At 33.8% G+C, this 124,954-nt stretch overlaps 1 protein-coding gene and 1 long non-coding RNA gene across 6 annotated transcripts; one reads left to right on the top strand and one right to left on the bottom strand.

Annotated features, from left to right (window-relative positions):
- The first annotated feature begins 4,886 nt into the window (after nucleotides 1–4,886).
- LOC128238487 (uncharacterized) lies at nucleotides 4,887–72,870 on the top strand. Of its 5 annotated transcripts, none has more exons than XM_052954473.1 (40): nucleotides 4,887–5,081; nucleotides 31,935–32,096; nucleotides 32,692–32,832; nucleotides 34,107–34,183; nucleotides 34,489–34,504; nucleotides 34,759–34,844; nucleotides 35,149–35,164; nucleotides 35,362–35,423; nucleotides 36,032–36,047; nucleotides 36,401–36,468; nucleotides 37,039–37,054; nucleotides 39,120–39,299; nucleotides 39,753–39,932; nucleotides 40,386–40,565; nucleotides 42,361–42,540; nucleotides 42,998–43,177; nucleotides 44,938–45,117; nucleotides 45,575–45,754; nucleotides 48,370–48,455; nucleotides 48,780–48,795; nucleotides 49,051–49,133; nucleotides 49,438–49,453; nucleotides 50,666–50,746; nucleotides 51,150–51,230; nucleotides 51,682–51,762; nucleotides 52,386–52,453; nucleotides 53,032–53,047; nucleotides 55,225–55,404; nucleotides 55,854–56,033; nucleotides 63,700–63,747; nucleotides 64,158–64,193; nucleotides 64,403–64,643; nucleotides 65,129–65,270; nucleotides 65,992–66,075; nucleotides 66,404–66,603; nucleotides 66,949–66,997; nucleotides 67,227–67,313; nucleotides 67,614–67,676; nucleotides 68,506–68,590; nucleotides 70,983–72,870. In XM_052954473.1, the coding sequence occupies exons 1-40, from the start codon at nucleotides 4,892–4,894 to the stop codon at nucleotides 71,051–71,053; spliced, it is 4,104 nt and encodes a 1,367-aa protein (XP_052810433.1). In that variant the 5' UTR covers nucleotides 4,887–4,891; the 3' UTR covers nucleotides 71,054–72,870. The 5 variants fall into 5 exon arrangements, 4 of the variants coding, with proteins under 4 accessions (XP_052810433.1, XP_052810424.1, XP_052810415.1 ...); XM_052954464.1 differs by having other exon boundaries at nucleotides 35,350–35,423; nucleotides 66,416–66,603; XM_052954455.1 differs by having other exon boundaries at nucleotides 35,350–35,423.
- On the bottom strand, nucleotides 16,748–20,831 carry LOC128238507 (uncharacterized). Its single transcript, XR_008261716.1, has 3 exons — nucleotides 20,721–20,831; nucleotides 19,559–19,632; nucleotides 16,748–18,492 (listed from the first exon to the last, which is right to left on the bottom strand). It is a non-coding gene; the product is annotated as an uncharacterized LOC128238507 (long non-coding RNA).
- Nucleotides 72,871–124,954: the final 52,084 nt, after the last annotated feature.

Genomic DNA, 124,954 nt, shown 5'->3' with positions numbered 1-124,954 from the left:
TGAATCTATATTTTAAGGCTGCAACCACAATTATACTAGGGAGATTTAGGTTTATTGGGTTTGATTTATATATCTATCATATGCTATACCTTGTTGCCGGTTTAATATAACCATCACGTATTTTAATATATTGCACATGTGAGTAGTAAATGATATGTCAAAATGTAATTGGTTGACACCTTCTTATTCTAAATAAATCCGCCATTATAAAATGAGGCAATTCTCGGGCTCGCTCGAGCGTAGCGCTATGGGCTTCGTAGCAGACGGGTTTTCGCCCATCGTATAATCATTGAAATACCGTATTATTAGCAGAAGTTTAAACCAATACATAGTGTCGCCTTGTAACCATGTACGTTTGGAACGGTATGTACGTCAGCGAAGTGTCCTTATTAATAACAGAACAGAACAGAACATTTATTCAGATACACGCATATACAGCTTATGATCATCAAAACAATCATCATAACATGCACAACAGGATATATAAATTAACATGAACTCAAACAAAAAGATACAACAAGAAGAGAGCAATAACATCCAGTTTAAGTTACGCTGTAATATTAATTATATTGTCTCTGATCTGATTTGCCTTAATAGTAAATATGGCCAGTTTGTGTAACAACTTCTTCTTATGTTAAGAAGAGTAATTCATTTTAACATACAAGGTCGTGTTCGATAATAACTAGGTATATAATGATATAGTGTTTATATCTATCACATATCAGTACAAAATGATATTCATCTTCAATGTCATTCAATGAACATACATTACATCTCCTTTCATGTCGGGGAATGTTCCTATAATGGCCTTCTTCTATTTTAAGCCTGTGAGAGGATAATCTTAATTTGCTTAACGGATGTCTGTGTTTAACATTGTCAACAGTGTTCAGGTAGCAAGACATTTCAAAAGTGGATTTCACTGCACGAAATAGAGTAAGACTTGTTGAGCTATTTACACCTTCATTTCATTGTGTTATATAGGTATCTTTCAGCTTGTATTACATTATATTGTGCTATGTGTGGGAACCCAAAGTAGACACTCTAGCGCTGTATCAGATTTAAGTTCATTTATTAGTTACTCATTAGCCACCAGAGAGATCACATAGGTTTAAATTGTGTAGATAGGCGACACAATGGGAAATATGTTGGTTTCAAGCAGGTGATTAATTTAATAAAATAAAGTGTAGACAAAATTTATATACACAAACCAAATTCACTACATCTTGAAAAATGTTATTGAACGATATGTTATATATCGAATATCAATAGGCAGTATTGGAACGATCAATAACAAGTATACAACACAAATACAACTAAAACGTTTAAACTCCAATTCAATAAATCACTGGCTTTTAACCAGGTATTGAACCTTTCTGTATAATATTTCTTTTCACAAATAATTGTCTATTTCGAATTTTGCCGCGACGTTTATGCACTGTTTCCGATATCCATGTATGATTGACATCAACGTTTATTTTCTGCAACGCGCTTTAATAAAATATTCCTTGAATGTCTTTACCTTGTTAGTCTCGATATCTGTAAGGGGGCAATGTCCCTCTGTGGTAAAGTTTATGTACACGAAACACTTCACCTGAGTAGGTTTCATCATACGCTAAACGCAATTCTAAGTGACTTATGCGTACGTAGTTGCCGACTTTAAATTTCAACGGCTTCAGTTTTGGCGACGATTGCTTCCCATTTGGGGGTTTTGTGCAAGATATGTAGCCAACTGCACCTCTTCCTAATTGTTGGTCTTTACGTCGGCGGGTCCCATTTCAATAGTTCTATGATAAATATGGTTAATATTGTTCTTATCGGTTTTAATGGATCGAAACTGTATATAATTGAATTTTCAATTTACAACTCATTTTGATGAGGTTAACATTTTGATGTTCCAGATCTAATTTTTGAGTCTGGTACATGATTAACATTTATAAAATGATTCAATTTAAACGGCAAAAATGTATATATGATAATTGTTATTGTCAGGAAAGTGCAGGTAATCACCTAAGGCATTATTTTTATGTCTCCTCCAATGACCAAACTATTGTTTTATCCCTATTTGTTAGTAGGTCTGTCCGTCAGTCCGTTCGTCACACTTCGTTTCCGATCAATAACTTACGTACGCTAGGACCAAGGAACTTTATACTTGGTATGTAGGTTGGAAATGATGAGTAGATGACGCTATTTATTTTGAGATCAGAAGACCAAAGGTCAAGGTCGTGTAGCCATTGACGTGAAAAACCTGTTTCTGCTAAATAACTGGAGATTCTTTAGGTCAAGGAACTTCATAATTGGTGAGGAAGTTGGTTATGACCAGTACAAGACTCCTATATATTTTGAGATCAGTAGGTCAAAGGTCAAGGTTGTGGTGACCTTAAGGTGATTAACGATTTATTGGCGGTAACCAAAAGCTGGAATAAATTAACTAAAGAACGCATGCACCCAAGAATTTCATAATTAGTAGGCCAGTTGGTCATGACTAGTAGATGACCCCTATCGATTTTGACGTCAAAGGTCAAGGTCTTGATGACCTTGAGGGGAAAAAAAGTTTCAACAATGACTTAAGAACACCTCTACCCAGGATCTTATATTTGGTAAGCCAGTTGATCATAAATAGTAGCCAACCCCTATCAAATTTGGGATCAGAAAGTCAAAAGTCAAGGTCGTGGCAGGGGTCGCAGTGACCGGGAGGTAAAAAGCGGTTTCCGTTCAATAACGCTTGTACCCAAGAACTTATATTTATTTTCCCAGTTTTCATGACAAGTAAATGACCCCTACTGATTTTCAGGCCAGTAGGTCAAAGGTCAAGGTGACATTGAGTTAAAATAACGATTTCCGCTGAAGAAAAGAAACGTTTGGCCCTAGGACGTTCATTCTTGGTTTTCTAGTTGGTCTTGATTAATCGATGATCCCTGATTTTGAGGCCAGTATGTCAAAGTCGCAGTGACCTTTAGGTGAAAAACGGATTGTTGGTCACCAGTCCGTACGTCACACTTAATTCCGCTCAATAACCGAAGAACGCTTAGATTTAGTGATTTAGATATATATAACAAAGACCATCATAGAAAATTACAAGATTGACAATATTCGTAAAATGATCAATATTCTGCCATTGGCGTTAATTTTCATTATAAAATACTCAATATATTACAGTTTACATAATCGGAGCAGTGGATATATACCTTTGCTAGATCATGTTTGTTTCTTAAAGTGTTCGGTCAGCCAACGTCCATTGGCTGCCTAATGGATTGACCTCGTCATGACGCTATCACAGATTAAAGTATGTTAAAACTTGCATGCGATAGAAGTCACTACAACTCAGTCACATACATGTATTATCAGGGTTGAAGATACCCTATGTCTTTTTCGAAGAGACTTCTTAGTTCTTTAACGTGCCCAGTGTAAGGCATCGATACACGGGAGGCAACATTCATACCTTTCAACAAGTTCTGGGTTTACCAAATGTCCCAATACTGCCTTTTATTGCCTAGCGCCAGGGAATGGAAATACTTGTATCAATTTTAGCCCCTTTCGGTATGACGCGGTCGGGATTGAACCAAGAAAACTCCACATCCGAAGCGGAAGCACTACCACCGATAGCCGGGTGGTCCTTTGATTAGGCACTTTATCGCATACAAAGTGGTTACGTTCAACCAATTTTATTGTTCCTGTAAGAAACGTCAGTTTTGTTTTCTAACCTTGCTTAATGTTAAGAACACAAGTTGAACTGTCTTTCCATTGATTGTTTTTAGAGGACGCGAACATCTTGAAATGGTTTAAAGTTACCTTTGAAGTTTGCGCAGAAATTTAGACTAAATCTCATATATATTCTAATACTAAAGCATGTTCACTTATGTATCCGAAATATACTTAAGTATGTATTGTTTGCAATACGGGATCGTCAAGCTGAACTCTTTTCGTCTCTGAAAAGTTAAATTCCTTTGTAACCGATCAATGTCAGACTTTGTTTTAAAGAAACGACTTAAGGAATATACTTTAATCAGTTTGTACGAAGGTCCATTTGTTTGTACAATTCCTGGATGTGCCTTTAATATCAAATATTCTTCAATAGATAAAAGTTAATTTGTGTTTGAAAAAACATATCTCGAATTTAGTACTTCGGTTGCTTCTGTTGCACACTTTTGCTGTCCCTGATTAAAAAAAAACAGAATAAGATATATAGAAATATACATATTCTATGAGCTAAGGACCATTTATTTACGATTCACTTTATATTTTAGATATGGTAGATGTAACACGGTTACATGTTTTTAATTTCAAGAAGTTGTTTCTTAAAAAATACATTGGGCCTTATATATAATGCAATATGATGATTGCGAAACAGCATCACTCTTAAACGCCGCTTTGTAATTAACAAAGAGAACATAGCATAAATGGTTTTAAGAAGAAATGCAATGTGTTTTATTGGGTGCAAACATTTTTCAAGAAAGTAAAAAAACGGACATTATTCAGTATTCATTAAAATGCTCTACGTGACCTTTACATAGATGTATGAACCTACCAAAGATACGGATCTTCTACAGGTCCCCTTACCACTAAATTTTCATTGTCCTAAGTCAAACTGTTCTCGAGTAATTTTGTGAGAACGACATGCTCTACCGACCGACCCTCTGACCGCCAGACCAACTAACCGACACTTGCAATTCTTCTCCGAACGGGGCATGAAAACTTTACTCCTTCGACAACCCAATTCAACAAATAGTGTTATCATAGTATTCTGGATGTCTGTGCAATGCTACAGTCAATGCCTACAAATATCCAGGTTACCGTCTTGGAATCCACACTCCACAATCCACAGTAGTTTTCGAATGAAAAATTCCTAGCTCTTGTAACAATATCCTTGATTTGTGTTCGCAGAATTCCTAAAATGGGAGTCGATATTCAATCGTACCCAGTTCGCATTGGAACAAACATATTTGCTCACGGGACTGACGTTGTCTTGCTGCAATGCTGTGTCATCATCTCAGCGGGACTGAATGCAGTTGGAGCCATTACATTCATAGTTATGCTGCTTCTGATGGCGGGCATTGAACCCAACCCGGGACCTCCAAAGAAAGGTACCTCTTACGACGTTTTATGTGTGTATTTCACTTTACACCATAGTATAGCTAGTTATACAATTTTCGTTTTGGTTCGGAAATTGACCTTAACAGTTATTCCAATATGACATATCACAGCTTGATTAAAACACGGTTAGTGAAGCAGTTTGAGCTAGTTTGTAAGTCGTACTTATCAAATAAGTAATGACTGAAGCATTCATATTTATTATTTCCGAACAATACATAATATTATACGGGAGCATTCAAAGTTTATTAACAAACTGTTTCGTATAACAAAACGATATAATTGCCAAAGTGCCCATTATTAGGTGGTATCCTTGCAAGCATGGCGGAATGGTTATACTTGTAACCTCTAAACATACCTGTCTTTATAAGTTGTGCATATCAATGGTTCGAATCCCAGTTTGGCGTTTCATATAAAATAATTTCAACGTTAAAACGATTATTCACTAGACTTTGCAACAGTTTGAAAGTATTGAAGACATAGTTTATTTCTTTAAACTATTATATGTGATTCGAACGATTAAAATGCTAGACATATTGCGTCTGCAAAGATATAAATGATACGATAGTTTTCAATAATATAGTTTTGTTTTATACTATTTTGCTCTTCATAAACTAGAGAAGTACTGTTATGATACTAAATATCGTCACTCGTCAACTTTACTTTAATACGCCAATTAAAACGGCATTATTTAAACATAATTGATAAACATTATACGGTGTGATCTGATTGTGATCATAACTCAGCTATTTTTAGGAACAAACATATTAGCATATAAACCAGTATCGTACAGGAGTGGACACTTCTGATATATATTGCGTGATTTAATTTGGGAATTGATGCATTCTGGTATATTCTATTAAAATGTTACTCCTAAGTTGACATAAAAATGTTCATTTAGGGCCAGTTTTATTAAAAACTACGTACGAACTAGACCCGAAATCTACGATCACTTCGTACGAACTTGCGTACGAAGATTTCTGCGACCGTTTTATTAACGCCTTCTTACATTATTTTGCACGAACACTTCGTACGAAAGCTTCGTACGTAATTACTCTTCAAAAGGAGGAAGATTCGGACGAAAATGTAAACAAACCGTAGATGTGAGTATACTAAAAAAAATATCGCAAATAGTGATTTGATCTGCTTCGCTTTTCGAATAATCAAAGTAGATATTTACTATTTATTTTAATAAATATAGTGGGTGGTAACCTTTTGTCGATTACGGTTGCTACGGCAAGGTTTAACCCGTTTAAACAGCTGTTTCCTGTGTCACATGTTTTCAGGTTATGACACATTTCGATACCATTCAACTATATTCATTTCTTATCACTTGTACTGTGTATAATAATTATTATGGCGTTAACATGTTAGATAATCACATCCCAAAAGGTATACTTGTCAGTACTGTACTATTACTTTTGTAAATTCTATGTTCTCTTCGATTGAAAAACCCGGAAGTACAAATTTAAGAAAGAGTTTAGTTAGCGCATATTATTTGAACCGTTTCCTTAAGATATGTAAGTTAACAAACTCAAATATGTTTTAATATACAATTCTATTTACTAACCAGTATACAAATCGCATTTGTCATTAAAATAGGTAGACCTATTGTCAATTAGAATATAGCCTTTGTTTATTATTGATATGATTTCTTAAGTTTTTCATTGCCGGCAATCTTTTGAAAGAAAAGCTCAGTCATCTGAGATGCAGTGTTGCAGCACTGAAAAGCAATGGGTAACCGTATGACTATATATCTCAGCATATGAGTATACCAAATATTGCATAAACTATGCTAACATTAATCGGGGTGAAGGATAATTATTAGATTTTTTTATTGTTATTGGACCGAGTCTTTTGATATTGGACCCAGTCTTTCAAAAACACATGCAATTGCCATTCAAACATAGCATGGAATAAGAAAATACTTGCTACTGCTTCTTGCAAACAAACCGATTTTTTACCAATATATGTAATGCACCAGTCAATTGTAACCACGCCCCCCCAGGTCCGGGGAATAGCCGGGACTTTGACTTTCGGTCCAGCCAACCCCGGGTAAAAAACCCGATCTGCGGGGACGAACTGATGGTTAAACCCCGGCCAAATGCCCCCGCACCCCAGAGACTCTATATAAGGCCCAATCTCGTCTTAATTTGGCGCTATGACAAAACCACCGCGGTCACCCGGCCCTGCGGGGCCACCTGGAAAGTAAAAACACGGCCCTTTTCCCCGGCTATCCCCGGTATACCCCCGGACCTGGGGAGCCGTGGTTACAATTGACTGGTGCATAATCATAATTAATACAAAATATCACTGTCAGTCCAGGCATTTCATTTGAATTTGAGGAATGGCTTTTACAAAACAAAGTTGTACTGGAGTGTTGTTTTTTATCTCTTGAGATAATTGTGTACTTTTACAAGAAATATTATCAAGAATTGTATTTGAAAAAAAATGGTAGACCATTTATTTTTTATTTTTAAAACAACTTCCACGTTTTATGGATAATAGTAAAGATTTATTTATCTTCTATTTTACAGGTGCCTGTTGTGTTAACAACAAGAAATAACAACAGTTTTACGGTTTATTACTAGTACTTGAGAACAGTCATTGAGAACTAAACTACTGTGATAGCATGCAGCATGTAGTAGTACAGAGGCGTGGCTTTTCAGCAAAAGGTGTCGCTATTGGCTGAGGTTAAATACACAACAGTTCTCCCCTTTCAAATATGAAGTCATAACATCATATATATCAATAAAATATTTCCATAATATTTTAAACTGTTAATGATTTTCATCATAAAATATTATTTCAACAGTGCGATCATTGATAAACAATACACATATTGTAAAGATAAATTAATTGATCTTTCTATCTGATAAAATTAATCACAAATAGCAACTATTGATTAGCAACACTTTTCCAGCGTCATTTAATTAAGCACATTAATTTACAATGCCTCTTCACGGGTACTTTCTCATTGAACGCTAATCTTTCCGGCGGGTGCCTATCGCGTTGTGGATAACGACGTTCTTCGATCTGGGGCGGTTCATTATTATTACTAACATCTGGGGCTAATTGCTCTGAATGTTGTGAATCGGGTAGTGTATTGAAATACCCCTGACCGCGAGTTAATGGCATTAATTCTGTTAACTCTGATATCTCAGTTTGAGCCTGACTTTGTTCTTTTTCGGTGGGCCGTAACTGATCAATGTGTCGTTTCCATGTGGCATTTCCAACAAGTACTTTATACATCAAGGGGCCATCCCTTGAAACCACAGTCACTGTAACCCATTTCTCTTTCATGCTCGGCCTATAATCGCGCGCAAGTACGCTTTGACCTAACTAGAGCTCCCTAAATGTTTGTTCTCCTGCTAATGACAATTTCATTTGTTTGTCTTGAACACATTGCTTTGTGTCCGGCTTGAGCAAATCGAGCCTAGTCCCAGTCCAGGAAATTGCCTCCCGAACTCCTCATTTTGAGAAAAAGGCTTATCAGTCTATGAAATTGAACCAGTCAATAAATCACCACTTGTCATCCTGCTGGGCTATTTACCAGATGTTTCTTATACTGACCAATTTCAGTATGTTCGCATTGAGTTTGTCATAGTGCTGAACGGTTTGAACGATGATTCCCTTTATATGATAAAAACAACAACATATGACTGATAGCATGGCACTCGCTCGCTCACTCTCACGCCTGCCCGTCCACTTATCCAACTTTCAGACACACCGGCCCATCCACTCACTCACTCACCACTCTATTATTATTCTATTATGCCTACCAACTGCAATTTTAAGAGAATGTGAACACAATTGTAGTACAGAAAATACTATTTCAATTCAGATCACAGCTTAAAAAGGAGAACATAACAAATTATTTACAAATGTACATATTTAAACCAATCATCCATAACAGCACTATATGGAAATAAGAATCATTAGAATATTCAGACGAAGTATATGACTGACACGCGCAAGGCTAGATAGTGTTTGAACTTTCACACAAAAACATACATGTACAGAGGAAAATGACCCAGCTTAACAATGTTATTTGGTATATTTATCTTGTTTCACTTATAGAAAAGTTCAGGCAGAAAGGAGAAACCAGCACTGGATTGATTATGGATTGTACATCTGAATGTCCTCCCCTGTAGTATCTTATCTATAGAATTATTATGCAATACAGTTACAATTAGCTCAACACCAGACCTTCAAGTAGTTTTTCAGTTTATGGGAGTTTTCCCATTCATGTCCGAGTATAAATGTGTTTTACTGTTAATATACGCAAAATATTACATACTTCCGCATGAACTTATTTTGTAAATCAAAAATTATTTCAGTGACTGATTTTCATTGAAATTAGGTACTTTTGAGTATGATTTGCAACTCAAAGCCTAAAAACGTTCTTTAAAGAAAGGTACATGCTAGCATATACACAAACCCTTCTAGAGCATTTTAATACCTCATACGCCTACACAAATTGGAGAATTAAAAGTTAGAAGATGACCATGAACTCACAATGTTTTCTTTTCGGTTCTTGTGTTTGCTCGCGTTATCACGTCTGTCCGTACGACTGTCGGTCCCTCCATCCCGTTTTTGTCGATTCTATATGTTTCTCATTCCTGTCCTGATATTTTGCAGAACTGAACACCATAGCACGAGGTTGTGTCGCGCTCAAGATCCGTGCCCCTAACTTCAAGGTCATGCGTTTGTTTGTCTCTGAATGTGCTTTGTTGTAGGCATAGTGAAAATAATGGAGAACTGGACTGGCTTACATTTAGACCCTCTGAAGTTTGTTTATCTATGAAAATGCTTGACTGAATCCACAAAAGGAATCGTCAGTCCCTACAAGGGTTCGTGTAGAAGCCTTATGTGGTTAAGAATACCGATTGTTATGCTGCTTAGGTGTGTGCTTGACACATGATGGACTTAAATGTAGCTGCATTTGTGATTATTTTGAACTGAGTTGGATGTAGAGGAGCCTTACTGTGCTATGTTTGACACTAGGTAAACTTCATTGCAACAGAATTTAGATTTACAGGGCACTGTATTGATTTGATTTCTTTTCACTAAATGGTTTGTTGGGGTTTTACCGCCATCTTAACTCGTTTTTAGTCTAAAGAAAAATGTGTGTCAAGTCAACCAGCAAGCTGATAGTGTTGACGTAGTGGTAGGTCTCGTTTCAATTCCTTGATTAAGAGCTTATAGTGTATACATAACCAACCGACACACTTTTTTTTTCTTTTTTAAATTGCGACCAATGGTTTATTGTGTGCTTGACATTGGGGATACATTCAAAGTAAGTGTACCTTTTTATAAAAAAGGTAACGCATCTTACCGTTCAAAGATTGAAAGAAAATAATTCCATCTGATAGTTTATAAAACGCAGTTACCAGTGTTACTTTTAAAGGCCTAGTTTAAGGAATGTTTGGCATGACAATCCCCTGTTGTGCATCTCATGCTAATTGCACTGATGTCACAGTAGGGGCTAATTTCCTGTTTATTTGTGTATTGGCTCGGGGTCATTTAGGGTCTATATCTATAATCAAACCTCCAAAACTGCACAACAGGATATTCAGATCAGATATCTGATAAGAAAATTAGGCATTTAGATAAGATCAATACACCGACATTGTGTACAATACACGTTTTTTTAGTTTTGTTTTTGTTTTTTTTATGAGGGGGGTCACTTATAGAAGGTTTAAACCAGGCCTTTAAGCAATACTTTCGTAAATCACTTTGATGTCCATGCATTTTATTTGCATAAACAATAACGTATATCATTTTCATGTAAATATTTATTTACCCATTTGATTTATTTTGTCAAAAAACCGTAATCAGAAGTGTATTGTTTACTGATCCAGATCGTACCTATGAAGTCTGCAATAATGTTGCCTTTCTTATTCATATCAACAGCCAACCATTTAAAAAAAATAACACAAGGTGAATGTTCTCATATGAAGAGCATTGATTTCAAGTTGACTTTTACAAACTAATTGTTACGAACTTTTGCGTATCAATGCAGTTGAACCTCGTTGGCTCGAATTCGCTTGGCTCGAATTCCTCGTTGGGTCGAATTGAATGTTAAGGACCGATCTCTTTACACTGAGCGTAAGTTTTCCCGCTTGGCTCGAATTTTCCGAGGCTCGAGGTATTTTCGCCGGTATACCGTTTTTAAAATCACCGTTATCATGTGGGATTTGGGCCAAGCAGCAATGCTTTATCTTTTCACAACGTTAAGTCTCAAGTACTAGTATTACAAAACTATTGTCAATTGGGCACTTCATATATAGAGCCTCATAGAGCCCCTTTATTGTTTGTTTGGCACAAAATGTTTATTGGACACACAGTGGACTTGAGAACATTCTGTCTGTGGTGACTGTGATGGGGAGATGGTAGCCATAATGAGGATAAATGAGCCCTGGCTTGACTTTTGAGAGCCCGTCTGGGGCTTGTTTGATCATGAGTCGGCTTGTCTGTAACACAATAAGGATGCAGAGGGCTGATGGAGACCTATTTTGTCTACAAGACATAATTTGAAATTGCGTCCTAATGGGGTTTGAGGAATTCAGTGGACTTAGAGAAATACGTTTTTGCTTTCTAAATACTGATTCGACCTTGAGAAAGATGTTTATTGGGTTGTTTGGTTCTAGAATATTAACATATGTAGCTTGTTTTGCACTGGATGCATGGTTGACTTGACTTTTAATATGGGAACAGAGACAAAATATATTTATTAGCTGTTTTGTGATTCTATTTATGTTATGACTTCAAATAAAACGAAGATTTTATCAAAACAGCGTTGTCGATATTGTTCATATTTGCATTTTCACATTCAAATGATGATTTTGATCTGTATTTTGAAATGCGTAGCATTTTATGTCCGTATGAAGTACATCATGAAACAGTTATATCATCTATTCGTTACGAAATGTTGCGTTTTTATGCCACGAATGCAAATTTACACCTGTGGTATGTATTGAACTCTTGTGTTGAAAAGAACATGAGACATAATGATGAAGCTCATTTTAATCACGTAAGATATTAATATGAATATTTATTACACCGATATTACGTTGCAGTGATTCAAGAGAAATACAAAATGTTATCCCGTCAGAAAACATTTAAACTGCATGTATTTACGATTTTGTTTTCATTCTTAAAAACCCAAACCAAGAATGTGTTAATATCCAAAGTATCAGCTGAAATAAGAGTGTGCGGGCTTTTCATGATAATTTAATGTATTTGAAATTATAGCAATCCATGTTGATAGCATAATATATATGAGTCTCAAAGAAAGTACAAATAAATAAAAAACTTAAAAAGAAAAAAAATGTATATTGAAAAAATGGGATATTTTTCATACTCTGGCCTTGAAATGATAATTCCATGTACCTTGAAGTGTTCAATGTTGTATTTTAAGTGTCTTATTATAAAGAAATGCAATAAAACTAATTCTTCGATATTTTAAGTATACTAAATCGATTCGGAAATGTTCTGAACGACAAAAACAAGTGAAAATACGATGTACAGCTCGGTTTACAGAAACACGTGTTAGAAATTTATTACCAGCTGGGCAGTCAGTATTTATAACTCTGTGGCTTGCTTTAGATCATTATCACAGAGGTGTTAATAAACACTGACCCTGGGTAACCTTTATCAAAATGATAAGTTTTGAAGGCAAAAACTCTGGACTGGTCTTAATTTTTCGACTGAAAAATAGTTTTGACGGTGTATCATTGGTGGCGGAATGCACAGCTGTGCGGTATGATAATAGAAAATTACTGAATTTCAAGCCGAAATCGTCAGTTTCGCCATCCATAGCTCGCATAGCAGATTTAAATGTAGCATTGAACCTTTCAACGAGACCATTAGTTGATGGTTTTGCCGGGGCTGTTTTAATATGCATTATGCCATTACTTTGCATGAAGTTTGCAAAACTATCAGAAATGAATTGAGATCCATTGTCTGTAACGCATTGTTTCGGAAGACCGTATCTTGAGAATATAATTCGCAATTCATTTATCGTGCGTTCGGCAGTAGTCGATTTCATTTCTATAACTTCTGGCCATTTGCTATGTGCATCGACAATTATCATAAACATTAGTCCTAAAAATGGGCCAGCAAAATCGACGTGTATACGTTCCCAGCTGGAACTCGGCCATTCCCACGGATGTAGGTAAACATGTGCTGGTTGTCTTTGTTCCATCAGACACCCATTACATCTTTTGACCAAACATTCAATGTCACTATCAATACCGGGCCACCATATGTAACTTCTAGCCAGTCCTTTCATTTTGACAATCCCAGGATGCCCTGAATGAACTGTGTCTAATACCTTAGACCGTAATTTGATTGGAATTACTACCCGGTTCATCACATCAAACAACCATGATGAATTACGAGTTCATTCCGACGCGAGAAATAGCTTTTCAACAGAGGGTCATTAAGCTTTTCGTCCCAACCGTTTTCTACATAACTGAAAACACGCGATAACAAACGCTCGCGCTGAGTTTCTCTGCGAATCTGAGAGGTGTAAAACACTTCTTCAATATCATTGTCATAATTTTCGGCGTTGTGCGGCGCCGGCAATCTAGACAAGCCATCTACGTTCGTATGTCGCTTAGTATTCTTGTACTCGACATCGTAATGAAATCCTGACAAGTATAACGCATATCTTTGAACACGTGCAGCGGTTGTAACCGGTGTGCTTTTACCAGGGTTAAAAATCGAAGTGTGCGGCTGGCAATCTGTCACTAGAGTGAAATGTCTGCCATACAAATACGTGTAAAATCGTTTAACTGCCCTGTAAATCCCTAACGCTTCTTTGTCTATTTGCGCATACTTACGTTCCGTCTTTGTCAAGGAACGCGACGCAAATGCTATTGGCCTTTCGGAGCCGTCCGGCATAACATGTGACAATATACCGGAAATACCGACCGGGGATGCGTCCATTGCGAGCCGTACCGGAAGTTCCGGATTGTAATGTGTTAGCACGGGCTCTGATGTGATCAAGCGCTTCGAAATATTAAACGCCCTGTCACATTCATCTGACCATTTATACTTTTGATTTTTCTGGAGAAGTGCGTTTAACGGACTTACAACGGTTGCAAGATTTGGCAGAAATTTGTGATAGTAGTTTAAAACCCCAAGATAAGCTCTCAATGAAGTTACATTATGTGGTACAGGCGTTTCCAGCACCGACTTAAAGTTTGTCATTACAATTCCACAATCCTATTTTATCAATGCCATGACCACAATATGTAACCTTGTCCTGAAAGAATTGACACTTATCTTTATTAACTTTTAATCCATAGTCACTTAAGCGTGCTAACATTTTTTCAAGGTTTTCGTAGTGCGATTGATCACTGTCCCCTGTGACAATCATGTCATCCGGTATACACTGTACTCCCGGAATTCCCTGAAGTATTGTGTCCATTGTGCGCTGCCATATCGCTGGAAGTGAGGCAATTCCATACACAGACCGGTTATAGCGGTATAGTCCCCGAGGTGTATTGATTGTCAGTATAACTCCTTGCTCTCGCTCGTCGTCGACCTCCAGGTGTAGGTACGCCTGGCGTAAATCCAGTTTCGTGAATTTCTGTCCCTGTGACAGATTAGCGAAAATGTCATCAACACGTGGAAGTGGATACTTGTCGACCTTCAGCGCCTGGTTGACCGTGACCTTGAAATCTCTGTAAATCCTGACATCTCCCGTTGATTTCAAAACAGGTCCGATTGGTGTAGCTCATTCGCTGGTATTTACTTTTGTTATTATACCTTGTCTTTCCAGGTTGTCAAGTTCTTTCTCGATTTTCGGTTTCATTGAAAAAGGAACCGACCTTGCCTTCATGAACTTGGGTGTGGCATCGTCTTTCAGCGTCAATTTCGCCTTGAAGCCTTCAGCGTGACCAATACCGTCGCTGAATACAGAATCATATCTATTTATCATATTCGCAAAACGATCTTTTTGTGATTCAATATTATTGACGCGCATAACGCTAGTCCAGTCAACATTAATCTCACTCAACCAGTCTCTCCCAAATAAGGATGGTTTGTTGCCTTTCACTACACAAAGTCTTAAATCCTTCGTTTGGTTGTTGTAGTCAACACGCACTATTGCAGATCCTACTTGCTGTATTGTTTCCCCAGAATATGATTGTATCTTACAGTAGGGTTCGTCCACTTTGATATTTCCAAACAATTGTTTTATGTTGTTCTGAAATAATGGTAACTGCAGACCCAGTGTCTTGTTCCATTTCAACCTGTTTTTCATTGATAACAGGATATAGGAGAATTCTCGATGTTCTCTCGCTGGTCACTTTGTTTATGACATAAACACTGTCATTCTTGGTTTCGATCGTCAATTATATTCACATTTCTGGGGTTTGGACAGATAGTCTTAATGTGTCCCTTTTCATTGCAGCTATGGCAAATTGCATTCTTTAGTCTACACTTGTCAGACTGGTGGTTTGATTTACCACAATGTATGCACCGTGTATTGGAATACATTCGAACTTCCTGATGCCGTATAATGTAATTCAGCTGCGTCTTTGCAAGCTGTTTCCATCGCAGTGGCGATTTCAATTGCCTTTTTCAAGCTTAAGTCAGCCGTTGACAATAGCTTCCGTTGTGTCGCTTTATCCTTCAACCCACAAACAAACCTATCACGTAATGTGTTTCCGAGATTATCATTGAATTCACAATGTTCTGCTAATCTCCTTATAGCGGCTGTGAAATCACAAATAGGTTCGCCTGTCGCCTGATTACGTTTATGAAAACGGAACCGTTCCGCAATCACCAGAGGTTTGGGACATAACTGTGTCTTCAATAATTGACAAAGTTCCTGGTACGTCTTCTCTGCTGGCTTTTGGGGTGACGTTAAGTTCCTCAACAATGCATACGTCTTCTCCCCCAACAGAGTTAATAAAGCGGCAACCTTTTTCTCGTCCCCCAATACTATTTACTACAAAGTACATCTCTAAACGTTCCTCATATGAAATCAATGATTCACTGTCACTGTTGAATGCGTTTAAAGTTCCAATTAAAGCTGAGTTCGCCATCTTAATTATTATCCAGAATTTCACGCACAAATGGATAAAATTCCCGAAATAATAACACGTATTAGTTAAACATCCTCGTCGCCAATATGTTGTGTTTACAACAAGAAATAACAACAGTTTTACGGTTTATTACTAGTACGTGAGAACAGTCATTGAGAACTAAACTACTGTGATAGCATGCAGCATGTAGTAGTACAGAGGCGTGGCTTATCTGCAAGATGTGTCGCTATTGGCTGAGGTTAAATACACAACAGTCCCCATCGTAGAGCGTTTCTCTTTGCCTGCAATCAGGATACATCAACTGACCTTTGAACTTTGTTTTCCAACTTGGGATTCAAACACATGCCCTCTTGGGTAGGAGAAAATCAGACAAACACCTGTGGCTCTATCACTACACTTCTCTCAGTCTAGCTCTATGAGTGATCATGATGTGAAATAAAACAAAATGCAGTCATCTTTTTATCATATTAAATAAGTTATGAACAAATAAAATATTTCAAACATTTTATTCATTCTTTATTTTGACAAACAGTATGAATAAAAATACATGTATACCAATAGACAAACAAATAATTGGCAAAGAATGGACACAAAAATATGATCATATTAAAGTTGGAGATTTATTGTTAATATTGATTTTAATGTGACAGAAAATGCCCCAATTTGCCAAATATCAAATGAAAAGGCTTAGATTTACAAATTTTGCCCAAATGAGTATAGATCTGTAAGTTGCTGTTTGGTATTTGTTTATAAAAGTCATGATATATATATCAAAGTTTAAAAAAAACATGTTGCAAACATAAAACAGTGGTGGATCTGATGTTATGTTGAAATGATATACTTGTATAAGCTATTTAAACTGTATATGAGCAGATTCTTATGGAAATATGAGCTTTAAGTATTACTTTATTCCAAAATGGTGACAAAGAAGGTTTAGTTCCTTGTATTGGTCAATGTTATATTGTTCACTTAACAGCTTGATGTAAATGCAAGATATAATATAGTCAAGTTCAGAAACTGCTCAACAGTTATAAATAATAAACCCTTCCTCTCAATATGGTGTACATTTGTGGGAAGTAATATCAAATCCTTCAAAAGGTTAAAGAGACATGGAGCAGACACAATTTGTTACAGATGGACAGACAGACAACTCGAGCTAAAACAATTAGTCTATTTCAGGAGGAGACATACTATCCAAATGGTTCTTGAGAAAAAGTCATTGAAAATAATTTATAAAAAGTACAATAAACAGGCAGTCACAAAAGTTAACATGAACACTAACTTAGGCTTAGGTGAGCTGGATGAAAAATGTCTTAAACAAAATAATTGAGAAGTTGCCCAAAATGTTACAGCTACATGTAAGAAATGAGCCAAGTTTCAATAAAAAATGTCTTATTATGCTCAACAGTAATTACATTGACAGAGACATTCCTTTGTAGTATTCATAAATGGAGTCAGTAGCTGAGTCCTTGAATGACATAACAGTGCAGTATGTTGGTTATAAAATTTGATCCTTTTTAAATGATATGCCAGCATGTATAAAGATGGTCTCTTCTTCCTGAATAGAGTCAACATCAAAGTCCACAGTAAATAGATTCATGTGAGTTGCATGAAGACCGAATTTTCAAGTTTAAACAATTTACACTGTTAAAATGATGTTAATAGTTGCTCATATCACAGCGATAGTAAACTGAATGAATCCATTGACGGTGTTGAAACAGTTTCTGTTTGAAGGCTGTTCAACTCAAGCACAATTAGTGATGTTCCGATGATCGATTATAATCGAAAATCGATTGGTTGGGCCTGAAATCGGCGTCAATCGATTGTATTTGGTTATAATCGATCATCGAAAAAAAAAAAAATGAAAAAAAATATAAGTGAGTGTTCAGATGTTATCTTTAACAAAATGGCTGATGAAAGCCACAATGAGCAAGTAAAAATGAACTATTTTTTATATAACACTTAATAACTTTAATCATAGACATAACGTATATGCATATAATAATTAAGAGTTTAATAATGTGCATGAATAAAACTTCGCTTTAGGTTTTATCTAGTATTTTAAAAAAAAACGATTGTACTATAGATAATCGGTTACTTGAGTGGAACCGATTATCGATAGTAATATTGGAACCGATTCCCAACACTAAGCACAATCGTTTGATATGAGATGGTGGCATAAACTGTTTTGTGAATTCTGTCCTTGAAAAGTCTTTGGTTGTCTCAAGTAACACCTTTAAAAAACAGTTAATTTGAATTTTGTAGAGAATGGAAAGTCTACTGCTCTTTCAGTAACTTTCAATCTAGGTTCTGAAGTATTTTGTGACACGGCGATGAGTCTCTGAAACGAAAAACAAAAATTATTTTATAAGAGCAAAAAAAACAATGATAAAATAAAAAAAATGAGTAGATATACAAGATATTTTACACTTATACCTTGTAACAGTCACAGAACATTTCACAGAGCCACTTGTAAAATATATGCATAATAAAACATCTGTTGTTTTCTCAGTTAGATAAAGGGCACAACTCAAAATCTCTTAAAGCCGGATTTATAGACCTATACATCATATACAAATATAATACAATATCATTAGTGTATTGTCTCTGACATGACAGACGGCTATAATGATACCTTGAATTTGATTATCTGACAACAGACTTATCTGCTAGAACTTATTCAAAACCCTTTTTATTTCTATTGTTTTCTTTAAGGCTGCACTCTTTACAGATTAACAGTTTTGATAATATTTTATCTTTTGTCCTTGAATGAGCCAGAGGTTTCAATAAGCGGACGTAGACGTTTTATACGTCCGAAAAATCGCCAAAAATGTCCCAGAATTTGACCCCAGGCGTTTTGAAAATTCCTTTTAATAGCCTTGTACGCCTCTTTTAATGAGACCAGATTTTTTCATTTGCTGTGCACCATTGACTGCTTAAAATATGCTGTACTGCCCTTTCATCTTCTCATATGCCTTGTACCACAGGCAGCAGTTATGTTGACAGGACCCACCCTATGGCCACCCCCTAAGGCCTTTAAAAAAAAATTAGTAATTTTTCTCTTTTCAAGACCAAAAATGATTGGAACATGTCAATCTGTGAGAGTGCAGCTTTAAAGCCAAGCCAACAGTATTAGCATAGTTGCATATCCAGTGATGTGGATCATTCCATATATATGCTACACATCTTTAATATTAAAATAATTATAAAATGTGCATCAAACTATATGCATGATAAGCTTAAAAGTTTTGTATTAAATTGAGATTTGGTAAAAAAATGCTACAAACTGACTGTAAATACATACATAATGCACAATTTCCACTTGATTTGCACTTGTGGTGTATTTACTTTTATCTTGCTTATAAATAACACTTGTAAGTAAACCGGAAATATGGAAATTTAGTTACCCATCCAGAAACCCGCAGTTCTGTGAAACAATCAGTTCCGCCTAGTTACCAGCATCTTGGATCCATGTCAAGATCTGTAATAAAAAATGAATGATTCATTTATTTATAAACAGGCTGTTTTCTTTCTGAAGCTTAAAATATGGTTGACATATTTCTTTAAATGCAAGGTGGTTTTTGTTTTAATAAACCCATTGCTTGAGCTCAAGTATTTCATCAGTCGTGGGGTTCAAGATCTGAACCTGTCTCACTTTCACACACAGGTACTGTACTAATATTATACCGTTCATGAGTGTGTCCCAGTACTAACCCACACAGGTCAGATTGTTTGCAAATTAAGTTATCAGGAACAGTTTGTAGAGCTGGTCGAACAATTCAACTGCAAGTCGAACAATTCAACTGCAAGCCTTAAGTTATTTTGATATCTAAGGGCCTGTGAGCCAAGTTAATAGAGCACAAACTTGCAAACAGAAAGTCCCCAGTCCAATACCCATTACTAGCTGCACTCTTTTCAGAACCGCAAGAAAATTGAAAAAAAAAGTAGTTTGGGACAAACAAGTCTCCCAACTTTGACCATCAGAGCTAATTCTTACCTTCTGGCTGCTCTGGATATTTTGAATAATAGTTTTTGACCCACCCCCCGCATCCCCACCCCCTAGCTACAATAATGAGCGATCAGTGATACTTTTTTATTATTTTGACATTTGTTATGTAGCACTGTCTCGAGTCTGCCATAGTCTAAAAATCTTCAAAAGACTTGTTGACGACCATTTAGGTGGACTACCCCACCCCCTAGCTACAATAATGAGCGATCAGGGATACTTTTTTATTATTTTGACATTTGTTATGTAGCACTGTCACCAGTCTGCCATAGTCTAAAAATCGTCAAAAGACTGGTTGACGGCCATTTAGGTGGACTACCAGTGGGCAACTATTTAGTTATAAGCTCCAATGTTGATTTAGAATTTCTGAACACTATTAGAGACATGATAATCTTGTAAATATAAGACAAAGCAAGTTAGTGCTGCTAGATTAACATGCAATCTGCAATAGAAAAATGAAAACACTTTGACAGATGAAATTACAGAAAAGTGTAAACACTGTCATACAAGCAGTCTGTTTTCAGCTCATTTGTTTTACTTAAAACACCGTAAAATTCATATACCATGAGTCTGGTGGTTGGATAGCATTTCACTATAAAATTCCATTTTTTTTATCACACAAAAACTCTTGAAATGCATCGAAATAAGAGCATATCTTCGACGAACATTTTGACAGTTTGCGCTAGGTTGCGTCTCCTGAAAATTTAGTCAAAACGGCGTCGTAACGATTTGTTAATTTACTCACCGGGTTGTAGCCTGGGTTACCTGCCCTTACCATTTCATTATCGGTTGTGCAGAGTACGCTGGGTGCGTTTCAGATATATTTTACGATCTGCCATTATCGTAAATTTACGATCATAATAACGACCAACTTAACGATTATCATAAAGGCGTTTCAGAAACGTCTCGTAAACTCTCCGGTCGTACGTAAAAGATAACGATAAAGCACAGCGTTAAAGCGAGTGACCCAGTCTGAAGTGAAATGACGTTACGTCATATTAATCTGATGAGCGCACCTGTCTTTTTACTAGTGATAATTATAGTAATAATAATAATAATAATAATAATAATAATAATAATAATAATAATAATAATAATAATAATGATAATTTCTTGAATGGAATCAGTTAATGTAACTCTCCTTTTTATAATAACTGACACAAATGATACAAACTCGTGGTCTCTATACTGATTAACCATCTGCTATTTATGTTACAATTGTATCTTAAGTACATCATCACCCGGGATTTTTTGTGATGGAGGCAGTGGCGGGTTCCGACGCTCCCTTTAAAATTTGTGTAATTATAATAAAAATTGGACAACAACAAAATACGTTGTTTTTCAGGCTGGTGATTTTACTTTAAATTCGTCTTTGATAAGTGAAATATTATAGTATGCGTATTATGAATGTTCTGTAAAGTAAAAGCAAACGTGCAGCGTTGTGCTGATGATGATGGTCACGATGATGCGACTACAACGACAATGATGATTTAATGATAAAAATGCGACAACGAAACTATAATGATGATGCGATGCCGACGATGGTGATAATGCAGCGACGACGAAGACGAATATTATGATTATTATAATGATAATGCGACGACGACTAAGAAGATGATACTAATTATGATGTGACGATGACGACAATGATCATGACGAGATAATGATGCGTAGATGTTGCTAATGATTGATGATGTGGATGATGATGAAGGTGGTGAAGTTGTTGGTGGTGGTGGGTGTGGTGGATGATGATTATGATGATGAGAGTGATGATAATGACTGATTCCATCATCAACAACCGGCCTTAGTTCAGATAACAAGTAAAGTTCATACGTTTATGTACCAAAACTGTGACTGAGAGTTATTGTATTGGGAAACAGTTCGAAAATACAATTTTGACTGGTTGGATTTTTTGTATGAAGACAATTCATAAATCCATCTTTATTGTGTCAATCGTTGTAATAACAGTTAAATAAACAGTATTTCAGATCCATTCAAAATACCTGATAAAATCTACATTTGCAGACATGCTTCAAATACACAAAATGACTAAAAGAAATACAGCTATTTTACAAGCTCGTCTCATCAAAACACATTATTCAACAAAAAGTATCTTAACTGGTGCAGATTGCCATAGTGGTTAAGTGTTCAGAGTTTCATGAAAATATTATCTATTATCTATTTCAATCATGTTATGGTATACACTAGAGTATACACTTTATGTAGCATTCTGTGTTTAAACATGAGCCAGTCAAAGTAAAAATAAATGTATTCAAAAATATCAAAAGATTCACTTAATTTTTATAAAAAGATAGTATGAAGGTTTACATGATCAACCATGGTAGTGTGTGTTTTTTATATTAACATAAGACTGAATAAATGTATCATTTAAATTTTCCTATATAATTCAAAAGTGTTTTAATCTTTAGAGGAAACATGTACAACTGGATATACATCATAGTTAAAACTGTATAAAAATATATATATATTTAGAAAATCTAATGCTACTGTAATGGCTTATAAATGCAAAGTCAAATTTAAATAAATATAAGAAATTTCATTTCAAATAATGAAGGTTACACACAAATGCCTCACTGACTATTTAACAGTTTAAAGTCTTCTGTTGTGTTTGGATATGCAATTAATTTCATGTTCTGTGTCAATATATATGTAGTTATCTGCTAGGTCTGGTATCTCCAGTGTATGTAGGTATAAAGTACTGTTCTGACAAAGTCTCCTAAAACACACTGGAACCATTAAGGTGAGTATCTTGAAGACTGACTGTGAGCATATTCTAGATGTTTGAAACCTTGTGATTTTTCAGTGTTCTGAAAAGACAAAAAGTTATAAAATATTATTTAATACAGCACAATATAATACATTTATGAAAACGCCTTTTAATGGTTAAACTACAACTAACACATAATTTACATTCCCATTTTTCAACTGAAATAGTTTGCATATTTTATGAAAATTATTGATTTTTTTTTTTAAAATAAGAAGGGTATTTAAGAAAACATGAAAAACACAATTCTGGTCACATTTTATTTCTTGTTTAATGTTCATATAATGTAAATAACAATTATGTTATACAAGTTAACTGCTGAAAGTAAGATGCCCAACATTGTATCAATATAAAAATTTATCTTATTGTATTATTCATAAAATTGGTTTATATCCTATTGCATTTTATCATTTCCTACCTACTTTTACATTTCCCTCCATTGCCAGCTTGAAGCATTCCTGATAGTTTTCTATCACCAGCCTGAAATAATTAACTAAAACAAATATTTAACAAGCAAAACAACTAAAAAAATGAAAACATAGAATATCAATAAGCATCTGTACATAGCCTGTGCATTAACTGCAGGTACATAATATGGTTTTGCAGTTTAGTTTCTACATTAGTCCTTATGACAATGTGTTCATATGTTGAATATACCCCCATTATTAATCATAAAATCAACATTAGAAATTAATTCCCTTTTCCATACCATTATTAAACCAGAGGTCAATGAAGAACACAGCATTTTCCACCAAGACCATGACACTTCTGTTGTCAATTTTCATTTCAGTTTTTATTGTACACTTGGCATCAAATGGCATGACTGAAAAAGACAAGATTTAACCTTTGTCAGTTGAAAACTCACATATATATATATGTGGTGTACATATTAGTGATGGGCAATCGGCTGAATTTTACAATCGATTATCGGTTACAATCGGAAACCATCAACCGATTAGACATCGGCTATAATCGGATATTATAGAGCAGTGGTTTTTAGTAATATACTTGAAGTAAATGGGTATCTCTTTGTCTATGTACGCTGAATTTTATGTATAATTCAAAGAATAGAAATAACATATTTATTTTTCATGATATAGCACTTAAAATCATAAAACAGAAACAAAACTATTTTCTAAATAAAAAGCATAAACAACAAACTGAAATGTTCACATCAGAAAGTCACATGTATGAATCTACCAGTATGACTCTAAGTTTTTGTTTAGAAATATTGTCTGGTCAATGAGATCTGGATTCATCCTACATCTCTTCTTGCTAACCACCTGCCCAGCTAGGCTGAAAACTCGCTCACTAGATACAGATGAAGCCTGGCAACATAGGTACTTTTTGGCCAACTGAGACAATCTTGGGAATGATTCTTCATGATCCCTCCACCACCCCAGGACTGTTTGTCCGGGGTCCACTTTGGTGCCTAAGTATCTGGAGACCTCCGCTTCAACAAGATCAGTTGGATCCTCATGTGTAACCCCTGTGCACACAACATCATCTAACCAGTCCTCTGTGTCAGCAGCCTTTGCTTTTTTTGGAACACTTGGATGACCTAACGCTTGAAGATCTGGTTTACTTTCACTCCCTTTGGCCAGATCAGGCATCTGTGGCAATACAGGTTCATTGTTGTTCACCTCTTCTGGCATTTCCTGTTTGAATGATACAGAAGTAGTGAGTGCTAATTTCATTAACAAATCATGAGCTTCAGCTTTCATAGTGGGCATGAAGTCAAAGTTCTTGCGATATGGATTTAACGCACATGCTGCTAAAGACACATCTTCAGTTTCTGTTCTTTTGTCAAGTTCCTCCCTCATTCTGCTCTTAACAGCTCTTATCACTGGGGGATCATCCTCATTGGCTGCAACTTCTTTTGAGAGTTTGATCACCACTGGCAATACTTTGTGCATAGTAGGGATTTTCTCAGCACAAAGAATTTCTGTTGCACATTGGAATGGCTCTAGAACAGAGACCAACTTCTCTACTATAGCATGCTCCTCAAAGTTATATGCATTGTTCTTAATAGCTGTGACAGCTGCTTTGGTGATAGTGTTTTCACTTGTAGTAACAAGTGAAATCACAGCTGGGGTTAACTCACACAGACGCTTTAGCATTGCTAATGTACTATTCCACCTGGTGGGAACGTCCATTATAAGCTTATGGCTGGCAACATCTTCTGATAGCAGTAGTTTTTGTTTTTTGAGCAGCTCGCCACTAACACTTGGTGATGAATGGAAGAAAGTTACCAACTTTCGTCCTTTGCCCAGAACTTTTGCCACCTCTGAAACTGACAATGCATGTTTCACAACAAGATTTAACCTGTGGCCAAAACAACCAAACCGTGTCCAATTAAGAAGTTCAAAAGCCTTGCGCTCATTAGCTGCATTATCAGTAGTGGCTATTGGAGTTTTCAAGTTCCATTCAGCCTGCGTTTTTTTCAGTGAAGTTGAAATATTCTGTGCTGTGTGACTGCCTTCAACTTTCATGGCCCCTAAAACTGCAGTCTTAAGGGTCCATGAATTGTCTATGAAATGGGCTGTTACTGTCTCATAGCTCTCATTTTTTAGACTGGTCCAACTGTCATGTGTGATAGAGACATTGTCACATGTCTCTAAGTCCGTCCGGACCTTGTCCTTCACCTCATCCTTTTTCTTTTCAAGCCTGCGAGTGATGTCACGTCTGGATGGTAATTTGTACCTGAAACATATGAAATACCTCTTAATTAAATAAAAAATATTGACAAATTGATAGTATGCGCCTTTTTTTACATAATTTTCACATACAGTATGACATAAATAATATTTTCTTGTAAACATTTTCTGCATAGAAGTATTCATAACCCATTAGGGATAAAAATATATCCGTTTCAGGTTTCATCATTTTCATTTCCTCTTAAATGTTTACTTTGAGTGATCAACTGTTCTTTATGCAAAAAATGTAGGTCTTTCAGGCCTTTAAAATTGACATTAACAAGCATTTAAGGAAAAATATAGGTTTTCAATAAAATGTCAAAGATATTTTCTGATCTACATACTTTAAGTCAAAGTGTAGACTGAAAAAAACATTGTTTTGACTTTGACTTTTAGTCTACTAGGCTTATCATACCTATTATCCAGAAGATCTACGAAGGTTTTGAAGTGTTTATTTTCGACAAGGCTGAGAGGTAACACTTTGCCGACAAGAAGCTTCAGCAATGCGTCATCTAAGATGGCCTGTCTATCAGAGCTGAGTCTTGGGGGCGCGAAACTCAACTTTGCCTGGACTGGTTGTTTTGTAGCTTTCTTCATTTCACCAGTAGAATCATGGGGGTGGTCATGTTGTAAGTGAAACTGGAAGTTTGTTGTATTGCCTGAAATTAAAAAAAAAATGTTCTGAAGCATCTTCTATTGTCAAAAACATCTAAACAAATAAGTTCTCATCATTTCAATAACATTGTCAAGTTCGTTTTCATATCAACAAAGTCACCTGAGCATTTTATTATTCTTATAAATAATACCAGGTAAAATTTATTTGCAAAAAGATTTCACATAATTTATTTGTTTAGTGATATTTTCGTATAAAAAAACATAAATAAAATCATCATACTCTTAAGATGACTGTGTTTTAACATAAATCAATCCGAACAGCCCTGGCAACAATCGGTTACTGTACCTTTGTTTGCGTAAGCCTTTTTGCAAAGGCGACAATATGCCTTGCTCATGTCAAGGTTTTCTTTGGGTGGAGGTCCTGGTTTGATTTTTTTGAACGCAAAGAAGAGCCAGACTTTGGATTTCGCTTTTCCACCCGGATAGTCGTACAGAACATCATCATTTTCGTCTGCCATTCTTACGAATTGTACCCAAAGAAAAATGAGCGGAAACGTCGGCAAGATTAAATTCGTAAATGCATACTGAGTAACCTCCCTTGTTAGATTCGTCAGATGTTCCGCGATAATCGATTATGAAAATTTACAATCGATTATCGCCGATTTTTAAGCTTTCCGATCAATTTTCGATTATAATCGATCATCGGCCCATCACTAGTACATATACTACAAAGTTCTACATACACCATATGATACCTTACTAAAACAAGTTTCAATTACAAGTAAAGGTGAAACAAAATGATTACATTGTCACCTGATAGTGTCCATGGTATTAAAGTGCCAATAATCAACTTATTTGTTGTGACAGTGTTGTTTACATTACTGTACAGTATATAAAACTTACATATTTAGCATAAGTTTTAGATGTGTAAATATAAGAAAAATAATTATGTTATATTATGACATGATAAAATGGTAGCACGGTTTAATAATTCACTGACTACATGCCAGAAAGACCGGTAATATTACAACAAAATATGTACATTTATTTATCCGAATTAAAAACCATCCGAAATAGAAGAATTTCAAGAATGTTTTACATGACATATTAAACAGCAATGAAACCAAATTAAATTCTACATCATATTCCATGTTTTAGATGTACACAATATCAGCACATTAACTAAATATAACAAAAAGCTTACATCTTCTACAGTTAAAATCCTTTTTTGACAGAACGGCGGAAATAGAACATTTTCGTACTGTTTTCAGCTATTTTTAGACATAGTTGGAAAATTCCACACCAGCGAACATGCTACACGCATTATTAAACTCTCAAATGTTGTTAAAAAGTAAAAATATACTTTGATATGGAGAAAATCTTTATCCGCCATCTTGATCGTTAAGTTAACGAGTGCCTCTTACCGGTCGTAGGTTTACGAGCAAAATTAACGATAAAGCAGGTGCACGTTGCGTCTCTGAAACGGTGCCGATCGGTAATTTTGGTGGTAAGTTACCAAAATCAGCTAACGATCGCCTTAACGATCGTCTCTGAAACGCACACTGATTAACCGGGTTGCAGATTCCACAGAATCGTACGTCTTCTGTCTTGAAATTGGCAGTTGGTTTTGTTTAAATACGCCGTAACAAATGAAAGATCGCCACTTTGGAATATTTCTGTTGTGGTGGCGGCCATTTTTTGAGTCTACGAAGTTCGTACGCCACCCTCAGAGCTGTCGTAGAAATTTTCGTAGTTCTACGAAAAACAGGTGCTTGTTCGTACGAAAAAATCTTAATAAAACGTCTAAACGGCCTGAGATACTTCGCACGAAGTTCGTACGCAAAAAAGGCTTCGTACGAAGTTTAATAAAACTAGCCCTAGACTATTATATTTTTAAACTTTAATTTGTATTATCTTAAGTTTTTACAATATTACAGTTGTGCACATCGTTTAAGTAAAACATTTCATTTGCACCGTTGACCGCATTGCATTGGCACCGTTGACCGCATTTCATTTGCACCGTTGACCTTGTACCTAATCACCATTAGTCTACCGGTGCTTTCAACGGTGTCATTTCTCCGGCGGTGTCGCACGATTTACACGTTGATTCGTGCTACCTACAATACTCGTGCACTTCATGTTTGTTTTGGCAGTAAAATAATAGTGTAAAAGGCCTTTGTCAGGCGGTTAGGAATCAGAATTAAAAAGAGTTAAAGAGTTTAATTGAAAGGAATTAAAACGAGTTATAGAATTAAATTAAAATGAATTAAAGAGAGTAAAAGAGTTGAATTAAAAGGACAAAAAAAAGTGAATTAAAAGGAGTTAAATTAAAAATAGTTTAAAAGGTCTTTAACATCGTACTAGTGTCACACTGGACTAGCAATTGTAAATTGGATACGTGACAAATTGTTGGATTATACTATTTAGAAAGTGTTCACATCTGGGAATAAATTCGTTAATTACTGTTCACTATTGAGGATATTTACTGTAAATTGTTAATGGAATTAATATAGTTAAAACTGTATAAATAATGAAACAGTGAACAATTGTGTTCGTGGTCTTTCATACGGTAAAGACATCAAATCTTATGTAGCTGAAATAAAAACACCGCCACATGTTTATTAACATGTGCAGTCAAGTCTTATATAAGTAAAAAAACATCGTTGCATAGCATCTTGCGTGTGTGTGCAATTGTGTTGCCAAGGCCATCAAAAGCATGCTGACATCAAAACTATTGTCAGAAAGAAAATGGTGGCCAGAAAAAAAGAAATTTTCGGCTTCTGATTACCGCTATCGTACAGCTTTCTTGTACTAGACTCTGAAATTAATGATGTGCCATTAAACAGTAGAAATAATTTAATGTATGCATTTTCATGAACTTAAGAGGCCGTTTATTGTTTCGATTTAAGGGTCGTTTCAAAATGCAATAATATAAAAAAAACATACATTATTGAAATTGTTTTACATACTTGAGTTGTTGTTTTTTGTTCCTCAGTGTTTCTGGAGCCATATTCTTGTTCGACTTGACCTCCATTCGGCCTTTCCTAGAGGTAATGCCATAATACGAAATAAAACATTCCCTTAAATAAAATACCATTTCATTTGAGTTTTATTCTATAAACATTAGAATTATACTTGTGCAAGCTGACTCTGCACTGCACATTGTCAAAGAGGTCAAGTTCAGGATTGGCGCTTGTTTGTTTGGATTTCCTTATACGTGTGCTATTCCCGTCGATAAGTTGTTATGCAACCTAAAAACAGAAACATAAAACATTAAACAGCTGATTGAATTTAAAAGATGTTGTTCATGTTTCATTTTGGTAGTACATGCAATGATAATTATGTTTTTAACGTGATTATAATAACGTTTTAACATTCTACAGCATGTTTGTTATATACGTACTGTAAAAAAGGTATTGCCATTCTCTCAAACAGTATGGGCAGAGGGTAGACGCTTTATACATGATGAATCACAAGTGAGATGTCCACGGCAAACCACACACAATAGGTCTACAAACGAGCGTTTTGTGTTTGTACACTGTAAATGTTTATTATAGGATTGAAACATGTTATCGGGTTGCACACATGTTTAGATTATTCTCATGCAGTGGATATAAGCTTCTCTTCCGAGATATTTCATGCCATGTGACCCCCTCTGCTGAACATCCTAACTTTGCCATCTCTTTTCGTGGACTGATTTTGCGATTGACCAATATTTCCTTCTGGTGTTAAATGCGTGACACCAATGTGTAGATTTTTTCCAAACGCCAGGGGAACTGATGTTTTAAACTTGTTGGCAAATACAACATGACTTCGTCCTGTGATGTTTTCTCTTCAGTTCGCTACAACTGTTTGAGTCAACGCTACTTCTTTCTTTCGACTTGTGGGCTTGTTAGGAGCACCAAAGATTCTTAAAAGGTGACCATGACACTTGATCATTACTTTATCAACATATATGTATGGATGCATATTGTGTTAAGTCATGCTGCTTTCCCATACAACTTCCATAACAGAGGTCACTGTGGTTCCAATGTAGCCTTGATAGCGCCCTTGTGATATTTGTCCGGTTGGTTTATTTTCTATTGCAGTGGTTTTCATTGCAACTGTGACAGCTATTTGGTAATGGATGTTCTGTTGATATATTTGCAGTCACTATGGTTTCTATGATAACTTTACAGCGATCAGGTAATAGATGCCCACTTGGGTTTATAAGAATGTTATTGCTAATATTTCAACAGTAAAAGGGATCGTAACTATTGTTCAATGACCTTCAAAGGCAACGTCGCCTTTGAAATGGGTTGTGTTATGTTGAGTACGTTTTATGTGTATACAGGAAATACCGCTGCGTAGTTTTGCATACTTCCAGATTCAAGAACGCTACCAATGTGCACTTAAGTGACTGAATTTAGTTTAATTCAATCATGAAATGTCTACCTTATCGAAGTTAACACACAGTCCTTAAAACAAATCTCACAGTAATACCACTGCGCAGTTTTGCTCATTTCTTAAATTTAACAGTGATACCACAGTGTACTCTTGATACAAGAAAAAAAACACAATCATGCTGTTTTATGAAAGCAAATTTACAAAAGCCAGAGCCGAATAATGTTGAATGACGATTTTAAAAGAAATACCGTTGCTTATTTTTGCATGGTTACTATATTTGAAAGAAATTCCGTAGTGTAGTTACTATTTCTAAGACAAAGTACCATAGCGTAGTAATGCTGTTTTTAAAATTCACAATCCTTCTTATTTTAATGAAAAACGTACCACAAATATGTGGAAAATGTGCATTTTGCGGCTGTGGAACTGGACGTACCTACTATTTTGGTACGTTTCAGTCGTCTACGGTATTCTTACAGTAAAACAGTAGCGGTACCCAGCACCCTTGAACAATTGGTCTGCATTAGGCGGTTGCGGTAGCGCGACGATGTACGGTAGCGGTATTCGAAAGGATATCAGACTTTCATTAATATGCTCTTGTTGCTACATCGTCCGCCAATCAATCAGTCAGCCCTCCCCTTTTATCAGCCTTGCCATTCACTGCTGGTGTCCCCACTACTGTAACATTTTGACTCTTTAAAGGATTTTACCGACGAGAAGTTTTACAGTTCTATTCACAGGCAAAAATCAAATCCAAAAATATTTTTTGAGTAACCTCAAACTTCAACCTATAAGTGCCTGTCATTACCTAAGAAAGATGAATGTTTAATACAGTTAGCTAGGTTTGTAACAGTAACTGAGCCTATTTGTACGAGCATGTACATATGCACATTGTTTTCATCTTGCAAGTGCATTGCTAGTGTAAAGTTATTTAAATGCAACCCGATATTGGCTGAGGCAGTTTTGCTAATTGATTTTAGTAAAGTAAGGCACTACGATCGTTTAGGCAATACATTTCCATTTTCTGCGTAGTTTTTAATAATCATATGTTCCCCTCGGTTTTTCACCAAGATGTATTTAAGATTTTGCGGCTAGCTGTCACATTAATGCTTTCTATTTTAAATCGCGTAACACCATACGTCTCAATTTGTACTGAGTGATACTGCAACATATAATTTAACACACTAGCAACTCAAACATTTACATTTGGAGCTGTTAGATATATTTAAGTATTTTTACAACGAAGTGTATTATCATTCAGGTGCTCTATATTTGTTTAATGTATACATTTATACCAGACTGGCAAGCGCATTCTGACAAGGATTCAACGAAGAGTCCCCTCGAAGCGCACTTTGTACGCTTTAGGGCAATAAACCGATCGCGAAAACTACAGGAAAACATGCGACCTCAATGCAGGTTGACCAGAAATTCAATAGAAGTATCTACAAATGAGGTTGAAGGTAACTTGTCTATTTTCTACCTGTTAAATGTTCATCTAAATTGTTTAACGATTAAACATAAAAAATATGGACATTCGAAGAAAACACTGTATGTGCTGTTTCCTGTCACTCAGTGCCTAAATGCTCATGCGCAAACGTAATCACACAGATAGTACATCTGCCGGTCGAATTTAAATGATTGATTTAAAGAAAACTTATATTTATTAAAACATTTTAAGTATGAAACAAAATGAATACTACGTTAGTCGATTGATCTTTTAAAATGCATCACCTTTCGTTACTTGCGGTTTTGGACGAAAATATTTTACGCAATCAACACGAAGTGATACACCAGCCACCACAAATTAACCGACTTACATAATATTCCCTATATTAAGTTTGACTATTTGTTTAAGGAACATATTTCCATTTTCTGCGTAGCTTTCAGCAATTATTCCCCTAGGTTCCTTACCAACAACTTGCGGTTTGCTTTCAAATTCACATTAATTCCCACTATCTTAAACCGCAAAACAACATACGTGCCATTTTGTACTGAGTGATACTGCAACATATGATCGAACATATTAAATTTGTTTAATGTATACATCTATTTCAGACTTGCAAGCCCAATCTGACGAGGATTCAGCGAATAATCCTCCCCTTGGAGCGCACTTTGTACGTCTTAGGGCAACAGACATGCAACCTCAACGCAGTGTGATCAAAAGTTCAGAGGAAGTCTCTACAAATGAGGTTGAAGGTAAAGGTGAAGCTAGTACACAGGTCAAAACACAACTTGCACAAAAGAAAAAAATGAGACGTCTAAAAGGCCAACTGGAAAATATGCTGATGGGTCGACAAATAGACAACACAGAATATATTTCTTCAAATATCATTCAAAGTATTAAATTAAAACCCTTTTCGATAATTTTGACCTCTGTATGAGCACATCTTTCCAATGCCTCCACCTGCCTTGTCATGATTTAAATCACAACGCGCATTGCCCCACTGCTCTCCAACATGTAAGCATTTTTTCTTACCTGCCCCACCATAAAAAATGAAGTCAGGATTTTATTTTATTTTCTGTCGTGACTATTTAAATGGTGTTAAATTTAAACTATTCCAAGTTTAATTAAATGTGCATTTTGTTCAAGAGGAAAGGGTACCTTTGTTCTTGAAGCCCTTTTCCTCTCTACCCAAATATTGAGCCTGAAAATAACCTTTTGTCTTGAGCCGACTTGGTTATGTCTTCGATTAGGTACAATGAACGGCAGGTTTCCCATAGTCATATTAAAAGATACTACTTCTGGATATTAAAAAAATACAACAATGTAATTGGCATGAAGAAGCAAACAGAAGAAGTCTTTGTTAAGTGTTCTTCTGATATATACTTTGCCACGTTTGTGCGCGCCGCGGGGTTTATTGCTCCAACTGGTTTACTGTTTAAGACATCACTAGAAACAAATATATAAGAAAATGGCCAGTAGCCAAGCATTTGGTCATTTTCGGAGCAAGTTGCATAAGGCCTTTCATACTTTGAGGAGAGACACATAACATCACAGTTAAACACATCCATATAGCATATATGCATTAACAGATCTTTAGTATTATAGAAAATGAACATTGGAACGGTCATTGAAACAGGAGTTCCTTTGGCTTTAAAGTATTTCATGAGGAATCTACCACCTATGTACTAATATCCATTAATTATAGCAAATATAAACATATCAGCCTTCCAAGATCCATAAAACCTGTCCATGGTGTACGTAAGAGTAATTGTGGTCGTCTTCCAAATTTGTTAAACTTTATTTTATTGACTCAGAGTTAAAATATACGTCACAACATGTTTAGAAATTCATATTATCTTTAGTTACATGCCATACCTGTAAAACTATTTAAAACGAACACGTACATTTACACGTACATTATAAATTACATCTTTAAACAATCAGAAAGGTATCAGAAGCATTGTTTAGTATCAACATTATTTAGTTTTCATTGATTTTTGCTTTTTTGATCTTGCATTTACAACAGCACAACAGAAAAAAACGAATGTCTCAGTCAAGCCCAAATCCTTGAGTACGATGGATGACCCTAAAACCAGTAAAAAGGTATATTTAAATCACTTTTATATAACGCAAAGACATTAGAAAGGAAGCATTTGTAAGAATGGGAAAAATATCCTTCAGTGTTTCTATAATTGTCATCGCAATTTATGTCAATTTCCACATATTCCTTTGAAGCACATGAGCTACTGCCAGCGATAACAACGATGCATCTAGGAATACTATATGCGGTTCTTGCAAGGAAACATAGATGAATAAAACATTAATGTGGTAATACACACTTTTGCCATTTAAATCACTCATTGATATAACATTGTACATCTGTAAAACAAACACTCTTTCATCTGCAGGTGTCGGAAATACCAGGTAAGCGATTTCTTTTCAGCTGTCCTCATTTCTTTTAGGCGGATTGAAAGCATTGCATATGATGTCTTTTTGTTCGAACTATACTTTGATAGAAACTTCATAACATGTTCAACTGCATACCTGTACAATGATTGAACTCTTTTTTATAAATACTTATTAGATCTTATAGTATGAAACGATTTGAAAGACATTAAAAAAATGATTCAAGTATTATGTTTACTTTTCGGTAGTACTTTGCACATTTGTATTTGCAGCCATGACTACACAAGAACCGAAACCGAATGTTTCAGTCAACCAACAATCCTCTTGTTCGATTATTTATGCTAACCCAAATATCACGGTATTATTTACTTGTTTTTGAATCACGCGAACGATATTTCAAAATAATACACTTATAAGTATGAGAATGAGAAGAATCTTTATTATATTTTTAAACGCCTTAACAAGAGATTCACATGCAACTCACATTTACGTGCGCTACTAGCGGTGATATCAACACGTTTCTTTTCGTCTCGGATTTTTTCGGTCATGATCAGAAGAATCAGTGTGATACAGCTATGTTTATTTATAGAGTTAATTATAATATTCTCTAATATTGACACTTTTTATTGACACAAATTTCACACACTATTACTTGTTTACAGGAATCACAAGTACCAGGTAAGAGATATATTCATCCAGTCCTTTTCTCAAAATGCATATATATATATATATATATATATATATATATATATATATATATATATATATATATATGAAGTACGCTTTCTTAGTAATTCATAAAAAATCATGTACACAATTTTACAAAAATAATGAATTCGCTGACGCGACGAAATGATTAACAGTTCTGTTCACAGGCAAAAAAATGGAACGGCGATCACAAGCGTCTCCGTTGGACCAACATAACCCTGATGTTTCGGTGTGTATGTTACGTTTGTATTATTTATGAAGGATTTTGATTACCTATTACGATTAGAGAGTTAATACCACACATAATTTGACGATGAAATTATGAAATATCTACAAAATACATAGATGACAGTTGCAGAATAAGACACCTAACATTGATAACATCAGAAAGTCAACTTGGCGCTTCTATAGTTGCTTTTTAAAAAAAGAGTGCACGAGGATTTTCTTTCATATCACAGAATTGTAAATTAATCTATTACCTTGAAGATCTCTTTCCAATGGAGCGATAGTCATCACAGGAATAAGTCGTCTGATTCCTAATATCTAAGTGTGGCTGCATTATACATATAATTAAATCGACTCAGGCACTTCTGAAGCTAATGAAACAAGCAATACACATTAGTAGGGATATGACCATGTAACTGTTTGCTTAGCGATCGATGAAACATGATTCTAATGACACAATTCTTTACTGTCGGCTAGAGTCTACGCATACTGTTGATTTTTTATACTCATTTTCATTCAATCTGATATTTGACAATGTGTGGGCTTTTGTCTGCGAACAGATAATATAATTATATATTGTTTATATTTTCATGAACATAACATCATTTACAGATGCAAAAAGTATCAGGTAAGAAAGCACTAGATATATCACATTAAGTATTGCTTTTTTAAACAGTGTCTGTTTCATCTACAAACCCGATAGTTTGATAACATCCCAGCCTTATTTTCCTTCTGCTTGTCGAAATGTTTGAACATAATGCTATAATTTTAGATTTCTTTGATATAAACTGAATGGAGACATGATATGGTATAATCTCATAAACGATTGGGGAATAGTAAACTGTTATGTTTATCATATAACACGTAAAAATACATTTTTCATCTGTTCAGAAAACATATGTATATTTAGCAAATATGTCTTTCTTGGAAACGTATATTTAGAAATTAAACCGGATTAAAGACATACATTTCTACTTTAAGTGCCAAAGGCTCCTCCTGTTCGACAACCACACGCTTATCAATTATATGCTGCTCGGGTTTATAAAAAGGTATGAATTCATATATATATATATATATATATATATATATATATATATATATATATATATATATATATATATATATATATATATATATATATATATATATGTAAATTGATCACTGTTTAGTCAGAAAGTGCCATGTCAATGTATATAGCATTGTTTAGCCTAGGGCATGAAATATCTTCTATTTATTGTTAAATGCATTATGCTAGCAATTATGAACTCAACGACCCTCGATGAAATACATTTTTTGTCATAGTAATTTTGAATTCTTACATTAACAGTAAAACAGGCCCGTTTACTATACATCAACTATAGATGAAAACCTGTACTACTGGACAGTTTGATATTTATTTGTTTGATATTTTCTAATGCGCTATAAAATATTTAAATTATGTCATAATTCTGAATTAATTGAGAACATTTATACTCAATCAGATTTTTCATCATGGCACATACAGTATAATTATATATTTTTATATTAGATACCAGAATTGCCATTCATTTCATTCCGTACTATATAGCATTTTAAATTTGTGATACTTGCAAATTAAACAAAACTCTTTTTGTTTATAGGAGTCGGCAGTTCAAGGTAAGCGAACTACTTTTTGTCATACTTATATTTGTTTTAAGTAGTTTGGGAGCATTTCATTCGATTATCTTCTTATTAGTTATTTTTGTCTCAATACACCCTTGAAAAAAAGGGTTTTCATAATATGCCCAACAACACAATGGCCCAAAGATGAAAAACGTTTTGTTCACATGGGTTTATTGTAAGAGCTTGAGCAATTTTAAGATATTTTATTTGCTTGGCCTATGCAGTGAAGCTGCCGAGCCCTATATGCTTTGTTTTATTTGGTCGACCACAAGGTGTCTGTGACTTTCAATCCAGTACTCAATTCATCGAAGACAAAGCCCTAGAGTAACTGAACGTCCAATTACCACCATTTCAGTTGAAAATAGACCAAAAGTAAACCTTAAAAATTATAGCATCTGTAAATGTGACCTTAATGAAACTTTCCATACCTCTCCCTGTGGTTGAGAACCCACGATCCCCCTGCCATCATTTTAAACCAAAAAAGGTTATGATGGAGGATTCAAGTCAAAAGGTTACGTTTCTAAGTAAGGCCCCTTGGATCCAGGATCCGCACCTGTAAGCTAATGAATTTCTGCTCGCATTTGCATTGAAATGCGAGTCTGTTAAACTCTCAAAACTAAAGGTATTTCGATTAACAAGCATTATGACTTTCAACGTAAAAACAACTTCAAAACGTGTTCATATATTTAAAAAGATGTTCAGCTAAAGTCTGCTTTATGCTTTAACATGTTTAACTTTCAAAATCAGTTTCAATTGGTGTTGAATTGTATTGAAATTATGTAATGCCAAATGCAACTTTTGTGTGTGTGTTGGTGACCATTCCAAAGTTACCATATTTCTTTAACTCTAAAATATATATTATCATGAAATATCAGCAAAAATGTTGCGAATGAATAACTAATTCAAACCGGGATGATTGCACGAATCTTTAAATATCTGCTATTTTCATTTCAGAGGTTCTAGGTGGCCACTTTGAAAGTTGTTCAGTGAAAAGTCACACATTACTGTTAAACACATTGAACATTGCTTAACTTGACAAATAGACACTAAAATATGTTTAGCAGATATCTTAACTAGTTTAACATACATTCAGTACACTTTACATAAATATTGTTCAGATTGTGAAGTTTAGTTCACATGATTTTTGTCATATTTGTCCATCGTCAATATTTGGGTTGTTCCTCTTTTTCCTACCAATTTCTATGAAACGTAGTATATGAATCCTAGTGTGTCAAGTTATGACTAATGTCTAAACGCAGATCACTAGATCAAATAACGGAAAAAATAAATGAACAAATAAATTAAGAAGAGACAACGTATTCTACCCATACTTCATGAAAGTTGTTCATAATATCTGTCTCTTTTATTAATGTGCAATTAAATCATGATCCATGCTAATATATAAAGGTCACTAAGTCACATTAACAAACTGTTAGCATTTTAGACGACACAGTGTATACTTAATGTCGTTCTGTGTACCTTATTCACAAAACTCAGATTATGTTTTGTATGCCAATTCAGGTTCATCTAGTTTATAATTTGTACTATTTTAAAATTATTAGGCATCAACCAATAAAAAACTGGATTATGAAATTATTAGATACAAAAAGTTTACAAACTAGTTTCCACAGAAAACTACCCGAGTTGTTGAAATGTTAACCGGACATTTTTATAAGTCATTGTTTCGATTAATTGGACGCTTCATCAGTGTAAGTAAGTTTATTTTTCACGATTTCTCGAAACTTTATTCCGGCATGACACAATCATTCCAACATAAAACGATGGAGTTATTTCGTCACGTGAGAGGTTTTAGAAATTAACATAATTTTCATATTAAGAATACATTATTAATATTACAAACATATAAAGTGAATGAAGAAGAGAAACATGTGTTTCACAGATTAAAAGTCCGTATCCAAGGAACTGTAATTCTCCGTTTTCGGATGCAATTATAGTAATTATCAATAGTAAACATAGAGTTATAAGTTTAGCAACATTATACATCGAGTTAACTGTGTGCTGTTCAACGAATCGGACCCGCATGTGTTACTCAATTCAGGATCCAACGGTCCAGCGATGGGTGACATGGCGGAGAGCGCCGCCGTCACCGCTGACATCGCCGGGACGGAGGAAGTGGTCAGCCAGAGGAGTACCGATACCACTAAACATCCGTCGGAACAGACCGCGCTCGTCGTCATTCCATCGGATGTTACCGTGTATAAGGGATCCCCGACAAAAGGTATACACATATATTATCTTACTTCCTGTACGTAACTATATCTTCATTGTTACGTCTTAATGTATATACTTATACTCAATTCAAATAGTATTTACCTTTATAATAATCCCAAAACATACATTTCTTGCGTTCTTTTACAGGTTTTGACAATTGACGTGGCTGTCTTACCAAATAATTTTGACTAAGGATGTTCATGAATGATTTCTGTTACCTTTAATTATACGAGGGCAAATATAAGAATATTGAAGATAAGAAAATGAAACATATTAGTGATTGTGGTAGTAAATCATTTGCTTCACAGGTAAATTTCCATATAGATATACAAGGGAAATTAATTCTCCGGTTTCGGATAATATTAAACCACTAATCAATAGTAAAGTGTTTGTAATACTATACATCAAGTTACATGTGTGCTGTTCAACAAATCGGACTTATATTTATTACTCAATTTAGACTCCGACGGCCCAGTGATGAGTGACATGACAGAAAGCACCGACGTCACCGGTGGCATCGCCGATACGAAGGAATTGGAAAGCCAGAGGAGAATCGGTACCCCTAAACATCAGTCGGAACAGACCGCGCTCGTCGTAATCCTATCGGATGTTACCGTGTATAAGGGATCCCCGACAAAAGGTATACACATATATTATCTTACTTCCTATACGTAACTATATCTTCGTTGTTACGTCTTAATGTATATACTTATACCCAATTCAAATAGTACTTACCTTTATATTAATCCCAAAACATACATTTCTTGCGTTCTTTTACAGGTTTTGACAATTGACGTGGCTGTCTAACCAAATAATCTTGTCTAAGGATGTTCATGAATGATTTCTGTTACCTTAAATTATACGAGGGCAAACATAAGAATATTGAAGATAAGAAAATGAAACATATTAGTGATTGTGGTAGTAAATCATTTGCTTCACAGGTAAATGTCCATATAGATATCCAAGGAACAGTAATTCTCCGGTTTCGGATAATATTAAATCGCTAATCAATAGTAAAGTGTTTGTAATACTATACATCGAGTTACATGTGTGCTGTTCAACAAATCGGACTTTTGTTTATTACTCAATTTAGACTCCGACGGCCCAGCGATGAGTGACATGACAGAAAGCACCGACGTCACCGGTGGCATCGCCGATACGAAGGAATTGGCCAGCCAGAGGAGAATCGATACCCCTAAACATCAGTCGGAACACACCGCGCTTGACGTTATCCCGCCGGATGTTACCAAGTATAAGGGAACCCCGACAAAAAGTATATATATATATATTATCTTATTTGTTGTACGTTGCTTTATCTTAATTGTTAATTTCATGCTTGCTATTTCTTTCTAAATTCATCTTTATACCTATCATAAGTGAAAATATAATCAAATGGGATTTGTCTTTCTAGTACCTTAAATTCAACAAATAAGTTTTAAATAATCACATCAAGAATCAGCTTCAATTTTCATTTTCTTAGCAATTTGGAAATGCACTTGTTTGAGCGCTCGAACATTGAAAATCCTGACTCAGAGAGACTTACACATAGAATGGGTCTGAACAGGCCAAAACGTTCGAGCGCCCAAACAAAATTATAGGAAGATGACCGGTTTTGAATGCGAGTGGTTGGTTCAAGCGATTTGTAAATGGTGGCAATTTGTTCGTGCGATCAAACAATTTCCAAGAATCCATTTCCATTTTCAATTTTTTAGGCCTCAAACATAGAGAATCTTTACACAAAGAAATGATCTGATGTAGTAGAACTGAGCAGGCCAAATTGTTTGAGCGCTCAAACAAAATGATGTGAAGATTCATAGAATGGTTAGATAGTTCAAGCGATTACATTAGTTGTCAGTGTTGGAGGTTTGGTTGAGCGCTCGAACATTTGCCTGTTAAACCAGTTTGTTTGGGCGTCCAAGCAATTTTTTACTAAATGCATTTTGTTTGAGCGCTCAAACATTTATTTAATACCTTCAAAAGCAGTTTGTTCGGGCGCCCTACACTTTCATATAAATCATTTTGTTTGATAGCTGGAACATTTTCCTGTAAAAGCAATTTGTTTGGCCACCCTAACACTTTTCAGTACAGGCATTTTTGTTTGAGCGCTCGAACATTTTACCAGTGTATACTATATGCTTGGTCACCAAAACACTTTTTCGGTTAAAGCAGTTCGTTTGAGCGCTCGAACATTTAACCAGATTTTTAGTGAAGGAAGTTTCAGTGCTCAGTTTTCTCCCTATTTCAACAAATGCTGATGAAGGCATGATACTACAACGTTAATAGCACAATGATTTTTATTACATTTTATATTTCACACAAACCCCATACAATACGCCTAAAGGAATCTTATAAAAAATGGCATGACAATCTAAAGCCAAGAACGTTTGGAAGTGTATACTTTCATGATTGTTATTTGGCTACTAAGTCACTTTAACAAACTGTTAGCATTTTAGACAACACGGTGTATACTTAATGTCATTCTGTGTACCTTATTCACAAAACTCAGATGATGTTTTGTATGCCTATTCAGGTTCATCTAAGTTATAATTTGTACTATTTTAAAATTATTAGGCATCAACCAATAAAAAACTGGATTATGAAATTATTAGATACAAAAAGTTTACAAACTAGTTTCGACAGAAAACTACCCGAGTTGTTGAAATGTTAACCGGACATTTTTATAAGTCATTGTTTCGATTAATTGGACGCTTCATCAGTGTAAGTAAGTTTGTTTTTCACGAATTCTCGAAACTTTATTCCGGCATGACACAATCATTCCAACATAAAACGATGGAGTTATTTCGTCACGTGAGAGGTTTTAGAAATTTACATAATTTTCATATTAAGAATACATTATTTATATTACAAACAGATTAAGTGAATGAAGAAGAGAAACATGTGTTTCACAGATTAAAAGTCCGTATCCAAGGAACTGTAATTCTCCGTTTTCGGATGCAATTATAGTAATTATCAATAGTAAACATAGAGTTATAAGTTTAGCATCATTATACATCGAGTTAACTGTGTGCTGTTCAACGAATCGGACTCGCATGTGTTACTCAATTCAGGATCCAACGGTCCAGCGATGGGTGACATGGCGAAGAGCGCCGCCGTCACCGCTGACATCGCCGGGACGGAGGAAGTGGTCAGCCAGAGGAGTACCGATACCACTAAACATCAGTCGGAACAGACCGCGCTCGTCGTCATTCCATCGGATGTTACCGTGTATAAGGGATCCCCGACCAAAGGTATACACATATATTATCTTACTTCCTGTATGTAACTATATCTTCGTTGTTACGTCTTAATGTAAATACTTATACTCAATTCAAATAGTATTTACCTTTATAATAATCCCAAAACATACATTTCTTGCGTTCTTTTACAGGTTTTGACAATTGACGTGGCTGTCTTACCAAATAACTTTGACTAAGGATGTTCATGAATGATTTCTGTTACCTTAAATTATACGAGGGCAAACATAAGAATATTGAAGATAAGAAAATGAAACATATTAGTGATTGTGGTAGTAAATCATTTGCTTCGCAGGTAAATGTCCGTATAGATATCCAAGGAACAGTAATTCTCCGGTTTCGGATAATATTAAATCGCTAATCAATAGTAAAGTGTTTGTAATACTATACATCGAGTTACATGTGTGCTGTTCAACAAATCCTACTTGTAATTATGTATTACTCAATTTAGACTCCGACGGCCCAGCGATGAGTGACATGACAGAAAGCACCGACGTCACCGGTGCCATCGCCGATACGAAGGAAGTGGCCAGCCAGAGGAGAATCGGTACCCCTAAACATCAGTCGGAACACACCGCGCTTGATGTTATCCCGCCGGATGTTACAAAGTATAAGGGAGCCCGGACAAAAAGTAAATATATATATCATCTTATTTTTTATACGTTGCTCTATCTTAAATGTTAATTTCATGCTTGCTATTTCTTTCTAAATTCATCTTTATACCTATCATTAGTGAATATATAATCAAATGGGATTTGTCTTTCTAGTACCTTAAATTCAACAAATATGTTTTAAATAATCACATCAAGAATCAGCTTCAATTTTCATTTTCTTAGCAATTTGGAAATGTACTTGTTTGAGCGCTCGAAAATTGAAAATCCTGACTCAGAGAGACTAACACTTAGCGCCCAAACAAAATTATAGGAAGATGAACGGTTTGAATGCGAGTGGTTGGTTCAAGCTATTTGTAAGTGGTGGCAATATTTTTGAGCGATCAAATATTTTCCAAGAATCCATTTCCATTTTCAATTTCTTAGGCCTCAAACATAGAGAATCTTTACACAAAGAAATGATCTCATGTAGTGGGACTGAGCAGGTCAAATTGTTTGAGCGCTCAAACAAAATGATATGAAGATTGATAGAATGGTTAAATAGTTCAAGCGATTACATTAGTTGTTAGTGTTAGAGGTTTGGTTGAGCGCTCGAACATTTGCCTGTGAAACCAGTTTGTTTGGGCGTTCAAACAAGTTTTACTCAATGCAGTTTGTTTGAGCGCTCAAACATTTATTTAATACCTTCAAAAGCAGTTTGTTTGGGCGCCCTACACTTTCATATAAAGCATTTTGTTTGAGAGCTGGAACATTTTCCTGTAAAAGCAATTTGTTTGGCCACCCTAACACTTTTCAGTACAGGCATTTTGTTTGAGCGCTCGAACATTTTACCAGTGTATACTATATGCTTGGTCACCAAAACACTTTTTCGGTTAAAGCAGTTCGTTTGAGCGCTCGAACATTTAACCAGATTTTTAGTGAAGGAAGTTTCAGTGCTCAGTTTTCTCCCTATTTCAACAAATGCTGATGAAGGCATGATAATACAACGTTAATAGCACAATGATTTTTATTACATTTTATATTTCACACAAACCCCATACAATACACCTAAAGGAATCTTATAAAAAAAATGGCATGACAATCTAAAGCCAAGAACGTTTGGAAGTGTATACTTTCATGATTGTTATTTGGCTACTAAGTCACATTAACAAACTGTTAGCATTTTAGACAACACAGTGTATACTTAATGTCGTTCTGTGTACCTTATTCACAGAACTCAGATGATGTTTTGTATGCCTATTCAGGTTCATCTAAGTTATAATTTGTACTATTTTAAAATTATTAGGCATCAACCAATAAAAAACTGGATTATGAAATTATTAGATACAAAAAGTTTACAAACTAGTTTCGACAGAAAACTACCCGAGTTGTTGAATTGTTAACCGGACATTTTTATAAGTCATTGTTTCGATTAATTGGACGCTTCATCAGTGTTAGTAAGTTTGTTTTTCACGATTTCTCGAAACTTTATTCCGGCATGACACAATCATTCCAACATAAAACGATGGAGTTATTTCGTCACGTGAGAGGTTTTAGAAATTAACATAATTTTCACATTAAGAATACATTATTTATATTACAAACAGATTAAGTGAATGAAGAAGAGAAACATGTGTTTCACAGATTAAAAGTCCGTATCCAAGGAACTGTAATTCTCCGTTTTCGGATGCAATTATAGTAATTATCAATAGTAAACAGAGTTATAAGTTTAGCATCATTATACATCGAGTTAACTGTGTGCTGTTCAACAAATCGGAGTCGCATGTGTTGCTCAATTCAGGATCCAACGGTCCAGCGATGGGTGACATGGCGGAGAGCGCCGCCGTCACCGCTGACATCGCCGGGACGGAGGAAGTGGTCAGCCAGAGGAGTACCGATACCACTAAACACCAGTCGGAACAGACCGCGCTCGTCGTCATTCCATCGGATGTTACCGTGTATAAGGGATCCCCGACAAAAGGTATACACATATATTATTTTACTTCATGTACGTAACTATATCTTCGTTGTTACGTCTTAATGTAAATACTTATACTCAATTTAAATAGTATTTACCTTTATAATAATCCCAAAACATACATTTCTTGCGTTCTTTTACAGGTTTTGACAATTGACGTGGCTGTCTAACCAAATAATTTTGACTAAGGATGTTCATGAATGATTTCTGTTACCTTAAATTATACGAGGGCAAATATAAGAATATTGAAGATAAGAAAATGAAACATATTAGTGATTGTGGTAGTAAATCATTTGCTTCACAGGTAAATGTCCGTATAGATATCCAAGGAACAGTAATTCTCCGGTTTCGGATAATATTAAATCGCTAATCAATAGTAAAGTGTTTGTAATACTATACATCGAGTTACATGTGTGCTGTTCAACAAATCGGACTTGTAAATATGTATTACTCAATTTAGACTCCGACGGCCCAGCGATGAGTGACATGACAGAAAGCACCGACGTCACTGGTGCCATCGCCGATACGAAGGAAGTGGCCAGCCAGAGGAGAATCGGTACCCCTAAACATCAGTCGGAACACACCGCGCTTGATGTTATCCCGCCGGATGTTACCAAGTATAAGGGAGCCCGGACAAAAAGTAAATATATATATTATCTTATTTTTTATACGTTGCTCTATCTTAAATGTTAATTTCATGCTTGCTATTTCTTTCTAAATTCATCTTTATACCTATCATAAGTGAAAATATAATCAAATGGGATTTGTCTTTCTAGTACCTTAAATTCAACAAATAAGTTTTAAATAATCACATCAAGAATCAGCTTCAATTTTCATTTTCTTAGCAATTTGGAAATGTACTTGTTTGAGCGCTCGAAAATTGAAAATCCTGACTCAGAGAGGCTAACACTTAGCGCCCAAACAAAATTATAGTAAGATGACCGGTTTGAATGCGAGTGGTTGGTTCAAGCGATTTGTAAGTGGTGGCAATATTTTTGAGCGATCAAATATTTTCCAAGAATCCATTTCCATTTTCAATTTCTTAGGCTTCAAACATAGAGAATCTTTACACAAAGAAATGATCTCATGTAGTGGGACTGAGCAGGTCAAATTGTTTGAGCGCTCAAACAAAATGATATGAAGATTGATAGAATGGTTAAATAGTTCAAGCGATTACATTAGTTGTCAGTGTTGGTGGTTTGGTTGAGCGCTCGAACATTTGCCTGTGAAACCAGTTTGTTTGGGCGTTCAAACAATTTTTACTCAATGCAGTTTGTTTGAGCGCTCAAACATTTATTTAATATCTTCAAAAGCAGTTTGTTTGGGCGCCCTACACTTTCATATAAAGCATTTTGTTTGAGAGCTGGAACATTTTCCTGTAAAAGCAATTTGTTTGGCCACCCTAACACTTTTCAGTACAGGCATTTTGTTTGAGCGCTCGAACATTTTACCAGTGTATACTATATGCTTGGTCACCAAAACACTTTTTCGGTTAAAGCAGTTCGTTTGAGCGCTCGAACATTTAACCAGATTTTAAGTGAAGGAAGTTTCAGTGCTCAGTTTTCTCCCTATTTCAACATTTCAAGCCAAGAACGTTTGGAAGTGTATACTTTCATGATTTTTATTTGGCTATTAGTATGAAGTTGTGTCTAGGACAACACAATTCCCAATGTAAAAAAACTAATCAAAAGGATTCACATATGCACAATATATAAAAAGGCAGTTTCATAAAAAAACCTTCATAATTGAAAATAAGATTTAGCAGAATTACTTATGGTTATGTAAATCAATAAATAATCCAAAAAATATATGATTGTAAACCTTCATCCGCCATAAATAGAATGATACAAAAAAATCCAAATATACAATATTTAAGAGTCGGGGTGCACTTTACAAAATGATATATCGGTAATCAAATTTATCAGAGTTATTAAACAGCTTAAAAGGTCTCAAACATAGACATTTATGTTGAAATATCACAGGTAATAGACAAAACAGTACAAGATTGTTAGAAGAAGCAGATTTATATATTTATATATAAATGCTCATTTGATTTTTAGATAAGGTATTTGATTTTCCATATAGTTTGTTGTGGTTTAAAGCTGCACTCTCACATATTGAACGTTTTGACAACTTTTTTTATTTTTTGTCTTGGAACGAGCCAATTTTTGCGAAGATCCATGGAAACCAGTCATATAAGACTGCTAACGATCTGAAAATCTACGATCTGATCTTTGGTAGCAATCTTATATCATTGGATTGCAGATATTAACGCAAAAATATGTTCTTTCCATGACAAAAAATAAAAAGTTGTAAAAATGGTATATCTGTGAGAGTGCAGCTTTAAAGGATAACCCTACACATTTAAAATCATCAAATGGAACTTGATATTTTATTTGACTATTTCAATCGTGTTAAATTTAAACTATTCCAATTTTAATTAAATGTGCATTTCGTTTAAGAGGAATGGGTACCTTTGTTCTTGAATCCTTTTTTCTCTATACCCAAATATTGAACTTGAAAATAACCTTTTGTCTTGAGCCGACTTGGTTATGTCTTCGATTAGGTACAATGAATGGCAGGTTTCCCATAGTCATATTAAAAGATACTACTTCTGGATATTAAAAAAAATACAACAATGTAGTCTTTGTTAAGTGTTCTTCTGATATATACTTTGCCACGTTTGTGCGCTCCGCGGGGTTCATTGCTCCAACTGGTTTATTGTTTAAGACAACACTAGAAGAAATATATAAGAAAAGGGCCAGTAGCCAAGTAATTGGCCATTTTCGAAGCAAGTGATTTAAGCCTTTTCAGACTTTGAGGAGAGACACATTATGTCACAATAAAACACATCCATATAGCATATACTTTAACAGAGGCTCATTATAGTAGAATGTTCGAATGATCTTTCAAACAGGAGTTTCCTTGGATTTAAAGTAGTTAATGAGGAATAAGCCAATAATATACTCATATCCATTAATTATAACAAATATAACCATATAAGACTTACAAGGTCCATAAAACGTGTGTATGTGGTACCTGAGAGTGATAGCGGTCGTCTTCCAAATCTGTTAAAGGTTTAAATCATATTATCATTAACAACATGTCATACCTGTTAAATTAGTTTAAACTTTAAAACAAAATTTACACGTACATAGTAGATTACATCTTGAAACATAAGAAAAGTATCAGAAAGCAATGTTGAGTAACTGTATTATCAAGTTTTTATTGATTTTTGCTCAATTGTTTTTGCAGTCACAACATCACCACCGACAAAACCGAATGAAGCAGTCAAGCCCAAATCCTTGAGTACTATGGGTGGCCATGAAGACAGTAAAAAGGTATATTTGAAACGCTTTTATATCACGCCTAGACATTCGAAAGGACGCGTTCCTATTAATTAGAATTAGAAAAGTATCCTTCAGTTTTTTGTATAATTATCATTGATATTATGAAATTTTCCTCATATTTCGTCGACGCACATGAGCTACTGCCAGCTATATCAACGATGTATCTAGGAGGACTATATGCGGTTATTGCAAGGGAAGGTAGCTGGACAAAAAATGATTTGTTCATACACTCTCATTTGCCATTTAAATCATTCATTGATATAATATTGTTCACCCGTAATACTTGCATTTTAACACACACTCTTTCGTCTTCAGGTGTCGGAAATACCAGGTAAGATATTTCTTTTCAGATGCCTTCATTTCTTATAGGCGGATTGAAAGCATTTCATATGATGTCTTTTTGTTAAAAGTATACATTGATAAAATCATCATAATATATTTAACTTTATACCTGTACCATGATTTAAATCTTTTTTACAAACACGTATTACATCTTACAGTATGAAACGATTTGAAGGACATTAAAACAATTGATGCACGTCTTTTGTTTACTTTTCGGTAGTCTATTGCACATTTGTATTTTCAGCTATGACACAACAACCGAAACCAAATGTTCCTGTCAACCAGCAATCCCCTTGTTCGATCATTGATGCTAACACCAATATCACGGTATAATTTACTTGTTTTTGAAACACGCGAACGATATTTCAAAAGAATACACTTTAAACTTTATTATATTTTTCACATATCACATGCAACTCACATTAACGTGCGCTTCTGTCAATGATATCAACACATTTCGTTTCATCTCGACTTTTTCCGACCATGATTAGAGAAATCAGTATGATAAAATTATGTTTATTCATAGAGTTATTTTGTAATTAAATATGCATTTCTGTTGACACTTCATCATTTACAAAACCAGGCTTATATGTACTAATTTCATACACTACCAGTATTACTTGTTTTTCAGGAATCACAAGTACCAGGTAAGAGATATTTTCATCCAATGCTTTATATATTTGAACTGGAAGGTTTGTAGAAATATTCATAGCAATTTTGTCACTTGTTCTTTCTCGAAATGCATGTATATACGAAGTACGCTTTCTTAGTATTTCATAAAAAAATCATCTACATAACTTTACAAAGAATAATAAATGCACTGAAGGCTATTGGTGCGACGAGAAGTTTTACAGTTCTGTTCACAGACAAAAATCGAATCCATAAATATTTTAGTGCCCTCAAACTTTAAACGATAAGTGCCTTTCATTACCTTAGAATGATGAATGTTTAATGCAGTCAGCTAATTTCATAACAGTTACTGATAAACCAATATGTACTAACAAGTATATGTGAACATTGCTTTCATTTCACAAGTGTATTGCTAGTGTAAAGTTATTCAAATGCAACCCGATATTGGCTGAGGAAGTTTTGACTAAGTAATGCACGGTCTGTTAGTTCAAATATTTCCATTTTCTGCGTAATATTTTATAATCATATTTTTCTCTCGGTTCCTCACCAAGATGTATTTAAGGTTTTGTAGCTTGCCTTCACATCCCTTCTCACTCTTTTTACCGCATAAAACCATACAGAAGTTCAAATAGAAGTCTCTACAAATGAGGTTGAAGGTAACTTGTCTAAGTTGTATATTCTTTAATTTGTTACCTGTTACTTTTTCATATATATTGTTTCACGAATAAAAACAATGGACATTCGAAGTAAACAAAGTGTTTGTTGTTTCCTGACACTCATAACATTAATGCGCATGCGCAAACCTAATCCTACAGATGGGATGTCTGCCGGTCGAAATTAATTGATTAATTTAAAAAAAATTTTTTATACTTATTTAAACTCTCTAAGTATGATCGAAAAAAATACTACGTTAGTCGATTGATCTTTTAAAATGCACGACCCACCACAAAATAACCGACTAACATACTATTCCTATATTAAGTTTTGACTTTTTGTTTTAGGAGGATTAAGGCATTCACATTATTTCTCATTATTTAAAACCACAAAACACCATACGTGCTAATTTGTACTGAGTGATACTGCAATATATGATCTAACAACTACCAACTCAAACATTAACATGGCATTTAGAGCGATTAACTATTTGTTAGTATTTGTGTGGTGTGTTATTATCCAAATATTCTATCAGGAATCAGCGAATAATCCTCCCCTCGGAACGCACTTTGCAGGTTTAAGGGAAACAGACACGCAACAACCTCATCACAGTGTGACCAGCAGTTCAAAGGAAGTCTCTTCAAATGATGTTGAAGGTAAAGGTCGAATTTAAATGCTTGATTTAAAGAACACTTATATTTATTTAAACATTCTAAATATGAAACAAAATAAATACTACGTTAGTCGATTGATCTTTTAAAATGCACCACCCACCACAAAATAACCGACTAACATACTATTCCTATATTAAGTTTTGACTTTTTGTTTTAGGAGGATTAAGGCATTCACATTATTTCTCATTATTTAAAACCGCAAAACACCATACGTGCTAATTTGTACTGAGTGATACTGCAATATATGATCTAACAACTACCAACTCAAACATTAACATGGCATTTAGAGCGATTAACTATTTGTTAGTATTTGTGTGGTGTGTTATTATCCAAATATTCTATCAGGAATCAGCGAATAATCCTCCCCTCGGAACGCACTTTGCAGGTTTAAGGGCAACAGACACGCAACAACCTCATCACAGTGTGACCAGCAGTTCAAAGGAAGTCTCTTCAAATGATGTTGAAGGTAAAGGTCGAATTTAAATGCTTGATTTAAAGAACACTTATATTTATTTAAACATTCTAAATATGAAACAAAATAAATACTACGTTAGTCGATTGATCTTTTAAAATGCACCACCCACCACAAAATAACCGACTAACATACTATTCCTATATTAAGTTTTGACTTTTTGTTTTAGGAGGATTAAGGCATTCACATTATTTCTCATTATTTAAAACCGCAAAACACCATACGTGCTAATTTGTAATGAGCGATACTGCAATATATGATCTAACAACTACCAACTCAAACATTAACATGGCATTTAGAGCTGTTAACTATTTGTTAGTATTTGTATGGTGTATTATTATCCAAATGTTCTATATTTGTTTAATGTATACATCTATGCAAGACTTGCATGCGCAATTTGACGAGCAATCAGCGAATAATCCTCCCCTCGAAATGCACTTTGCAGGTTTAAGGGCAACAGACACGCAACAACCTCATCACAGTGTGACCAGCAGTTCAAAGGAAGTCTCTTCAAATGATGTTGAAGGTAAAGGTCGAATTTAAATGATTGATTTAAAGAAAACTTATATTTATTTAAACATTCTAAGTATGAAACAAAATAAATACTACGTTAGTCGATCGATCTTTTCAAACGCACCACCTTTCGTTACTTGCGGTTTTGGACGGAATGATTTCACGCAATCAACTCGAAGTGATACAACACCACACATTAAACGACTAACATAACATTCCCTAAAGATATTTTCATAAACATAACATCATTTACAGATGCAAAAAGTATCAGGTAAGAAAGCACTAGATATATCACATTGAGTATTGCTTTTTTAAACAGTGTCTGTTTCATCTACAACCCGATAGTTTAATAACATCCCAGCCTTATTTTCCTTCTGATAGTCGAATTGTTTGGACATAATGCTATAATTTTAGATTTCTTTGATATAAACTGAATGGAGACATGATATGGTATAATCTCATAAACGATTGGGGAATAGTAAACTGTGATGTTTATCATATAACACGCAAAAAATACATTTTTCAACGATTTTCAACTGTTCAGAAAACATATATGTATATTTAGCAAATATGTCTTTCTGGGAAACGTATATTTAGAAATTAAACCGGATTTAAGACATACATTTCTACTTTAAGTGCCAAAGGCTCCTCCTGTTGGACAACCACGCGCTTATCAATTATATGCTCCTCGGGTTTATAAAAAGGTATGAATTCATATATATATATATATATATATATATATATATATATATATATATATATATATATATATATATATATATATATATATATATATATATATATAATATATATGTAAATTGATCACTGTTTAGTCAAAAAGTGCCATGTCAATGTATATAGCATTGTTTAGCCTAGGGCATGAAATATCTTCTATTTATTGTTAAATGCATCATGCTAGCAATTATGAACTCAACGACCCTCGATGATATCCATTTTTGTCATAGTAATTTTGAATTCTTACATTAACAGTAAAACAGGCCCGTTAACTATACATCAAATATAGATGGAAACCTGTACTGCTGGACTGTTTGATATTTATTTGTTTGATATTTTCTAATGCGCTATAAAGTATTTAAACTATCTCATAATTCTGCATTAATTGAGAAAATTTATACTCAATCAGATTTTTCATCATGGGACATACAGTATAATTATATATTTTTATATTAGATACCAGAATAGCCATTTATTTCATTCCGTACTATATAGCATTTTAAATTTATGATACTTGCAAATTAAACAAAACTCTTTTTGTTTATAGGAGTCGGGTGTTCAAGGTAAGCGAACTACTTTTTGTCATACATATATTTGTTTTAAGTAGTTTGGGAGCATTTCATTCGATTATCTTCTCCAAAAGTTATTTTTGTCTCAATACACCCTTGAAAAAAGGGTTTTCATAATATGCCCAACTACACAATGGCACAAAGATGAAAAACGTTTTGTACACATGGGTTTATTGCAAGAACTTTGTAAGAGCAATTTGAATATATTTTATTTGCTTGGCCTATGCAGTGAAGCTGCCGAGCCCTATATGCTTTGTTTTATCTGGTCGACCACAAGGTGTCTGTGACTTTCAATCCAGTACTCTATACATCGAAGTCAAAACGATAAATTACAGGTAAACGTCTATTTCGGTTTTGTATCAATAGCGATTTACTCAAGCCGATTATATCATATCTGCAAAGGAAGCCCTAGAGTAACTGAACGTCCAATTACCACCATTTCAGTTGAAAATAGACCAAAAGTAAACCTTAAAAATTATAGCATCTGTGAATGTGACATTAATGAAACTTTCCATACCGCTCCCTGTGGTTGAGAACCCACGATCCCCCTGCCATCATTTTAAACCAAAAAAGGTTATGATGGAGGATTCAAGTCAAAAGGTTACGTTTCTAAGTTAGGCCCCTTGGATCCAGGATCCGCACCTGTAAGCTAATGAATTTCTGCTCGCATTTGCATTGAAATGCGAGTCTGTTAAACTCTCAAAACTAAAGGTATTTCGATTAACAAGCATTATGACTGTCAACGTTAAAACAATTTCAAAACGTGTTCATATATTTAAAGAGATGTTCAGCTAAATTCTGCTTTATGCTTTAACATGTTTAATTTTCAAAATCAGTTTCAATTGGTGTTGAATTGTATTGAAATTATGTAATGCCCAATGCGACTTTTGTGTGTGTTGGTGACCATTCTAAAGTAACCATATTTCCTTAACTCTAAATTATATTTTATCATTAAATTTCAGCAAAAACGTTGCGCATGAATAATTTAGATCGGGTCGATTGCACGAATCTTTAAATATCTGCTATTTTTATTTCAGAAGATCTAGGTGGCCACTTTGAAAGTTGTTTAGTGGAAAGTCAAACATTACTGTTAAACACATTGAACATTGCTTAACTTTTGTGTCAGTTATACTAGAAAAATGACCCTTGACAATTAGACACTAAAATATGTTAGCATATATCTTAACTAGTTAAACATATTTTTAGTACACTTAACATAAATATTGTTCAGACTGTGAAGTTTAGTTCACATGATTTCAGTCATATTTGTCCATCGTCATTATTTGAGTTGTTCCTCTTTTTCCGACCAATTTCTATGAAACGTAGTATATGTATCCTGTGTGTTAAGTTATGACTAATGTCTAGTCGCAGACCACTAGATCAAATAACGGAAAAAATAAATTAACAAATAGATTAAGAAGAGACAACGTATTCTACCCATACCTCATGAAAGGTGTCCATAATATCTGTCTCTATTATTAATGAGCAATTAAATCATGATCCATGCTAATATATAAAGGTCACTAAGTCACATTAACAAACTGTTAGCATTTTAGACGACACAGTGTATACTTAATGTCGTTCTGTGTACCTTATTCACAAAACTCAGATTATGTTTTGTATGCCTATTCAGGTTCATCTAAGTTATAATTTGTACTATTTTAAAATTATTAGGCATCAATCAATAAAAATCTGGATTATGAAATTATTAGATTCAAAAAGTTTACATACTAGTTTCGACAGAAAACTACCCGAGTTGTTGAAATGTTAGCCGGACATTTTTATAAGTCATTGTTTCGATTAATTGGACGCTTCATCAGTGTTAGTAAGTTTGTTTTTCACGATTTCTCGAAACTTTATACCGGCATGACATAATCATTCCAATATAAAACGATGGAGTTATTTCGTCACGTGAGAGGTTTTAAAAATTAACATAATTTTCATATTAAAAATACATTATTAATATTACAAACATATAAAGTGAATGAAGAAGAGAAACATGTGTTTCACAGATTAAAAGTCCGTATCCAAGGAACTGTAATTCTCCGTTTTCGGATGCAATTATAGTAATTATCAATAGTAAACATAGAGTTATAAGTTTAGCAACATTATACATTGAGTTAACTGTGTGCTGTTCAACGAATCGGACTCGCATGTGTTTATCAATTCAGGATCCAACGGTCCAGCTATAGGTGACATGGCGGAGAGCGCCGCCGTCACCGCTGACATCGCCGGGACGGAGGAAGTGGTCAGCCAGATGACTACCGATACCACTAAACATCAGTCGGAACAGACCGCGCTCGTCGTCATCCCATCGGATGTTACCGTGTATAAGGGATCCCCGAAAAAAGGTATACACATATATTATCTTCCTGTACGTAACTATATCTTCGTTGTTACGTCTTAATGTAAATACTTATACTCAATTCAAATAGTATTTACCTTTATAATAATCCCAAAACATACATTTCTTGCGTTCTTTTACAGATTTTGACAATTGACGTGGCTGTCTAACCAAATAATTTTGACTAAGGATGTTCATGAATGATTTTTGTTACCTTAAATTATACGAGGGCAAACATAAGAATATTGAAGATAAGAAAATGAAACATATTAGTGATTGTGGTAGTAAATCATTTGCTTCACAGGTAAATGTCCGTATAGATGTCCAAGGAACAGTAATTCTACGGTTTCGGATAATATTAAATCACTAATCAATAGTAAAGTGTTTGTAATACTAAACATCGAGTTACATGTGTGCTGTTCAACAAATCGGACTTACATTTATTACTCAATTTAGACTCCGACGGCCCAGCGATGAGTGACATGACAGAAAGCACCGACGTCACCGGTGGCATCGCCGATACGAAGGCAGTGGCCAGCCAGAGGAGAATCGATAACCCTCAACATCAGTCGGAACACACCGCGCTTGACGTTATCCCGCAGGATGTTCCCAAGTATAAGGGAGCCCCGACAAAAAGTATATATATATATATATATTATCTTATTTTTTGTACGTTGCTCTATCTTAATTGTTAATTCTTGCTATTTCTTTCTAAATTCATCTTTATACCTATCATAAGTGAATATATAATCAAATAGGATTTGTCTTTGTTGTACCTTAAATTCAACAAATAAGTTTTAAAGAATCACATCAAGAATCAGCTTCAATTTTCATTTTCTTAGCAATTTGGAAATTTACTTGTTTGAGCGCTCGAAAATTGAAAATCCTGACTCAGAGAGACTAAAAATAGCGCCAAAACAAAATTATAGTAAGATGACCGGTTTGAATGCGAGTGGTTGGTTCAAGCGATTTGTAAGTGTTGGCAATTTGTGGTCCATGTCCATTTTCAATTTCTTTGGTCTCAAACATAGAGAATCTTTACACAAAGAAATGATCTCATGTAGTGGGACTGAGCAGGCCATTTGTTTTGGGCGTCCAAACAATTTTTACTCAATGCATTTTGTTTGAGCGCCCAAACATTTATTTAATACCTTCAAAAGTAGTTTGTTTGGGCGCCCTACACTTTCATATAAAGCATTTTGTTTGCGAGCTGGAACATTATCCTGTAAAAGCAATTTGTTTGGCCACCCTAACACTTTTCAGTACAAGCATTTTGTTTGAGCGCTCGAACATTTTACCAGTGTATACTATATGCTTGGTCACCATAAAACACTTTTTCGGTTAAAGCAGTTCGTTTTGTGCGCTCGAACATTTAACCAAATTTTTAGTGAAGGAAATTTCAGTGCTCAGTTTTCTCCTTATTTCAACAAATGCTGATGAAGGCATGATAATACAACTTTAAAGCACAATGATTTTTATTACATTTTATATTTCACACAAACCCCATACAATACACTTAAAGGCATCTTATAAAAAAATGGCATGACAATCTAAAGCCAAGAACGTTTGGAAGTGTATACTTTCATGATTTTGATTTGGCTATTAGTATGAAGTTGTGTCTAGGACAACACAATTTTTAATTTACATATAAACCTATGTCAAAACACTATGTAAAAAAACTAATCAAAAGGATTCACATATGCACAATATATAAAAAGGCAGTTTCATAAAAACTTCATAATTGAAAATAAGATTTAGCAGAATTACTTATGGTTATGTAAATCAATAAATAATCCAAAAAAAATATTCATATATGATCGTAAACCTTCATCCGCCATAAATAGAATGATACAAAAAAATCCAAATAGACAGTATTTAAGAGTCTGGGTGCACTTCACAAAATGATATACCGGTTATCAAATTCATCAGATTTATTAAACAGCTGAAAGGTCTCAAACATAGACATTTATGTTGAAATATCACAGGTAATAGACAAAACAGTACAAGATTGTTAGAAGAAGCAGAATTTATATATTTATATATAAATGCACATTTGGTTTTTAGATAAGGTATTTGATTTTCCGTATAGTTTGTTGTGGTTTAAAGCTGCACTCTCACAAATTGAACGATTTGACAACTTTTTATTTTTTGTCTTGGAACGAGCCAATTTTTGCTAAAATCCATGGAAACCAGTCATATAAGACTGCTGACAAAAAATAAGATCGCAGATTTTAATATTTAAGTTCAAAAATTGATGTTTTATGCATTTTTCTTTAACCGTTAGTTAGTGGTTTAAGCCATAAAACATTAATATTCGAACGGAGAAATGAAAATCTACGTTCTGATCTTTTGTCAGCAATCTTATATCATTGCATTGCAGATATTAACGCAAAAATGTGTTCTTTCCATGACAAAAAATAAAAAAGTTGTAAAAATGGTATATCTGTGAGAGTGCAGCTTTAAAGGATATTCCTACACATTTAAAATCATCAAATGGAACTTGATATTTACCCCACAAATACATCTGATCTAGAATTAACTTATTCAGCTTATGGTTTACATTAAACATAATATCTCTAAGACCCTCCCCCTCCCAGAATGGGTCTGGATTTTTTGACAAGCAAACATACATGGCATTTTGACTCATAATGCTAACATGTAATATGTCCCCTTTTCCCTTTAAAGCCACTTTGACTTGATTTAATAAATGTAAACATGAATGGAATCGTGCCACGGAACCGAACACAAACCTCACACAAAAATGAAATGCATAATAAATGATAACTTGTATACATTTTTTTACACAATATTTCTTATACATTACAGCAAGAACTCATATCTAATTGCCATATCTTTAGTACGAAACGAAATTAAAAAATTAAGATATGAATAAGTAAAAAGTTATGCTTTAAAGTATCGAATATGTGAGAAATAACCTCTATAATTGATGTTTCTTTACTTACAAAATCGAAGGTAAAGGAAACAAAAAGGTAAGTTGTACACGAAGTTTAGTTAATGTTTTAAAACATGCCTGTTCGAATAGGGCACGGTGATTCTTAAATACACTCAAAATTAATCTATCATTGGTATTTATCTAGATATATGATTTATTTGCTGATACAAAATAATGATAAGCTAATGTCAGTAGTGTAATTGTTATGTTTGGTTAACTTCATACAATTTTCTGATCATGAACGTTTGTGCTATGTTGCAAAAGTATTAAAGCATGGCCAAAATATAGCTGAGACCGCAGCTGACTGATAATTCTTTTTACAATCGAAACTGGGAATCACTCAATAATTATTCTTGTTATGGTGTTTGCTCATTTGGATATTTTAACTGTATTAACTAATAAATTATGACCAAGGCATAAGTTAAAGTTATTGCACACTTACAATGGCCGGACCCCAATCCTGAAGTCAAATATCATAACTGTGTAAATAATGATTATTCACAAGCTTCTAGTTGAAAACAAATATTTAACAATAATCAGTTTCTCCTTAGTTAAAATTCAAAGTAAGATAAGTCATATGCAACATAAAAATCTACACCAAAAAAAATAAAAATCTACACCAAAAAAAAAACAAACTTAACTGTGACATCATATTGTTTGCATCATAATTATTTACACTAAGACACCTTTCTGTTAGTTTTGGCTTTTGCTTGTTCAAATGCAGTGGTGCAAAAACAATGAAATATTTTAACACTACTTACCCAACAATTGCATTTGTTCAACATGCCTGTAAGCAAGGCTTTGTTCTAAATGAGTAAATATAACTTCAGCTATCAAAACATTAATTTATTTAACAAAACTTGCAAAATTAGAAAAAGAATTTGGAAGAAGGTCAGTATAAACAGTTCTAAGACACTTAAAAATACATTACTTAGGAAATGCCTCTTCCTTTCGTCCACAATTGGAATTGTCATTGTTTTCTGTACCATGAAAACTTTTACTTTTCTCCCTGAACAGTGGAATCAAAAATTGAAACCAGATGAATAATAGTAGGGTTAATACTGTGTACTAGCATGAACACATGGTTGACATATAGTTTTAATACAAGTGAGAAGACATAAAGTAAACTCATAATTATTAAGAATAAGCATAGTGATTGTAGTGAAAGGTTTTGAGGATGTGAGTCACATGTTAACAGTTGCCAAATAAATGAGATTGGACTTGATCTTAATAAATTATTTTACTTAAAAGGTATGTAATTATAAGGGACATCATTATTAAATTCAGCATCATATCATTTAAATTAAGACAACATTGACCTGTAAGTCAGGCTTTTACCACTGAGAGCAGAGCACAAATTGTAAACACTTCAGAGTTATGGCTTTAACACTTAAGAAAGCTGAATTAGACAACAACGGCCTGAATGCTTAGTTATCTTTGAGATGATATTAACTTAAATTTAATGTAAGATCCACCAATCTTAAGGACTCTACAAATCTGTGAAATTTGATAGAAATCTTAACAACAAGAAAACAGTTATGGCTGACCCAATGTTTAAAACTGGTCTGACTGATTATATCACTGGATGTATACCGTCTTGTGATCGAATGGCAAAAACTCTAAAACATGTTCGTTAAGTCAAAACCATAAACTCAAATGGTGTTTTGGACTAAAGTTGACTTGACCCAGCAAAGAGATACAATTTTAAAAGTAATCAAAGGGCAATGAATCTAAGATAAAATACACATAATAATGTGTATTTGCACAACACTTCCTTTTTAGGAAGTTGATATGTGTATGAAATTTGAAGTCAGATACACCAAAATTTATGAGTAGACTTGTCACATTGTCCAAGGGTGGATTTACCAACAGCAAGACTCCCCAGTGTGATGTCTTTATAGCCCCAATGACAAAATGGTGGGATTATAATTGGAACACTATTTAACTAATTTTGATCATATTAAAGCTCCACTCTCACAGATTGAACGTTTTGACAACATATGTTATTATTTTGTCTTTGAACGATCCAATTTTTGCGGAAATGCATGGAAACCAGTGATTTAAGACTGCTAACAGATCGCCGGTTTTCATATTAATGTTAAAAAATGATGTTAAAATTATGCATTTTCCTTAAAGCTTATGTAATGCTTTTAGCCATAATTAATGCTTTTAGCTGGAATTATGAAAATCTGCGACATGAACTTTGGTCAGCAGTCTTATATCACTGGTTTTCAGATATTTACGCAAAAATTGTCTCATTCCAAAACAAATAAAAAAGTTGTCAAAACTTGTTTATCTGTGACAGTGCAGCTTTAAGGTATACGTAAAAATTATACCACTTAAATTTTCTATACTGTTCAAAATAATTACTTATTGTTTTGTTTTTTTTTGGTTTCCTTTTAACGGGTTTCTAGAAAAATAGCAATTAATTGGTTGTCATTGAGTATCCTTTCTAGGAATAAAATATGTTGTTTTTCTTTCAGTGTAAGAGCGCAACATATTTCACAAATACATATTTAATTCGTGCAGAATATAGCTTTTAATGCTCACTTACTTAATATATATTAACCTTTTTGTGATCATGAAATTAAGCTATATAAATTATGGAGTAAATAAATATTTTCATAACAAAGTAGTGTAACAAAATCATAGAATATCCTATAAAAAAGGTTTGCCTTTAAATGTATATATATATATACTAAGTAACGCATTCTACATGCATATTTATCAAAATATGTGATTGTTTTTCTTGATAATGTGTGCAGTTTAGTTCTGTCCCATACACAAGTATCTGTGAATTGATCCGTTTCTAAATGACGTTAAATTCTCAGTGAAAGCATTTTTTGTTTATTATGTATAAACAGGTTACATATTTTTATGTCTGATGTTACGTAATATACATGTGAAACCATGGTTGATATTATGTCTGATTCACTAGTATTGTGTGATGTTTCATGTCGTATTTAAATTTTCTCCACAAATCGATGCGGATTCTTTTTATACTTAGTTCTGAGGTAACGTAAATTACAGTATCATGTGACATGAAACATCATTTTTTTAGCTGAAAACCGTTTTCTTTCCTTTTTTTAATGGTAGTATTTTACAAGTGAAAATTATGCTTGAAATTAGAAAAAAAAATAGGTAACGGATTTTAAAATGCTGTAGTTTCCAAACGCCCCCACGGCCAAGGCGTAGACATGTCTTAAAATGTTTGTAAGATGATACACTTCAATAAAATCATGGTCTACAAAATTCCTCATGGGGGGGGGGGGAGCAAAACCCTTTTCCGCTCATAGTCGATGACCTTATCCATACATTAAGCATTGTTTTGTGTATAATTGAACTAAATAGTGTCATCAAACTAATTTCAGTATTTGTAACTGACATTTAAGATGCACTTTTACTCCCAAAAACGATTTACCACAATTGAAAAATATGTTTTGTTTTATTATTCCGAAAAGGATAAATAACTGTCGAAAACAATGGTTTTATGAAGAATACCGAGTTAAATTTGAAAGAAATGAGCATAAAACACGGTATTTTTACCTTTTGGAGCTATAATAGATCACAGTTAATCTTTTAGCGTTCACCAAAACCAATCATTTAATATTAATGTGTGTTCAGCTTATCAATAATACACGGTTACAATCAGTTATCAGTAATTAATTTTCCATAAATGCATTATTTAGTAAGTAGTTAAACTTAATGTTTGTTATATCACTTGGTCTCTTTTGAACAATAGCTATTGTTGCTCACTCAGTAAATATATTTCGAAGGCAGTGGAGGCAAGTTAAATTAGTTAACTTTTAAAGGATTGGAGGGGATGGTAGGTAGCAATTTGGTTTTTATTACAAAAGTATTGATATTCATTTACTGGATTTTTTTTATTTGAACTAGTTTTACAGTGTCAGCTTGTAGAATAGGGTAGACAGGCATATTCAATCACAAAAACCAAGGAAAAACATACTTTATGTAACAAGACAGTAAATTAATTTTCTTAAGAAGAAATTTATACTGAAGTCTTGAAGAAATATGTATTAATTCCTCATTATGAATTGAAATTAAGATTCTTACTTCATAATTAACAGACTTCAAACAGAAAATATGCTTTATCAAGCAGATGAAGTCAGTGACTTGAATGGAGCCATAATTTGTACTTTTCTGTGGAGTATGTACCAATAATGATACAATTCGCGCCTAGTGCTCTGCTGATGGTCGATTATAACCAACAATTGATCAGAAAGGCCTACATTGGTGAAAATCGATATTGATATTACAACAATCGATTATTGAAACAAAGGACATAACCGCTACCATAAAAATATCTTTTGTTTCTGGTTAAATTTGCTAGTTAATGATGAAATGTTAAAGTGTTAATATGTTAAGTTATCTAGCCATATTCTTATCAAGTCAATAAATCACTACAGAACCTTATTACAAATTTTCTTTGCAATTTAACTGCTAAAGGATTGGTTTTAAACCTGGTTTGAAGCTGCACTCGCACAGATAAACCATTTTTACAACTTTTTTATTTTTGTCTAGGAAAGAGCAAATATTTGTGTAAATATCTGCAAACCAATGTTATAAGATTGCTGACAAAAGATCAGATCATAGATTTTTATATTTCCGTTCGAAAATTCTTTTTTTGGCTTACTAACGGTAAAAGAAAAATACATAAAACATAAAAAAATAACAGAAATATAAAAATCTGCGATCTAATTTTTTGTCAGCAGTCTCATTTAACTGGTTTACATGCATTTGCCAAAACATTGCTCGTTTCAAGACAAAATAGAAAAGTTGTCAAAACGTTCAATTTGTGAAAGTGCAGCTTTAAAAGTGATTTTTAAAACATATTATCATTTACTTCTTACAATGTAAGAATTTAGTTTTCTGACCTTCTTGAAAGAAAATGTTCTTGTAAAACACATACTTTATTAGAATATTAAACTGCTTGTAGTACTTGCTACTGACTGACTTAGTGACTATTAAAAGGATTTTATGTTCTTTCTTTGTGTTTTTTTACACATGTATACAATACAAAATGTAAGACAAAAAATAGAGCCTAATTGTTTCATGTTCTGTTATAGTTACCAAAGTAAACACTGAAGGATAGTTGCTGTTCTGAATAAATAATGTATACAAAGAAAGGCACAAACAATATTGTACTGGTACATAAGTGCTTAAAATTGGTGCATGTACTGTATATGTGTGCCTTAAATATCATGACCAAAGATAATTTAATACTAATTGAATTGATAAATAATCGATCATTGATCGGTTTCATGAATTGATCATTGATAGTAATTTTTCTGTCAAATTCCCAACCCTACAATTGAAATTTACTTTAAGGAGCAGAAACTTCCAGTCATGATGTAGCTGAAAACCTGTCTGCCTCAGGTACATAACAATTATACTCTACTTGTGGCTGTTGTTTAAAGAAAAAATGCCTAAAATTGTGATAGATTTGGCGTCATCGTCATAGCCCTAGCGTTATAACTCGCAACTACTAATATCTTTTTAATTGTGCCATGTTGCTCATGTTTCCAGATGCAAAAGAAACTGACATGTTATATATAGCCTGGCCATTAACTATCGATATAAACATTGTTACGTAAATTGCTCCTACATGTTATCTGCACTTCAACATACTTTATATTAAAAGATGTGAATGACTTTTGGAACATTTTAACAGGTTGGCTCACCCCAAATATGCAGTTCTTAAGTGATCATGATTTAAACTAGGTTATTGTCAACAGTTATGCAATTTGAACAAAGATCACTTTTTAATATGTGTTATTTGTTAACAGATGCACATACCCAGCTGTCTAAAAGGAAGTATCTGGGTAAGTCAAACTTATTAAAAGTAAAAGTCTATGATATTTATCACTCAATGTAATTTAAATAAATACTTAAGATGAAATAGATGTCCAATTCATACTGAAATTATCCCCAAAACTGAAACAAAATCTGAAGAAGGTCGAGGATGTCCTCATAAATGACTTCAAGGGGCCCAAATAAGAAAAAAAGTATTCTGTAATGCCTATTATTTTAGGTACACATCCTGTCCATATAAGTAATTTGGTTGGGCCAGACTGGAAAGTCAGCACCCGGGCAGTAGACCACGGTCACATACAGGACCTCCAGTCACCCTTCCAAGGGAGTTTTCATGGGCAGCTGGTTGTTCTGTACGGCATTGTCCAGAAGCGGATGTTAGGCAAAGTTGAGGAGCCTGGTTCCTGCCAAATTCAGACCATTGGGGGGAATCACACCCGCATTGCGCTCCAAGAGCTGAGGTATTTTGACATGTTTAAGTTTTAGGTATCTGGTAAACAGTGTAAATGTAAATACAAAAATTATTTCTTAAGTGAAGGTAATGAAACAATTATTCATTATTCAAAATTTAAGACTGCTGAACATGTTATAGAAAAGTTACAGTGATAAACTATTACGCTGTAGAATATTGGTGATAAATATTTACAATATAACTTTAGTAATTGATTGTCTCCAGCATGACTGTTTGTTTCTCATTTGCAATGGTTGCTTTAAATATTTTATTAGTAAGCCAAATTCAAGATCACATCATTTCGCAAACCTTCCTTAATAGATGCAATTTAATATCTGGATAGCTGTTTTCATGTATGAGTTTTTGTGGTGTTTAAACAATGGGCTTTATAATGATGTAGTTTATGTATGAAAATAATTTGTGTTTCTTAACCTGATTTTGAAATTGGTGACACCACTTTTAACTATGCCTTTAGTTCGATTTTTAAACCTTAAGGAGTAAAGGTGTAGAGACACCCTCACTAGTGCAATGCCACCTGTACTGTGATACAATTCCACGGGAGAACGCACTAGTCCTCGGTCTCCATCATGACATGGTGCACGAAGAGTTGAGCAAGCCACTTTCGTTCCTGGATAAGGTAAGACAACTTGATGCTTGAGCTCTAACATCAATGTCAATGCACATAGTATAGTTTCTGTAAGCAAACTTGATTCACATTCAAACCACGTGTTTACATGATATATTTTGTAAACTGTTACATTTAGTATTCAGACTTGCATATTTTGCGCTTTCTGAAGATATTTTTAGAATTCAAGTTTTCCAATCACTTTCTTGCAACAATCTACTGATCAAATTATGTAATCGAAACCAAACAGAGCCTAGTTTTACGATTTAAATAAAGTCTTGTGATAAGAAATTGGTCCACTCTTTCATTAAACTTTCATGGTAAATATATTTTGTTATGGTAGATCTAAACTTTGAGCATCCATTTCATCATTAATCGATATTTTAACTTTCTACATACAGCATTACTTTTATCAGTGGAATATTTTTAATTTAAATTCATACACCAACTGTGTTATCTAATCCCATGCCCAAGTAGCTGAGTGTGTACATAGGCATCAATCTTCTTCCACAGTACAACTAACATATTGGGACAAGTGTTGTTTACTTTGATATAATTTCATAAAAAAAAAACAAGCTGTTTTAATCAAACATGTAATACTAGCCTCTTGCTGTTTGTGTAATGTTACATAACATAAAACATTTATTATGTCATATCCAGCCTTCTTATTGTACTCATCATTCCTTTTGATGTAATTCATGTTACCTATACATTTTTTTCTTTTCAAAATCAGGCTAAGATCATGAGAGATGTGAGGCCGGAGGACCGGGACTCAAAGAAGTGGAAGCGGAGGATTGGCCTCATCTTCAAGGAAGATGTAACTAAAAAATATATATACATATATATTGTACCCCACTTGATTTTAATAATTTTTCCAGTCATAAAATTCAGATATGATGAGGTGGTATTATACTTAAACAATATTTTATATTTTTCATGAATGATATGAAAATAAAGAATTAAAGAAATTGCACCGTTTCCAGTCACAAGACTGATAATGATAACGTCTGACTATTCATGTAGTAAGCAAACCATGGAACTTTGTGCTCAATATTCTTGCATCGGCAGGTAAGAAGATGATGACTACAAAGATCAAATAAAAGGTAGGAAAAGTACAATAATTCAAAACTATCTGTTTATTTCAGAACCTGATGAAGGTGATGGGAAAGTTTTCCCTATATATGGCAGTGGCATCCCTGGAGGACAGCCTGTGGGAGCTTGCGGTGCGGGTGGAGGACAAGTTGTCGACTCCCATCGTAAAAACAATGATGGAGGTCCTGCCCGACCGCAAGAGGGATGCCCTTGAAGCCCTTGAAAAGGGAATGAACAACTTCAAAAGTTTGATGTGAGCATTTGTTTACCATTTAATGATATTCTGAAATTGTTTATACTCCTAAATTTACTTTGGTAATTGCTAAGGTATTGCAAAGGGAGACATTTTGTGTGTGTGGGAAAATCATTTAAGGGAATCTAAGGCCATTAAGCATAAGTGTTTGCTGTCATTTGATTCTAGCTACCCGTAGCATTTCTGTAAAAAGAAATTTATCAAATATATTTTTGAAAGCTTTTTTTACTATATTTATAATAATCATTGTTATACCGTTCTAGGAAGGAACCACCTCATAACATTCTTTTTAAAAATCCATGTTTTACGTTTTATCAGATGGTTAATTAAACACATTAATTTCAGTGCCAGTGTGAAGTCTGAGGAAGGGGAGGAAAAGTCCAATAAGCGAAAGGTAGGAAAAAATATTGAATATATATGTTTGAGTGGTCTTTGTTTTTTTTTATAAATAACTGTTTTTTACATAAGAGAAGAATTATGTACCTAAAATAATTTCAAAAGAACAGTGTTTGGTTTATGTGCACTGAAAAAAATAATAAAAAGCAATAGGTGCTAAAAAACACAAAATATTTTATGTCTTTAAGGACATAAAAACTTAAGTTGTCTAAATGTCTTCTTTTTAGGCTGAGAATGATGTTGAGGTTCTGCAGGAGGAGGTTTCTGTGAGTGCAGTGGAGTCCTCACCATCTCTTGAATTACAAGAGTTAAGGGTGATTATTAAATAGTTTCAAATGTTACCTTCTATAAATATAATTTCTATTCTTGAAGTTTGCTTATAATTGCTTTTCGGATTTTCAAAGTACTCAGAGGTCAAATTAATGTATCCTTGTCATAGCCTTGTTGTTGGTTTCTCTTGCATGTACAGCTTTCTGCAGTATACTTCGTTGTGATAAAAATATACTTAAACTTGTAATTAATTAACCAGTGACAATATGTAAATATGCCGAAAAGTGGTCATTAGGACCTAACATAGTTAAATAATATCTGTAAACTATTGAGTTTGCTTTCAGAAACGTTACGATGACCTCAAAGAAGCCTTCAACCGCCTGAAGGAAGAACAGTCCATGAAAGAAGTAAGTTCTGATTACTTTCAGTTCTATTGGTATTGGTTAAGTAAATGATTGTGCTAAAAGGAGTTTGTAGTAATCAGCTTAATATTTATGCAAAAAGCTACAGAAACATGCTCAGTAGCAAAAAGTTTAAACATAAACCCGGTTTAGTGCAAATGGGCAAACGCCAAAGACATAGAACACAAAATTACAAACAAGAAACATAGAACAGCACAAAACTCTACAAACAGCAAAGTGCATAAATACTATATATATATGTATATATATATATATATATATATATATATATATATATATATATATATATATATATATATATATATAATTGGTATGTTTATCAAGAATTGTTTGGTACCCGCCTTGGAAGGGTCAGTAAAATGTATATTTACTGGGTGTTTTTACCTGTTTATGTGCACAAACGTCACTCTTATCCCAACAATCCTTAACAAAAATAAAACGCAAAAGGTAAATCTTATCAAAGTATGCATTAACTTGTGGACACTTATCAATAAAACAAATAATAATAAACGAAAAGGTAAACACCAAGTACTTCTATGATTAGAGATCGCAACTCTATCTGCAGACGGAGGGAAACAATTCAGAGCACCTAATGCAAATACTTTTCAAAGATACGACAAATGAGTTAAGTTAAGTTTAGTTAAGTTAAGTTAAGTTGAGACAAATGAGAACCCTAGATGTAGTTCAGGGTATGTTCATATTCTTAATATTTGATGTATTGAATTTTTGAAAGAAGCAAGAAATTTAAGAATTTGATGGTGATGGTTTAAAAAGTATTATATTTCAATATGTTACTTATGTTATCATATTGCAGGACTTCAGTGATGGGGAGGAGGTATCCGTCATAAGGGTTGAAGACGGGCAGACCATTTTGTATGATGCTGTTATCTTAAAGAAAGGTATTGTGTTTTGCTTTTTCATTTAGTTCATAAACACTCTCAGATCTAAATAGAAAATAATGTTTGACACAATAACTAGGGTTTGTAGATATATCCCAAACACGATGTTGTTGGGTCTAGAGCGCAGAATTATCTTCCTGCAACAATTGGTCAATAAGGCCTGGCCCAACCATGAGTATTATGACCATCACAGCTTTAAGTGTGATAAATGCGAAAAGGAACATAAAACTGAAATTAAGTCACATTTAAACTACCCTAATTTTATTCACTGGATTTATTTAATAGTTACATTCCAACGTGACAATGTCTGTATGCTCTAACATGAATACACATTCATATGGTTGTCTTGTAACGCTTCAAATAAATTAAAAACTTGACATAACATGTTTATGGCACACCTAATATGGGAGATCCATGTTAAATTCACGTATATTTCTGTTTATATTAAATTCAACAGAAAATACATTGCTTTTTAGCTTAATTGAACAAGAACTATAACTATATCTAAGCTTACTACAGATTTATTGTCCTTTTTTAGCTTGTCTGATTTTTTAACCAAATGATGAGCTTTTTTCGTCACTTGATTGTCATCATTGTCATTGTCAGAGTAAGTAACTTACATGGAAACTTTCAAAGCTATCACTTTGAAACTTGGGGAACTTGTTAATCGTAAACCCCTCTTCACATTGTACCCTAAAAATGCTAAGTCTCATCTGTATTTTGGGGTAGAGAACATGAATTAAAGCTGATTTTGAGAATTGGACATAGCTTCTTCATTTTTTGTTGGATAAATTTCATTTTTTTTCACAGACAATAAATTGATAGTGCCTCCAATATATCAAACAGGGTTTTGAGTCACACATTTGGATTGGTAGGGGGAGGTTGGGAGATATTTAAGAATTCTTGGACTTTGTAATTTTAAAGTGATACTCTTATTCAAAATCAGTACAAACACATCTATAACAAACATACATTTTGAGTTATAAATCTTTAACTATTTCCTAAATAATGCATTTATGTAATCTATTAATTGCTGAAAACAAAATTTTAACCTAGTATTTAAAAACTGAAAACGCAAAAATATTAAATGATTGGTGAGTGCTATAAGATTTACTCTGATTAACTATCGTCTTATTAGGTTTCCTGCATCTTTCTTTCAAATTAAATTCTGTATCCTTCATAAGAACCATTTTTTTTATATTTTTAATCCTTGTGGCATATTTAAACAATTGTATTAATTGTTGTAAATCTTATTTGGCAGTACAAGTGCATCTTTAAGCTAGATTGATTGTTTTTAGTTAAGTTTTGCGATTAGTTCACTAACATCAAAGCTATCACTTTGAAACTGTTCATCTAATACTCTTCTTAACATTGTACCCTAAAGATGCTGAGTGACTTAACTGCATTTGGGTTGATAACATGAATTTTGATTGTTTTGGATGATTTTGAGAATTGAACTTAGCTTCTTCAATTTGTGTTGAATTGATTTCAATTTATTTCACAGAAATAAATGGATAATGCCTTCAATATATCAAACGGGTTTTTAAGTCACACATTTGGAAGGGTGGGGGGCATACTTTAGTACTATAGGACTTTGTAATTTTTAGCAAGTCTGTTTTTTTAGTTTGGTGCTTCAAACTTTTGGGATATCTATTCACTATCAAATGTACAATATGAAATAAATGAACCGTAAAAGGATAAAATCAGACGAGTGATCAGCATTTTCTTGTCAACTGCATCATTTTTAAATTACTCAATGGATTTAAATAAACAACAGACATTGGTTAAGCATGATACGTGAAGATACAGTGTACGATAATGGTATGACCTATTTACAAAAAACACGTTGCCATTCCTGTGCCTAGGAGGTTTCCGTTACTCCTGTGACAGCTCTTGAGTTTAGTATATAGACTCATGTAGTGGTTCTTCACCAAAATTGTTCAAGAAATGACATTGGAGTTAAAAGCTGGCCACGCTTCCGGGATTCCTTTTTCAATACACTTATTTCGTAGAATCTTAGAAGTTTGTCTTTGAACTCACATGACACAGACCCTAAATATTCAGTATTTATGTTTAGTTCAAAAGTTTACCTTGTCTTACCAACATCCATTTAATATATGTGTGATTGTGTACGTATTCGATTTAACTTTACTTTAAGAAGAAGGAGGTTTTTTTTAACTCATACGGACATTAACAATCCCATGTTTTTATCATCATAAAATTACGTGAACTATTTCAGTCCATTCAAATAGCTGTCATAATACATGACATATAATAGAGCAATTCATGGCTCCAATGGCCATGTTTAATTATGGGTTTGTTTTGTGCATTAACTTGTTTATTTGATTCATCATTAAAAGCTCACAGTCATGAACCTATTGTTTTTCTTCAGAGTATTACATTAAGTATGTGGCGGACAACCAAAGAGGTCGAGTTGGTCAGGCTTCCCTGAAGAAGAAGTAAAGGGCACAGACAGATATAAAACATTTGTTATATGTGTAAATAATGTACAAATATATGGTTCCTTTTCACATTGTGCCTATCTGTATAAAATACTGTTTTTCTATTGGTTGTCAATCAAACAGAATATAGTAATTATATCTGTTGATTTTTATAAATTTATTTAATTTTCTGCAGTCAATTGAATAAAATTGGTAAAGTTCTATGGTAAGGTAAAAGTTGCCCAAAATTGTTTTTGATTGGTCAATATTTGTCTGAATATTCATATTAACCAATGAAATCATTTACTTTTGCACTGTAGCCTAAAGATGACCTGTGGACAAATTATCAAAGTTTTATACAATCAACTGCCCTTGTCTCATAATTAAAGATAATAAATTATCATTTGTTTGGATGCAACACTGCAAAAATTTATAAGATGTTTTGCTTCAATAAGGTAATTGACTTTCAGCTGCAAAAGTACTAAGTTCATATATACTGTAGACTGATGATAAAGGACATTATGATTATAATTTGTTAAATTTAGCTATTCTTGCATTATTTTCCTGTGTAACTGAGCTGTATTTAAACAAGGTCATGAAATTTGAGATGTGATAATTACATATATATATACCGGAAATGAGTAGAAATCCCTGTTTGGTTATACACACTGTTGTGGTACGTTGGTCCCCCTATTTTTCACGTGGATCGGAGATGAAGTCCTTTGATGATTAGAAAATGGTAAAATATCTCAAATGGACAAAACAGCAAAAATCCCATTTGCCTGATTAGATAAACAATGCAAAATGCTTTCATACAAAAAATTCCTCGTTTGGGAATAGCCTTGTTTCCGGTAAACTAGAATTTCAACGATATCCAAAAAATGTTCAATGAACAAATTAGCACAACAACGGTTTTGGCAGACAAACAAAAAAAGAATGTTTAGCTTAGCAACGACTTAAAGTGGAATTGACAGTGAAGGGACAAACAAAGCTTACACAAAAATAGCTTCTTTTTTTTTCTTTTGCATTCTTTTAAATCCAAGAAAAGGCTTTTTGCAAAGCATAGGAGTATAATTCAAAGATTAGTACTATTCGCAGTAAGTCTGGATACAGTTTATGCTGTAGATAATGTCTGTTTGATAACCATGTGTACCTCAGAATCTCTGTTTGCTCAAAACTCCGAAAACATTCTTACACACATTTAAAATTGTGAATGTTTATCATTCAGCTTTTGGTATTTTATTTGAACTCAATAACACCAGCCACATCATTTTCTTTGAATTTGACTCAGTTAAATAAAGACCAGAAAAGTCAATGACGTGTTTACGTATGTATAAACGAATTAACCACTCCGCAAAAAGTATATGCTTGTTGTTTTCTTATTTGCTAAGTGCTATGTGTCCTTTGAGTGTCTTCAATTGTTTAGAAATTTACAGTTCAAAGAAAAAAATAGATTAAACAGTCTCCAAATCATTTGAAAGCACTGCGGCTGTACCTTCTAGAAAACCAAGGAAGTATCTCAATAATGACGGGTCAAAATATAATAAATGAGATTCAAATGTGTATAATAGTATATAATATCTGATCGACATTATAACATAGAGTAAATAATGTATATGAATGTGCAACATTTCATCTGAGAAAATATGTATCAATGGAGTGCTTGTGAGTGTGTATATCTAATGAATGGTGTTAAAAGATTACGTTCAGCAAAGCGCACAAACAGTTCATATTTCGATTTATAGAAACGTTCAATCAATCAAGTATGTAAATTAATAATTAGAAAGGTAAATATTTGATTCTTATATTACAAACTTTCTTTGATTATGTTGACCTGCTAACCATATGCTTTAAGCGATAGCTTCTTTTTTTAAACTTGTCTGTTAATTATAAATTTATGAGAACGAAGTTGTGCAAGACCTTCTACCTTAATTTAATCTGTTTTAGTATTACGCAAATTACAAAGCATAGATTGAATGCAAGATTTCTTGATTATATTTTCTGAAACGGCGTCGGTGAAATTACCGAAATCCCGAAATCCTTGTAAATACCCAAATCTCCTTTCATTTTCATAGGTATATATCGTTTTCTTTTATACGCCCGGATTTAATACTTTATTGTCTTCGAATGTTGTATGCCGTAATTGTTGGAGGTTGGAGAGGGGTGGAGAAGTTGGAGGAGGGGTAGGGGTGGGTTCGTGGTGACTAAAACCCGGGACCCACTTTCATTTACATAAGTTCATACAAAAGAAGAGTATGTGAGGAGGTTCTTACGCCGTTGCTTCAAAACTGCATTGTGTTTATGGCTTGTATGCCGTAGTTGTTCGTGGTTGGAGAGGGCAGTGCATGGGAGTCAAATGAGGTGGTGGGGGCGAAAACCCGGAACCTTCTGTCATTTTCAAAAGAACCTACAATAGAGTATGCGACTTGGTTCGTATGCCGGGATGATCTAATTCATTGTGTTCATCGCCGCTTGTATGCCACACGTAGTCGTATGTGGGGGGGGGTAGTACAACCCGGCACTCTTTTTATGTTCATAAGTAAATACAATAGAGTATGAGAGGCGGTTTGTACGCCAGGATTAATTACTTCATTGTGTCATCACTTGTATGCCGTAGTTGGTTGTAGTTTGAGAGGGGAAGTGGAGTCGGTGGAGAGGGGTTGGGGTGACTTAAACGTAATCAAAATTAACGAAGTATGATAACATGCTTTGATCATTCAATTTCTTTTATGAAAATTGTACTGTATTGGACGGCACCGCACGGTACTGCACAGCAACACACTCAAATATGAGATCTGACAAGACAGCAGACGGTTATAAAGATAAAGAGCAATACACAGAAGTTGTGTACTTTACACGGGCTGGTCATTTTGTTGTCGTAGATATTGATATGTAATGTTTTAACTTCAAACTAGTAGTTCAATATCACATTATATTTTTTTATTGATTTATTTTTTATTTTTAGTATACACATCGTATTATATAGTCATAAGTGACAGCATGGTTCCAAATACTGACAGCACGATAAGAATCTGTCACAGCGGGGTGTCATTATGGTAGGTAACAGACATGGACCAATATCCATATCGATATTGAGACGTGTATTGCATGTATGTATTTAAATTGTATGCTTTATGATATTAAATCTTATATTATGCCTTTATTCATTAAGTACACTTTCCTATCGTGACCAATGTTAAAATGATGTTGATGATTCGTATTTACGTACAGTGATGGTATTTTAGTGAAATTGTATTATTTGCATTTCTTTCTTCACGAGATTTTGCAATGAAACATACCAAGCGATTCCACATAACAGTTGAGACACATACAAATCGTTATGATACACATAAGGACAATTGTATAATCAACTCCCGCTGGATACCAATTATTCACATTTCTCGACACACAACTTGTTCATAATACACATTTATTATTTTTATTGGTTAACTTTATATTGCACCCTTTCGATACACGCGTTCAAAGGCGCTTTACAACGAAATAAACGGATAACTTATTACAGGCAATATCAATAAAAAATATGACACCTTTAAAACAATCAATATACGACATACTAAAAATACGAAAAGCAATCAAACAAATATAAAATGTAATATTGAACTAGTCGTTAAAACATTAACATATATGAAATTGAAAGGACTTCCCGGGATTTAGCCCCTCCCCCTCGTCCGACGTCCACACCCCTCTCCACCCACCAACAACTTTGGCTTACAGGTCACGACCAAAATGAAGTATTAAATATCAGCTTACACACCCTCGCATACTCTTTTGTATGTAAGGTACGAGCCCTACCCTCCTTTACCTCTACACTTTGAAATGAGGTATGTGAAGGTAGTATTTGTAACTTCTTCATAGCCACCCCAATTCCTCCGACTTCACCACGCATCTCAAACCAACAACAACGGCACACAGGCCACCTCGCAGACTCTGTTGTATGTAAAGTATGATCCCTACCATCCATTACCTCCACGCTATGAAATGAAGTATCGGAAAGTAGTTTTGAGACTTCTTAAATGTAAATTTAGTGGTTCATGGTATTCCAGTTGGGACTGTACACCAGATTGGCACCAAAAAAGTATTTTCTGTAACGAATCTCAGGACAATTATCTAATAAAATGTGTTACGCTTTGATATCATAATTGTAAAAAAAGTACCAAAATGTAAAAAACAAATTGTGTCGGAGATCGAGTTCGAACCCGTGTCGCCAAAATTGCAGTCCAGCGTCGTATCCACTGAGCTGCGACGGCTAACTCTATATGGGAGACATAATTAAGCTATACACCTACCTCGGTAATATCACGTGATAACACCGACTAGCCAATCACGCTTAAGGAAGGAATTATACCTGGTAGACATACCCAGGAAAATTTTTTTAATCGAAAAATACGAAATAACTGCTAAATTTAAATAAATTGTTAACTATGTGGTACTTAAGTAAGTTTCAATGCATTTTACTCATCGATGCCAAGTCAGTTTTCGACAATTTTCTTTGTTTTTCGCTATTTTATCATACGGAGTACAGCCCCTTTCAATAGAACATACGATAGAAACAACCTTAATTTAACACAATAAAAGTGATGATTTAACGGCAATTGTTATAATAATGTCAATTAGAGTTTTTCACAATTCTGACGGTATTTTTCTGTCAATTGTTACTCAGTCAAGCTTCCTTACCAAAAGCCAACAGGTAAACGGTTTTATAGAACGAACAGAAAACACGCAATCACTACTCAAATGCTTCATGCATTTTTTAAACTCCAAGATACTAATCTAGTTTTCGGTAAGGATTTCAAAGCTGTAAAAGTTTATTACGGCACCTCTGGAGCGTGTTTTGTACTTGAATCAGTTATTTCTAAGAGCTCTAAACTTATGAAAGCTGAAAAAGATAGTATTGTTACAATAAACGTCTGAGGTTATTTAAGTATACAGTTCAAGTCTTATGATGCTGGTGTTTTTGCTATAGAAATATAAAAGAATAGCAGTATAAACAGGTAAAGGTGTGCAATACCAGTTGGCATGTTTTACACACATGCACAAAAGTGCATTTTTTTGTATTGAACCCTTGTAAATATTGCTTTAACGATGCTTGAACATTTTAGATAAAGTTATCTCGCATTTTTACAGTTCTCCTTTAAAGTTGCATTTTCAACCGTATGTATCTAAAGACATAGAAACCTTAGTTGCAAAACCTTTTATCTCGAATGTTTTCTTTAACTATTCATTCAATGCATTCAAATGACACTGTTATTCAATTGAGTTTTCAAGCACCTCTCCGTAACATAAACAGAACATTATCAAAAGAACATTATTAAAAGGCCATGAGATTGAATAAGCACATCGTTAATAGAGTTTTTCCAAGAAAGTAAACACTTGAACGATATTCGATCGTTTTATACGTACTAGTTCATGTCGTGTGTCAATTAGAAACACCGTATATCTAGAAATCTAATAAAGCATCCAAATTTACTTTTAATTAAGATCTTGTCAGGAATATGTCAGATAAAATTACTTTACATCATAAAGGTGCTTTTAACAGCCTAGTAAACAAACACTACTACGTGATAGGGATATGGCTGTGTAACATTTCCTTTTAAAAAAATATTCATAGGGGAAATATATATACTGACATGGTGTTTGTTTATGTTAATTCATTAGCGATCGATTGCGAGGGCATTTGTTAGCTGATATGAATCACTCTCAGGTACGTTTGCTGAATAGAAATCAGTACTATTTCCTTGTATTTAATTAGTTATCATTCTTTTTTATTCATCGAATTATTTCATCCGTCATCAACAGAACAATTCTGCATTATCTAGAACTCACTAATACAGCTATATGAATATTGAAACAAAAACTGGAAATAACTGAACCACCTGAACAATTAAATATGCATGTCGGAAATAAGCGTTGCTTCAAAACAGCCATGACAAATATTTAAGAGCAATGTACTATAGAGAAATTATAGGTTTCATAAGGATTAATTTTGCTAGAAATACAAATGAGGACTTTTACGCTTACTGTTCTTTGTGTTTTAGTTGTATGTCGGTTATAGACCATCTGAAGTTATTCATCTGTCTACTCTGACCGTTATATGTCACATATGAACCTCTCTCCAAAAATTGCCTGTTTCGCCATCAAAAGGAGCCTCTGTGCTTTTTAACAAAGACCTAGAGAAATACTGTACATTTTTATTTAAAACAAATGTCATGCGAACATTTTCGATTAAAGAATCTTCAATGAAGTAATCATTCTATTTTGCTGGTTGCTGTAACACTCTGGTATCTGTAGTTTACACACTGCCACACACTGCCAATACTATCTTTCACCATAACAGTCTACTCGTACCTTGCGATTTGTCCCTGTACGTTGGCTTGTTATACGCGTTTCACGTCGGCTAACGTGTCAATACCTTAGTGTTCACTGACCATGTGGTCTCGTTAACTCTATTGAGAATCCGCGAACCATTAATATCTAATTATAAAAGTTTTAATTTGAAAGAGTATATCTATAATCTTGTGAGTGATGAACCATTTGAGTATCCGTTCATGCATTTTATTACATTCTTGATATGGAATCAGCGATCTCGCATCGATTGCAGTACCGATCATATATACTCAGATCAAACTGTCTTACTGACATTTATTAACATTTAAACACGATCATATGAGGACAATTACGTCATTTTAGAATACAAGCACAAACAACTACCATACGTGTCATTAAAATGATATGGGTGACAATGCGTGTTATAGAAATAATTCTTATCATTCATGGCGTCTGATGCAGAACAGAAGAACAGAACAAAGTTTATTTCGTATAAAACACTTCACATAATTAAGAAAATGATATAAGTCAAAGATGACCATTGATCATAACTAAATTGCATTACTGTGGTAAATGTTATGGTTATTATTTTGAAAGATATTTCTAACAGCAAAATAATTATTTCTACTAATGATTTTTATATTTTGCAGCAAACGCCTTTAGACTTTTGAGTTATTTCTTTCTTTTATGAACTGAAAACACTGATGATTTTTATGAACAGGTGAGTTGTACAAAGGCTGTAACATGTATAAACTCACCTAGTTTTATATAGTATTTGTGAAGTGTGTTGCATGTGGAGTTTTGTGTTCTTGTTTGTGGCAGATTGTTTTCTGTTCTGTGTTACAGTCGTTGATCCTGTGCCACGTAACGGGGTTTATGATTAAACTGCGAATACTGTTCTTGTTTTTGTAATGTTACATATAAATATGACTACAAAGAAAAGGAACAGAATCTACAGTGGCAAACACAGAAGACAATCAAACACTACTGTGAACTTGTTGCAGAGCAAAACATAAATAGGAAAGACTAAACAAACAAGTTTGAAAAATCCATTATATTCCATCAAACAAGCTTTCAATATTCCAGTATCAGTATATCTTCCAACTAACAATCGTATTTACAAATTTTATTGCGCATGCTCATTTTTATTTAAGCCAAAACCACGCATACGCTTGAGTCAGGTATGAAAAATAACTGTGGTCGACATAGCGAAAAAGTCGGGTTAAAAACTCTATTTTATATAGAATAAGAAGGAATAAATTCGGGACCGGAAAAAAAAAGTCGACATAACCGGAAAGTCGACTTATCCAACGTCGACATAGCGAGGCTCGACTGTATATATTTTTTATTACTTTCATCAATTAAACCCTGCTTCAAATATATTAAAGACATGAAAACATATCATTTATATAAATACAATGATGAAACGAAACTATACTTTTATTAAATACTGTATTATGAACGGTATAATGATATTTAAAAAAGTACAATAACAAAATACATTCAATTTAAATGAAAATATGAGCTCAATACCTATTTAAAAAAACATTTGTTTTTTAATCATGCTTTATTTAGAATTGAATGTGTCGTTATGTGTGATGTTAACCGGGTGATGTGCCATCACTAACTCATATCAAGACGTCAAATGGCGCTCGTATACTTAACACAAACGGATATTACCTAAGTTGATATCACTTAAATATTTATTTCAATTTGGGTTTTTTGTTTTGTGCTTTTAAAGACGCCGAACACTTTCAAGAAAAAAATCTTCACTGAATAATAAAAGGCTATCGCAGAAAAACCGATGTCCCTCTAATTTCTTAATGGGACGTAAATACAAATATATAAAGGTATTTCCGGAAGCTTTTTACAATGAGCATTAACATTTCAATATAAACTAAGGAGAATCATCTCCAAATTCCCATTAGTCTCAAAAGAACCTTTTAAAACCATCAGTTTCTACAAATAAAAACAAAAATGACATGTAAACTACAACATGCAAAGTTAAACTACCTTGAACTATTGTTCACTGAGGGCTGTGGTGGGGGATTAAAACCGCATTAGAGATTACGACCGCACACATGCACACTCGTTTATTAATAAAACATGATGACGACAACACACTAAACGCACGCACACGCACACGCGCACGCACACGCGCACACACACGCACACGCACACACACACACACGCGCGCGCGCGCACAAGCACACGCACACGCACGCACGCACGCACGCACGCATGCACGCACGCACACATACACTCACGCGCGCGCGCAAACACACAAACACAGGCATACACACACGCACGCACATATACACGCACGCACGCACGCATGCACACGCACACAAGCACACGCACACGCAAGCACGCACGCACGCGCACACATACACGCACACACACACTCACGCGCGCGCGCAAACACACACACAGGCATACACACACGCACGCTCATATGCACGCACGCACGCTCGCACGAGTGCGCGTACAAACACACACACACACACAAAACAGTTTTTATTGGAAAGTTTTGGGGTTCACAACGTACATTACATGCAATTGCGCAAGTTTGTCAGCTTTAGGGGTCAGATTGTTTATACTTATGAACTTCTGTAAATGGTCTTCCGGACTGGAAGCAATTTGATTTTACGTGTTTTTTTTATTTTCTATATATTAAATCTTATCGTTACATACATGAACAAGATTACGAACAAGATATTAGTCGCCTCGGCAGCACGGAAACAACACATCGAATTAATCACCTTACTCTTATGAAACTGCGAGTTTTATCCATGTAAATAGCAAAAAATATTAACGCAATCACCTTAGACGAAATAACTTGTGAGATTATATTAGGTAAAGCAAGACGTTTCAAGAAGATTTTCAAACGTTAAAAAAACACATAGTAACTTTATATTCATTGCACTTACAATATAATAATGAAATCGGACAATCTAAAAAAAATAAGAACGTTTAGAACACATGTTTCGTTTGTGCATAACATGGCGTTTGGAACCATTCGACATTTTGAAAATAATAAGTGGGATGTTATATAATTCTGCATCCTGGTCTCTCGAAGTTTAACCCTTACGTCCTTCTCAGTTCATGGTTTAAATAGTTAAACAATATAAGCGTGTATGCAACGATAACATGATAGGGTTGAAAGCAGCTAGGTCAAATAGGAGTTGCTTCATATACACGATGAAATTGGAATATTTTTCGATAAATGATAAATGATAAATTTCATTATCGGAGATATGAGCACATGTCTAGATTGAAAGATAAAACATATTTTAATCTGAAGGAAATGGGAGATTATAACTAAAGACAATAAGCATTTTCATATTTAATCGGTGATCTTTCACTAAACAACATTGAAATTCCTCCAATAGAAAATGATAACATCACATTATTTAAGAAACAGGAGTTTTTTTCATGTGAAATTATATTTGAAACTGTTCAGTATTTATCTAATGCTTTTAAATAAATTACGGAGGCTCCTTTGTGGAAAAAAACAGGCTACGCCTATATTTCTACCTCTTAAGCATAAAATGAGTCATTGGTCAAGTGGTCAAGTTAGTCTTACTTACCGTTGGACATTCCCATATGTACAGGTATGTTTAATAAATAATCATGTTGACCTTGTGGTCTTGTCAGACATTATATGAGACGCTATGTCATAGCAATGAAACACTTTTATTTTTTCTATAAATTATTTAATTTTGAGACGTACTGGGACATGAAACAATGTGATATTTTTGATGGTGAAAATTGTAATAATAGTTCAGCATGTCGAAATTGTATGTTTAAAGGCTCTTTAAAGTGTGTAAGCGGCGATAACTAGTCATGAATTTCCGTTTTACGTGTAATCTGCACCAACAATACGAATGTAACAGGTAACCCTATATGTATTAACCGGTATGTCTTATATCAGAACTTTTGATTGGTCCAATCTTATAAAGTATGTTTGATGTAGTAGTTTGAATATGTAATATAATCCCGTACACTTATACAGATTAAACACCTAAAGGCCACCTATCTATCTATCTATCTATCTATCTATTTATTTCAATATTGGGTAAATACTTCAAATATCTTGTGAAAGTATGTCAAATGTGAATGCCTGTGGTTTCAATATATCATCTAAAACAGCGAGATAGCTATCCAGCGCGTCCAAAGATTTATTGCGGCAACTAAGAGACTTAACTACATAATTACTAGGGTCGCATCTTAATGATGATGAATTGCTAAACCGTGATCTTGACACAGAGCGGTAATCATTATGCGGCAATTCTCTTTTAGAGAAACAATTGTTTGTTTACCAACTGAAACTTTTAGATAATATCTGTTTATATATTAACTCTGTAAAGTTTCGTGTGTTTCTCTTGTGGATTGATTGTTTGCATTATGGAGTTTTCGTATTGTTCCATTAAACAATATAGCATTAGCTTGCTTGTCCCTGTAATTTTAATGGACATTTGTTTCACTATTATTTCAATATTTATATGAAAAACTACAGAAGTAAGCTCAGTAGCCGAAAATTTAAAAAGAGATAACCCGTTTGACGGCACAGGGTAAACTCCAAAGTAAATTTACATTTTTCTGACTGTTCCAAGGCGGTACTTAACAATCCTTGATAAACACACCTTGTTTTGTACATAGTATATATGTACTGTCGTGTTTGTGAAGGTTTGTGCTGTTGTTCCATGTTTCTAGTTTGTTTTCTGTGCGAAAACCAGAATGCAGAATATGTCTTATGTATGCTTAGGCTAAACTTAAAAAAGTTGTCCTCGTCCTTTTGTATACATAACAGCTTTTTCAGTTTTAGTCCTAGAACTAAGTGCGTAAAACCCCAAGTTTGAAACCAGTTTGAGGTATAACGTTGTTTACTGAATCGGCCTGATCGATATTATATGCGCGTTTAAAGTATTGTGCCCACCAAAATGTCTATTTTGTGCCTATGTTGGTTACAATACGTACATCCAAATATGATTTTTGAAGCCGATTTCAGGTCCATCCGAGCTATGGTGCACCAGACACTCATCCAATGACACCAACGGGAGCGGTCCAGGTCTAATATGTTGTGTACATGTTCAGACATATGACTTTTAAAATGAATTAATTGTTTTGTCTACATGCTGGTTCCAAAGGTAACCCAACAAAAAAAACGGGTTTTGAAACGGCGATCAGATCAAACCAAGATTTTGTTGCACAAACCACTCGGACAATGGCACGAATGAAAGAGATCCGGGCTCTGTTGGGTGGGAAATTTGTGCATCAAAATGCCTTTTGCCTTCCTACCTTTATGTGGTCACGCAAGTACCAACAACCATATTGAGGCTAGAGAAAAAACAAGGTGTGCTGCACCCGACAGTCGGCCCTGACTCGGTACAAAAACTCTCGACGTTTAAATCCTATCGTCGCAATAAAGATATTAACAATTCGTGTCTTAGAAAAGAAATGAGCATTTTACACAAAATATTTTTATAACGATGGTGATAGATACCTTTCAGCAGGGCGGTAAAACGGCGTTCTGTATTTCGCCCACATCGTAGATATTTATATTACGGTCCATCGGGATTATTTGATAAGCCTTCACTGTTTTAAGCCGGTTTGATAGTACCCTGATAAAAAGATATGTGTTTAATATTATTAATAAGAGAGTGAAAATCAGCTGGACTCAGTTACACAATGACATACGTTTAACTGTCTGTTAGAAATCGTATTTTTAATATCACATTTTTGGGAGAACCAGGAAGGGAATGCCCCTCTGCCTTTTCTCAATCCAGACTTTCATATTAACAAAAGAAGGCCAAATTGTAAATATGTTATCCCTTATACGTTTAGTATTGTTTAGAGGGTCACATTTCTTTGGAGCAAATTATTTAATACCATTTTGATTCTAATCCATGTACTTAATTTTGATTCAATATACAACCAGGAACATCATGAATTGAACAACTGGTTGACCCGTAACAAGAAATTTCATAAATTGAACTAGTGGTTGACCCAAATTCAGGAACATCATGAATTAGCAAGTGGTTGACCTGTAGTCAGGAATTTAATGAGTTGAACAAGTGGTTGACCCGTAGTCAGGAATATCATGAATTGAACAAGTGGTTGACCCGTAGTCAGAAATACCATGAATTGAACAAGTGGTTGACCCGTAGTCAGGAATATCATGAATTGAACAAGTGGTTGACCCGTAGTCAGGAATATCATGAATTTAACAAGTGGTTGACCGTAGTCAGGAATATCATGAATTGAACAAGTGGTTGACCCGTAGTCAGGAATATCATGAATTGAACTAGTGGAAGACCCGTAGTCAGGAATATCATGAATTGAACTAGTGGTAGACCCGTAGTCAGGAATATCATGAATTGAACTAGTGGTAGACCCGTAGTCAGGAATATCATGAATTGAATTAGTGGCTGACCCGTAGTCAGGAAAAACATGACTTAAACTAGTGGTTGACCCGTAGTCAGGAAACACATGAATTGAACTACGGGATAACCCATGGCGATTTTGTTACTGACATAAGATTCTAGACAAATACACTGTTACCTTTGAATTAGATTAAAAATGACACAAACATAAATCTCTGTATGAATAAATTAGATATGCAACTTCGTATCATTGTATCAAATCATGATAAATGGGGTATTGCTTTTATGATTTGTATGTTCCACTTAACCGCAAATCGTTTAAAAAATCATTTTCATTTTCCACAAGTCTAACAATACCCTGATACACTTTGGCTGACTAGTGTCCTTGATGACAGTGAAAAGCTTTTGCGATTAATACACAAAAATGTATACTAGGCCATTTAAAACTGATTAATATGGCATTAATGACATTCGTACAATAAACTATAACGAAGTATATGCCATACGTTTCATGTTATATTATTCTCCATTGTTTATGATTTGGAAGGAAATTGTAATACTTTTTGTTCGATTCTAATTAGCAAATAGAATGTTAATTGATTGAACGTCTAGTTTATTGTACCTGAGTTAGCCGCAGGATAGTCAGGTTTCTACATTAACTTGTTTCAGTTGTATCAATTCCGTACATATCGTTATGTTCATGACAGTAACTGGTCTGTCGTGGTATACCATGGTGTCATTTATATCTGTTAACAGCTCATTTCTATTGCTCTGTTATCAGGCATATATATTTTTTTAATGAGTCTGCCTAACAGGTTTTCATTTTTAATCGACAAGCTTCATGCGAATAAAACTATCCTTAAAAGTGATACTGTATGTTTTTCAGCAAATAATATAGTGTTTTACCTTGTATCCACTGTACCAACGAATTGAATTGACCTTAAATTTGGTATTATTATATGACATCATCCGTTAAAAATTGAGTGTAAGACCAAAAATAAACATTCAATATTCATATGTCACAAGATCTTATCTTAAAACACATTTTCATCGCTCTGCCCTTCACATACAATCAACTGTTGTTTATGAATCTCTTGTAATCACATTATTTCCTCGCAGTATAGTCGAAAGCTACCAATATTAATGAATAATTAAATACCGCTCTTGAGGAAAAACCCCACAAAGTATTTAATCACCAGAAAGTTTACGAAAAATTGGATAAATTTAGATAGTATAAGTGAAGTACTTATTTGATTAAAGCGAAACATGTGTACTGAAGCTTCTAAATGCGAAATATCGTTCAAGCAATATTATTCGCATGTATATATAAGTTATCCAATGCCGTTGTGAATTGGGTAAATAACAAAATTGCGCCAGAGCCTAGCTACACCCAAGTAGTCCATTTTTGTTATGTCTAGGTGCAAAGCCTATAAAACCCAAGTATTTGTGTTGCCTATCTTGGAAACAATATAAAAGGTCTGGAAAGGTCTGGAAATTTCAGATTTGTCAGGAGATTTCACTAGACAGTCGTTCGAGACACTCGCAAGATTGGCCCTATTTCTGCTTTTGTAAAAATCTGATAAGGAAACGCAATTGCTAATGAGATTATTTTAATAAATCATATCCTTGATGAATTCTTATCATTCAAACATGTTTCCATACTTAACAGCCACGAGTGTTTATTTCTTCAGAGACACGTTCCCGATTAAGATACATGTTTGTTTTTTCAAAGAACCCACCACTTTTCGATGATTTAAAACGTTAATCTCTTAAACGGATGTTAATACTTCGAATAAAATACGTTTTCAAAGAAATTCAAGTTATCCTCCTTAACTATTTTCACGCGAAGGTTTGCGTACATAAATACAATTTTCGATGCGAGGTTTTGCTTCCTAGAGTATCACAATCGGTGGGAGTAGCGTGTACATAATTAAAGTGAGAACGTTTCCCTATTACTAAATAAATAAGAGAAATATACTGGTCTAGGAGCAATCCTTACGACGAAAAATCGCCGTATTTATCTTTATTATACAAAATATCGATGACTTTTGAATATATTCGTGGATAGGTTTATGACTGACATCATTTGGAATATTGTGAACATATCTAAATAAGATGTTTGGGTGTTTAATAAGTAGGATTGGGTTACAAAATGTATAGCCTAGCCAGGAATCGAAATAAAAACCTTCTAAACAGAAGGTTGTGAGTTCGAATCCCTGCTTGGATACATATATTTTCTATAAAACTAACCCTTTCCAAACTGAGCATTTCAGTTTATATCAATACTATGAATTTTTGAAAGCGTCTCAACTTAATTGTCAGTTTATAAGCAAACATAATTGTATTATACTGGATTGGTGTAATATGTCGGTATTAAAGTCTTTTAACAATCAAACAAGTATATTTCTAGTTTGTATTCCCCAATAAACATGAAATTGTTTATAAAATCTTACTCTCTGACATCAATATTTGACAAAACAAAGTTCCATATTTAAAGAACCGCAATATATGAAAGAGTGTTTGCATGAAAGTCTCATTTGCACGAAAATGACTTCACGACTATTACCTAGTATTTGAAAAACACCTAGTATTTTATAAATCCCGACCGACCCAACCAAAAAGATTTGGATATGTTACCCTAAACAAACAATTATTTTTAGGCCTTATCGAAAATTACAAATTATTTAACAATACTTTTCCATTTAAGAAATCGGGATCACGAATTGTACAACTATAAAAGAAAATAACAAGAACATGACAAACTTTTTTTCTCAGAAAAACAATGAGAAGTATCAACCTTGATGACAGAGAAAAGCTTAAAAAAAAGATTAAACAAGGCGAGTAAATTGTGTCATTTATTATCAATCAAAAGCGCGAGTAATGCCTGATTTGCATAAAGGATCTTCGTGCTACATAGCATAATACTTATATGCCACGCGTCTCAAAAAAGTTGCTATTTTTTGCTTTGGATTGTTGATGGCATCAATGTCTAGTTTCCTTAAATAATTTGGTTAGCTTTAAGATTTTCCGTTTACTATATTGATTAATCTTAGGTTTCACATGGTTTCTTACCCTTATCATACATATTGTTATGTTCATGAAAGAATTGGTCAATGGTGGTATGTAATGGCATCAGTGTTATCAGTTAACTAATCCTGTCTGCTGCTCTATTACTCTGGCCAAATATTTTCTTTTTAATGAACTTTGCTATTAAAAAGTTTCATTATATCGAAAAGCACTGGAAACTCATAAACACTTTAAGGTAATTTTGTTTAGATTTTCCCGCAGCTCTGTCTTTCTTACAAAACGAACTGACAATAAAGTGTTTTTTTTTTCTTTTGCACACAATTAACTAATATCTAAGTGATCTTTATGGCAATTATTTCCAATTAGTTCAAATGAAACATTTGCTCTTCATAATTATAAACTTAGTTTTCGGAAGAGGGTTCTGCATTTTATAATAAAACAAATCAGTAGTTGTTTATATTACGATGCCGTAATATACCACCACATTAACCTGTATTGAAATCTGATATAAACGTGCCATGATAAATATCATTATTCTTAACATTATCATTAATGTGCTATAAGAAATTACGGAACAGCATCTGCAACTTTGTTTTCTTTTAAAAGGTAAAATCGGTTATTTCATATTTAATTCGAAAATAAATTTCAATTGATATGTTCTTGAGGCTAAAGGGGGTCAATATTAACTTAATGATGGGATTGCATATAGATACATGACATGCTACACACATAATGCAACTAATCTAATTTCTAAGACGCATAGATGTTAGTGTGGGTTCTGCTCAACCATTCGATATATATCAGACATCATTGAATTACCAAGATCAACCACATATTTAAATTTAGAATCATAGGATCACCTTATACCGAGTTCAAACTGTACATTTTTACGAAAAGGACATAATAAAATTTCTTATCATGCAAAGAAAGTAGTAAGATAATTTTTTTGCTGAAGTCCTTCTCAACACTTGCTTCTATTTGCCCTAAGCGAAACAAACAAAAACTTTCTGAGAGAACAGAAAATAAAATTATGTTTCAATTTAAGCTTTAATAATCATTAAAAAATATATTGTTTAATATGCATATATAAATTTATATTGGAAAAATATCGTTTAATTATGTTTACTTGCATTTGATTCCAGGTAATAACTTAACGTTTCAATGTATGATAACGGCAAAGAAACATTGAAGTTTGTATACTCAGAGAGGTCGGAATAAAAGATGAACCCAACCAGAATTCACAGAGTTATTTCATGAAAAAAGGGTTTACCGATTTTCATGAAATGTCCGAAAGGAGCATTGGGATACATCCATCTGCAACGAGTGCACATGGCAAATGCTTATGATGCAAAACGTCTCCGTGAAAACAGCATCTTTAACGTTTGTGAGAGAGCACGTTATAACCGAATCTCGTAGTAACCTAGGCCGAAACATTGTAGCAGGAAAAACTAAAGAATGCCACAGAAACATAACAATGTTAAGTCACAAATCACAGCTTGGGTTGTACACATCAGATATGTTTTCCGTATATATTATCCGAAACTTAAACAATCTTTCAAAAGCTAAATTAACAAGTTAACAATTCAATGAAAAGTACCATTCAAGTCTATGTCTAAACTACAATCTATAAATCATACTTTTTACATAGGGGCGTATATCTTCCTCTCCGTCGATCCACAAAGAATAGTGTGCCTCTTATTATTATATCGCCAAAGTTGATATGCACCATGACCTTTTTTGTTTTTCTATGTAGATATATTGTATCTTATAATAGGAGATTGGGCGCGTAAGTTCTTAGTGATTTCAGCCTATTTCAATACTAAACTACTGTCGTCTTTCAATTCGTCACATTCTTTATAACACACAGATGCAGTTCATTATTTCCCAACAAAACGGCCAGATTCGTGTCGACTGGGAATATTTCGATTTTGTTTATATGTCAATGCTGTGGCTTAAATGATAATTGGCAATTTAAAACCAACAGTTAAAGTGGATTGAACAGTCTCCAGGATTTTCAGAGGACGGAGATATTTTTGTCATTCTTATGCGGCTGGTCCATTTTTCCCAATAGGTTTAATGAACGTCACAGTGATTGAAAAGTTTGTTGCTAATATTCAAATAAAATAGATTTAATCAACAATTGATATTATGTGCGAACATTTCTTTCGCAGACGGTTTTCGTATGCCAGACACTTTCTTCAAATCTTTTAAACTGTAAACTTTGTTTGACCAGTGTTTTTATACTACTGATCACAGAGATAAGAAAGCCTTTTATTTTTTTTTCCAATTCCCATTAAAATCACCTTTGGTTATCAACTAGGATCTTGATAAAAACGAATGTCATGGGTCCAGGACTTGGTGTATTTTTTGTTTTGTTCGCGTGCGTCCATTGGTGTAAACAGTATCTCGGTCATTCACATTGGCGTTACTCTAAATGGCAAACTCAATTGTTCTCATTAAATCAAACTATCAGATGAACCATTCAACAATAATTGATTATGTATTTTTTCATTTCAAGACAAGCTTGACAAAATTAAGCAGTATTTAAAACTCAGCACTTGCCATCCGGCTTAAAGTAAGAATATGCAAATATTCAAATCTTGATCATTCAGCTAGTTAGTTTGACTTTTAATAGTTCAATTACAGCGAATTGTATGAAAGAGTTAGGGGAAATAACGTCATAAGACACAAACTTATTGCTTTCAAAATATTTGGAAACTATTAAATCCAAATTTTCTGCGTATGAAAAATTTCTGAACCGTTGTTAACCTACTAGTGACACAAACCGAATAAGAAATATGTCCCTGTGACATGAAGACCCTAGGTTTTTGCGCCACATTGTTTTACTGGTCCGAACAGCAGACACACAAATCAAATTGGTGCATATTTTACTTCGTGTATGTAACAATCACGCAAATATTAGGAGACAAATGTGAACCTTAAACCATAAACAAAACCCAAGCGATTATGAAGATTATATCTACATTGTTAACTTGGTGCAAATATCGTTTATACACAATGAACCCAGCAAATATTGGGGTATTTCACTGTATCGTTATCACATAATATGATGTTTCGAATAACGCTGAATTATAAATATGAATTCGCAAAAATTGAATAATATACATATTTTACTCGGTTGCAACAGGAAGTGTTCACACTTAAGTTTTTAATACCCCCGATTTAAAACCGTGATCAGATTGAAATTTGGTGTGTCAGTTAATCGCAGCATTTACTATCGGTTACGCGTCATATACCCATTCGAATTGGGGAATTTTCGATTGTATAATAATGACTTGCGTCAATTTGATGAAATAATGACATAAGCTGCGGACTTTCCATATGCACTGCTTCAGGTTTAACGATCTGGTCAACGTATCTTCGTACACGAAATAAAGGTCAGAGTTGAATGAGATTGGATTACATCTCTATCAATACTAGAAATCGACCAATTTCAATATGGAGCTTATGACTAGAGGTTCTAAATTAACTTCTAATGAACTTCGGACAGGTCAACTGATATCAAGGCATCTTTCAGCATTTAATAAAGACGTAAAGCATTTATAAGTATCACAACGTGAGGAATTATTTACATCATCAAGCCATGTTTGTCTAATACAATCAGCAATTCTTGTTTTAATATGATACCTTAATATATTTATACCTCCAATATCCTGGGCAATCCTAGAAGAGCCCAAACCATTTGTAAACAATATTTCTGTGATATAATTTGCCCCTGTACGCCTACCTAAACTATTCAGAATTTTTATCATACTTAATGAATTTCTAGGGGATCTATTTTTCAGGCATTTGTAATATTTTGCACCACAATTTTACACGTTTTGAGACATAAATATGAACACTGATTCACTAAATATCACGAAGCGCTATCGACTAGCACGATTGTCGACTGCTCAGTTATTTCGAACTGTACGGTGACGTTCCGTTGGAATCATGCCGCGATACGGTCCCCTGCAGCGTTTACCCCGCTCAAATGCAGATTTCTCAACGTTTTACGGTTTATAGTCCTTCCCATATTGCCTAAAGTTAGGTTCGACGTTGACCGCATTGTACCAAACTGATCGCGGAGATGACGTGTACGTATGTATTAACTTGCGGGTTGGTGCCACGCGTGATACGCACTAAAGGGCAATTGAAATAACATGAAAGGGTTCAAACTGGATCCTTTTTGAGTGGATGAGTCTCGAATGAATCACACCTGTGAACGTGTTCAAACCGGTTTCAAAAACCTGTTACATGTACCCAAAAATATTCCAGCAGCAATGAGACAAGTGCGCATGCACACATCCACTTCGGTATTTTGTTTAATTACTTACGTGTAAATGCAACCTCCGCTAAAGGTATTTTCATTATGATAATGTATCACAAAGTAATATATATTTCATATCCGTTAAGTGAATAAAAATATGATAAGTACAATTTGTAGACATATAACTCGGTCATGGATGTTTACATTAGGAAAGGTTTATTGTCTGCTTTGCAAAAACTATGTTTGACAAGTATTCTGTATAACTCCTTATGTTTAATTTAGGTTGCGTTTTCATGCATCCTGGATAAATGTTTGGTTCATTAAACTGCATTCGTTTAAAATTGCCATGGTTTAAAGCGACGATAAAAAATGATGCACACTATTAGTGTCCTTACGAGAAAAAAAAAACAGTATTACTTTCAGGACTGATGCTTAACGCTTTTAAATAAAATGAAACCTTTTAGATAAGCTCATTAAATAATTATATCTTGTCCGAGTAATGAGTCAACATATAATGATAAGCCATTCTTAACCAGTATCGATCAACTACTGTCATAAACATTACAACATGTATATTATTGATAAGGCACTGAAAGATTATTAAGAACAAATAAATATAGTAAACTGACAATTTTATACTTCATCTCCAATTACGATGTTCTAGGTAGAGATTTCATCGAAATTCCAAAGCAATGGAATTGCAATTCGAAATGAGACGCGTGGCATATAAGACTTTATTTTTTTTCAGCACGGGAGTCTTTATTGCACAACAGGCATTACTGGCGGCTCTTCGTATCGGTAATAAATGACCAAATATGCTCGTGTGTTTTAATCTTAAAAGCTTTTGTCTGTCATCAAGATTGACACTTATTATTATCTTTCTCAGACAAAGTCTGACACAGTCGTGTTATTTGCTAGTGATGACCAAATATGCTCGTGTGTTTTAATCTTAAAAGCTTTTGTCTGTCATCAAGATTGACACTTATTATTATCTTTCTCAGACAAAGTCTGACACAGTCGTGTTATTTGCTAGTGTTGTTTTACAGATCAATATGTCGTTGACTAAAATGGAAATGTATAGTTCTTGTAGTTTTTGATAAAATCAACAGTTTGATCAGTAAGCTCAGTACGCTAAGCACAAACGAAATAGTACGGCGGTCATTTGTCCGTAAGTTTGTTTTATTTAATACGGTTAAACGAAGTAAACATATATATCACCTGTTATTGTTCAGTACCAAAAACAGTATTTTTTAATAAACTAATGAAAATAAAATAGAATACGTTTTGTTACTATCTTCTTGAACAACAAATATTTTACACCATTGCCTGTCGAGCGTTTCGAAAGACTGTTCTTTTACATAACAAAGCAGATATATGTTGGCTCACACCAGAACTAGAAAAGAAACATGATACATTAACTGTTTATATATATAACAAGGAAGGTATCTGTGTACTGACATCAGAACTTAGAAAAGTACAAGATACATTGACTTCACTTGTGTAACTTTTGGTGCATACACGGGAAAGTATAACGCTTTCTTACACTGAAAGTTTTTAAAAGCATTTGTTAAGACTAAGATGATCGACCTTAAAAAAGCCCGGTTGTTCAAATCTATCGTTATATTACTTACGCTTGCGCTGACGTATAAGCGTTAACCGTTAGCGTTAACGTTAACTTACGACATCAGAGTTATCCTGTTGTCCAAATCTCTTTCGGTGTAAGCGTATGCTATCAGTGATGAATTCAAAAATGAGACTGTTGAAAAGAAGTTGTCGCCTTGACGTTAAAGCATCTTTTTTGCAAAGGACCATCCTGACCCGTCATCAAATTTATGAATATATAATGGCTTATGTAGCTATCACTAACGCAGTATAAATATCAATCATCAAAATCAAAAGTACTGTTGACCGGCGCACCTTAATTTTCCGACTTAGTTTTTTTATTACTTTAAATTGTAGTTTTGAACAGGATATCAAAAATAACACGTGAACGTTATTTGCAAAAATTCCTGAAAAAATCCCGAAAATCCTGAGTCCAGTTGTCGAAATCTCAAACATAAAACAACAGTTCTATTTTATGGTTCAGGTTTATTACTTAATGCAGTTTACTAGTGCTATAAATCATGTATTGCTATGATCACGTGATGTAAAAGTCACACCAAAATATATTTACATTGTTGAAGTCATTTAAAGTGTGTTTGAGGTCGACGTTGTTCTGTTATTGTGTATGCCCTGACATATGTAAGCATGACCAAAACGTTGGCAGGATTATACAGTTTTTTTCTTTCAAATACAAACATTTCCAACAACAATTATTTAAACAAAATTCCTTGCAACCATGTTTTACTATTTCAATGTGTAAACGGAATAACGAATCAATTGCTAGACGTGCAAATACAGGGCACAATCAGGTAAAATCTTGGTGGATAAATCATGCATACAATTCTTACTGGTAACTACAAAAAACGACAACGAAAGGCACCAAACATAGAAAGGTGGCAATCTGGATACCATCTCCGATGTTGATGGAAACCCTCATGTCCTGCAAGAAATGTTAACATTTCATTATAACAAATTAGTATCAAGACGCGCATAGGCAATGCTTTCCCACACTAGATAACATCGTTTCTAACCCAAATCACCATTACTCGTCTAAATTAATCATGTTTACCTAAAACATACATAATCAACATGTCCTTTTAAAATTATAACGCAATTCATGGCGGATTTTACGTTAGTTGTGCCGTATGTCGATGGCTCCCGTTCAATGGCGTTTTGTTCCTTACTACATGCTTCTAAGCAAGGTTTATAATTGATTCCCTTATCACTGGGCTCGTCCATGTAGTGTTTTAATTGTTTTACTTCAATATCAGATTAATAGGTTTCAAAAGTGCAAACATTGCAGAAACATTCTTTTATACTGTAAAACAAAATCGTTAACATGGAACTCATTATTTTACAAAGGAACACATGGGAAGAGCAATTGCTTTAAATTTCAATAAAAGGAGATCCTCAATGCAGAAAAGGCAAGATACAAGAATCTGTATCTATAAGTCGGGTATGTTTCAACAAGAATCAAGAGCACTTTGAGCTATTTTCCGACATTCCATAGTGCTTTCTATCGCCATTTTAATGGACAAATTGATTTCCCTTTTATTAATCGTGAAAGCTTTTTTTCTGCCATTCAGCTATAAAAGACTCTACCACATTACACTTCTTAATAAGAGTTTGTCATTTGTATTGTTGCCTATTGTTTATAAGTTTCCATGAAAAACTTCTGCCTAAATTTCTAAATTAGTGAGTTTAAAAAAGCAAGTATGCACTTTTGTCGAAAGATATGACACAGTGTATAAATCGTTAGAATAACCGCGAATCTGGTTCATGGGCGGTTTGGCTCGCGTTCAGATCCGTGCCATTTCACGTCACGCAAAATAATTATATTCTTACAAAACACTCAATTTCAGAATTTTCAGACCTTGCATCCTAATAAAATAAAAGTGCAGGGAATAATATTCATTTAATATTTGTACACAAACCAGAGAGCATTTGAAAGGGGCACATTGAATATATGGGGCCAATGGTACTCAAAATACAGAGCTCATTTCTGCAGAAAATTAAGTTGCATGCATCTTAATGTGCTTATCACAGAGTGTTTAGTTACTGCGATGGATTGTAAGTATAACCTTGTTACTGGACTGTAGAATTTCGGGGTAGTCTTAAAAATCTCTCTTTCTTGATTAACTAGAAACTGGATTCAAATAAATGAGTAGATAATGCAGTTATAATAAATCAATACCCTTTTAATCGGCTACAGTGTAGTATGCATGTAGTGCTTTAACAGTAAAAAGTACATGGACAAGCTGCCAAGTATTAAAATACAACTCTTAAATAAACGTTGCGCTACAAAAAATCTACTTTACAATACACGTGTTATTATGTATTGAACTGAACCCTGAATGTCTTTATTATATTTTGGAGTTTTCCAGTATTCTCAGTTAAAAAGCGTTACTAATGTCTTAACACCATCACATAATTGATATATATTCTTGCTTATGTGAAAGACATTATTTTGAGGAAAAAACCCAGAAACTATTCCTACTATGTAACAGAGGAGTTTTATGCCAACACGTCAATTACCACACATATACTCAGACTTGTATCAGAGAGGGCGTCAAACTGTTATCTGGCGTTGAAATGTTATAGATAAAGGGTATAAATATCACAGGTAAAAAGAGTTCACGTAAAAACTGTAATAGTTTAAGTTAAGTTTTATTGGTTTATAATTTAACATTATATGTTATCCACAAAGTAAAGTTATATTACCTCATGACTAAAGTGTTCATAAAAGTATACTTTGGACTCGCTGATTTTTAATGTTTATAGTATAACTGAGTATAATTAAAGTTATTTTAGAAGTTGTTTCCACTAGTAATAGTGGGGGAAAATCTGTATCGTACGAAATATGTACTCTTACACCAATTTTTGTGTCCAACTAAATGAAAACTTTTCAACAGCCCTTGTGTGTTAATATTGGACTCGTGAAGGTGAACACCTCTCACCGAATATTCATACATTCAATAATCTGAATATGTACTTTAAAATCTAATTATATAGCATGCACACGATACAATCATTCCGGCTCAGCACAAACTGAATTACATAATTGTTACAGATTTCGGTACAAGTCTTGGAGGTTCTTTATATTTTCTCTTTACAATGAATTACTCGAAATTGTGATTATTTAATATATTCTAACTTATCAGCTTAGAGTACCTAAAAATAGGGGATTTATTGTTTCTATTGTATTGCCAATATATTTAAAACTTAAAAGTAGTCGTAATGCTATAAGATGACGAAATAATATGACTTTGTGTATATGACAGACAATTAATATACCTGATTATTAATACAAGGTGTGTAGTCTGTCCATTCCAATCCAAAAGGTTCACGTTTTTGCCAGGTTCCGTCTGCCTGACAGGTTTTGAGAGCCGATCCTGGAAATAAATAATATATCCTACGTAGTGTGAAATAAAAAAAATATAAATTATAAATATGGTAGGGTTGTTAGTACTGCGTTTTGATCCGGAAGGTTGTATTCGACTTGAGCAGACTTTTGCAGATTCGAAATCTGCAAAAATACACGAGAGTCGAATACGACAATATGGATCAAACCGCAGTACTAATAACACTTTTATTATATACATTACTGGTTAGATCACTTAAAAGCCACATGTTTTCATAATAAATGTCATTTTATCGACGTACTATTTTATTAAATGACGTAATTTTAACATCGCGGCATAATTGTTATGACTTGACGTCACAAGAGTGGAATACGGACATATGGCACTTGAGTAGAATACGGACTACCGTATTTTGCGATATGTATTGCGTGTGGATTTATGGTGGGTATATAATAAAAAGTAATATTGTGTCATCTTATATGCTTCATGCAGAACTGTACTAAATCTTTAATCGTGTTAACATTTATTTCTATTTTACATTTTACGAGTTCCAAATAGCAATAGCATTGTTTAATGACTTTTTAGAGAGATCCTTCGAAGGCATAAAGTAAGTTCACGTTGAAATTATGATCTAGGTTTGATCCAAACATTTCTTTGAGGAAAATGAATAGCTAGTTTATGTTTTAATATTACCGTCAACATTTCATTACCAATATATATATATAAAATATGTAAACATACGAAAGTAATAATATGCAACAAATAGTTTAATGGAAACATTATATAAAATTAATAATGTTACATTCCTAGTAAGTTTAACTCCATTAATACAAATGTGTAAGCGATCACTAATTGTATAAGATTGAAAAATGAATCGGTGGTGTGGCAAATTATACTAAATTGCAATTTGGATAATTCAGTAATGTATCAATTTCACAGAGTTGCGAATCGTTCATTGCAAATCAGCACATGAAAACACTTTACTTTCGGAATAAAAGCAATCAATTTTTCCAGTATGTACTTATTACCTAATTCCACAACATTACAATATAAAGAGTCTCCTCAGACTTGAAACAATACGGTTTCGGTAAATGTTTGCGTATAGTCAATAGTTTCATGCTAGTTTAGGCTTAATGTAGAGTAGATTTCTGATTTTTTAATTTATCAATAATATCTTTTAAACTATGTAACCTAAATGCATGCCTTTGTATACGCTGCATTTGCTAAAACATTTCTAATATATTATGCGAAACATAAAGTTGAGTCGGGTTGAGTTAAAAAAAAACTGAAAATGTTTTTGTTCACACAACTATTTCATTATAACAACGGTAGTCTGATAGTAGTATTATATGTATTATGTAGATGACTATCTGGCGCAATAAGATAGGTATTAACCATGAATCTCTGTCAACTCACTTGATTGAACCGGATATTGCAGAAAGGTCGGGCAGGACATTTGGTTTGTAACACCTGGAGCACTGGCGTCCCAGCAACCGTAACCATCCCACGTAGGTGGACACGTGTTGTTGGCATCACGTGACTTCAGTTGTCGCGTGCAGCACTCGCGTGACACTTTGCAACACAGTAGCCAACGTTCACATTCGTCACTAGAAAGGGTGGCACAAATTGAATTTATCGAAGTAGTGTTGTTGATGTCAGGCTGGACGGTATATGACAGATTTGTTTTTAGGGCTAGACTATTAAAGCTCAGGTGTAGAGTGTATGTGAGCCCGGGAAACATATAATTATAGCACAATCCGCATGCGTGTATATTGAAGTCGTTCTCAGGAAAAACACCAAGCGAGCTTCGACACAACTGCGAGCAGAAGGCATCCTGAAGGGGTAAGAAAATAACATGAATTAAATCTTGGGATATTTATAAACTTATATGTGACTTCATGATCCTTTGTTAATTAGCGCAATGAGTTAAGTTTTGTAAATCAACGCAAACTTTAAAATAATGAAGTATTTGCAAACGTTTGAAGATTTTGTTTTTGTCTTCAATTTAAAACAAATGGAGAAAATTTTAGGCATGAGTATATGACACATAAAAAGAAGAGCACTTGTTTTGTACGCAAAAAATGCACCAAAGGCAAGTTGGGCTTGTTTGAATCCTAAAAAACCCTCCAACACAAGCTTTTATAAACCATCTACAACCAATGCGTTTCATTGCTCATGACTTAAGTGTTTATACTAATCGTGAATCATTACTGATTTAGCTTCAAACTAGTAGTTTACGATGAAATATAACAATGTTAAATTTATGACAAATCATTGCATCTGTTATACCAGTTACATGTATACACCACTTAAAATCAATCGTGTAATGAGACTTCATAAACTGCTCAGCATAAGATCGATAACATCTACATGGGTCGACAATCGCCGCTAGAGAACGTGACAAACATCGGAAGTTATCGACCCGTACCGGACATTGTTGTTTTAGTAAAGAAAGGAATTAATTCCCGCTATTCATAGGTCAATATTGGAATTTCTTCCTTGTTGTAGTTTGAGGGGTGAATGTGAAAAGCTTTAAAGTGACATTAGATAAAGAAGAAGAGAGGACCTTTTCGTTTTCACCCTTCGATTTGGAAACTCGATGTACACTGATTGTTCTCGTGTGTAACCAGGTTAATACCTTAAGACGCTTAACTCAACAGCGATAATACGGGCTTGAAGACAAGCGTTTGTCTTTACAAGCCCTCTTACGGTTTGTACATGTATGCAAGGGACTACTTCTTTTTTGCCGGAGTGATAGGCATTAAAAAATTTGGGCACCACTGAACCGTGAAAATGAGAACCAGAAAATCTCGTCATACATTGTTCATATAAAGCGCGTGCATGCCGGCAAGCAAATTGTACATTTTTAGGGCGGGGTTCGCCTCCGTTAACTAGTGAAAATCAATACGGAAATACCCGAGGTACATGTACAATTCACCTTCGGCTCTTCCATAAAAGGAGTGGAGTACACAAATAATGAATAAACGTCAAAAGAGTACTTCTTTTGACCGGAAATTATATTTCATAACTCTACAATAATAATTCAAAACGAACAGGGTTTGTTATAACAATTGTGTTTTTTTACCCCGGATCTTAAAAAATACCGTTTAAACTGGAAATGTAAATAATTAAGTTAAATGTATTCATGCGCATTTTACGACAGCTGATGAAACAATGATTTGCATATAGGCAGATTGCAGGTGCGCGTGACGTCTTCCTTCAATGTGTCTATGATATTGAAACTTTCATCATGATGCAATAACACGGATTTAACGTTGCTTTCACGGTGAGTTGTACTAAGAATTATACTTGTTATTGTAAATTCAATCGTTCATACGTTGCTGTTTGGACACCATAATGACATAACGTTGGTTTTTACGGAAAATGAACAAGCTAAGTTGATGCAATCGGTATCCAGATATGACCTTCAGGTCATAATTTATGACTCTTCACTATACATGTACATGCCAAACTAACTGTAAACTGTGCGATTGTGTACTTCGTTTATTCAATATTGTATTGTAAAATTAAAGTATTGAATAAAAATGTTAAAACTTAGGAAGTGAAAACTAAATCTAAAAAAAACCATTCCTTTTTCATTAAAAACCATTGTGCATGCTTATGGTAAACCTGAAAAGAAAAGTGAGCCTGGTGTTGGGCTCAGACTCACGACCGCAGGAACACTAGCACGGCGCTCTTGCCAACTGAGTTAAATGGGCAGTTGGTTTCAACACACACAGACTAGACTCGTCCGCCCATTAAAGGGGCTGTCTCACAGATGATAAAATAGCGAAAAAAAAGGAAAATTGTCGAAAAATATCATAAATTTGGCATCAATGTGTACAATGCATTGAAACTTACTTACTGAAGTATCACATAGTTTACAATTTATTTAAGTTCAGGAGATATTTCATATATTTCAACTTTAGAAAAGATTACCAGGTAGAATTCATTCCTTATGCATGATTAGCTAGTCGGTGTCCTGAGATTTGTTCCAGAAACAAACATTTTTGGTGCTTATAGATCTATGACACAGTCCCTTTAACCATTTAGGCCGACATGTAGGCATTTCTGCTCTTTTACTGCTGTCACGATTGTGGGTAACCTGAGTGTAATTATGCCCAGTGAGGTGATTAAACACAACACCGCAGCCGGAACTCTATATAGCTACTCAGAGCTAACTCGGCGGCTGGTCCTAACCCAAACACACTTCAACCGAGTTTAAAAATTAAAAATGTTTATTGAATAAAAAAAATGTCATGGCAGAGTGGGGCAGATGACTCGCGAATACTTTAAGCGATAAAGATGTATGAATGAAATTACAGAAAAAAACACTTCAGCACAAATAATGAAATCAAATGTTTAGTAATTCATAATTTGTTTTAGAGGGGAGGGTTCGGGAGGGGTTTCCCCTTCGGACAACCATCAAATTTGGCATGTTTGACCTGGTTTCAACAAGCATTATAATGTGAGTATTATAGATTATGAACCCAGGAGAGGTTTCGGCATAAAAGGCAGTGTTTCTTTTTGGAAGAATTACATGATAACACTAGAGCTAGAGTGTCGTACTGGTGATTTTTTTTTAACAATGGTTTTCAGAAGGATACCTTTAGGCGAGATGAAATGTATTGACATGTCGTGCTTAAACTGGCACATATTTCCGCACAGAATTTCTTTTAAGTTAACCTCTTTCCAAAATTATTCAGCTGAAGGCATATATAAAGTAAAAAATGACAGTTAAGTTATTAATTATGTAAATGGGGTGGGTTCGGGATGGGTTTCCCCTCCCGACAAGCAATGTTAATATAACCTTTTTTCTCCGGATCATCAGTTCAGCACAAAAACAGTGGCGGTTTTAACTTTTTGCAATATTTGTCAGAAGTATTTAACATGCTTGTAGGTTTGCAATTTACTCTTCCTAACAGCTGTTTTGACTTGAGATAGAATATGGTAGAGAAATATTTTTTTCTCAATTTGTTCTTAAAACACAGTCTACTGTATATGAATTACTAAAAAAGCAATATTGTTCATGTAAAATTAACAAGACATTTACAATGCCAGCTCTAATATAGTAAAGCATAGGCATAGCAAAATTTAAAACATTTTTATTATATACCCGGTATGCTTTGTGGTGATTTATAGACATTTATAAACAATAAAAACAATATTTTACTGTTTCAAACATATTGATATATTTTTTACTGTTTGAAATTAAAGCCAGCTCTCAAATAGATATTGAATCCCATCAATTTAAACTGGTATGCCAGAAATGTGTTGATTGAGTATGTTGTATAGGCTATAAGGGTGTCAATGATTGTATGTTTGAGTAGGTGTGTGCGGTTATTTATTTTCCTTTCTCATTATTTTAAACAGACCTGGGAGGAAACGATGATGAACCAGCCAGACAGCCCGCCGCCACCCGGCAGAGCTGTACTTGGTGTATGCCAACATGCCGACATGCTAAAATTTGTAAGCACTTCAATATCTTATAATGGAAAATTGTATCCAAACTGAAGTATAAAGTGATTAAGTTTGGTCATATAAGACCATTGATACTGTTTGTTCCATTCCTAATGAATTTCTTTCATGTTGTTTGTCAATCATTTCTGGTGCGGCTTTGATAATTATAAATAATATTATTTTCTAGTGAAACTGCTGACTTGTATTAGTCATAAAGAAGACTCTTTGGTCTGTATTGTGCATCTATTCGCATATTTTGTTTGCTCTTTTAAGCAAACATTACATTAATTGCAAATTTTATAAGCAATTCATCAAAACTTACTACATATTTGATGCAGCATGATGTTTTCTTCATGTACCAGTCAATTGTTACCACGCAATCCCCCCCCAGGTCCAGGGAATAGCCGGGACTTTGACTTTTGGTCCAGCCAACCCCGGGTAAAATCCCGGCCTGCGGGGACAGACTGATGGTTAAACCCCAGCCTAATGCCCCAGAGATTCTATATAAGGCCCAATATCCGCAGTCACCCGGCCCTGCGGGGCCACCTGGAAAGTAAAAACACGGCCCTTTTCCCCGGTATACCCCCAAACCTGAGGGGGCCGTGGTAACAATTGACTTGTGCATTAGTGTGCATATGATTTTCAACTTATGGACAAGAAAACATCTACTTCAACAATCACATCAACACAATGAGATCCCTATTTTAAAGAAATAATGCCACCGTTTATTAATTCATTAATTAATTCATATATATATTCATTCATTTATTCAGTTTATACATTTAAGAAAGCCATTTCTCAAGACAAAAGAAATAAAAAAAAAAGTGAGCCGCTTTCATAAAGATTAGAGCCTTTTCCCTTCATGCATTTAAAAAAAAAACCTTAATACATTATAAATGTCTTAAAACCCCTAATTTATTGCTTATTTCAAAAGCCAGCCTGGTTGCTGTAGGCACAGAGGAATTTTCAAGGACAAGAACCAGTGCTGGTCAAAATGTGGTCTCGTGTGGTTTTTCATACCGGTTCTCGGCAAGGATTTCCGAGAAAGGAATACCGTCTCCAAGTAAGAAGAAATTCTAAGCATGTCTGGTTTGAATGCTTTCAAAATGCACCTGGGTACTCAATAAGATGAGATTAACCTTTGAGTTGTTAATATTTAATTGCAAAATGTCCAAAAGACTTGAATTCATGAACTTGTCTGCATATTTATCACATTTATGATTCATAAAAGATTGTGTATGCCTCAAATGTTTACAGGCCTTTTTCAAACTTTAACAGTAGTGGCAGATAGTTTATTAGTGTAAAACATTGCTTTTGTGTCTTCCTTGCAGATCATGATGTGCCAATAAGCTCCAGTTAGCTGCGGCTTTTCCCCACCAGCGGTAGTCCTGCAATATGAATCCAGGAGATGCAGCTCTGAATCCAATATTTCAGAGGAATGAAGATGTTAGTCATTTCTGTAGTACTTGTTTATGTGTAAATGATTCCAAAGAGTGAGATTTATAGCAAATCAGGTGTAAATAAGCAACTTATAGACAAAGGTGAAGTGCTGTACTCTGAATTAATGATGCCAAATCTAGCCTTCAAAACAGATACTTAAAGTATTTTTTTTTAAATGGGCATAATAATGCTATCTCTGCATTTTCTACATCATGTAGCCACCTCATACATGAAAACACTAGTAGTTGTCATGAATCTTTCATTTTTGGTGTTTTTTTGCCATTTCCTTTGTTGCGCCATTTGTCCCAGAAGCATACAATTTGGCATATAGTGGTGTTTAGACTGTCTATAAACAAATAATCACTAAATTTCTTTTGTTTTCTGCCCCCCCCCCCCCGTTGACCAAGATCCGGATGTAAATACAGAAAAAAGAGTGCTTGTGTTCAAGTATCAATATTTTATTAAAGTTAAATGAAAGAGAAGAAACAGGTGGCATAGAGCTTAACATAATTTGACAAGGTATTGCAAAGACTGGTAGTTTTCAGTGTAAAAATTGGAAAAATCATTGCCTGTGGAACTATGAAAATTGCTTACATGTATTAAAATGTATTGTGAATCTGGTTACAACCGGTGTTTGCCTTATTTCTAAACGACATTTCCAAAAAGATGACAGCTTATGTAAACAAACAATAATTACAGATTGAATTGATTAAACTTGAAAGTTGTGTTATGGTAAAAATCTTATATATGTATGTAAATGTAACTGTGTTCGGTATAATAAAATAAATATTGCATAGCTTCCAGTGTGACAGTACATATTGTCAACATTCAGGTAAATACTGTACTGTCACACTGAAAGCCATGCAATATTTATATAGTGTCATATTTTGGGATATTACTCTAAAACAAAAACATCAAGAAGACTTTATATCAAAGTAATAGCACTGTTTTTGTCATACTTTAGCGATAGAGTTTCTATCCTATTTTTATCAGAAATTAAACAGCTGTTTATGTTATTCATTGTCTGACATGTGTGATACCTGTTTTTTTTCCATTTATTGTGATATATCTGATGTTAAAGCTGCACTCTTACAGATTAACGTTTTGACAACTTTTTTATATTTTGTCTTTGAACAAACAAGTTTTTGCATAAATATCTGCAAACCAATGATAAAAGACTTCTGACAAAAGATCAGATCGCAGCTTTTCATATTTCCGTTCCAAAAAACAATGTTTTATGAATTTTATTAAACCGTTAGTAACGGTTTAAGTCATAAACATTAAATTTGGAATGGAAATATGAAAATCTGTGATCTGATCTTTTGTCAGCAGTTTTTCATCACTGGTAAGCAGATATTTAAAAAAAATCTAATTCCAAGACAAAGAATAAAAAAAGTTGTCAAAACAGTAAATCTGTGAGAGTGCAGCTTTAAGTAACAGCAAAACCTTTATGGCATTTTGATATTTTCCTCCATACTCAAGTGTGTGCAGAAATGACAACCTCAAATTAGTGGATTTTTCTTTATTATATATCAATGCTTTAAAGGAAAACAATCAAAAGCATAAAGTACTTGCTTTAGTTCATGTACAAACAGGAAAGTTATTAACAACTTCTAAACTTGACAAACATGTACATTACACTGCTTAATTAAGACCATGTAGTTCCTTTCAATCCATTATTTTTCAATAGATTATTAGTTATTATTAGTATAAGCCTTAAATATATTTTAGCATTAACTTATTCATTCACTTATGTTGCCCTCCACATTCAATGATAAAACATTTTTGTTGAAAATTGTAAGGCTCACTTTTGTTTTCCTTTTTAAGTTAAAAAATCCATGCCTTTTTTCTGTTACTTATTTTATATATTTATTTTCTAATTACAGACTTATTCTACAATTATACTCACTATAAACAAAACACTTATGTGATGGAAATATATTGCAGATGTTGAAATGTGCTTTAAAAAATATACTAGTTACTAGTTTTTGAAAATGGAAGTAAACCCCTTAAATCTTTTGGTTTGAAAAAATGAAGTTTTAATAAAAGTTGAGTAATGTTCTTATGTTTGACCTCAATGGGCAATTTATTGCATTCATATTTTTCAACTATTTTTTTTTCTGTGTTTTTCTGTGTTAGTTTTTCTCAAATGTGATAATGCTTTAGACATGTGATATTAAAAAGAATTGTTTTATTTTCTGTTAATCAGGGATTATACTCATGCATTTGGTCAAAGGACTGTTTTACTGATGTTGCAGTTAAATCTACATATTTTATGAAATGGATAGTGTTGAAGTTAAATCTTCAAATATGAGTATTGAATGTTATTGTTACAAGAATATAATAAATTACCTAAGTGCAATAACTCAATGACTGCATATAGATATAGAAGCAGATATTGAGTTCTTGCACTAAGGTGACCATATACTCATCTTTAACCTTTTTTAAAATGTATTCAGTATCAGCTGAATGTTCATGTTTTATCCTCATTATAATTATATGCTAACTAGTTCTTGTTAATAATAATTAATAATGTGTCTACTGCAACATAACTGTATGAATATCACATTACTCATTTACAATGTGCACATTTATCTCATATTTTATAGCTTTAGTTTATAAATGTATGTAGATAGTGTATCTATGTAAAATAAGGACTCATAAATAAACTGTAAAATACTTACTGCTTGCTTTATGGAAGGTGTGAAAGACCAATACTTAGGCCTAAAAAAAGTTTGGTTTGGGTTACAACCTTTTCAGAAATAGGTAGGGTAGGTAGGTATTTTTTCATTAGGCTTTATATAAGAATGTTATTTTCATCATTGGAGAATGGTGTTAAAGTTATCTTCTGTATAAGTATTTAAGGTTTTAAACTACATATTGAAAAGCAATAAAAAAAAATTCAAACTGGCTTTGAAAGGGTTGGGTAGGGTTGGCGCCTATTCCGTAGGTAGGGTCGGGTAACCCGAACCATATGTACTTTTTTTAGGCCTTATAAGGATATACATCTTGTAATAGGAACGACTTCCTTCACACTACTTAGCCGATTTCTGTCACTATGGTCTTAATTACTAATAAAATACTGAGAGATCATGCAAAGTATGTAGCAAGGAAGATGGCGAACAATAGAGATATGCCTGTATTATCATACTAGTATTCATTAAATCATGGACAAATAATGGTCTGTATCTTTATTCTTTTACTTCTTCAAAAAAATCGTTTTCTGGTAACTGGATTGTAGACCCGATATCAAAATAATTATACAGCTAAAAAGCACATTCAAAAAAGCCTCTTCGTCCCTGCCGTATGAATATTCATAAATTAAGGCTCTGTGCTTAACTTTAAAGAACATGTACTGAAAAGTGTTTCGACTTGTCTATATAAAACAGCTAGATGTTCTTGATGGCCAGAGAGGCCAAATATGCCGGCCGCGACGAATTGTAAAACACGTGTTTCATAAAAAGAACTACGATTCCGGCAATAACACTTCAAGCCCGTAGAGGCAGCGCCTTAGTTCATATTAAAGTTTACGCGCACACACACATTAACGTTGTGTTCGCAGCTTCTTTTATATTTCGGGCGAATTAGAAGGCGACTTTTACAGTTTTACAGCTATGTAGTTTCTTGTTAAGTGAGTTAGTATACCCTAACGCCATGTAACACATAAAATTAAAGATGTTATAAGTTACAAATGCCAAACAGTATGACTAGATTTCTTCTATTAACGTTTTCTTATATTAACTCTATTCAATATATGAATGATTACCTTCAAAATCAGAAGTGACGATATTATAATCACAGTTACATACATGTTGCTCCTTGACAATTTAGGCTAGTTGGTCCACGCACAAGAAAAAGAGATTGGCATAAGCACCATACACACACTATTTTATCTCCAGTCTGAATCGTATCACATTAAAACCTCAAACACATTGAATTAGTGTATGCATTCAAGGAGAACTAGAAAAGTATTTATTAGCAATTAATCTCAAGTCGGTAGAAACAATTCCAGAATATTTACAAATTTCAAAACATTCTATGTGTACATCACGTTTTGAAATGCCAATACTACGATATTTCCTTTTGCCCTTCGGTGAGATAAAAATAGTTGGATAACAATTCGCATGGAGTCACTATTGACAAGAACCGCATAGGCGTCTCAGCTGTTAGTGGAAACGAATAGGTAAACAACAAAAATGTGCCGAAAAAAAGACGAACCATTAACAAAACAAATATCTTCATTCAATTGGTCTTACAATATTAGACATTACATTTAAAAGGTTGATTTTTTTATTTAGATTCGTATTTGTATTTGTTTGCGAACAATTATGGCCACTTCTAGTGACGAAATACAAGAAAACCTCTTAACCCTATCACTTAGAAAAGATATTTCATAATGATCAAGTTTTGTTAATCAAATCAAGAGCATTATAATCACATTTACTTGAGAATAAGAATTGAAATCATATTATTATAAATGCAGGAAAAGCGTTTCTTAGGCTAGCAATGAAACATTTTTTTCTTAAAGCTTAGTTTATGTCAATGACATGCTTTAAAAAGTCAAAGATATTTGCCGATGTAAACTTGCTATCTTATAGTGCAAAATGTTTGCTGGAGCGTTTATTAAGGAATCTATTAAAAGACAAGTTTTGGATTGATGTATTTAGAGTATTTTGTAGTTATGTTGTTAAGTAAATAAATAATACAGTTGAAGATGTACTTGATACACAATTGTTTTGATAAGCAAATATGAAGATAAGTAATAAAGGTTTCTTTGACAGAAGTCTTTAAGATTGAGGAAAACGTTTATGATATGTTAGACGCATAGCTTAATTTACATTGGTAACAAATTGAGCCTTAGAGAAATTTGAAGGGAAAACATGAGTTTTCTATTTGATAAAAGTTTAATAAGAGTTGTCAGAAATATATTAAAAGGTGTAACAGTACTAAGAGTAAACTAAAAGAGTTAATTGGTTTGGAATGTTGGAAAAACAAAAACGTATTAAACAAAACGAAAATATTAACTGATCAGCTGTGAGAGTGCTACTTAGACTACATCGGATATACTGTTTATATATAACATATTTTCTTTAAATCATTAAATGAAAGTAAATTATGTTTACATCTCTTAACTGTATGCAAGAACAAAATATTAAAATAATGTGTTTTTAATTCCTTTTTCATATCATTTTGAGTTGGGTGGTACATTGCTATCCAGGCGGGTAGCTAGGGCAAATATGGGATAAAGCAGATCGAAATGCGTTCCTTGACGGGTAGCAAAAAACTTATTTTCCCCTTCATCCCCTCCATCCTTCGATTTTTATTTCAAATTAGGGGTTTCTGGTATTACAAAACCTTCGACCTGTCCCATTCTATTACGCGAATGCAACTGTTATCTCTTACGCGTTAAAAAGCTTCATTAAAATTGATAAAACAAGCCGTTTCATAATGTGTTTAGCTATATTTTTATATTACTTGATCTATTTACAATATAGTTATTCTATTTGTATTTATAAGCATGTGTTATGGCTCTTGTTTTGTATCGAATGGATATTTAAAAATATATTAATATTAAGTAGTTAGTTACATTTAGTTATAGTTTGCAACATGTTGAAAAAATAACATCAAAACCAATTTTAATAAGCATTTAGTCGAATGAATTCGGGAGATATGATGTTAATTCCGTCCCGGCGCTACTATAAACTGAATGAGCTTTACAAACAGACGATACAAACAAAGTAAATGTTAAAATTCAATAAAAAATCGATCCTTGATGAATCATTATTGTGAAAACACTGACACTAATTTTCTATTCGGATTTGTATTGTTTTGTAAATTTCAAATTGCACACCCAAGACATTTTATTTTCTTTCGTGAATGAGCAAATGCTGATCCCAGGAAAACCGATGTCGCTCTACGTTATAATTGAAAACAAAAGACTCGGATCAATGTTTCAGCTTTTAACAACGAGTTTTCAAATTTTATAATTTATAAAGGTCGTATAAGCTAGACCACAATGCCTCTTTTGACCATTTTCCAAACCGAAAATGCAATGGCATGCCACAGGAATGCAAGAAATAACTGTGAGCTTGAGACACAAATATAACAAGAAATGACTATGAGCTTGTGCACAAATATAACAACAAATAACTGTGAGCTTGTGACACAGATATAACAACACATGACTGTAAGCTTGTGACACAGATATAACAAAAAATGACTGTAAGCTTGTGACACAGATATAACAACAAATGACTGTGAGCTTGTGACACAGATATAACAACAAATGAATGTAAGCTTGTAACACAGATATAACAAAAAATGACTGTAAGCTTGTGACACAGATATAACAACAAATGACTGTGAGCTTGTGACACAGATATAACAACAAATGAATGTAAGCTTGTAACACAGATATAACAACAAATAACTGTAAGCTTATGACACAGATATAACAACAAATGACTGTGAGCTTGAGACATAAATATAACAACAAATGACAGTGAGCTTGTGACACAGATATAACAACAAATGACTGTGAGCATGAGACACAGATATATCAACAAATGACTGTAAGCTTGTGAACCAAATATAATATCAAATCACCATGAGCTTGAGACACAAATATAACTACAAATAACTGTGAACTTGAGACACAAATATAACAACAAATTACTATGACCTGAAGACAGAAATATTACAACATATAACTGTTAGCTTGTGATACAAAAATAACAACAAATACTTGTAAGCTTAAGACACACAATTAACAACAAATGACTGTGAGCTTGAGACGCAAATATAACAACAAATAACTGTGAAATCGTGACACAATTAACAAAAAAATAATATGAGCTGAAGACAAAAAAATAACAACAAATACGTGTACGCTTGTGATACAAAAATACCAACAAATACTTGTGTGCTTAAGACACAAATTTTACAACAAATGACTGTAAGCTTGAGACACAAATATAACAACAGATAACTGTGAAATTGAGACATAAATATAACAACAAATAACAATGAGCTTGAGACACAAATAAAACAACAAATAACTGTGAGACTGAGACACAAATATAAAAACAAATAACAGTGAGTTTAAGACACAAATACAACAACAAATAACCATGAGATTGAGTCACAAATATAACAACAAATAAATGCGAGTTTAAAAACGAACATATAACATCATAACAGATTTCTATGAGTTTGGGATTTATAACAAGAAATTTCCGAAAAACGCAGACTTAAATATCCTCGTCAAACTACTCAATCTGGCTATATTCCACTTTGATTTCTAAAATGTAAATTGTATTGTACAAAACAATATGTAAAAACCATGAATTTGCGAACAGAAATAAAAACCTATCGCTTTCTATTTTTAACGTCCGCGCAAAATAAATTAACTGTACTAAATTAACTGTTCTAAAATAAATTGATTCTTGATGTTTATACAATATGTAAAATTAAAACTGCAAGACAACAATGAAAATGTGGAACCATTTTCACAAACGAATTAATCAGAACGTTATTTCTACGCTACATCGACAGCACAACGAATCAAATGTTTTACATTTTACATTTTGATCGATTTTAAACTAGTAGATTTTAACACAGTTACTCATAGAACAACTTGTAACAAAAATGATTATCGCTTCAATCTAACACTTGCAACGAAACCTACACAAACCTCAAGAAGTTCAAAGTAGTCAAAGCAAATTGTTTCCAAATATTCATTTACGTTTTGTTTCTTTAGAATATAGAATTAAACACTGTTATGAATTCATTAATCTCTTATAATAGTGTGGTAAACAAATCTGCATGTTGTGCATGCTAAAATGAGAAAAAAACAATTTGCTTAATTCTCTAATCGAATTACAAATTTCTCCTTGTCAAAGCTATGTCGAAGATATCAAAACACTAATATTGTGTCGAACATACGAGGGTTACATTTTTCGAGGAAACACCGTTTAAACATAAAGGCGCTAAAATAATATGTCTTTGCTTTCTCTATACATTTGATCTGCCACTGTAACCTGAGAATATCATATCAAATAAATCAATGGGTCTTATAGGAAAGATTTATCAAAACAACAAAACAATATACGATTTCCTTCATTGGCACAACTGTTAAGTAACACACACGACGTTCAACGTTGTAAATATGCATACTTTACCGTATATCAATAACTATTGGGGTTATAAACTTTTAAATATCAGTTGGAAAGGTGATCACGGGAACCATACGTGTGTGCGTTGATGCTCACGGGTTGCTGTGCAACGGCGGGGATGGGGGAGGGGGCTAAATAGAGAAGTGGAGTCTAAAGCGGCTATCAAGTGCTAAATCTCACAATACTCAACAGGTGAAAAAAATGTTAACATATCTAGAAAGTTTCTGAAAAGAATTTGATCATTTCAAAATCGGGGTTTCTATGATGAAAACGCTTTTTTCTGGAAAAATGCCTCCGCAAAACAAATACCAGTGTTTATCTATATCGGGGTCAAGTATTTTATGCAGCACAATTTCACAAGTGGTTATACGACTTTGGCAAATGAAAGTTCTGCTGACATTGATGAATGCTTGGTGATTACCTCACTAAGTTGCAGTCCTAAACATTCAAGCTTGTCAATTATGTGTGAAGTGATTTAGTTTCCGCAATGAATTTTTTACGTTAAAACAATTTTCTCGCTGTTCATAAATGATTTATAACCATCGCCCTACAGAAGATGTATTGGCTGTAAGAGCGCACGAAACAGCTGTCTGATATCATTGACCTGATAAATGTTGGATAAAAGCATGCTGGGGGTTATATTTATTCATATACAGTATATGAATAAAGTGTCTTACATAGGAGTTATTAAAAGTGAGAACGATCCATACAATTTCGGGAGAAAATTCTTGCGTATATTTGTCTCAGATTGCTGTCTTGTTACATAACGATATTTTGGTCCTAAATTCGTGGGCTTGGAATTTCGTAGCCAAGTGTCGCTTGAAATAATAGGAATAGCATTCAATATTGCTGGGATTCAAAACTATTGACGCTCAGAGTAATTAAAGTTTGTTTTTGTTGAGATTGCAGGAATGCTTATTCAAGAAATAAAAACAAATTAAAGTGTATGTATATTTACAAATGTGAAGTTCTGTTCTAAATACATTCTGCAATATTTAAGTGAGATAGTTATGAAGAATATTCTACATTAGTTTAAGTACAATATCAGACAGATATTTCAGTCTTAAGTAAATGTGTTCATAACTTTAAGCTCGACCGAATCACAGGAAACAAAATTTAAATTTTTCCATACGTTATAAATTGTACAATTTATTGTTATTAGTTGTTCATGGAAGTGACACAGAATTACAGATAAAAAAACGTCTGTTTATCCAACTACATTAAAGCATACAAAATATTTTGCCTCGAACCAATAAATCAACCAAATTGTTCTTCATTTGTATGCAATAACAATAAATAAATGGATTCGCTAGGTATATGAATGGGCTTTAATCATACCAGAGTCTAAACGCAGAGTAATAAACAATTCTATGTCCTAAACACCAATATAATTCATACTTCCGATTCCATTGTGATACAGATCGCATATTTGTAAACAACGGCATCTGGAATGTTTATTTTTACATACTGGACGTGTCTTTCCGGTCATGTTACCAGTGCTGGAAACCCCGTCTTACAGCCCTATGTTAGATGAGTCACGCGCAACAACGCGTCACTTCTTATATATTTTTTGTATGGTTTATGAACACTATATTATGCCATTTCAATAAAGCGCCATCACATATATAAGCGTGCTAGTATTTAAATTCAAATTAAAAATAAATAATCCTAAAAACGCGATTTTAATAGGAACTATTTGATGTTAATACTGACTTAATTACTGCGCTTTATGACCTTCGTAAACAACGTAGCACTCGCTTTTTGGTGAAATGTTCATAAGTGCGTTTTCCGCACGTCAATTTTTTCCGCAAATTGATACTTTTAGACATGCAAGAAAACATATCAATCATGTTATTCGGGTCCGGATCGAAAAATCCGACCCTCGGGCACGCTGCCTGGCCGATAACACTGCAAGCCTTGTTGTCGGATAACGCGCGTGCCCTCTCGGCGGTGTTTTCTATCCGTTCCGGAAACACATGATATATATTTATATGTCATAACGTTGAATCACTGTGTAAAAGAAACACAATATAATTAAACGTCACAAACTCAAAGAGCTGACCGAAGTTAGCACAATGTTACCAAAGTCAACCATGATAGCTATGTGTAAGATATGAATTTTGACACAACATTTTGTGTTTTCCCAATTGGTGTCAATGTTGTAATGTTGCGAAAGTTGTACGTATTGCAAATGATTTAAATGTCGTGAGTGTCGTTTTTTCGCTTATGTCGAGAGTGTGTTTGAATATTGCGAATGAATTGCATGTAATAAACGTCGCTGATATTGTGAAGGTCGCGAATGACGTAAATGTCGTAAATAATGTATAATTACGAATGCCGTGAATGTATTAAATGTCACATATGTTGTGTATGTTAGAACACCTAAAGCAGTCGATCGTCGTGTCTAAACCTAAATTATGGATTTGTATATGTCATGAAAATCGACAAAGAAAATAAAACATTGAAACCCTCAAAAGGAACATTTAACAACTACATGTGTTTAACGTTGCTTTAAACATTAACCGCTATAACGACAAGGCAGTGTAATATTTACACCATACCTAGAAATAATCCAAAAAATGTGTACGGTGATAAACGTTTGCCAAATTCCTACCTATTAAATCTGAGCGCTGAGTGCGAAGCTAGAACAAGGACAATAAGCTATGTACGCCGGTGTTTTTGCAACTTTTCATCCTGTAGCAAATAATAACAATAACATATGTACAGACTTAGTTTGCAGCAAACCATGTAACCATGGTCGTACCAGGAGGCTAGAGAAAAAACGAAAAAGGATCGGAAGTGACAACATTTTACCTAGAGTCCTTGAGAAAGGTAGTTTGAGCTAAAATCTGATTTTGTTGCGGTGCTTCATATCACATGTTCACCCGTTTGTGTCTAAGAAGAAGAATCATAAGACTCCATGGCAGTAATTTTATTAAAACATTTTACATTTTTACATTATATCAGATACTTTTGAAATGGATATCGTTATGGATGGAAACCAGCAATATTATGTAGTACTTCATAATGGCACTTAAAGAATGGGATATTTCCTGCATACAAATGATTTTGGATTGATGTGCGGAGATAAAACAAGGGAAGTAGCGTGAAATTTCAATATAAATGCCCATGTCAGGATATTAAGCATTATACTAATTAAACCTCAAACATAAATTTATCATTTCTTTGCTACAAAATAAAAAGTCTTCGCAATGACTATTAATAAATCAGAATTATGTTTTAATACAATTTACATTCTGAACAGGTTTAAGCACTTTGTAAATGTTCATTTACAACTAGATATTTAATCACTCTAATATATTTTTTCGTTATATACGAGGGTTGTGAGCAATATTTTGAGACTGAAATGGTTACAGTTGACGTGATAACAGTGAGAACAGCAGCAGTATAGCTGTTAATTTACGTGTGTACATGAACTTCAAACGTGCAGTTTCACAGGTGTAAAACAGTTGTTTTGTTCGAGATTGCAGGCACGTTCTTATTTCTGAGTAAAAGTCAGATATGGCTACGTGATAAGGTCGTGCGGAGCGGAAAACGGTAAATCAATGGAAGGCCGAAACTTGGAGGACACCACTACTAACGATTGACCAAATGAATGTCTCAATAATGTCTCAAGAACTTCAATTTACATACGCCATGGCAATCGTCAAGTATGGAAATGAAAAAAAGAACATTAGAACGTGTTTATTTTCTAATCGTAGGCAAATTGTTCAGGAAATTGAACACCAGGGAGTATTATTTGATCGATTTAGTACAGCGGTCGTACTAGATGGAGTATAATACACTCACTTTAACCCATAAACTCGGCAACAGCGGATTGTTGACGTTAAGGCTAGATCTTTTTAATAGGCTAGTAAATTATGTTAAACGTAATGCTGGTATTCTACAACCGCATTACGTTTAACATTATTTACTCGCATAAGTTTTTCGTGTGTTTTACGTATTCTAAATTGTAGATTTTAAGTGAAAGTTAGGTGTTGAACTAAAGTTATTGGCCAATTAAAAGGAGTGTAATGTCCGAACGACATTATTACGAGTTCAATTTCAGATAAATTTCCATATTACCAATTTCACCATAATATAAACGGTGTTTAGCATTTCTTTTTTCAAATCAACACACAGAAGTGCCTCCAAAATATAGAATTATAAAGTTCATTAAGACAGAAATAAATCATTAAAGCTCTTTGACTAAAGTTGTATGAAGTTTTTTTTAAAAGTTATTCGATGATTGTTAATATTACAAATTCATAGATTGTCATTGTTATCATAACATGATAGCCTATATTCATATACGTTTCAGGTCATTCGCCGCGATGTTATAAATGCTCTGCGTAAAAAGCATTCCGCTTTTTACGATGTTATAAATGCTCTGCGTAAAAAGCATTCCGCTTTTTACGAGAATCCAGGCTCCATCGTTTTGCACAGATACAAAGCACCCGCGCACAGGTCGAATCTAACTTAGCTGTACATCGATTACATGTTCATTCGTTTGAACCCCTAGTAAAAACGTTTTCATCCGTTAATTCTTTAAAGACGATACTAGTTTTTAATTTTGATTTAGTTCTTTAGTTCATGTTTCTTTTTAAATACCGTCTTTTCAATCTATTATCATAAGCGCTTTCTTTCATTCGCAGTCACATTTATTTATCAGTGATTCATATGATTCAAATTTTAGCGAGTTTTTCAAAAAACAAACTTTGCTTGCTTTCTTTTAAACAACAAAAAACAGTATACAGATAAATTTCTAATTGAAACTTTGATATTAAAAGGAAGCGCTAAATATGACAGTCTGTCAAAAAGAGAATGTCTAGTACCGTCTTCATATTAGTTAATTTATAGTTGAATAAAGCAGAGAAAAACTTTTACGATTAATAAAACGGGAATCAATATGTCCATTTTAATAGGGATATACAACGCTATTATATGCCTTTGAGCATTAAAAATCTCTGCATATGGGGATACCAGTAAAGCATTAGATTGCACACGGTCCACTTTTTATTGCTTAATCCTGTTTCTCATTTAGCCACAAGGCAGCTGCCATTGTAGTGTCTTTTGTTTAACAGTGTCAAAGAATATTTCAGCAATGAAGTTGATGATATACGATTATTTTGACTTTTTGAAACATACTTATATTATACTGGTAGCCAACACATAAAACGTTTTCATTATTCAAGAATAGATATCGATGTCAGATAGATCAATTAGACAGATCAATATTTGTATTAAGTAAGACTGTTCGTTGTTCATTGATACTGTAAGATATACTGGTATACGAATACGTATTTGCAGGACTTTACAATTTTCAATTACATCGGAGTTGGATGCAATGTTACTTCTGTGCCTTCGGTCGTTTCTTTCTGTAGTTAGAAGTAGGGGTTGCCAGTCATCATTATGGTCCATTGGGCCTGACTTGAAGGTAAGGTTCTGAAGGATCGAATAATTTCTAATACAAAAACGTTAACTAGATTTATGGCTATTCAGTTCATTTGTCTGACCTATCTTATCCTCACAATCATTTCGTATGAAGCGAAATGGATAAAAGGAAAACTTTAATTGTACAGTTAATTAAATGGCACAATAAATAGAATAATATAATTTTCTTAATTATGTTTTGTCACTTGTAATACATATCTAGAAGCTAGTCAAGTACAATCCATGGTTTCTTCATGTCCTTAGCACAGGTTGTACCAATTCAACCAAGGCATACCGATCTGATTGTAATATGCTTATTTTGGAATAGCACATATGACACCTGAACAAATCATGTTTATTTCTGAAACGTTCAAGCTTGACAAATGTGTTTATAATAGGACATGACCAACAGATATCAAATGATCAAAATAATAGAATGTCTGAACTGAAATGTGAATTTCAGGCAAATTACATATCCGTTTTGTTGGCTTTTGACAAGTATTACAAATTAACTTGTTTCCATTAAAAGTAAAGGGAAAAACAATCACACGTTATATCACTGCACTGCGATCATTTCCATTGAAACAAACGTTAAGTGATCGCTTACACCATACATTTCTTCTCTAAATATGGACATTTCTTAATTTCAACACCTAGTGAGTAGTCGGAAGCCAGTAACAGTCATTTACATTTTACATAAAACACATTTACATGGCTGAATATTTCATTTAAAAATACAGATTGATCATTTCAACATTTGATAACAGACGCATATCAAAATATATCTGTATTAAACAAAACTGACAGCGACTGCAATAAATGACGGCATTTCCATTTGATAACACTGATAACAGTTATACAAATGCACTCAAATGATAAAACTAAAGTACATTTTACTAACGTTGGGCTAATGGTAACACCACCATAATCAATTGCCACATTCAATTATAAAAAAAACCCAATCAGCATTCAATCAGGAATGATGAATTGTTTTTTTTACTTTTAAAGCATTTCATACAACATCAATGTTGCGCATGCACAATTCATAGAACGCAATTGAAGTTAAAGCTATAATAAACATTTCTTTATTATATTATTGATTACTCGCAGAAAATTTATTTCGTAATTGTCATTTGATATGATATCCTGTATGATTCATCATTGATTTTTACACAATAACAGAAGGAACTCGAACTAATGATTAATAGGTTTATATTCCAGAACGATTTCTTCACAGAAAAGCAACAGGAAATATTAATATTGAGCTCACACGTGTATGCCTACAACTGCAGATAGCCAGACTTTTACCTAATTTGAACATAGACAGACAAAGCTATGGTCGTCTGTCAAATATCGTTACTGTATTACTCACCAAAAGGTTGATTTTTAAGTTGCTTAAAGATGTTGATGGCAGGTAGTTTTCTTGTAAGTATAAAAGTTAATTTGTTATACTATGCTGGTCTTTTCATTCCATATTATATTTCTACAGTTCTTGTAAATACTTTATGGTATTATGCTTTCAATTGTTACTCAACAAATGTGTCTGTATTAAGATTCATTTTCCTCCTCCTATGCAGAAAAAAATTCATATACAGTTATTCCTTCTAACCCTCACTTAAGCGCGTGCGTGTACTTTCAGCAGAGATTTAAAAAAATGAGCTGGTGCAATCACATTTATAAAATCAATGCAAATTACAATTGCAACTTGGCAGGTTTGATTCTATATTTTATGAAAAAAGTATCAGGTTAAGTAGGGATGGAACCTTTCTTATTCTCATTAATAACTTTTTAGGCGAAAAATGTGCTATATAAATGTTTTGAATTATTTCATTATAAATATTAGTAGTTGATGTGTTGCTTTTTACCAATTAATTTTCATTGGAATGTTTCTAGCTCAGTTATTCCTTCTTACCTTCACTTGAGTGTGTGCATGTGCCTGGCTTTTATCGGAAAGTTAAAAAGGAACAGGTGCCATCACATTTGTACAAAGATTGAAAAATACAATTGCTACTTGGCAGGTTTTCTTCTTATATTTTATCATAAAGTATCAGTATGAGTAGGGGTGGAACCTTTTAATTCTTATTAATAGCTTTTGAGGCGATGTGCCACATAGATGGTTTGAATTATTTCATTATAACTGCTAGTAGTTGATATGTTCATTTTACCAATTAATTTTCGTTGCTTCAAGACCCACAGTAGTTACTGTTCCGTTCATTGTTAATTAAAGTGTTAAAGTTGTAAATTGTTTGCACGTTGATTATTACGAAGAAGGTTATCTATGTTTATTCATTGTGCAACAACTCACCTGTTCGTTTAATCATCAGTATTTTCAGCTCATAAAGAAAGAACAAACAAAGAGTTTTCAGACGTTTGCTGCAAACTATCAAACTCTCTAACATTTACTACGGTAATGTTTCGGAAACCATGAATAAAAAGAGTAATTTATATAACGAGCAGTGCCACCCATATTGCTTTAAATGACACGTATGCCAGTTGTTTGTACTTAAATCTGAGTTGAGACACAAAAATAAAACTATTACAATCATTGTCAGGGCATCTTCGAAACAACTTCAGTGGACTTATCTTTAATAAGATACTTTGAGACTCAACATAATCAAAACGTGTCCCCAATTTCAGGTTGAAAGCCGATTGTTGTCGATTTAAAAAAATTTTTATTTCACTGGCACAAATAATATTCGCATTTTCTGTAACTATCCTTATTGCTTATTCGTCTCCACTAAAGAGACTGTTGTTATTTCATGCCCTTGTATTGGGTAAGCTTTTCTAACAATGCCAATTATCAGAAGAGACAAATGAGTCATTGTCATTATACTGCTGTTGCCAAGTTTATGTTTCTTTAACCATTTTCTTTGACATGTACTAATTGGAAATTTTAAAGCATATTTGTATTTAGATCTTGCAAATTTAATTTGTGTATTTTTCTGTTTGGAAAATTCGGAGATTGCTTGCAAATTTACAAATGTCAAGACAATGAGTTAAAGAAATTGGTACAAGGAACATTTTTCGTAACGAAAGCAATATGTGTACACCAAATCTAAACTCCACTGATGCATTGAACATTTGTTCATGTAAAAGAGTGTTCATATCGTCAAAATCAAAGAATTCAATAAAATGTGTTTTGATATATTTCAAACAAAGCTCTTGTTTCTCAAAAATATGGTAACATAATTACGTATCATTTTCATATAGTGTGTTTGGTCAAAGTCACATCGGATTTATGCTTTACAAATACTCGCGAAATTGATTAGATCTATATTGCAATCGAAGCGATACATCTGTTTCTTTATCAAGAATTTGTTGATATGATTACTTCTACCGTTAATATCGTCATAAACTATGAAACTGTGAAACAAAAAATGATTTACCCGGAGAACCCGCAGGAAATCAAGTAGTTCATTTTTTGTCGCAAAGCCGGACATTTTAATTTCGGCACTCCGTTTCTCCAACCATACAAGTAGACACTATTGCGTAGCATGGCACCAAAGAGATAAATTGACGTAAAGAAAGAATTAATAAAAATCAAGAAGCTTAAAGAATACGTTATACTTTATATGCACTGTACACTTTAACTATACATTCAATCAATCGTTATGTTACCTTACCATAATGAAACCTTAAGGACCTCACAAAGTTTAACAAATCAGGTTCTTTGTATACACATGTTTCGTTTGATATCACTTGAGCGACAGTACCATTTCGAATTTCCATTTTATTCACCGATTCAGACGGCTTGTGTGTAGTACGAAACAAATAACTTACTTGGCTAGGCTATGAAACAACTCATCCCAATGAATATAAATTTCTTAGATAAGTATGTTAAACGTCGTTTGTAAAATACTTAAAGCCGAAAACAATGGTTATTATAATTCAACGAGACTAATGTTCTTTGAGGAATAAAAGGGAGAAACTCACATCTATTTCTTCAAATGCCAAGTAGAAATCTATCACAACTCGAATTGAACTGTTACGAACAGCATCCGGATTAAGTTTGCAAATCCGGAATTTTTGCAAACTTATTTTCTTTGTTTTTCACCCAATGTTTTTTTTATTTTTGTATTTATAAAATATGTTAGGTAATACTTAAAAGAGATATTTTTTGTTTCCTGAAATTTAATTTAGAAGTATGTTTTTTCTGCATTTAAAGGAAAGTTTTCCAATGGGATTCCCATTGGAAAATGGCCTTCCCATTGGAAAATGGTTTTTCCAATTGGAAAATCAGCCCAACATTTTTTTATTGGAAAATTCTCCCACATTTTCAAAAATGAAATTAGTGATAAATAACAATCATTATCATTAATGGTTAAAATGTTATCTAGAAAAAGTGCGTATATAGTACTTTTAATCATTTTTTGTAAAATAAAATCCCGTCGACCAATTTTGCCAATTGGATATTTCCCACGATTCAATATGGGAAAAATCAGGAAATTGGAAAACTCCAATTGGAACATTGTCCCATTGGAATCTTCCAATTGGTTACATTGGCAATGGGCTTAATCCAATTGGAGGTTCTGGCAATAAATTTTAATGGGAAAACATTTCAACTTTTCTAAATCTCTTTATACCTTTATTTGTTTATTTATTTATTTATTTAGAAATATATTTGAAGTTTTTTTATTGTTTACCTGTGTCTTGACATTGTATCCATCCAATTCCAAGCTAACACTTCTGTGCCAATATCTTAGCGATACGATTTAAGCATCTTTTAATGAATTTGAATGCAATAAATCATATCAAAAATTACCTGAAGTATTCTAACTCAACCAGTGACACAAATTCCATTTTTTAAATATCTTTACACAAGTTTCTTCTCTTCGGACGCCATTTTTAATCGATTAAGATGTGGTTACAAACGACTAAGAATTTATTCATTTTGGGACCAAAGCTATACTCAGTTTTACGCTTGAAAATGTTATTTCGGTTGTCAGTACCTTTACACAAAAAAGGTACCATTGTCTTGATTTTTAATGAAAATGTAATTATTTGATGGAAAGCCATATGAAATGTTTTACCTAAGATAATAGTTTATTTCATACACACTGTTCTGCAGGGGAGCAGGACCTTTCAACACCAAGAGGCTTTTCAACCCTTTTAAAAAACACTTTTCAGTTTTCAACATTTAGACGTTAAAACCCCTGCCCCGGTATTTCAAAGACGTTTCAACCCCTACCTATTTGGACATTTTAACTCCTATATCAAAGACCTTTCAACCCGTTGTTGAATTATTTTAATAACCATATTAAAGACTTTTTAACTCCTAAACCAAAGACTTTTCAACCCCTATTATTTGGTTTTCAGCTGGTCCAAGATAAACAACATTAGAAATGCTGGATGGCATTTTAGAATGACAACATGCATCATGTGCCCATGAAATGCCTTCCCCAAACAGTAATTTATGTTTTAGATTATTTTTTTTCGAACTATACAAAAAATATAAGGCTGGTGGATTTTGCATTACAAAATAAACGATATTGGTAATGCCATGGTGTCACTTAAGTACATAGTAGTATATAAGCCAATCGTCCAACAAGATAGCAGCGAAGCAAAAACACATATGATGATTACTTGCTAATGATATTGTATATGTGCAAAATAATGAACGTGTTATCTAGCTGATTGTAAAAACACTTTGTCATTCTTAAAGGAACTCGTACCTCCTTGGCACCATATAATCATTTTCAAGGTAATGTGTCTGAAATAATTAGTTAACTCTTTGGTACCGAAATTGCAGGACGAAATGCAATGAAAGTATGAAAATAAAGTCGGGTTTTAATCAGGGGTGAACCTACGCTTGTTACATCAAGGACAAATACATAGCATAACCACTCAGCAAAAGGGACTCATACATAATTTATTGGATCATGCATACCTTGGAAGCAACACCTTTATTTCGTATTTAAATCTGCTAAAGAACCACATATTACAAACTATGAGCTATAACTTTTACAATAAACTCATACATGGTTTCAAGAGCTTTTTTGAGGTAAAACATGCACCCAAAATGCCAACATGTACATACGCATGCATAAATATTGAAGCAATGGTTAACATCATCGCTTAAGTATATCCCTCACACATCAAAATTAATTTTGCAATTGCACTACTGGGCCAGAAGGGGACCCCCCCCCCCCCCAACCACAATTAACATACCAATGTCGTCCAAGTTAACTTTTCGTTTCGAGATAGGGGATACAGGGTATTACTAAATAATGCATTTCTTAAAAATATTTATTACTGATAACAAGATTGTAACCGTGTATTTAATAGCAGAAAGCGCAAAAATATTAAATGATTGGTGAATGCTAAAATATTTATTGTGGTCTACTATAGTCTCATTATGTAGAAATACCGTGTGTAGTGCTCATTTCTTTCAAATTTAACTCGATATCCTTCATAAAAACCATTGTTTTCGACATTTATTCATCCTTTTAGGAATATTAAAACAATGTTATTAATTGTGGCCATTCTTATCTGTGAGTGCATCTTTAATACTGGAGTGAATGTAATTTCAAACCGGTTTAACACAAACATGTCACAGTAATCAATACCACCAAGATGTCGGGGGGATGTGTTAGACGAATGATTTTGTTTTATGGAGCCTTGAAGGGCGACGAATGGCACTAAAGTGTTGCCAAATTGATAACTCAAACACCCATTGGTAAGTCATTTATTTTTCCATTTATTTTTTGTGTTGATTTTTGAATATATAGACACTCAAGAAGTAGGACATCTCGTAAAGAACGTTCACTTGAAACAAGCCTCTCCTTATCCACACTTCGGCTCGGGGGGAGTGGGGGTACTCTGCCTAAATGGCCGTCAACGAGTCTATTAAGAAATATCAAAATAATAAAAAAGTGTCCCAGTGGTTGCTCATTATAATACACCAGTCAATTGTAACCACGCCCCCCGGTCCAGGGATAGGCTCTGTAGAAATGGGCTGTGTCTTGACCTTTCAAGTGGCCCGGCAGTGCCAGGTGTATGTGGTTTTGTCTTCATGCAAAATATAGCAGGGAATTTGCCTAACCTAAGCTCCCTGGGGTGCGGGAGCATTTGGCGGGATTTGACCATTGAACAGTCTGTGCCCACAGGGCGAAGATTTTACCCGGGGTTGGCTGGACAGAAGTAAAAGTCCCGGCTATTCCTCGGACCTTGGGGGAGCATGGTTACAATTGACAGGTGCATAATTGTAGCAAGGGGGGATAGAGATGCCGCATTTCCCACTAAAATTGTGTAAGAATTTACTTATTTAATAATTTAATATAGTTGACAAAGAGTATTAAACTAGTTCAAAATGAACTTTTTCAGACAAAGTCTCTGCTATCCCCCGCACCTAAAACAAGGAAATTTAAACTGTTTTATTTTTTGTAAGGCATGTAACATCAGCATTGAGGAACGGCGTGGAAGTAATATCCTTACATTAGAAGCTTTTAAGATTTTTTTAAACTACATGTACCATATATTTAAAGGCATCATTTCAAACTATGATCAGCTTGATAATTTCTTATTAGTATGTATATCATTTCCTGGTTTCAAAATTTAAAAGAATTTTACTGTCAAATCAACAAATTTAATCAAACTGTACTTAAATAGCCATATAGTAATTAAAATTTTAACACAATGTTTTGACGCATAAAAAATGGGTCCTTGTGAACTTCATTTTACAGCAAAATCAACAAGTTCTAGAAATATTCATGACCTGTTCCTTATCAATATGAAATATCTTTAACCTTTGTTCTTTTTGGAACATAATGCAAAAAAAAACAGTATGTTTTACCTTCGATATGAAAAAAACCCACTATTTTTTAATACAACTACTGTAGAAAAATGTAAGCTAATGAAATGGAAAATAAAAAGATGCTTCTGGGTTGCTTTGAAGTTGAACTGCTCACATGAACCCACAAAAGATGTGTAGGTCTGTGCTTAACAATAAAGGATAAAGCATTAAAATTGAAGCATTTCAAGTGGAAGTTTTTATTAAGGGTAGTGCTACCTTAACCACACACTTTACAATTTTTTTTTCACTTTTTTTAATCTATTTTCTTTAACCAATGGACTATACAAACAGCAGGGTCAGCCCCAGTATACAGGAAAATTATTCAATAAAATGTTTAACCTTTTGATATCATAATTGTTAAAAAAAATATCAAAAATTTAAAGAAAAAAATCAGAGACCGGGTTCGAACTGTATGTATGTATGTATGTATTTCTTTAGACCTTGCGGTCAAGGATAACCCGTGAAAGTGCAAGCACTTATTTCCAACGGGGTCCTTTGTTTTTGCTGAAGGGACAGCACGCTGAAGAGACAGTGGGGGGATACAAGGAAGTCCGGGTGCAATACCCTAGCTCTTTTTCGAAGAGACCCCTTGGTTCTTTTACGTGCTCGGTGTAAAGCACCGATACACGGGG

Source organism: Mya arenaria, chromosome 1 (genome assembly GCF_026914265.1).
Source record: "Mya arenaria isolate MELC-2E11 chromosome 1, ASM2691426v1".
NCBI classification, from domain to species: Eukaryota; Metazoa; Mollusca; class Bivalvia; order Myida; family Myidae; genus Mya; species Mya arenaria.
The sequence above is the reverse complement of the archived record's forward strand: the minus strand, read 5'-3'. Positions and strand labels throughout refer to the sequence as shown.

What these genes read in the sequence shown, in the direction of transcription:
- LOC128238487 (XM_052954455.1), top strand. Translation starts at nt 4,892, where the DNA reads ATGGGAGTCGATATTCAATCGTACCCAGTTCGCATTGGAACAAACATA. An exon ending in CACTTTCGTTCCTGGATAAG is followed by an intron (nt 65,271 to 65,991) that starts GTAAGACAACTT and finishes TTTCAAAATCAG; the next exon opens with GCTAAGATCATGAGAGATGT. An exon ending in TGCTGTTATCTTAAAGAAAG is followed by an intron (nt 68,591 to 70,982) that starts GTATTGTGTTTT and finishes GTTTTTCTTCAG; the next exon opens with AGTATTACATTAAGTATGTG.